Source organism: Staurois parvus, unplaced genomic scaffold (genome assembly GCF_062004578.1).
Source record: "Staurois parvus isolate SC_StPar_1 unplaced genomic scaffold, SC_StPar_1.0 ptg000519l, whole genome shotgun sequence".
In the NCBI taxonomy this organism is placed as follows: Eukaryota; Metazoa; Chordata; class Amphibia; order Anura; family Ranidae; genus Staurois; species Staurois parvus.
Genome location: NW_028318315.1, coordinates 7962 through 152140, shown reverse-complemented (window position 1 = coordinate 152140; position 144179 = coordinate 7962). Strand labels below are relative to the sequence as shown.

The following is a 144179-nucleotide window of genomic DNA, read 5'->3' as shown; positions in this document are numbered from 1 at the left end:
GGACCAAACCTGCAGTATGGAGACCCTTAGCCTAACCACATGGTATGGGAGAGAGAAAAATATCCAGCAGTTAAGGAAAAGCAGGCATGAGGTCAACACAAGGTGCTCAGCGGGGCCCCATTCTGTCACTGGGAGTCAGGTGACAGAGGTAAGCTGGATGTGTGGAGAGGGCACAGGCTCAGCAGTGTCCCTCTAAGATGCAGAGGGATTCTGTACAGTTAATTGCTACACGCTGTGGACGACTCTTCTCTACATTGGGGGTCATGGGCTGCCTTAAGGTCAATTTCATCTGAACACAGCCTGGGCATTGGTGAGAGCGTGAACACACAGAAGGTACCTCATGTATAGGGTGAGTGACCCCGCCCCCTGTATGGCATAGCCCGAGAACCGTGTGGGCTTACAGCTAGTGAAACCGGAGCCAGCCCACATATTAGCCTTAAAAATGGCCTGAATTGATTTGAAAGATTCTGCTCCCATTGATGTCAATGAAGTTCGGATTAACATTCAAAACCTCCCAGAAACTGAACTCAGAAATGTTTGACTCATCCCTGCACCCCTCTGTGAGATCTCTGATGTCTAACAAGGTGAGAGTTCCTTGAAAAACATTTCCCGCACTCAGGGCAAAAATACGGCTTCTCCCCCGTGTGAGTTCTCAAATGTCTAACAAGGTGTTGTTTCCGTGAATAACATTTCCGGCACTCAGGGCAAGAATACGGCCTCTCTCCTGTGTGAGATCTCAGATGGAGAACAAGGTGTATTTTCTGTGAATAACATTTCTCGCACTCAGGGCAAGAATACGGCTTCTTGCTTGTGTGCAATATCTGATGTCTAACAAGGTTTGAATTCCGTGTAAAACATTTCCCACATTCAGGGCAAGAATGTGGCTTCTCCCCTGTATGCAATCCCTGATGTCCAACAAGGCTTTTATTCTGTGAAAAACAATTTGTGAACTCGGGGAAGGAATACGGCTTTTCTGTGTGAAATCTCTGATGTCTAAGAAGATTTGATATCTGAATAAAACATTTCCCACACTCAGGACAGGAATATGGCTTATCTCCCGTGTGAGATCTCAGTTGTCCAACAAGGAATGATTTCCGTGTAAAACATTTCCCACACTCTGGCCAGGAATTTGACCTCTTGCCCATGTGAGCTCTGCAATGTACGATGAGTTCTGATTTAGGAAGGAAACATTCCCCACATTCAGAGCAGGAATGAAGCTTCTCACACATTTGAGATCTCTGATGTACAGAAAGACTTAATTCAGAGCTGAAACTTTCCCCACATTCAGAACAGGAAAACTTTTCTTCCCTCTGAATTTTGACACCATCCCTCAAATGTTGCTCAAAGTCAGAGGGATTCCATAGTCTATCTACACTGAGAAGAGCACCACCGATAGCCGAGCTCATCGTGTTTTCTCCGACACAATCTCTTGTGATGTCCTCATCTTCCATTTTACAACCTGGAGATAAAGTGAGACGATCCTTTGAGGGTTCCTCGATGGAGTGTCCTGGAAAATACAAAGACATGAGAGAGTTTGTTCTCTTAAATCATGATTCTATCTGGATCAGGTAGACTTGAGTGAGCAGATGCTCTCTGTGGATGTTCCAACCAGATGGGACCTTTCCCTACTTCAATCAAAGGGTCCTCTTCCCAGATCACATCTACATTTACAAAGCCTTGAGAGCAGGAACCAATGGGGACTGGGAGGTGCATGCTCTTTATATAATCACAAGCCTAGGCACTGGGTCAGGTGATCTCTGATAATCAAGATGTGAAAATTCAGACTTGTAGAACCTTTAGCATAAAATAAGTGACCATAGGCCTAGGCTTCTGGTGATAAGCAGCACTGGAGGGTGTTGGAGAAGTATTTTCTGTTTAAAATATCTGGGGATGTTTCTTCCTGTTTAAAATATTAATATCTCATATTTTCCTATAATGTGCTCTTCTGTTAGAACTCTGATCATATTAATAGTGATAATATGAATAATGATATTCATAATAATATACGCAATGCCCAAAGACGTGAAGGTCATATATTTACAGACAGGGGCGGAATGACAACTCATAGGGCCCCCGGGCAATAGGGGATCATGGGGCCCCTGTGTCCTTGCCCAAACTCAAAAAAGCCTATGAAAAAAGGTACCAGGGGCATCTCATGGGGCCCCCTACTGACCCCGGGCCCTCGGGCAGTGCCTGAGTTTCCAAATGGTCAGTCCGCCCCTGTTTACAAAGAAAGCAAAACACTAACATAGAAATGTAAAAGAATAGAAAAAAAACAGATGATAAGTTACGCAAGTCCATCCTCAAATTTTGTACTTTTGCTGGGCTCCATGGAAAAAAGAGAGAGAAATAGCCTGACTCTGCATTTTAGAACACACACAACCACCACTCACATCGGCACCCCCACTCGCCGAATGATCGTCCTCTGTCCAATCGATAAAATACCAACAAATCTCTGGGATTTTGCCATCATCCTTGATATTTTGTTGAAGATGAAATTGTCCCACTGCAAGCAAATTCCTTGACCCTGGTCAACATTTCAGCACCAACTTGCTCTTTGATCTTGCATTTGAAACAAAGCAGATCAGGTATTCTCATCTTCATCTCAGGAGGTCTGGGGTTTGCTCTCTAATCTCCACAACCCACTCTCGGGAATATGCATGAACCTTCTCCCATGTGATGTCTCCTGATTTACAACCTCCTGTTATAAACACCCAGCTTTGTACGCCTGTCCTACTAATTGTTATCCTTCAGCCACAAGTCTGCTCGAACAAGAGGGACCGAGGCACAAGTGCCAGAACAAGGTCATCCAGTGCCCATGGCAAAGATGGCGAATTGCACCCCACCCCCAACAGGTGTCATCTCCAGTAGAGTTCCGCTTTACATCAGGCATGCCCAATAGAGTCCACCTTTACATCAGGTATCCTCAAAAGAGTTCTCCTTTACATCAGGTGTCTCCAGTAGAGTCCCCTTGGTATCAGGTGTCCCCAGTAGAGTCCCCTTGGTACCAGGTGTCCCCAGTAGAGTCCCCTTGGTACCAGGTGTCCCCAGTAGAGTCCCCTTGGTACCAGGTGTCCCCAGTAGAGTCCCCTTGGTACCAGGTGTCCCCAGTAGAGTCCCCTTGGTACCAGGTGTACCCAGTAAAGTCCCCTTGGTATCAGGTGTACCCAGTAAAGTCCCCTTGGTACCAGGTGTCCCCAGTAGAGTCCCCTTGGTACCAGGTGTCCCCAGTAGAGTCCCCTTGGTATCAGGTGTCCCCAGTAGAGTCCCCTTGGTATCAGGTGTCCCCAGTAGAGTCCCCTTGGTATCAGGTGTCCCCAGTAGAGTCCCCTTGGTATCAGGTGTCCCCAGTAGAGTCTCTCTATTCATCAGGTGTCCCCAATAGAGTCCCCCTTTACATCAGGGGTACATACTTATGAGTTGTTGCCCCCTCTTTCCCCCTTGTACTGGCAGATCGGTACTCAGTAGAGTCCCATTGGTATCAGGTGTCCCCAGTAGAGTCCCCTTGGTATCAGGTGTCCCCAGTAGAGTCTCTCTTTTCATCAGGTGTCCCCAATAGAGTCCCCCTTTACATCAGGGGTCCATACTTATGAGTTGTTTCCCCTTCTTTCCCCCTTGTACTGGCAGATTGGTACTCACTGTAATGAAGGCAGTGTCCCCTTCCTCTCAAGTCATGTGACATGTCACAACACAGGGGGAGAGAGAAAAAGGACACAGTCTGCCCTACTTCCTCAGCAGCGCGGGGCTGAGACTGCGAAGAGTTCTATGTCTCAGCAGAACTGGAGGAGGGGAGAAAGCCAAATCCTCCCTCCAGCAGCAGCTTTCGGCTGCTGCTCTGACAGGAGTGCCACTGCAGTCACAGCTGTCAGTCAGCAGCAGGAGCAGCCAACTCTGCAGCACCCCTCTTCCTTAACACAGCACCCGGGAAAGGTGTTTGCTTAGCCCTCCCCTTGTACCGGCCCTGTAATGCACAATATGTGTTATCACATCAATGCTACTGTAACTAGATGAAAAACACAGCCTAACACTGCCAGATGAATCCCAGAATCTATATAAATAGGGATGATTTCCCAGAGGTTGCTTTTATGGACGTTGGGTAATATCAGACGTTCACCACATGCACACAGCAATCAGCGTGTACACTTGGATCCCAGCGGCCTATTTAAACTGATCTGTGACTGTGAGAAGTTGCTGAATGGTCTCCAGCTTGTTCCTGAAACTTGATCCACTATATTTGCCTACCCATGGCTTTGCTTTTGCCTGCTGCCTCAAAACCTGCTCATCTGGTTTCCCTTGACCTCAGCCTGTTTACTGGACTCTCCTTTCCTTGCTGATTCTGTACTTTGGCTGTTACTGACCTTGCTGATTCGTCCCCCCATTACCCGGCTGTTGTCTTCCGCCTGCTTCCCAGCTCCCACTACCACCTCCTGCTCTGGTGCCAAGCTGCTTCTGCATCCTGTCCTAAGGACTGTGACTTCCAGGTCTACTCACCTAAAGAGTGGATACCACCAGGCAGCTACTCTGGCTCTCCTGTCACTCCATGCCCACACACTCTGTCTCCACCTTCAGGAGTGTTGGGCAGGAGGAGCACAACATTCCAGTCTCCACCAAGTACTTGATAGGCAAATGGCCTAACTAAATGGATGATGTTCGCTGACAGGTGAATGTAAACCAAGGGGCAGGGATAAAAAAAAAGGTAATGTTGTGGGGTCCCCCCAATAGTAATAGGAGATCCTTAAGGTATAGTATGGATTTGAAGTGGAAACCCCATGCAAAAAAAAAAAAAACAATTGCGAGGTCCCCATAAAATCTATAACAGATCCTTTTCTAAATATTCAGCCTGGAAGGCTAGGAATGTTGAACTCCGCTCCTGAACCATACCATACTACATGCCCTCAACACAAGGGGTACCCTGGTAAAACACCTCGTCTCCATCTTGATGAGGACAAAGGACTTTTCCCACAACCTTGGACTGGTAATTGTTGGGGTCTGTGGGTGAGGAGCTTATTAGGACCTGGAAGCCACCTTTAAAGTAATGTCATGGAAATTTTGTATTCACAGGTTGAACTTTAAATGTGTCATATATGAGTGTTATTCATATGTCTCTCGTGTGGCTTAATTAAAGCTCTGAAGGCTGCAATTGGGCCATGCGCATGTACAATGTATGTATTACAGTACTCAGCTCAGTAATGGATGAGATGGCAGATCTGCGCTTATAGACCGGCGTGTATACCACCACGGCATTCGATGCGAAAGCCGCCGGCGGTAGGCCACGGGCCTGTATCCACATATCAGCAGCATAGTACTACATGGACTTCGTATCGCCAGGCGCCAGGCAGTGCAAACTCCGCGTGTAGGCTCATGTATATCTTACAAGCCATTACCAACCTGAAACTGTATCTGGATGGATGTGTTTTAATAAAGATCGTATCGGGCCCATTCAGATACAGACTGACACTGTTTAATCTAAGGGATGCTTGTACAGAGAATGGACAAACTGCTAGGAGCTGATAGGATAGGGGGAAGTTTACTCTCCTCAGAGAGCTCACCATGGGAAAGGGGGAGGGGAGAACTGGTTTCCAGTATAGATAAAAGGAAAGGCTACGCTCCAATCAGGATGTACATTCTGTGTATAGACACTCCCCATGCATTGTTCTGTGGGAGGGGATTGACCTGACTCATGTGGGGGGCATGTGTGTGCTTGTAACAAAACCGGAGGTTGAGGATGGAAACGGTCGCTATGTGAATTCCAACAGCAACCTGAGAGTGTCGTGTGATCATTCCTAGGTAACGGGAGCTCCATTTTCCCATCTCAACAGAGCTAGACCAGTTGGAGGCGCAGGAATAGTGGAGTTTAGCTGCAGTCGCGGTAAGCGAGATTCACACAGCTTTATGGGGGATTGCTGTGCATCCAACTGCGAGTACTCACGGTAAGGAGAAATTCGTTAAAAGCGAATTTCCAAGACAGTAAGAAGACCCCAGATATCCATCTTTCATTAACTGTGATTGATGTGGATATGTATCACTGGATGAGATGATTGACAACAGTTGTACATCATGGGACGTGGGTCTGCTTTCGGCTTCACATCCGGGTGCCCACTGCTCATGCGTGAGTAGCGCTGCACTTTCTAAATGGCCCCGTAGTCTTCTGGGACCTGTCACATGTCCCAGAAGGCTACAGTGAGGGAGCGTAGGAGGACAACTTCTGTTTCTGATCACCTAGAAAGTGAGAGGGGGTACCTGTCAATTTTGGGTACCCGCTCCCCCCACCGCACTCCCTAAAGGTGCCAATCCTTAAAGGGGAGCTGAGCACCAGTCTTTAAGGTTGAACTTTCCCTTTTGGGTGGAACTCCGCTTTAACATTCGGGGTACTCATTGTGGGGGCAGTTTCTAGGAACTAGCAAATATCTGTGTGACTTGCGAGCCAGTCTGTATCCACCCAATATTAACCTCTCAAAATCAAGAGAATGGACACTAATTGTCCAAAATATATATAGGATCGCGAACACTCAACACAACACTACCTAGGTGTCCAAAAAAGTCATAAATATATAATGTGTTGCGCTCCCAGTGATAATATCTTTGATATATGTATCTAATTACCCTTAATATACAAATAATTCTCGGGTGATGAATAAAAATATACGAAATCAAAATATAAAAGTGATTTGAAAAAATATCAACCACTATAGTGTATATAAATATGATGATAATAACCGCAAAACCAATAAATGTAGCATTGTATACTAAAATATACAAATAAAAGGAATATACATCATAAATAGTGAATACTCAAAAATTATATATATATACTGCCAAATAATTGTGATATAAATGTCCTTTAAATTCAGTGACTTTGTGCTTGAATAAATCTCGATTTGGTGACTATTTTGTGAATCTGTGACTTTCTTTGAATCCTCAATTGGTAAAGATGTATGCTCACCTCCTTGTTAGCCTGCAATTAGGCTATACACACTTGTGGTTCACCTCCTATGGAACCTACTTAGATGGAATTCTTCCCTTATGGATGGTGAGAACGTGGATGTGCGTTATCCTCAATTAGCCCATGTGCGTTTTTCCATATGTGGGGATAAATTGCCAGACATAGTGTTTTATCCTTATAAAAAGGTTTCTCCTTTATTGCTTTCCAACAGGTACACTCACATGTGTGATATGCGGTATAAAATGAAATTGCTCAGCTCTAATGATCCGCCAGCCGTCCGGCCAAGCACCTGCCGTCTGTCAGATACTCCAGCTCTCTCCGAGTGACACCGCAGCCCCACCCCTACGCGTTACGCCACTGGTCACGTGGCTTCATCAGGGGGTTGTGAACACAACACATCACAACCCCCTGATGAAGCCACGTGACCAGTGGCGTAACGCGTAGGGGTGGGGCTGCGGTGTCACTCGGAGAGAGCTGGAGTATCTGACAGACGGCAGGTGCTTGGCCGGACGGCTGGCGGATCATTAGAGCTGAGCAATTTCATTTTATACCGCATATCACACATGTGAGTGTACCTGTTGGAAAGCAATAAAGGAGAAACCTTTTTATAAGGATAAAACACTATGTCTGGCAATTTATCCCCACATATGGAAAAACGCACATGGGCTAATTGAGGATAACGCACATCCACGTTCTCACCATCCATAAGGGAGGAATTCCATCTAAGTAGGTTCCATAGGAGGTGAACCACAAGTGTGTATAGCCTAATTGCAGGCTAACAAGGAGGTGAGCATACATCTTTACCAATTGAGGATTCAAAGAAAGTCACAGATTCACAAAATAGTCACCAAATCGAGATTTATTCAAGCACAAAGTCACTGAATTTAAAGGACATTTATATCACAATTATTTGGCAGTATATATATATAATTTTTGAGTATTCACTATTTATGATGTATATTCCTTTTATTTGTATATTTTAGTATACAATGCTACATTTATTGGTTTTGCGGTTATTATCATCATATTTATATACACTATAGTGGTTGATATTTTTTCAAATCACTTTTATATTTTGATTTCGTATATTTTTATTCATCACCCGAGAATTATTTGTATATTAAGGGTAATTAGATACATATATCAAAGATATTATCACTGGGAGCGCAACACATTATATATTTATAGTTTCTAGGAACTACCCTCATTTTTAAAAGGGGCTTCCAGATTCCAACAAGCCCCCCCCACCTGCAGAACCCAAAAACCAAATGGGCCAGGGTTGTGGGGAAGAGGCCCTTCTCCTTATATACATGGGGACAGGGTGCTTTTCCAGAGGGCTCCCACTGGCAAGGTACACTCCTCATGTTGAGGGCATGTAGCCTTATATGGTACAGGTGGGGGGCAAATGCTCAAAACCCCCTTTCTGGGCTAGCCAGGCTGCATACTCCGATAAAGCTCTGATATGGATGTTGGGAGGAACCTATGTGGTTTTTTTGCATTTTACATAGGTCCCCCCTTAGAATCCAAACCAGACTCAATGGTTTTCTAGAAATTTGGAGGACCCCACACCAGTTTGTTTTTGGGGTCACCCTTAAAATCTATACCAGACCCCAAGGGCCAAGCAGTAATGACTCCCTGGCTCCTATTACTTTTCATCCCAGCAAGACTGTTAAAGAAGGATTCCAGGCATTGTATATTATACATAGTTACAATATATTAGTCCAGCTTGCTCCAATCTAGCTATGCAATAATATACTATACCTGGATTACCTTTAATTGAGTTTTATGTTAACATTTAGGTTTAAGTCTGCTAAAAGAAGAGGGACAAACCTCTGAAAAGCTCAATTTGTATTGCTGTGCCTAAAAATGCCAGCTGACCCACAGAATCTATATAAATCATGTCTGAGTACATACGTTGTGTCTGCAGCACAGAGAAGGGGGTTTATTTAAGAGTAAGAAATAATATGCAGGACGGGTATCAGTGACTATTATCAACCTAATATTGGCTGATATTACTCATCTCCCACCCTACTCTGGACCAATCAGTGTGCAGTAAAAGAGCAGAGATAACAAAAGAATATATTGTGGCTCACCTGTGCTGATCTCTGTAGGAGTGTCCTCCTCTTTGAATGTCCTCATCATTCCAGCCTCCTCCATATATTGCTGATCATCCCTCACATACGTCTCTTCTACTTCACCCTCAACTTTCATCTTCATCAGATCTTCACCCTAAACCAACAGAATGGCAGAAATAACATCTGTAATATAGAAGGATTTATGATGTGAGATCACATAGAAAATATCATCTTGTAGAGTCCACACATCGTCTCCACATGTCAGAGTGTTCCATCACTTTATGTTCCAGACCCTCAACTCCACCGACCTGATGATGGTGAGGGATGGTGTGATCTTCCTGTGTGGAATCCTGTGAATACAGAGGATAGGGACATCTCTCTGGTGGGTTCCCATTACTGGATCCATCGACCTGATGATGGTGAGGGATGATGTGACCTTCCTGTGTGGAATCCTGGGAATACAGAGGATAGGGACATCTCTCTGGTGGGTTCCCATTACTGGATCCATTGACCTGATGATGGTGAGGGATGATGTGACCATCCTGTGTGGAATCCCGGGAATACAGAGGACGGGGACATCTCTTTGGTGGGTTCCCATGACTGGATCCATCTAACTGATGATGGTGAGGGATGGTGTGACCTTCCTGTGTGGAATCCCGGGAATACAGAGGACGGGGACATCTCTCTGGTGGGTTCCCATGACTGGATCCATCTGTAGGAAACACACACACTGACTGAATCCATTGTTTCTATGTGTTTATCAGATGATGGGGGATCTAGGTGGATCCTCCGTACTGCTCTCTCCTTTACAATAAAGTCTCCTCTTACCCGGTGATGTGAGGGGCGGCTGATTGTCCATCATGACGTCCTTGTAGAGATCCTTGTGTCCTTCTAAATACTCCCACTCCTCCATGGAGAAATAGACAGTGACACCCTGACACCTTATAGGAACCTGACACACACAATGATACAGTCACCATCCAGACACATCCCTTGTCTGTTACTGGAGAATGTCCCAGAATTCCCGGCACCGCTCACCTCTCCTGTCAGCAGCTCCATCATCTTCTGGGTAACTTCTAGAATCTTCTTTTTGCTGTTTATTTCAGCTTTCAGGGAGTAAAGTGGAGGTACTGTGATGGTCAGTTGATCTCCAGACTTCACAGGAGGAAAACTCTGTATTCAACAACAGAAATAATATGTCACATTCCCAGAATCCTCCTCACCTCTCCGGTCAGGTCTGTTTTATTAATAGAGATAAGAGTGATGTCATGTGACCTCCCAGAATCCTCCTCACCTCTCCGGTCAGGTCTGTTTTATTAATAGAGATAGGAGTGATGTCATGTGACCACCCAGAATCCTCCTCACCTCTTCGGTCAGGTCTGTTTTATTAATAGAGATAAGAGTGATGTCATGTGACCTCCCAGAATCCTCCTCACCACTTCGGTCAGGTCTGTGTTTTATTAATAGAGATAAGTGATGTCATGTGACCTCCCAGAATCCTCCTCACCTCTCCAGTCAGGTCTGTGTTTTATTAATAGAGATAAGGGTGATATCATGTGATCTCCCAGAATCCTCCTCACCTCTCCGGTCAGGGCTGTGTTTTATTAATAGAGATGAGAGTGATGTCATGTGACCTCCCAGAATCCTCCTCACCTCTCTGGTTAGGTATGTGTTTTATTAATGGAGATATGAGTGATGTCATGTGACTTCCCAGAATCCTCACCTCTCCAGTCAGCAGGTAGATGGTCTCCAGGATGAGGTTTAGCATCTTCTCAGTCATGTGACTCTGGTCCTCCTCCATCCTCATTGATGTACTCTATGCAGGTTTTCTGTAAATGGAAAATTATCTGGATTGTATTGGTTGCATATTATTAGATACGGATGTAAGGGGTTAATAGGCGGGTTGCCCCAAGTGGGAATTGGCACATGTTTAGGCACTGCTTCCCTCTAATGTTTATATTTCTAAAAAGCATTTACTTGGTAAAGTAATATCAGAGTTAATTGGTATAGAAAGGTACATCCTGTACCTGCTAGCTGGGTAGGAAACCTCAATTGGAGGACTCTGATTTCTTTATAAAGGGTACTGTTCAGGAAGGAAGGATTTACAGAATTGGACTATATGACCATCCATGCAGGAGCTGCTGTTGTTGTAGTCTATTCAGACTAGAAGCAGAGACTATTAGGCAAGTTTTATTGTATTATAATTTTGTCAGTTAGTAGTTGGATCCCAGACTGGTCGAAGTACTGTAAAAAACAGAACGGACATTGCATCTGCAATCATCTCCCAGGTATCTTTGCTTAATAATAGGGATGCACGGGTGCCGATACAAAGCATTTTCATGAGTACTTGTGAAAATACTCCAGATACCTTAACAGATACTTTGCGGTGCGATTTGGGGTAATGGATGCAAACTGCACCGCAAAGATTAGCAAGCAATTTGAACAGAAATGCGATTCTTGCCCAAATCACATGCAGTTTCCCCGCTGCTCCTGTGTGAACCCAGGCTTGTCATAGCCCGAGTTCACACAGAAACAGTGCGGGGAACCTCCTTGCAGGCATCCCATGCTGAGTCTCAGTGATAGCGAGGGGAGAAAGCAACAGGGATTTCAAATCCCTGCCACTTTCTTTCCTCTCTTTGCAGGGATGACAGTTCGGGCTAGAGGGCTGTTGATTGGTCAGCACCGTCACATGGATGGTACTGACCAATCAGATGCCGTCTAGACCGTACTGTCATCGCTGCAATGAGAGGAGAGAAAGCCGTAGGGATTTAAAATCCCCAGATCTGTGAAGCGGCTTTCTCTCCTCTCCATGCAGCGATGACAGTTTGGGCTAGATGGCCTCTGATTAGTCAGCACCATCCATGTGACGGTGCTGCTGACCAATCAAAAGTCCTCTAGCCCAAACTGTCATCCCTGCAAAGAGAGGTAAGAAAGCAGCGGGGATGTTCGAATCGCATACTATTCTTTGAGGTGCAGTTTGCATCCATTAATGCAAATTGCACCGCAAAGTATCGGTATCAGCGAGTACTTGGCCAAAAGTATCGGTACTCGTACTTGCTGATAACAAAACAGTACAGGTGCATCCCTACCTATGAAAATCAAAAAATGCAGCGCTAAATCCAATATAAATTTCAATAAATCTCATATAAATAAAATATATAAATCTCATATAAATAAAATATATAAATCTCATATAAATAAAATATATAAATCTCATATAAATAAAATATATAAATCTCATATAAACGCATAGAAAACGAATAAGAGCGCTATAGATAAGCGCAATAAAGTGACAATAGTGCGTAATCCTAAATCAATCTAATAACGATAAAAGTAACGCACAATATAAACATATAACAGTCCAAGGAAAGACGACTTTTCCTTTTAAGCGCCTATGAGACATCCAATGCGTGGAAATAGTGGTTCATTCTCACTGAGGTTGCATTCATAAGGTGCTTGTGACTTCTGTGGATTAGAAAAGAGATGAGCTTGCACTCACCAGATGCACAGTTCAATTGCGCATTTATATGACACTCAGTGGGGCACTAGTGGTCATCTAGGAACTGATATAGATGAGGCACTTCTCAGGTAATCAGTACGCCTTAGAAATGGACTCCAGACCTCTCAGTGGGACCCTCTCAGTATAATAGGACAGCTCCTTGGTTTCACTTACACCCGGCTTTCAATCAGGTCAGCAAACATGGATATCCACCTTTAACCACTTGCCTACCAGGCACTTATACCCCCTTCCTTACCAGGCCAATTTTCAGCTTTCAGCACTGCCACACTTTGATTGACAATTGCGCGGTCATGCAACATTGTACCCATATGAAATTTTGATCATTTTTTTCTCACAAATAGAGCTTTCTTTTGGTGGTATTTAATCGCCACTGGGCGCTTTACTTTTTGCGCTATAAATTAAAAAAAGTGCAAAAAATTTGAAAAAAAAAAAAAAGTTTATTTGTTTCTTTTATAAAATTTTTCAAACAGGTATTTTTTCTCCTTCACTGATTTGCGTTGATGAGGCGGCACTGATGGGCACTGATAGGCGGCACTGATAGGCAGCACTAAAGGGCACTGATAGGCAGTACTAATTAGGGGTCACGGATAGGCGGCACTGATATGCAGCACTGATAGGCGGCACTGATAGGTGACACTGATGATGGGTACTGATAGACGGCACTGACTGGCATCACTTCTGGGCACTGACTGGCGGCACTGACTGGCACAACCCCTGGGCACTGACTGGTGGCACTGACTGGCAGCACTGCTGGGCAGCACTGGTGGGTGGCACTGGTGGGCAGCACTGGTGGGTGGGCACAGGTGGGTGGCACTGGTGGGCACAGGTGGGTGGCACTGGTGGGCACAGGTGGGTGGGCACAGGTGGGCACAGGTGGGTGGGTACATGTAGGTGGCACTTCTGGGCACAGGTAGGTGGCACTGCAGAGTGGCACAGGTGGGTGCACTGCTGGGCACAGGTGGGGGCACTGCTGGGAACGGGTGGGCGGGGCTAGTGGGCGCACTGCTGGGCGGAACTTGCGGGTGTCACTGCTGGGCACCGATCATCAGGGCACTGATCATCAGTGCCCTGATGATCGGTGCCGATCCCCGCTCTGACAACTGCCGGTTCTCGGCAGTACTTTCCTCACGATCTGACAGCGTGAGGAAAGTGCAGCCGAGAACCGGCACTTGCATTTCCCTGTGATCAGCGTGTCATTGGACACCGCTGATCACGTGGTAAAAGGCCGGTGGGATCGGCCTTTCACCACATCACGTGATCAGCTGTGTCCGTAGGACACAGCGATCACGGAGATCGCCGGGTGCACGCCCCCTGGGGCGCGCAGGAGAGCGCGTTCTGGGAGGACGTCATATGACGTCCACTCAGAACTGGCCGGCCGCGGTGAAGCCGTCATTCGGCTATGCGCGGTCGGCAAGAAGTTAACCACTTCCTGTCCGGACACTTTTACATCTTCCTGTCCAGGGCAATTTTCAGCTTTCAGCGCTATCACACTTTGAATGACAATTGCGCGGTCATGCAACACTGTACCCAAACTAATTTTTTACAATTTTTTTGAGACAGATAAAGCTTTATTTTGGTGGTATTTATTCACCGCTGGGATTTTTATTTTTTTTGCTATGTAAATGAAAAAGTCCAAAAATTTTGAACAAAAGTGTTTTTTTTATAAAATTTTGCAAATAAATAATATTTCATCATAAATCTTTGCCAAAATTTATTCCATTATCTTTTTAGTAAAAAAAAAAAAAACAAATTAGTTTATAACCAAAAATTATAATTTTTAAACATTTTTTTTACATTTTTATTTTATTTTTTATATTATTATTTTTTATTTATTTTTTTTTACATACTGTCACCCTAGCAGTACAGTGTCACCATGGTGAGGGGTGATGAAGATTTTTTTTTTTTTTTTTTTTACACTAATTGCTTTTACACCCATATAGGATGTAAAACCAATCATTTCTCTTTCTCTCTGTGGGCATTCTTGCACTCATTGAGAACTACTGTGTGAGCTGTGATTGGTCACAGCTTGTCACATGGTAAAAGGCTGTTGTGAATAGCCTTGTACCATGTGACCTCTGTGATCATTCACAGATTTCACACGTAGTAAGCAATGATGTCACAAGTGACATCTTGCTTACTACTTTGCATGTGATCACTGATTGGCCAATCAGTGATCACATGATCGGGACCTCGTACAGAGGTCCCGTCCGACGATCGGTGTTTCACTTTGTCCGGAGGACACAGCGGGCACCGGATCGCGGTGCTGCGCGCTCCCAGGGAGCGTGCACAAGCAGGGTGCGGGGAGGCCGTTTATAAACGGCCACCCGACCCTGCACTGCCACCGTCCGTCCGTTTATATGCAACGGCCGGTCGGGAAGTGGTTAAGTAGCTCCAGGAATAAGCCACCAAACAAAAAAGCTCATATGGTGTAGTAAGTTTTATTGAGCCATTGGCTGAACTCAGACCCCTTTTATAGTGAGGGATAGGCATATCAAACTCCTATTACTGGCTGGTCTCACAGCATGCCTACAGTGAGAGATGGGGGTCTTTCTCCTCATTCCTATCCCCTTTAGTGAGAGGCAGGGTCATCCACCACCTTTCCCATTAATGACTGATCTCAGACCCTCTCCTTTGGTGAGAGGCAGGGTCATCCACCACCTTTCCCATTAATGACTGATCTCAGACCTTCTCCTTTGGTGAGAGGCAGGGTCATCCACCACCTTTCCCATTAATGACTGATCTCAGACCTTCTCCTTTGGTGAGAGGCAGGGTCATCCACCACCTTTCCCATTAATGACTGATCTCAGACCTTCTCCTTTAGTGAGAGGCAGGGTCATCCACCACCTTTCCCATTAATGACTGATCTCAGACCCTCTCCTTTGGTGAGAGGCAGGGTCATCCACCACCTTTCCCATTAATGACTGATCTCAGACCCTCTCCTTTGGTGAGAGGCAGGGTCATCCACCACCTTTCCCATTAATGACTGATCTCAGACCTTCTCCCTTGGTGAGAGGCAGGGTCATCCACCACCTTTCCCATTAATGACTGATCTCAGACCCTCTCCTTTGGTGAGAGGCGGCGTCGTCCACCACCTTTCCCATTAATGACTGATCTCAGACCCTCTCCTTTGGTGAGAGGCGGCGTCGTCCACCACCTTTCCCATTAATGACTGATCTCAGACCTTCTCCTTTGGTGAGAGGCGGGGTCGTCCACCACCTTTCCCATTAATGACTGATCTCAGACCCTCTCCTTTGGTGAGAGGCGGGGTCGTCCACCACCTTTCCCATTAATGACTGATCTCAGACCTTCTCCTTTAGTGAGAGGCGGGGTTGTCCACCTCCTCTCCCGTTATTGGCTGAACTCAGACCCCCTCTTATAGTGCGGAAATGGGGTGATCCATCTCATCTCCCATTGGCTGAGCTCAGACCACCTCTTTTAATGAGGAGCAGGGTTAAGGATAGGGCATATGAGGTGGGACCACCCACAACCCTGGGAAATGGGTGCAGATGACACCACGTTGATGCTTGAACATAGCTTTTATGGTATTTATGGTAAAATTCAAAACAAGAACATGACCGATGAGTGGAACGGCACTGTCTGAGATAAATCATGTAGAGTCAGAGAGGCACAGGCTGACAACAAGGTACTTCTGAGGGAAAACAATATGATGGAAGGCTTACAGGCTTAAGGGTGTACAAGGAGATCCTTCATAGTGAGAGGATGCCAAGATTGCTTTGTTGCTCTCAGTCCCCAGTAGCTGTTGTGAAGACTGTGGAAGGTAGTTCCTGGAACTCTCACTGAGGGTGCTGCCCTTTAAGAAACAAAAGCACTCTCACTCCTGGTTTCCTTTCCCTGACACTACACCTATCCTCTCCCTGACATGAGGGGTTCTGTCCTTATCCTACTACCACACTGTGGGTGCACCAAAATGACCCAGAGGGAGCTATTTCATCAGATGGCTGCCCAGATTTCAACATCCAAAAGGAGATGTACTCCCCAAGATGGCTGCCCCAAATCCTACAGTATTTCAGTATCTAACGGGAATTTCTGTCCTTCCCAAGATGGCTGCTTGGATCCCTGCGAAGGGGACAAATTAGTCCTCAATATGCTCCCGCCAACCTGGTGAAGGGACAAAATTACAGTACTAACAGGTTATCCACCTATATCAATAAAAACCAGCGCAAACCCACATAATCAATTGCATTACTCAACTTATTAAACAAACTTAAAGACTGTGACAAAAAAACCCACTTTTGTGTTAGTAAAAATTAAATTATATACAAATATAAAAAATTAAAATTCATAAGTCTGGTGACAAAAAAATCCCAAAAACTTAAGTAAACAGTCCCGTGACAAAATAAATCAAATAATAATTAAATTATAATTGGATTCTTCCGTGCCTTTGATCCCTTCACCATCCACCAGTGCAAAAACCAACATTAACCGCACTCACCAGATATTAGTGAGTCACACGCCTTTCAGGAATATTAAGGGCTCCTGGACCCCCTTTACTTTTTATGAGACCTCCAAATGCTGCTTCCTCTTATGTCTGGGTGCCTCTTCTGCTTACTCTTCTCACCGAATCCCCCAAGGAAAATCAGGAATAAGAAAAGACCATAGCGTGATACCGTAGTGGTTTCTCCTCAAAATAATCTCTCCAGACGACTGTCACGGTGTAAGGGCAGGTTCAGAGACCAGTTGCTATAGCAGTAAAAGGCTTACCTGGAACCAGCAGGATAGGTACACCAGCGGATCCCCCTGGGAATGACGCAGGCTCACCTGAGGTGCGGGGTCTAAGTATTAACCGGTATTCACCAGAGCTCCTAATGGTGGAGATGGATTGGGCTGCGTGTTAATACCAGGTCGCAGATCTCAGGATCACCCCACCAGGGAATGAGCAGACTGGGAACCAATAGCGGATCAACAGGTTAGGGATCAGACGAAAGCAGAGTCGGTCACAAGCCAAGGGTCGGTCACAAATGGTAGCAGATCAATCGTGGTCAGGAACAAGCCAAAGGTCAGTAGCGGAGGTGTAGACAGCAGCAGGAACAGTAGCAGGATATTGGCTGGAAAGGCACACTAATCTGGCAAGGAGGAAGTCCAAGGACATGGCTTATATAGGAAGTTCATGGGAGGAGCAAGGAGTTCAAGGTTCAAGAGCAAACAAGGAACAAGGCAGGGTTATCCAATAGATGAGGCAAAGTGTTGTCCAGCATCCCAGGTAGCTCAGTGAGTAGAGTTACTGCCTGACACAGTAGAAGTCCCAGGTTCAAGTCCAGGCCCTGACAACGACTCACATTTTAGCGGGGTATAACCCGCATTTTATTAGAAACAACAATGATTTTCTTTCAAAATGATCCACTTCCAATTATAATCCAATTATAATTTAATTATTATTTGATTTATTTTGTCACGGGACTGTTTACTTAAGTTTTTGGGATTTTTTTGTCACTGGACTTATGAATTTTAATTTTTTATATTTATATATAATTTAATTTTTACTAACACAAAAGTGTTTTTTTTTGTCACAGTCTTTAAGTTTGTTTAATAAGTTGAGTAATGCAATTGATTATGTGGGTTTGCGCTGGTTTTTATTGATATAAGTTTTTTTGGTTTTTGCACCTGTGTACAGCAGCATCTCACGGGGAATTGTGTGTATAATAGGAGAGTCCTGGGCGCTGAGGTTTTGTCTTTTTTACATATTTGAGGTTATCCACCTCCCAACATGGTAGCAGTTTTTACAAATAAAAATATATCCACCTCCCAACATTACTGCCTAATCTCACACCTCCTCTTATAGTGACGGGTGTCCTAATACACTCACCCCTCCTATTGGCTGCTGTGAGTTTTCTGACCAGGGTAAAAGGCTGTGTAAGACATTACGGCTGGCAACCAAAATTAATCATCCATAAACTCAACTCAAATTCAAATCCTGGAAATTGGGGTCAAATTTTGATGCAACCCGAGATTACTGAGACGAGAAGGTGACCCATCTCCACAATGAGGAGAATGTTACGGCCCCGTAAGTGGGGGAATGTTCTGCCCCTGAAGGGGTTAATCTGGGTCCCCACACTATATATGTGTGTATCATCATCTGCTGGAGATAAAAGATGTCACAGTGACTATGGAGGAAGAGGACGGACATGACTATGGAGGCAGAAGACGGACATGACTATGGAGGAAGAGGACGGACATGACGGGGGGTTACTGGGTGTAAATAGGAAATAACATCTTATTACCTCCTCTGCTGCCACTTCCACCAACGTCTCCTTCTACTTCCTCCCCACTCACCTCTCACCCGCAACTTCCTATTTATACCTGACATCACTTCCTGTCTGTACCTGACATCACTTCCTGTCTGTGTTCCATAAACACTTCCTGTTTCAGTATACGTGAGATCACCACCTTGTTGAACTCAGGAGAACTGCAGCCCCGGGAGGTGTCTAGGGTTACCACCTCATCCCTTTAAACCAGAACACATATTAATGACACGGGTTCTGTGGCTGATTAAATTAGCCTCAGAACCCGTGTCATTAATATATGTGTTGCGGTTTGAAGGGATGAGGTGGCAATCCTAGAGGAGTCTCAAAGAGTAAACATGATCTTCTCATTTTTGTCCCATCATGTCCTCATCCCGCAAGTTCCAGGACTCTGTGGGGAGCAGCAGTGAGGTGATGACGGCTGGAACACCCTCCGGGTTCCATCACCAGGCACTGCAATGATACCAGACTGTTGGGAGCCGTGATCTCCTCTCTGACAGTGAAAGTAGAACTCCGACATCAGCAGAGAGGCAGCGGGAGGGTGGGATCAGGTAAGTACCACCACTGACCACCAACTGTCAGGAATGGACTGGCCAGCAATGGTGGGACTCACCTGCCTTTTGATCTGCAGTACCAGGGCTGGCCAGCGGGTGCTCCCAGCAATCAGAGACTCAACCTTTCAGCCAGCTAACACCTGGAACTGATTATGCTGGGGTATTTAAGGGATGGCCAGACTTGCAGACTCTGCCTTGGTGTTGTGTTCTCTTGGGCCCTGTATCCTGTTCCTGCTCTCTGTTCCTGTCTGATTCTCTGCTGACCCTGCTCTGATCCCTGGCTTGTCTGACCATCCCTCTGCCTGACCCTCTGTACTACGCTGCTTGCTACCTGTTCTGATCCCTGGCTTGTGACCCTGACCATCCCTCCGCCTTACCCTCTGTACTACGCTGCTTGCTACCTGCTGAACCTGGCCTGTGACCCCGACCCATCTCCGCTTGCTCCCCATGTACCTACCTGCCCTATTGATATTGACCCGGCCTGCCTGACGACGCTTGCTTGTATGTACTGTTATCTGTGGGTGGTTGGTTTGGTTTGGTTTGGTTGCACTGTATTATGTTTTAGTATTGCACTGCGTTTATGTTTGTATTGTTAGTGTTAATAAATTACATTGTTAATCACATATCTGAAGTCTGCGTTTCCCTGCTTCAGTCACACACCTCTGGTCATACCTGGGAGCCCTGACATTACACCAAGGCCAATCCTGACCAGAAGTGGCTGCACAGGGAAGCCATCTTGGTTTGTTGATGGGAAGGATGGATCTGGATGAGGTTGCGTATTTATATCTGCTAGTGTTTGATGACAGGGAGTATGCTTATCAAACTCTGAAGGAGTATACCCGGGATGAATTGCTAGAATGTATACGGCTCGCTCATGTTCTAGTAGATCAGGGCACAGAGTTCTCTGAGGTGCAGCCATTGATTGAGGTTTGTGCTGAGTTGGTTTCATCTGGTTCCCCCGAATGCAGGGATGAATTTTTGCCACCATTTAGTGCAGACCAGGTAGAGTCCCTGGTGTGGTTATTAGAGGATGATGTGGGTTACTTTCTGGAGCGTTATTCCACATGTTCACCACAGACACTAAGAGATTGTATAAACGCAGTGCAGTCATTGACCAGACAGGCTTTGTGTAAGCTCAGCTTTGTTCAACCCATACTGCAGACATGGACAGACTTGTTGCACCCAGCCTCAGTCAGCTTACAAAAACCCAGTCCTGCTTCTAACTCTACTCCTGTATTCCCAACAGCTCCTCCAGTTACAGCCCAGTATACTTGGCTATCTACCGCATGTCAGTCCCCTGTTCCCACTCGCTGCACCTATCCTGCCTTTAACCCTGTAAAAAAGCCCTCTGTAGCAACTGCTCCCTCTCCTGTTCCATCCTCCAGTTCTTCTCTGTCTCCAGCTGCTCCATTCGTTTGCAGACCTGCGTTTACTTGCAGTGCTCCAGTAGTTAAAACCAGAAAAAAGCGAAAATTCTTTCCAACCAATACCATCCTGCCAGTATCCAAACCGGTGAGCCTGCCTTCCGTGGTTCAGCCTGATGCCTGTACGCGGCCTGATGCCTGTACTCGGCCTGATGCCTGTACTCGGCCTGATGCCTGTACTCGGCCTGATGCCTGTACTCGGCCTGATGCCTGTACTCGGCCTGATGCCTGTACGCAGCCTGATGCCTCTCTTCAGCCTGATGCCGGTACGCAGCCTGATGCCTCTCTTCAGCCTGATGCCTCTACTCGGCCTGAAGCCTCTACTCGGCCTGAAGCCTCTACTCGGCCTGAAGCCTCTACTCGGCCTGAAGCCTCTACTCGGCCGGACGCCGGCATTCAGCCTGATGCCTCTACCCAGCATAATGAACTGATCCAGCCTGACGATCCTATTAGGCCAGTTGACTCGATGCCCGCTGTTGATCCAGATGATCCGGTACCTGATCCGGTGCCCGCTGTCGTGCCAATTGACTCAGAGCCCGCTGTCGTACCTGGTGACTCGGTGCCCACTGCCTTGCCAGATGACGCGGTGCCCGCTGGCGAGCCAAATGACCTGATGCCTGGTGACCCAGTGCCCGCTGTCATACCTGGTGACCGGATGCCCACTGTCGAGCCAGACGATCCAATGCTTGGTGACCCGGTGCCCACTGCCTTGCCAGATGACGCGGTGCCCGCTGGCAAGCCAAATGACCTGATGCCTGGTGACCCAGTGCCCGCTGTCATACCTGGTGACCCGATGCCTGCTGTCGAGCCAGACAATCCGGTACCTGATGACCCGGTGCCCACTGTCGTGCCTGTTGACTCGGAGCCCACTGCCTTGCCAGATGACGCGGTGCCCGCTGTCGAGCCAAATGACCTGATGCCTGGTGACCCGATGCCCGCTGTCCAGCCAGACGATTCAATGTCTGCCCCAGTGCCCGCGGTCATGCCAGTTGACTCGGAACCCACTGCCTTGCCAGATGACGCGGTGCTCGCTGTCAAGCCAAATGACTTGATGCCTGGTGACCCGATGCCCGCTGTCCAGTCAGACGATCCAATGTCTGACCCAGTGCCCGCGGTCATACCAGTTGACTCGGAGCCCACTGCCTTGCCAGATGACGCGGTGCCCGCGGTCGAGCCAAATGACCTGATGCCTGGTGACCCGACGCCCGCTGTCCGGTCAGACGATCCAATGTCTGACCCAGTGCCCGCGGTCATACCAGTTGACTCGGAGCCCACTGCCTTGCCAGATGACACGGTGCCCGCTGTCGAGCCAAATGACCTGATGCCTGGTGACCCGATGCCCGCTGTCCAGCCAGACGATCCAATGTCTGACCTAGTGCCAGCGGTCATGCCAGTTGACTCGGAGCCCACTGTCGTGCCTGGTGACTCGGTGCCCGCTGCTCCGCCTGGGGGCCCGAGACCTGTCGCTCCTCCTGGGGGTCCAGCGCCCGCCGCTCCTCCTTGGGGTCCGGCGCCCGCCGCCCCGCCTGGGGGCCCGAGACCTGTCGCTCCGCCTGAGGGCCCGAGACCTGTCGCACCGCCTGGGGGTCCGGCGCCCGCCGCTCCGCCTGAGGGCCCGAGACCTGTCGCTCCGCCTGGGGGTCCGGCGCCCGCCGCTCCGCCTGAGGGCCCGAGACCTGTCGCTCCGCCTGGGGGTCCGGCGCCCGCCGCTCCGCCTGAGGGCCCGAGACCTGTCGCTCCGCCTGGGGGTCCGGCGCCCGCCGCTCCGCCTGAGGGCCCGAGACCTGTCGCTCCGCCTGGGGGCCCGAGACCTGTCGCTCCACCCGGGGGTCCGGCGCCCGCCGCTCCGCCTGAGGGCCCGAGACCTGTCGCTCCACCCGGGGGTCCGGCGCCCGCCGCTCCGCCTGAGGGCCCGAGACCTGTAGTTCCGCCTGGGGGTCCGGCGCCCGCCGCTCCGCCTGGGGGCCCGATGCCTGTCGCCCCGCCTGGGGGCCCGATGCCTGTCGCCCCGCCTGGGGGCCCGATGCCTGTCGCCCCGCCTGGGGGCCCGATGCCTGTCGCTCCACCTGGGGGTCCGGCGCCCGCCGCTCCGCCTGAGGGCACGAGACCTGTCGCTCCACCCGGGGGTCCGGCGCCCGCCGCTCCGCCTGAGGGCCCGAGGCCTGTAGTTCCGCCTGGGGGTCCGGCGCCCGCCGCCCCGCCTGGGGGCCCGATGCCTGTCGCCCCGCCTGGGGGCCCGATGCCTGTCGCCCCGCCTGGGGGCCCGATGCCTGTCGCCCCGCCTGGGGGTCCGATGCCTGTCGCCCCGCCTGGGGGCCCGAGGCCTGTCGCTCCTTCTGGGGGTCCGGCACCCGCCGCTCCGCCTGAGGGCCCGAGACCTGTAGTTCCGCCCGGGGGCCCGATGCCTGTCGCCCCGCCCGGGGGCCCGATGCCTGTCGCCCCGCCCGGGGGCCCGATGCCTGTCGCTCAGCCCGGGGGCCCGATGCCTGTCGCCCCGCCCGGGGGCCCGAGGCCTGTCGCCCCGCCCGGGGGCCCGAGGCCTGTCGCCCCGCCCGGGGGCCCGAGGCCTGTCGCCCCGCCCGGGGGCCCGAGGCCTGTCGCCCCGCCCGGGGGCCCGAGGCCTGTCGCCCCGCCCGGGGGCCCGAGGCCTGCCGCTTCGCCTGGTAGCCCGATGTGCCTCTGCCCGGGGTCCTGCCCGATGTGCCTCTGCCCGGAGTCCTGCCCGATGTGCCTCTGCCCGGAGTCCTGCCCGATGTGCCTCTGCCCGGAGTCCAGCCCGATGTGCCTCTGCCCGGAGTCCAGCCCGATGTGCCTCTGCCCGGAGTCCTGCCCGATGTGCCTCTGCCCGGAGTCCTGCCCGATGTGCCTCTGCCCGGAGTCCAGCCCGATGTGCCTCTGCCCGGTGTGCCTCTGCCCGGAGTCCAGCCCGATGTGCCTCTGCCCGGAGTCCAGCCCGATGTGCCTCTGCCCGGAGTCCAGCCCGATGTGCCTCTGCCCGGAGTCCAGCCCGATGTGCCTCTGCCCGGAGTCCAGCCCGATGTGCCTCTGCCCGGAGTCCAGCCCGATGTGCCTCTGCCCGGAGTCCAGCCCGATGTGCCTCTGCCCGGAGTCCAGCCCGATGTGCCTCTGCCCGGAGTCCAGCCCGATGTGCCTCTGCCCGGAGTCCAGCCCGATGTGCCTCTGCCCGGAGTCCAGCCCGATGTGCCTCTGCCCGGTGTGGCTCTGCCCGGAGTCCAGCCCGATGTGCCTCTGCCCGGAGTCCAGCCCGATGTGCCTCTGCCCGGTGTACCGCTGCCCGGAGTCCTGCCCGGTGTGCCAGTCTTTGATATCCCGCCAGTTACCAGACCCGGGCGGTGGAACATTTTTCCCAGCTAGGACTGTTTGGAGCGTCCTGAGGCCGCTCCTTGAGGGGGGGGTACTGTCAGGAATGGACTGGCCAGCAATGGTGGGACTCACCTGCCTTTTGATCTGCAGTACCAGGGCTGGCCAGCGGGTGCTCCCAGCAATCAGAGACTCAACCTTTCAGCCAGCTAACACCTGGAACTGATTATGCTGGGGTATTTAAGGGATGGCCAGACTTGCAGACTCTGCCTTGGTGTTGTGTTCTCTTGGGCCCTGTATCCTGTTCCTGCTCTCTGTTCCTGTCTGATTCTCTGCTGACCCTGCTCTGATCCCTGGCTTGTCTGACCATCCCTCTGCCTGACCCTCTGTACTACGCTGCTTGCTACCTGTTCTGATCCCTGGCTTGTGACCCTGACCATCCCTCCGCCTTACCCTCTGTACTACGCTGCTTGCTACCTGCTGAACCTGGCCTGTGACCCCGACCCATCTCCGCTTGCTCCCCCTGTACCTCCCTGCCCTATTGATATTGACCCGGCCTGCCTGACGACGCTTGCTTGTATGTACTGTTATCTGTGGGTGGTTGGTTTGGTTTGGTTGCACTGTATTATGTTTTAGTATTGCACTGCGTTTATGTTTGTATTGTTAGTGTTAATAAATTACATTGTTAATCACATATCTGAAGTCTGCGTTTCCCTGCTTCAGTCACACACCTCTGGTCATACCTGGGAGCCCTGACACCAACACTAGGCTGGAGTTACACTTTGTTCTCTCTGACACCAATGATAGTAGGACTTAAAGCGGAGCTCCACCCAAAAGGGGAAGTTCCACTTTAATGCTTTGTCCCTCACTCCCCATTAAGGATTGGCACCTTTGGGGAGCGGGTACCCAAATTTGACAGGTACTCACTCCCACTTACCTTGGCTCCCCATTAAGGATTGGCACCTTTGGGGAGCGGGTACACTGAATTTGACAGGTACCCGCGCCCACTTGCCTAGGCGATCAGAAGCAGAAGTTGTCCTCCCTCCCCGTAGTCTTATGGGACACATGACAGATCCCAGAAGAATACAGGGCCATTCACAAAGCGCACTGACTTACTTTTACTTGCTTACTTTATCCCACTGACACCAAGGAAGGGACTTTTTCTTATCTCAATGACATCAACAAGCGAACTTATTTTATCCCACTGACACCAACGGGGCATATTTTATCCCACTAACGACCAACGATAAGCCTTATTTTATTTGACTGACACCAACAATGGGGTTTATATTCCCTTTCAACAATATTGACAACGGGGCCTATTTTTCTCCTGTTGAACTGCCTGTCTGAACTGTAAATTCTAATAGCTTTCCTAACTTACATAAATGTGTTAACCTTACTCAGTTATCAACATTATGCACTTCCTACTAGTTTTCTTAAAGTTAGAGTTAATTAAAAGGTGTTGAAACCATTTTACTTGTTCTGAGTCAAGCTAACCTAAATTAATTAAGTAAAAACAAAGGATACGATGGCAGTACTACACCAGTAGGAGGCAGCAATGCACTAAACTGTCCTTAGTCTACCAGAAAGAAGAAGGTGTGCACATGTGCAGGAGGCAGCTGCATGAATATTGGGGGTATTGGAGAGAGAGAGGGGCAGGAGGATCAGCACCTGGCATTACAGGCGCCATAACTGGTCTTCAACATGGTCTCCTGACCAGGAGGATCAACAGAGCTAGTGGTACTACAAAGCAGGGGATCAGCAGAGCTGGGGGTACTACTGAGTTGGGCTTTAGCAGAGCCGGGGATATTACTGAGCCGCACTGAAGAGAGGCTTCAGGAGATCAGCAGAGGCCAAGGACCAGAGAGAGAAAGAAAATCATCAGAGCTGGGGGACCAGAGAGAGGAAGAGGAGGATCAACAGAGCTGGTGGTACTACAGAGCAGGGGATCAGCAGAGCTGTGGGTACTACTAAGTGGGGTATGAGCAGAGCCGGGGATATTATTGAGCCGCACTGAAGAGAGGTTTCGGGAGATCAGCAGAGGCCAAGGACCAGAGAGAGGAGGAGGATGATCAACAGAGTTGGTGGTACTACAGAGCAGGGGATCAGAAGAGCTGGGGGTACTATTGAGTGGGGCTTTAGCACAGCCAGGGATATTACTGAGCCGCAGTGAAGAGAGGTTTTGGGCAATCAGCAGAGGCAAAGGATCAGAGGGAGAGAATCATCAGAGCTGGGGGACCAGAGAGAGGAGGGGGAGGATCAACAGAGCTGGTGGTACTACAGAGCAGGGGATCAGCAGAGCTGGGGGTACTACTAAGTAGGGTATTAGCAGAGCCGGGGATTTTACTGAGCCTCACTGAAGACAGGTTTTAGACGATCAGCAGAGGCCAAGGGCCAGAGAGAGAAAGAGAATCATCAGAGCTGGGGGACCAGAGAGAGGAGGAGGAGGATCAACAGAGCTGGTGGTATTACAAAGCAGGGGATCAGCAGAGCTGGGGGTACTACCAAGTGGGACTTTAGCAGAGCCAGGGATATTACTGAGCCACACTGAAGAGAGGTTTCGGCGGTCAGCAGAGGCCAAGGACCAGAGAGAGAGAATCATCAGAGCTGGGGGACCAGAGAGAGGAGGGGGAGGAGAAGACCCCTATGTGATAATGTGGCATAGAAACAAGGACCCTGCTGTTCTAGGCCCCAGACTACTTATGCACACCACAGCCCCCTGCTGGCCATGCTTCCTGTCAGGAATTGGCTGAGGCTGCATTAATATTCAGGTGAGGATTTGCCTCTCCCACCCACTAAATTCTGGAACCTACAAAAATACAGGGAAAAGCAGTAGAGCCCACAGTTCACAGACCCCAGAATAGCCAAATGCAATAGAACACTGCTTCTTGTCATCATTGATGACAAAACGCGTAGGGTGGAGTTGCGCCATGTGACGTCATTACACAGGAGGTGGCCATCTTGTTGGTTAGAAACATTGTGGTATACGGATATGCTTCATTTTACCTTAATAAATGAGAGTGGTTTTCTTTGAATAATGTGCCATGGCACAAATATGTTTGTATCTTATAAGGGAGAAAGTGAAATCTCCACAATGAAGAGAATGTTTCGGCCTCATAAGTAAGGAAATGTTCTTTCCCTGAAGGGGTTAATCTAGATTTCCTCACTATAAGAGTCTAGTTTTGTAACATGCCAACAGATGACAGCACAAGGCTTCACACACAGTCACAAGGAGAACGAACCTTCAGATGTCAGCGTGCTAAAAGACATTGTCCTGTGTACATCCGGAGCTGTGCAACTGGTGCTATTCTGACCACATGCGTTACCACGTCTGCTATTTCTTCATGGACAGCAAGTGTAATGAACCACCTGACAGCACCTCTATCAATCCCCTGGCAGAGCCTCCACAGAGTGCGGAGTCTAAGCACCGGAGCACTTGTTCACCAGGGCCCCTGATGGTGGGGATGGACTTGGAGCGCTCCGGTACCAGGTATCTCCAACAGGGGTAGAGGAGTCTGACAGGAGCTCCAGGGGGCTAAGAGTCTGATGTGAGGGAGCCTAGTGATCCCTGTGGGATGGATGGATGAGCTAAATCAGAGTCATACAGGCCGGGTCGGTAACTAGCGGGTCGGTGAGGTACAAAACGGTAGGCAAAGGATAGTCGGGTCACACACAGGGTCAATACCAAAAGATCAGATTTAAAGGGGAACATCCAGGAGCAGAGTCAGGCAGGCCAAGGGTCAGGACAGGAGAAGGCAGCAAGGTCAAACAATCCAGATCAAGATACTCACAACACAGGTAACAACATACAAAGACCATTCAGCAACAAGTGTTTGTGCAGAGCTGGTTTAAAAAGCCCGCCCTGCACCTGACAGGCGCAGCCTAGGTCCTAGAGCCTGCCTAGTACTGTCAAGACGACGGGTGCGCCTGGGTCCTAGTGCCCTGCCACCTACACGTCTTGGCAGACACCTATGCCTGTGTAGACCCATGCGTCGCGATGGTCCCTGACAGCAAGTTAAAACAAAGAGCAAACATGAAATTTGCGCGTGAAACTGGGCAAATCACTGGATCTCCGGAATGTTGTCAAAACGGTAACATTTGAGCTGGATCTTCATCTTCGGAAAGAGAACATTTTCGGGGTTGAGCTCCTTGAAGGTCTTCTTGATCTCTGGTTGTCTTCCAGTGGTCTTCTTCTGCTCTTGAAGCGCGCGTGCCACTCAAAAACACCTCGAATGACTCACTGCAGCATCTCTGTATACTTGCCGAATCATGTCAAACGTCTTTCTCGCAGACTTGCCCAGTTCTGCGCAGAATTTCACGTTTGCTCTTTGTTCTGACTTGCTGTCCATGATGAAATAGCAGACGTCGTAATGCATGTGGTCAGAACAACACCAGTTGCACAGCTCCCGATGTACACAGGTTGATGCCTTTTGCACTCTGACTTGGTGCTCCCTGTGACTGTGCATGCAACCTGGTGTTGCCATCTGTTGGTGTGTTACAAAACTAGTCTTGAAACATTTTGAAACCACCACTTATATGCGTGTATCATCATCATCATCTGCTGGAGATAAAAGACGTCACAATGACTATGGAGGAAGAGGACGGACGTGACTGTGGGGGAAGAGGATGGACGTGACTGTGGGGGAAGAGGACGGACGTGACTGCGGGGGAAGAGGACGGACGTGACTGCGGGGGAAGAGGACGGACGTGACTGCGGGGGAAGAGGACGGACGTGACTGCGGGGGAAGAGGACGGACGTGACTGCGGGGGAAGAGGACGGACGTGTCTGCGGGGGAAGAGGACGGACGTGTCTGCGGGGGAAGAGGACGGACGTGTCTGCGGGGGAAGAGGACGGACGTGACTGCGGGGGAAGAGGACGGACGTGACTGCGGGGGAAGAGGACGGACGTGACTGCGGGGGAAGAGGACGGACGTGACTGCGGGGGAAGAGGACGGACGTGACTGCGGGGGAAGAGGTCGGACGTGACTGCGGGGGAAGAGGACGGACGTGTCTGCGGTGGAAAAGAGGACGGACGTGTCTGCGGGGGAAGAGGACGGACGTGTCTGCGGGGGAAGAGGACGGACGTGTCTGCGGGGGAAGAGGACGGACGTGACTGCGGAGGAAGAGGACGGACGTGACTGCGGGGGAAGAGGACGGACGTGACTGCGGAGGAAGAGGTCGGACGTGACTGCGGAGGAAGAGGACGCACGTGACTGCGGGGGAAGAGGACGGACGTGACTGCGGGGTAAGAGGACGGACGTGACTGCGGGGGAAGAGGTCGGACGTGACTGCGGGGGAAGAGGACGGACGTGTCTGCGGGGGAAGAGGACGGACGTGTCTGCGGGGGAAGAGGACGGACGTGTCTGCGGGGGAAGAGGACGGACGTGTCTGCGGGGGAAGAGGACGGACGTGTCTGCGGGGGAAGAGGACGGACGTGTCTGCGGGGGAAGAGGACGGACGTGTCTGCGGGGGAAGAGGACGGACGTGACTGCGGGGGAAGAGGACGGACGTGACTGCGGGGGAAGAGGACGGACGTGACTGCGGGGGAAGAGGACGGACGTGACTGCGGGGGAAGAGGACGGACGTGACTGCGGGGGAAGAGGACGGACGTGACTGCGGGGGAAGAGGACGGACGTGACTGCGGGGGAAGAGGACGGACGTGACTGCGGGGGAAGAGGACGGACGTGACTGCGGGGGAAGAGGTCGGACGTGACTGCGGGGGAAGAGGTCGGACGTGACTGCGGGGGAAGAGGACGGACGTGTCTGCGGGGGAAGAGGACGGACGTGTCTGCGGGGGAAGAGGACGGACGTGTCTGCGGGGGAAGAGGACGGACGTGTCTGCGGGGGAAGAGGACGGACGTGACTGCGGGGGAAGAGGACGGACGTGACTGCGGGGGAAGAGGTCGGACGTGACTGCGGGGGAAGAGGACGGACGTGACTGCGGGGGAAGAGGACGGACGTGACTGCGGGGGAAGAGGACGGACGTGACTGCGGGGGAAGAGGACGGACGTGACTGCGGGGGAAGAGGACGGACGTGACTGCGGGGGAAGAGGACGGACGTGACTGCGGGGGAAGAGGACGGACGTGACTGCGGGGGAAGAGGACGGACGTGACTGCGGGGGAAGAGGACGGACGTGACTGCGGGGGAAGAGGTCGAACGTGACTGCGGGGGAAGAGGACGCACGTGACTGCGGGGGAAGAGGACGCACGTGACTGCGGGGGAAGAGGACGCACGTGACTGCGGGGGAAGAGGACGCACGTGACTGCGGGGGAAGAGGACGCACGTGACTGCGGGGAAAGAGGACGGACGTGTCTGCGGTGGAAGAGGACGGACGTGTCTGCGGAGGAAGAGGACGGACGTGTCTGCGGAGGAAGAGGACGGACGTGTCTGCGGAGGAAGAGGACGGACGTGTCTGCGGAGGAAGAGGACGGACGTGTCTGCGGGGGAAGAGGACGGACGTGTCTGCGGAGGAAGAGGACGGACGTGTCTGCGGAGGAAGAGGACGGACGTGTCTGCGAAGGAAGAGGACGGACGTGTCTGCGGGGGAAGAGGACGGACGTGTCTGCGGAGGAAGAGGTCGGACGTGACTGCGGGGGAAGAGGACGGACGTGACTGCGGGGGAAGAGGACGGACGTGACTGCGGGGGAAGAGGACGGACGTGACTGCGGAGGAAGAGGTCGGACGTGACTGGAGGAAGAGGACGGACGTGACTGTGGAGGAAGAGGACGGACGTGTCTGTGGAGGAAGAGGACGGACGTGTCTGTGGAGGAAGAGGACGGACGTGACTGTGGGGGAAGAGGATGGACGTGACTGTGGGGGAAGAGGACGGACATGACGGGGGGTTACTGGGTGTTAATAGGAAATAACATCTTATTACCTCCTCTGCTACCACTTCCACCAACGTCTCCTCTCTACTTCCTCCCACCTCACCTCTCACCCGGAACTTCCTATCTGTACCTGACATCACTTCCTGTCTTCCATAGAGACTTCCTGTCTATACCTGACATCACTTCCATGTTTGTCTGGGTATAGGTGAGATCGCCATCTTGTGGAACTCAGACGAAGTGCAGCCCCAAGATATTTCACCTCAATGACACCAACAATGCGACTGTACAGGCCCAGACTGGGACAACATATATATATATACATATGTATTGAAATATATTTTGAAATATATTGAATATGGCCAAAATTGTAGTATTTCAAATATATGTCAATATATTTGGGAATAATATTTTTAAGATATATTTCAAATATATTTTTCTTCCATGTGGGAATACTGACAGGAACAACTTATTAATAACAAAGGGGAGGTGTAGTTCCAGGCAGGGACCACCAGTTTTCTCCACCACTGATTTCAGCCTAGAGTTTGGGAGGATTAAAAGGATCAATGAGCGCTATCTTCCTATACTTCTGAGTGATGCCATATTTGAACAAATATTGTCCCATGGTACCAAAATTGTTTGCTGATGTGCACTAGTTTTGGGCAATACTCTGTCCTCTAGCTATTTCTTCTCTCAAAAAACTCAAAGAACATGGCTGAGCTTTAAGAGTAACTATACTGTAGGTGTGGTATAGACGGCTGCTGTATTAAGAAAGAGGAGGATTTTAGATCCACGGTTAGTGGCAAGGTTTACAGGATCAAGAATTTTATCAACTTGCAACTAACTGACAACAACCTCCTTGATCCACTACAGTCCGGCTTCCGTCCCCTACACTCCACCGAAACCGCCCTCCTCAAAATCACTAACAACCTACTAACCGCCAAAGCCAAAGGCGACTACTCTGTCCTCTTACTCCTCGACTTCTCCGCGGCCTTCGACACAGTTGACCATCCCCTCCTCCTTAATAAACTACTCTCCCTTGGCATCAGAGACACCGCTCTCTCCTGGTTCTCCTCTTACCTATCCCAACACTCCTTCAGCATTTCCTACAACGGTGCCACCTCCCCTTCCTTCCCCCTCTCTGTTGGGGTCCCCCAAGGCTCTGTACTTGGACCCCTTCTCTTCTCCATCTACACCTCCTCCCTTGGCAAACTCATACACTCCCACGGCTTCAACTATCACCTCTACGCTGATGACACTCAAATTTACCTCTCCACCCCTCACCTCACCCCCACAGTCTCCGCCCGCATCACTCACCTCCTAAACAACATCTCTGACTGGATGTCACTCCATTTCCTCAAGAGTAACCTCTCCAAAACCGAGCTCCTCGTCTTCCCCCCTGCCCTCGCCCCCCCCCCATCCTATCCATCACTACCAACAACACCACCATCAATCCCACCCCGCAAGCCAAAGTCCCTGGCGTCATTCTGGACTCTAACCTTCCTTCCAACCTCATGTCAAATTACTTACAAACACATGCAGGCTCCACCTCCGGAACATCGCCAAGATACACTCCTTCCTTACCCCAGACACCACTAAACTACTCATTCACTCCCTGATTATCTCACGCCTCGACTACTGCAACTCCCTTCTCACCAGCCTACCCCAGTGCAGGATCTCCCCGCTTCAGACCATCCTGAACTCAGCTGCCAGACTCAACCACCTCACCAGCCGCTCCACCTCTGCCTCTCCCTCCACTGGCTCCCAATTGCCCAACGCATCAAATTCAAACTACTAACTCTGACCTACAAAGCCATTCACAACACTGCCCCTAACTACCTCACCAACCTGATTCCCAAGTACCACCCTACCCATACCCTTCGCTCTTCACAGGACCCCCTTCTATCTTGCTCCCTGGTCTCCTCCTCCCACGCACGACTGCAAGACTTCTCCAGGTCCTCCCCCATCCTCTGGAACTCACTACCCCAATCCATCAGACTGTCACCTTCGCTCCTCACCTTCAGGTGCTCCCTGAAAACCCACCTCTTCAGGGAAGCCTACCCCACCCTCACCTAACTGCCGTTCTCCTTCATTCCTCCTTCCACTCCATTCCCCACAGCCACTTCCTCCTGTACCACTACCCCCTCCCTCCTAGATTGCAAGCTCGAAAGAGTAGGGCCCTCTAACCCCTCGTGTGCTGTTTGTTGTTGCTGTACTGTTTCATGTATTGTCCCCCCCCTCTATTGTATAACGCTGAACAAACCCTTTGGCGCTATATAAACTCGATGTAATGTAACTCTAATACTAAGCATCTAATCTATTGATCACCTGTAGAAGTTGTCAAGTACAATACGTTGGTAGGACGACTAGGAGGCCACAAGATTGCCTCCATGATCATGTTCATGACATACAAAAGAATCATTCTACCAATGTCGCTAATCATTTTAACAGTGCTCATGGAGGTGACCTTAGTGCTTTGAGCATACAGGGCATCAAGAGGGTGGACAGGTCTCCTAGGGGTGGAGATGGCTTTAGATTGCCGTGCAAAAGTGGTCCTTTGGATTTTTCATTTGTGTACACGTATTCCCAATGGTTTGAATTTTGAATGCGATCTTACCCATTTTTACGAGTGACTTCCTTGCCCAGCCATGGCCTCACCACGTTCTCTCTCTGACGTGATTATGTTTTACCAGGTTTTTGAATACATGCGTTTATTTGGTGCTGATCTTTTTTCATTATTTTCTGGCTTTTTTGGTCTTTATTATATCTGGGATGGTGAGAATAGGACAGAGACTTTCTTATTGATCTGAGGTATATCTAGTTTTATCATTTGTATATCTTCTTATTTGGGATGAATCCAAAATACATTATATGGTGTTTTCTTCGTGGGATGTTGTTTTTGTTTCTTGTTCCCATACCTTCTTTACAGCTTTATTTTCATTTTTATTCTTGATTTTTGCCATTTCCATTGTGCGATGCGGGAATTCTTGCACCTGCCCTGTGGTTGGTGTTATCACATACCTGGTGATGGAGGCCAATGGAGAGAGGGCTTCCCTTGCGGCTAAGTTCCGGACTCCCCTGAGAGTGGGACAGCAGGAGTCAGGCCCAAAGTTGCACAGGTCACCTGTAGGAGTGCTGGTTGGTGGTCCACTCAGAAGCACAGCTGGTGCACGGAGATAGGTCTGCAGACAGGAGGTGCCTGTGAGTGGTATGCAAGCCCTTCCGGGATTTAGATGTTTACTGGGTAGTCGTTTCAAGCCAAGGTCAGGTACCAGGTGGGAATCAGAGCAGAAGTAGTCAGATGGGATAGCTGAGGTCATACACAGAGGAGCGAGAGAGAGAGAGAGAGAGTATCCGTAAGCCTAGCTGAGGTCATATCAGGGGTAAAGCGGAGTAGGCAGGTCCAGGAGCAAGCCGAGTCGGTAACACAAAATCACAGGTCAGAATCACAGGAACCAGGAACAGGGCACAGGGAGCTATAGATCATCCAGCAACTAGAGGAAGTGATGAGCCTCCCTATAAAGGCTGTCTGGCACCAAACTGAGGCTGATGCGTGCTTCTGCAGCCATGCAGGGTACTGGCAGAAATGCCAGAACTTCCAGAACTTCTGCCGTGGACAGGACCCTGCCAGGTGTGTTGGATTTTATGCGTTGCACTTTGGGGATGTTAAAATTGTTGTTCGTTGCAGAACTGTCTTTACCTTTAACCACTTCCCGTCTGGCCTATGTACATAAATGGCCAGACGGGAGCATTGCTAGAGCAGGTTGACATTTATAAACATCCCCTGCATAAACTGCCCATGCGAGCTCCCTGGAAGTACGTGGCCCCGCGATCCGGAACACCGATCACTGTACGGGACCTCTGTGTGAGGTCCCAATTCATGTGATCACCGATTGGCCAATCAGTGATCACATGCAAAGTAGTAAACAAGATGTCACTTCCTAACATTATTGCTTACTACTTGTGAAATCTGTGAATGATCACAGAGGTCACATGGTACAAGGCAATTCACAACAGCCTTGTACCAAGCGACAAGCTGTGACCTATCACAGCTCACACAGTATTTCTCAATGGCTGCAGGAATGCAGCCAGAGAGAAGGAGAAATGATTGCTTTTACAGCCTTTATGGGTTTAAAAGCAATCAGTGTAAAAAAAGAAAAAAAAATCTTCATCACTCCCCAAAAGTAATACAGTGTCACTATGGTGACACTGTACTGCTAGGGTGACAGTATGTTGAAAAAAACATAATAATATAAAAAAATAAAATGAAAATGTAAAAAAAGTTTGACAAATTATAATTTTTGGTTATAAACTTTTTTTTTTTTTTACTAAAAAGATAGATGAATACATTTTGGCCAAGATTTATGAATAAAGATTACTTATGTGCAAAATTACATAAGATAAACACTGTTTTTTCAAAATGTTTGGACTTTTTCATTTATATAGCAAAAAAATAAAAATCCCAGGTAATGAATAAGTGCTGTCTTTAGCGTGAAACATGTTTACCTTCCAGTCCACCGCTGTACTTCCACTGTCTGTATTGGTTTTATCTTGGTTCAATAAAGTAGATTGCTTGGACTGCAGCTGATCGGACGTCCTATGCAGCACACGAGCGGGGCTAGCACCTACAGGAGGAACAATAAAATTTAAAAAATGGTGCCGCACCCTTTGAGTGAACGTGTATCTAGATGTAATAAGATAATGACTTGGAAGTGAATGATAAACTACCTATATCAATACATTAAGTTGCATAATGGTGAAACATGAATGGAAATGTCAAAAAATATTAATAACAAAAATCTGAATAAAAAATTATACATAAAAAATGTCCAATTCATGAGAAAGTCCAATCAAATGTAAAATCCCATCACATTGAGACATACTCAATGTGCTATAATAGACTGCTCACATAATCCGGATAATCTATAGAAAAATCTACTGGACTAAAAAGCAAAGGTTTACTCTGATGTGTTCCTCTGTAGAAAGAAGACTGGATGGTTCACCTCCTTACTCCTGGTTATGCTGCTATGGGTAAATCCAGTATATGGGTCCACCCTTCAACAGGCTCTATGTACTTTCTCCAGATTTTAAAAACATTCAGCGCTTTTGATGAAGTGTAGTGTGTCCAGCCTGTGGGGCATGTAGACACACACTGCCTATACTCGCCGTTCCAAGGAGTCGGGTACGTGGTGACGTCAGTGCCCCTCCCCAACGCGTTGCGCCACAGGGTCACGTGGTTTTATTCCGGGGGTGTAGTTGCTTGGAGAGTGGGAGTCTCTCTACCGTGAGCAGCGGTAATACATATACATATACAGTTGAAAGAAAAAGTATGTGAACCCCTTGGGATTATGTGGAGTTTTGCATGAATTGGGCATAAAATGTGCTCTGAACGTCATCTAAGTCACAACAATAGAAGAACACAGTCTGCTGAACATAATACTACACAAACATTAGATGTTGCCATGGTTTAATTGCACATAACATGTAAACATTCACAGTGCAGGGAGGAAAATGTATGTGAACCTTTGGACTTAATAACTGGTTGACCCTCCTTTGTCAGCAATAACCTCAACCAAATGTTTCCTGTAGTTGCAGATCAGACCTGCACAATGATCTGGAGTCATTTTGGACCACTCCTCTTCACAAAACTGTTTCAGTGTAGCAATATTCTTGGGATGTCTGGCATGAATTGCTCTCTTAAGGTCATGCCATAGCATTTCAATCTGGTTGAGGTCAGGACTCTGACTGGGCCACTCCAGAAGGCGTATTCTGTGCTGTTGCAGCCATTGTTTTGTTGAATTACTTGTATGCTTTGGGTCATTGTCCTGTTGCATCAGCCATCCTTTGCGGAGCTTCAGTTGGCGGACAGATGGTCGTATGTTTTCCTGCAAAATGTCTTGATAAACTCTGGAATTCATTTTCCCATCAATGACAACAATCCGTCCAGGCCCTGAGGCAGCAAAGCAGCCCCAAACCATGATGCTCCCTCCGCCATGTTTTACAGTGGGGATGAGGTTTTGATGTTGGTGTGCTGTGCCTTTTTTTCTCCACACATAGTGTTGTGTGTTCTTCCCAAACAACTCAATCTTGGTTTCATCTGTCCACAGTATATTTTGCCAGTAGTGCTGTGGAACATCCAGGTGCTCTTTTGCAAACTTCAAACGTGCTGCAATATTCTTTTTGGACAGCAATGGCTTCCTCCGTGGTGTCCTCCCATGTACTCCATTCTTGTTTAATGTTTTCCTTATTGTAGATGTGTCAACAAAAATGTTAGCATGTGCCAGAGATTTCTGTAGGTCTTTAGCTGACACTCTGGGATTCTTCTTTACCTCATGCAGCATTCTGCGCTGTGCTCTTGCAGTCTTTTTTACAGGACGACCACACCTAGGGAGAGTAGCAACAGTGCTAAACTTTCTCCATTTGTAGACAGTCTGTCTTACCGTGGACACATGAACATCAAGGCTTTTGGAGATACTTTTGTAACCCTTTCCAGCTTCATGCAAGTCAACAATTCTTGATCGTAGGTCTTCTGAGAGCTCTTTTCTGCGAGGCATGGTTCACATCAGACAGTGCTTCTTGAAACCAGTAAACCCAAAACAGGTGTGTGTTTTTTAAGGTCAGGACAGCTGTCAGCAACACATCCAATATCATCACACTGATTGGAGTCAAGGTTGGCTCACTCCTGGATCCAATTAGCTCTGGGAGAAGTCATTAAGCTAGGGCCTCACATACTTTTTCCTCCCTGCACTGTGAATGTTTACATGTTATGTGCAATTAAACCATGGCAACATCTAATGTTTGTGTAGTATTATGTTCAGCAGACTGTGTTCTTCTATTGTTGTGACTTAGATGACGTTCAGAGCACATTTTATGCCCAATTCATGCAAAACACCACGTAATCCCAAGGGGTTCACATACTTTTTCTTGCAACTGTAGAGGGTGATTTGGCGCTCTTCTGTTGCTGTCAGCACTATGAGATGGATATCAGACCACCTTTGTTCTTCCGATAGTTCATGCCACTAAAACATTGCACCATGCAGCCTCATCTTGGATATCATTATTTTAGGATTGCTCTGATTGATTGCAATATTGATTGCCTAAGTACTATAATGGTAACTATATCAATGTCACTGACTAGTAGTTCTATGTATGAGTTATTTTTTTTTGTTCCAAAGACATTTTATTGAAAAAAAAGGGTTCATAATAGCAATAAGGGGCAGCGTACATTTCACAGAAAACATTGCAAAGGAAATATGAAGCAACATATGATCAAGAATCCAGAATCAATACACATATTCAATATGTTACACAGGGTAACAATCTCATATTGCCAATCCCAAAGGAAATATCTGTCTTGTATGGCATTGTGTGAGTGCGGCAGGGTATGAATAAATAATTACTAATTTCTATATGTTTATTTAGAAATCCTTCTTGTATTTATGCTCCCCTTAAGAAGATCAAAAAGTGGAATGATCGAAATGCATCGGGAAACTTTTGGGGAATTTCATTATTCTGTAAAGAAAGTATCTTTGCAATATCCATCAGAGCTAATATTGTTAAAGATTATGTATTTTTCACAAATATGTCCCTGTAATAAAGCATATGTTTTAAAATACGTTTTTTCGTGTAATGATATGTTTGCATATACCCAGGGACCCTTTCCTCGGAGCCTGGTGGGGAAACGCCAGGGCCTGGTCGCAAGAGCAACCTTTGCGACCCTGGTAGGTCCGCCACTAGTGTCAGCGGGTTTTTATTTTTATTTAATTTTTTACAATTTTGTATTTTTTACTTTCTTTTGTAGGAGAGAAAGGGAGAGAGGGAGAAAAAAGAGAGAGGGAGAAAAAAGAGAGAGGGAGAAAAAAGAGAGAGGGAGAGGGAGAAAAAAGAGAGAGGGAGAGGGAGAAAAAAGAGAGAGAGAGGGAGAGGGAGAAAAAAAAGAGAGAGAGAGGGAGGGAGAGGGAGAAAAAAGAGGGAGAGGGAGAAGAGAGAGAGAGGGAGAGGGAGAAAAAAAGAGAGAGAGAGAGAGAGAGGGAGAGGGAGAAAAAAGAGAGAGAGGGAGGGAGAGGAAGAAAAAAGAGAGGGGGGAGAGGGAGAAAAAAAGAGAGAGAGAGAGGGAGGGGGAGAAAAAAGGAGAGAGAGAGAGGGGGAGAGGGAGAGGGAGAAAAAGGAGAGAGAGAGGGAGAGGGAGAAAAAAGAGAGAGGGGGGAGGGAGAAAAAAGAGGGAGAGAGGGAGAGAGAGAGGGGGGGGGGGAGAGAAAAGGGGAAAGAGAGAGAGAAATAGAGACGGGGAGAAAGAGAGAGAGAGAGAAAAGTCAACCACAAGAAACCATCCAACAAACAATCCAATAAATGGTTTGACAAAGAATGCAAAGCATTCTTGAGGAGCACCTTACGGACTGTCTCAAATAACAAACACAGAGACCCCAACAACACTGATCTAAAGATAGCCCATGGCACCCTACGGAAAAAATACAAACCCTTAAAAAGAAAAAACAAAAAGTCATCTCCAACAACCTGCAACAGTTATAAGAGACACTTCAGGAAAATGCTTTCTCGGAGATATGGAAGAATATTGGCTCAGCACCCAGGAAAAATAACTGCCACATCCAAAATGGTGACACCTGGCTCAACCACTTTAAGAACCTCTACAAAGATATTCCAGAAGAGGAGCTAACTGTGGGACAAAAAGACATCATCAAAAGACTAAATGATATGGAGGAAAAAATCAAGGACTTTCAAAGCCCCCTGGATGTGTCGGTTACACTACATGAAATGATGGAGAAAATTCAACTGCAAACTAAAAAAGCCAGCAGAATGGATGGAATCCTGCCAGAGATGATTAAACACGGCTCCCCAGATATACATGCTGCAATATGTAAAGTTTTCAACTTGGTCCTGAGTGCTGGTCACTACTCTCAAGTATGAAACCAAGGCCTCATAACACCCATCCATAAGAGTGGAGACCAGTATGATCCAGCCAACTACAGAGGGATATGTGTCAGCAGCACACTGGGGAAACTATTCAACATTATCCTCAACAAAAGGATCCTCAGATTCCTAATGCAACACAATGTCCTCAGTAGAAGCCAGGTTGAGTTCATGCCAAATCACTGCACTACAGACCACATCTACACCCTGCACAGTCTCATCAAGAACCATGTCCACAATACAAAACATGGAAGGATATTTGCCTGTTTTGTGGACTTTAAGAAGGCCTTTGACTCAGTATGACACCTAGGCCTGTTGCTGAAACTATTAGAGAGTGGAACAGGAAGGAAAACATATGGCGTCATCAAGAGTTCATATACCAAGAACAGCTGCAGCGTAAAGGTGAACAGGAAAAGAACAGAACACTTCCAGCAGACCCGTGGAGTCAGACAGGGCTGCAGCCTAAGTCCAACTCTCTTCAACAGATCAATGAACTGGCTGCAGCTCTAGAATCATCCCCAGCACTTGGACTGACTCTCCGTGATACCAAGGTGAAGTTTCTGCTGTCTGAGGATGACCTCCTACTACTGTCACCAGCAGAAAAAGGCCTACAAGACAGTCTGGAAGTGCTGGAGAAGTACAGTGCCACATGAGCACTACCTATCAATTATAAGAAAACAAAACTCATGGTGTTCCAAAGGAAGAACACAAAACAAACTAAGAACCCTTCCTTTACATTAAACAAATGCACTCTTGATGAAACCCACAGCTACACATACCTCGGCCTTGAAATGAACCAATCAGGAAGTTTCAAGCCAGCCATAGAAGCCCTGAAAGACAAGGCGTGCAGAGCCTTCTACGCCATCAGAAGACAGCTGTACCACCTAAAACCACCAGTAAGAGTCTGGCTTAAAATCTCTGATAGCATTATCCCACCAATCCTTTTTTATGGCAGTGAATTTTGGGGTTCTGTCACCTACCCAGACCAATCCAAATGGGACTCCAGCCCACCAGAAATATTTCACCTGAAATTTTGCAAGCACCTCCTCCAAGTCCATCAGAGCACCTCCAACAGTGCTTGCCGGTCTGAGCTGGGCAGATTTCCTTTGCTTCTCACAGTACAGAAGAGGGTGCTATCATTCTGGGGCCATCTGCAAAACAGCAGTCCTAACTCATACCACCATAAGGCCCTACAGACCAGTCAAAGCCATGTGGCCTGCAACAACTCTTCAGCGCCTTGTGTATCCCAAATCCCCAACAATCTGGCCTGACAAAATCAAAATTAAAAACACAATGAATGATTCTCAAGAAAAATATGTTGAGAAATGGAGAAATTAAATATCAAACTCAAAGAAACTGTTTACCAATCACTGCAGAGAGACTACAAACTAACCCTATACCTGGAGGTGCTACAAGACCCCAAAGACAGACAGACCCTGAGCTGGAACAGACTGAGTGCCCACAGTGTGGAAATCCAATCAGGATGGCACAGACAGACCTATAAGCCCAAGCAGAGTAGACTATGTCAGCAATGTGGCCAGGGGGTCTCTTCCCCCATCCCCTTTATATTACCCCTTTCCCCCTCCACCTTTTCCCATATAAACTGCTTTGGCAATGATAGAATGTTTTTTGGTCCTGCCAATAAAGCTCTTTTTAATTGAATATAGAGAGAAATAGAGAGAAGAGAGAGACAGAAAATGAGAGAGAGAGAGAGAGAGAGAGAGAGAGAGAGAGAGAGAGAGAGAGAGAAAGCGAACAAGAAAGAAAGAAAGAGAGAGAGAGAAAGTGAAAGAGAGAAAGAAAGCAAGAAAGAGAGAGAAAGAAAGAAGAGACAAACAGGGAGAAATAAAAAGAAAGAACGAGAAAAAGGAGAGCAAGAAATAGAAAAAGAGAGAAAAAGAAAGAAGAGAGAGAGAGAGAGAGAGAGTAAGAGGGAGAAGGAAAAGACAGAGAGAAAGAAGAGAGAGAGAAAAAGAGAAAGAGAGGGAGAGAAAGGAGAAGGAAGAGACAGATTGAGAAAGGAGAGAGAGAGATAAAGCAAGAAAGAGAAAGAACAGGAGAAAGAAAGAGAAAGGAAGAAAAACAGAGAAGAGGCAGAGAGAGAAAAAGAAAGTGAGGAGAGAGAGAGGGGGGGAGAGAGAGAGAGAGAGGGGGGGGGGGGAGAAAGCAAGAAAGAGAAAAAGAAAGCAAGAAAGAGAAACAAAGAGAAAAGAGAAAGAAGAGACAGAGAGAGAAAGAGAAAAATAGAGGAGAGAGAAAGAGAGGAGAGAGAGAAAGAAAGAGAGAAGGAGAGAGAGAGAGAGAGAGAGAAAAAGAAACCAAAAAACCAAGAGAGAAAGAAAGAAAGCAAGAAAGAGAGAAAGAAAACAAGAAAGAGAGAAAGGAAGAAAAAAGAATAAGAAAGAAGAGACCGAGAGATAGAAAGAAAAAGAAATAGAGAGAAGGCGAGAGAGAGAAAGAAAGAGAGAAAGAGAAAGAAAGCAAGAAAGAGAAAGAGAGAAAGAAAGAGAAAGAGAGAGAGAAAGAAAGAGAAAGAGAAAAAGAGAGAAAGAGAGAGAGAAAGAAAGAAAGAAAGAAAGAAAGAAAGAAAGAAAGAAAGAAAGAAAGAAAGAAAGAAAGAAAGAAAGAAAGAGGAGAGAGAGAAAAAGGAGAGAAGACACAAGACTGTCAGGGAGTGTGGCGGGGCAGATACAAGAGGAGAGGGTGGGAGGAGGAGGAGGGGCAGAACCAGCTTTCTCTGTGGTGGTGGTGGTGGGGGGAACTGTCAGCACTGGGGACAGAATATGCTGACAGATGCTCTGCAGGGAGGGGGGAACCAGGCAGCAGCACTGTAGGAGATGAGTATGGGGGGGGAGCAGCGGCCGTGGGGGAGCATATAGGAACCCAGGGCCTGCAGGAGATGGATAGGATGGGCAGCACATAGAGGAACTGAGAAATGCACGGTCTGGTTTCTCTATGTGCTGAGAAATGCACGGTCTGGTTCCTTTATGTGCTGCCCCTCATATCCTGCCCTGCCCTATGGCCAGTCCGGGCCTGGTATTGTATATCATTGACATCGACAATGGAACTTATTTGATCCCACTGACACCATCGATGAGTCTTATTTTACCTTTCACTGATATCAACAATGGGGCTTATTTTTCTCCTATTCATCTTAGAGGCTTCCTGGGTTTGCATCCCAACAATATAAGTGAGATCACCAACTTGTGGAGCTCACAGGGACTGATGAGGTTCTTTTTCACCTCTACCATGGGTTTGATCTAAATTCTGTGGGTTCAGGGTTCACAGTCCCTTCAAAGTTTTGCAAAGGTTTTCCTGAGACAAGATTTTTAAACCATAATGCACTGCATGGTCTTTCACCTATGGTCCTCAGGCTATTAAGCAGGGAGTCTTGGATAAGCCAACCCTTCATTCTAAAAGGGAGGCACAGACAGCTACGGTATAAAAATAGTGATGAGCGAATCTGCTTAGGTTCCATTCACAGGGCCATTTGCTGAACATCTCCAGAAGTTAGCAAATTGCAAATGTTGCTGAGAACCTTATTGAAATCAATGGGTTCATACATGAAGGTAATGCTTCCCCAGCTAGGACTGGGTGAACAGATGTTGGGCTGGATATTGGCACCCTATCATGTTCCTGAGTTAGAGTAAATGGAGATTTATTGGGCTACTTCCTTATTCAAAATGGAATGTGGCAGGGGTGCCCATTGTCTCCATTGGTTTTTGCTTTGGCCCTAGAGGTGTTCCCTTGAAAGGCCAGAGACAATGGGCACATCAAAGGACTTCAAGATAGGATCTACTGAACATAAGTTATCTGCTTATGCAGATGATGTATTATACTTCATAATACTCTCCCAGTGCTGCTGGCAGATCTACAATTGGGCAATTATCTAATTTTAAGATCAACTACACAAAATCTGAAATTTTGGCGATTAATGTCCATATGGCACTGTCCTCCTCCCTAAGACAAAATGACCCTTTTGCGTGGTGGTCAGATTCCCTCCCCTACCTAGAGACTATATAACCTCAACTATAGTAAACTTCTGGACAGAGTAAGTAGGGATTCTTGGTAGCATAAATGTTATTAAAAATGAATATTCTGGCATGTATTGACTTCATATTATATGCAATCCCCATTACTGTCCCACTGCTTTCTTTAGATGTCTAAAAAAAAGACCTTTTTAATGTTTGTATGGAATAGGAAATACTCAAGATTAGCCTACAATATTCTAGATAGACATAAGCCAGACAAATGCCTGGGGTTGCCTGACATGTACTTTATAAAACAATGGCCCTGGTGCAGGTAATAAACTGGCACCATAACACAGTTGACAATTGATGGGTCCCCTTAGAGAAAAGTGATGAGTAGTGGGTGTCCCTTGGATACCTACCAGTAATAGGGGCCTTTTGGACTAGACATCCCCTCTGACGGTGACAACTCATGTGGGACAAACTGAATGCAAGTGGAGACTTGGCTCAAAAGACGTCCCCCCTAATCCCATTAGAAGGCTTTCCCTAGTTTTTGTCAGGTAAGATATGCACTTTTTCTGAACTTGGGGTGCAGATGGGAATGGTTCTTGTGTCAAATACATCCCTAGAGGTTGGCTCATGTCTTCAGAGACAATGAGAGGAGCTTATGGAGCCTTTCTGTTTGGAGCATGGTACCATCAGTCAGGCTAGGACATGTTTGACTGATGCACGTGCACATAGGCATAAGCATTCAAGACAGACTGCTCATTCACGCGGACGTATGAGCACACGCATGTGCATACAAACGTGTGCATACTGCTGACAAGTGGCCTACTTAAACTTGAATCCTACAATGGTTCTGTGCTGTAAGGTCTTCAGTCTTATCCCCGTGATCCAGTCTTGATGTGCATCCGTGACCCTGTTACCGACCCCCTTTCTACTCTGAAATTGTTCTTGGACTATCTCTACCTGCTCATGTCTGCTGCCTGTCTCTGCTACCGACCCCAGCCTGGACTACTGACACTGCTTCTGCCTAGTGATTCTGTACTTCGCTGCCTGTGACGGGAGTCACTTTGGGTGGGGGGCCCATGGAACCCAGCTCACTTTGGAGAGGTGGGGAGACCCCTGTCTCAGCTCCCCATATCCCCATTATGTGTAAGTCACCCTGTGCCTGTTAGGGGTACAGGGTGATCTGTCCTAATATTGTGTAGACATGTCTAGGAGATAGGTGGGGTGGGGTTTTTTGATTGTTTGGTGTTGTGTGGCTGCATCCCATAGTTTCTATTGTTTGTCTGGCTTGGGAGCAAACTATTATGGGATGTACAGTTGTGTTCAAAATAATAGCACTGTGTTGAAAAAAGTGAATAAAGCTGAAAATCCTTCTAATAGCTTTTATTTCCATCCACACAAATGCATTGGGAACACGACACATTCTATTCCAAATCACAACATGAAGAAGAATATATAAAATTTGTGTTGTTCCTCTAAACAAATTTAAGAAAAGTGAATATTAGACGGTTCAAAAAAATCGCAGTGTTTGTATTCTTCTTTACAAACTCAAACATTCACTATATAAACTGAGAAATGTTTGAAGATTTTGCTTTCCTTTGAATGACTTCATGAATATTTGGTTGTAGTCGCACTGTTTCTGAGAACTGCTGTACATCTGTGTTGCATGGAGTCACCCAACTTCTGGCCCCTGTGATCAGGTATTCCAGCCCAGGATGATTGGACGACATTCCACAGTTCTCTATTTCTTGGTTTTGCCTCAGAAACGGCATTTTTGATGTCACCCCACAAGTTTTCTATTGGATGAAGATCCGGGGATTGGGCTGGCCACTCCAGAATGTCAATCTTGTTGGTCTGGAACCAAGATGTTTACTCCTTTACTGGTGTGTTTGGGGTCGTTGTCTTGTTGGAACACCCATTTCAAGGGCATTTCCTCTTCAGCATAAGGCAGCATGACCTCTTCAAGTATTCTGATGTATTCAAACTGATCCATGATCCCTGGTATGCGATAAATAGGCCCAACACCGTAGTATGAGAAACATCCCCATATCATGATGCTTGCACCACCATGCTTCACTGTCTTCACAGTGTTCTGTGGCTTGAATTCAGTGTTTGGGGGCCGTCTGACAAACTGTCTCCGGCCACTAGACCCAAAAAGAACAATCTTACTTTCATCCGTCCACAAAATGTTGCGTCATTTCTCTTTAGGCCAGTCAATGTGCTCTTTGGCAGATTGTAACCTCTTCAGCACACGTCTTTTTTCCAACAGTGGGACTTTGCGGGGACTTCTTGCAGATAGCTTGGCTTCACATAGGTGTCTTCTAATTGTAACAGTCCTCACAGGGAACGTCACACCTTCTTTCATCTTCCTGGAGCTGATTGTTGGCTGAGTCCGCGCCATTTTGGCTATTCTTCTATCCATTCCAATGGTAGTTTTTCGCTTTCTTCCACGTCTTTCAGGTTTTGGTTGCCATTTTAAAGCATTTGCCATCATTTTAGCTGAGCAGCCTATCATTTTCTGCACTTTATATGTTTTCCTTTCTCCAATCAACTTTTTAATCAAGGTACGCTGTTCTTCTGAACAATGTCTGGAACCACCCATTTTCCTCAGAATTTCAGAGAGAAATGCACTGCAACCAGCATGTACAACATTTGCTGCCTTCCTTCCTTAAATAAGGGCAATACTTGCCACCTGTTTTTCAAAGAATGAATGACCTCACTAATAGAACTCCACACTGCTATTATTTTGAACACGCCCCTTTCAATGAGTGATTCAATTATACAGAATCAGCAGCATGCATGTCATGACTGATGGGTCTGTTGGATTTCTATTACTCTACTACACCTGCTAGGAAATTATTTGCCATGTAGAAATATCATTTCTACCAAAAACAGTGATTGATCCGGTTAGTGATGTCTGACTGCTATTATTTTGAACACAACTGTATGTGTTTATGTGTATTAGCTTAGTGGGGGGGGGTTGTCTCCAGCAGCCCTCCCTCCTGATGGGACTGTCTGCTGGTGTGAAGTTTGAATACCTGTGTGTCTCGTTACTAAATGTAGATTGCCCCACCCTGTGTCATTATGCAGGGAGGGGGGACTGTCCCTTGAGTGTATATATCTTGTATCTGGAAAATAAACTAGTCTACCTTCTGGATTACTTCAAGATTGGTGTCATCTAGTCATCCACTTGGAACTTGGAGCTTTTGCAGTGCACCACCAGCTGTATCTTTGCTCATCCAATACCAATGCTCTCAAGTTCCACTTCAAAGAGGCAAAAAACTTGGCGCTTGTGCCTGTCTTTCGCCCCTCCAGCCTCTGTCCCACTACCCAGGGCTGTTCAGCCAGGAACAGTGCAAGCGGCCACCCTCATCATCTCAGGTTCCGCATACAGGTACATGACACTTCCCCATGGACTTGTGGTGGTATCATCAACTATTTGATCCTTTGATAAACTGAGTCCTAAATTACATACCTCCACTGTAGCCATTTGAAAAGGCTGCTGTAAAATGATGCTTTTGAAGTCTTGCACTTTGGTATCTGTCTATATTAACTTCTTTGTGCCAGTGCCTCCCTGACCCTTTAGGGGGTTTCAGTTGCCGAGGGATGTTTCTGATCATGTGACTGCCATGATTGCCTGTCACAGTGGTCACATGATCAGAAAAGCTCCTGATTGCAAGCTGTTAGCCGCCAGTAACTGTGCTGGGAGTGCGCACAATGCTCACTCTCGGCACAGTTTTGTTTATCTTTAGGTACGCATCAGGGGCGGACTGACAACTCATGGGGCCCCCGTGTCCTTGCCCAAACTCAAAAAAGCCTATGAAAAAGGTACCAGGGGCATCTCATGGGGACCCCTACTGACTCCGGGCCCTCGGGCAGTGCCCGAGTTTCCAAATGGTCAGTCTGCCCCTGGTACGCATATATGTGCCTCTTGGCATGAAGGTCCACCCACCGAGAGGCCACATATATGTACCTGTTCTATGCAGATTCAAGCCAGCGTACTGTTGACTTTACTACATCTTGTATTGTTTGTCTAATTAAAGTGATACTAAATGCACACTTTCACTTAAATTATTCTTTCTGTATATGGATTACTGTTTTAACCGCTTCCCGACCGCCCTATAGCAGATTTACTGCTACCAGGCAGCACGGGTGCACAAAACCTTCTATATCTTGCATTTCCGGGTAGAGGGGTGCGCGCTGATTACTCACCAGCGCCTGGTGATTGCCGAGGATCTCCAACGGGGAGAACTGTATGTAAACAATACAGTTCTCCTCCCTGGTAGGAGGAGCTGCAAATTATATTTCCTGGACATTTTGAGGAGTCCAGGGGATGATGGGAGCCCAGAAAATGTTGGGTAATATTGCTAAAGGGCCCTGCAAAGACTGCTGGGGAAGGTGGGTAAAGGAGCACTACACAAGCACACACACCTTTGACAAGGCCTTTATTTTAAAAATAATGCATGTTGTCCAGTGAGCCACGTCACTAACAATGAATGATGCCTGTCAATTTACCGCCCCCCCAAAAAATTCTGCTCCCAATGGAATCTCATCACAAATGATAGGGGTGGGGGTCCTGACCATATTTTGATGAGTGAAATCAGTGCCCAGCTCCCCGTGCCCTATGACAATCTCTTGCCTACTAGCCTAAAAAAATGGGCTGAATTGATTTGAAAGATTCTCCTCCAATTGACTTCAACAGGATTCAGAACTTAGGAGCAGTTCAGTGAGCCTCTCAGGAATTGAACACATTTCTCTCTTCCTTCCTCATAGCATGATAACAGGTTGTTCTGACAAGAACAGTCTCTCATAAATCCATGCTGGTTGTCACTTATGATACCTTTAGTATAGATACATTTCTGTATAGAGTTCCTTATCATTCCCTCTAATACCTTACATACTATTGATGTTAGGCTGAATAGTCTGTAGTTTCCTGGTATACATCTTGTGTCCAGCTCCCCATGCTCTTTGACAATTTTTTGCGTACTAGCCTTAAAAATCGGCTGCATTGATTTGAAAGATTCTCCTCCAATTGACTTCAACGGGATTCAGAACTTAGGAGCAGTTCAGTGAACCTCTTGGGAATTGAACACAGGAATATTCAACCCGTCCCTACACGTCGTTGTGAGATCTCTGATGTCTAACAAATTGTGATTTCCATGTAAAACATTTCCCACATTCGGGGCAGGAATACGGCTTTTCCCCCGTGTGCAATCTCTGGTGTCTATCATGGCTTGTTTTCTGTGTAAAACATTTCCCGCACTCAGGACAGGAATACGGTTTCTCTCCCCTGTGAGATCTCTGATGTATAGCAAGGTCTGATTTCTTTGTAAAACATTTCCCACATTCAGGGCAGGGATGTGGCTTCTCCCTCGTGTGAGATCTCTGATGTACAATAAGGTCAGCTTTGTGTAAAAAACATTTCCCGCACTCAGGGCAGGAATAGGGCTTCTCACCTGTGTGAATCTTCTGATGTGCACTAAGACAGAACAACCGTGAAAAACATTTCCCACACTCAGGGCAAGAATATGGTTTCTCCCCTGTGTGAGATCTCTGATGTATAACAAGGCTTGATTTTTCTGAAAAACATTTTCCACACACAGGGCAGGAATACGGCTTTTCCCCCGTGTGAGTTCTTTGATGTTTAACAAGGACTGATTTGTGTGAAAAACATTTTCCGCAATCTGGGCAGGAATACGGCTTCTCCCCCGTGTGAGATCTCTGATGTATAACGAGGTCTGATTTCTTTGCAAAACATTTCCCACACTCAGGGCAGGAATATGGCTTCTCCCCCGTGTGTGATCTCTCATGTCTAACAAGGTCTATTTTCTGTGAAAAACATTTCCCGCACTCAGGACAGGAATACGGCTTCTCCCCCGTATGAGATCTCTCATGTCTAACAAGATTTGATTTCTGTGAAAAACATTTCCCACATTCAGAGCAGGAATAGGACTTCTTACTCATGTGAGAACTGCAATATATGACAAATCCTGATTTATGAAGGAAACATTTCCCGCACTCTGAATAGGAAGGAAGCTTCTCACTGATCTCCTCCCATCTAATTCCGGCACCATCCCCCACAGTACGAGGTTGCTCAGAGTCAGAGAGATTTGATGGTCCATCCACACTGTGAAGTCCACCATCCATAGCTGAGCTCATTATCTTTTCTCCTGCACAATCTCTTGTGATGTCCTCATCTTCCATTTTACAACCCGGAGATAAAGCAAGACGATCCTTTGAGGGTTCTTCAATGGCGTGTCCTGGAAAATGTAAAAACATGATTGTTATATACTAGAGGGTTTGTTCACTTAAATCAAGATTGCATCTGGATCAGGTAGACTTGAGTGAGCTGATGTTCTCTGTAGATTTTCCAACCAGCTGGAACACTTCCCCCCTTCAGTCAGAGGGCCTTTGGTCCTCCTCCCAGATCAGAGCTGACTGGGATCAGCAGGGTGAAGGACAGGGATCAGCAGGGCGGAGGAAAGGGCTCAGCAGGGCGGAGGAAAGGGCACAGCAGGGCGGAGGACAGGGCACAGCAGGGCGGAGGACAGGGCACAGCAGGGCGGAGGACAGGGCACAGCAGGGCGGTGGACAGGGCACAGCAGGGCGGAGGACAGGGCTCAGCAGGGCGGAGGACAGGGCTCAGCAGGGCGGAGGACAGGGCTCAGCAGGGCGGAGGACAGGGCTCAGCAGGGTGGAGGACAGGGCTCAGCAGGGCAGAGGACAGTATGCTGTGTGAGAAGGAGGAGCTCTGTTGCCTGTGCCTAGGCTGTGTTCAATGCATGGATGGGAGAGGGAGTTTAGCATAATTGCCAACATTTCCAGGGTCACTTTTTCTAATCCTTATGCTGCTAGTGTTAGTAAATACTGTAGATAGGATATCATATTTACTTTGTTTTGATCTTTTTTTTCTTGCATTCCTGCAGTTACTTCCTGGTTTCCATGCCTCGGCAAACTATGTCATACATCCCAGGAGTCTTCAGGAACGGAGGGAGGGTTCTCAGCTCAGCCAATGCCTGAGCTAAGGGCAGGTGGATTCCAGGAACTAACTGCTACATGCTCCATGTCTTTGCTAAAAAAAAAAAATCCCAATATGTGTAAATTAATTGGTTTACGTGAAAGTTATAGCATCTACAAATGGCGGTATATATTGCTGTGGTTACTTTCTGGTTTCCATGGCTACGCAAATGATGTCATACACCCCAGGAGACTTTAGGAAGGGAGGGTTCTCAGCTCAGCCAACACCTAAGCCAAAGACAGGTGGATTCCAGGAAGTAAATGATACATGAATCATCTGCCCTTACTCAAGATGGCCACTGCCAGAAATGCCAGGGGGTGTTTTTCAAAATGACTTCTCTGCAAAATAAAACATGGAGACATGGGTAGAAGGGGGAGTTTGTTTTGAATATTAAAAATTAATTATATGGCATTTTGGTTTGTAGTAGGCAGATGAGGTGCAGTTCCACTAAAATTAATGGGCAGGGCATTCCTTTAAAATGGGTGTGGTTTTACAAGGAGCATATCATTGACCTAATGACATTCTTTAATGAAACATATATAAGAGAGCTGTATTTATTGCTAGGGTGGTTCAGTGTCAGACTGAGGGCAGCATAGTGCCGGCTGAGGGCAGCATAGTGCCGGCTGAGGGCAGCATAGTGTCGGCTGAGGGCAGCATAGTGTCGGCTGAGGGCAGCATAGTGTCGGCTGAGGGCAGCATAGTGTCGGCTGAGGGCAGCATAGTGCCGGCTGAGGGCAGCATAGTGCCGGCTGAGGGCAGCATAGTGTCGGGTGAGAGCAGCATAGTGCCGGCTGAGGGCAGCATAGTGTCAGGTGAGAGCAACATAATGTCGGGTGAGAGCAGCATAGTGTCAGGTGAGGGCAACATAATGTCGGGTGAGAGCAGCATAGTGTCAGGTGAGGGTAGCATAGTGTCAGGTGAGGGTAGCATAGTGTCGGCTGAGCGCAGCATAGTGTCGGCTGGTATGAGATATCCCAGGATGTAGTGGGAAACCAACAAGTGAAACTTAAAGGTGTCATCAGCAGTCATTTCTGGTTTGTGTGTATATATTCTGAAAGTGTCTGGTGCAGACACAACATCTGGTGTGGAGCGTGGAAGGTGAGAAGGGTTTGGACTGGAGCAGAGCAACTAGCAGACAGCATACATGGTGTGCAATACGGGAACTGTATAGCAGAAGGTGAGCAGGGACCAGAGAGAGTACTGAGTGGCGGAAGATCAGCAGAGCTGGGGGACCAGAGGAAAAACTAGCAGACGTCACACGTGGTGCACAGCATGAGAGCAATATAGTGGGAGGTGAACGGGGACTGGAGAGAGAGAGGAGGAACATCAAACCTTATGATCAGCAGAGCGGGGGGTAACTACAGAGCGGCAAATCAGCAGAGCTGAGGGTTACTACAGAGCGAGGGATCAGCAGAGCTGGGGGTTACAACAGAGTGGGAGATCAGCAGAGCTGGGGGTTACTACAGAGCGGAGGATCAGCAGAGCTGGGGGTTACTACAGAGCGGAGGATCAGCAGAGCTGGGGGTTACTACAGAGCGGAGGATCAGCAGAGCTGGGGGTTACTACAGAGCGGAGGATCAGCAGAGCTGGGGGTTGCTACAGAGTGGGGGATCAGCAGAGCTGGGGGTTACTAGAGAGCGGGGGATTAGCAGAGCTGGGGTTCTATAGAACAGGGGATCTGCTAAACGAGACTACAAATGAGCTGGGGATTTGCTGAACAGGGGTACTAATTAGCTGGGGATCTACTGAGCTGGAGTTCTACTGGGCCCCTTTAAACAAATAGAAAATCGACACACAGGGCATTCGCCAACCTTCATCAAAGCTTCAAAACAGCATCACAGAGGCATCAAAAACACATGAAAAAAAGCATGTTGAAGCGGTAGGCGCTTTGATGTGTGTTAAAGTCGGAACAAGTGTAAATGAGCTCTAAGGGAATATATTGTGGCTCACCTGTGCTGATCTCTATAGAAGTGTCCTCCTCTTTGTATGTCCTCGTTGTCTGTAAAATAGAAGGATTTATGATGTGAGATCACATAGAAATTCTTATCTTGTAGAGTCCACACATCGTCTCCACATGTCAGAGTGTTCCATCACTTTATGTTCCAGACCCTCAACTCCACCAACCTTGTCATGGTGAGGGATGGTGTGATCTTCCTGTGTGGAATCCCGGGAATACAGAGGACGGGGACATCTCTCTGGTGGGTTCCTGGTATTAGGTGGCTCCATCATATCTTTGTGTCCTTCTGAAAACTCCTCCATCACTCCATACTCCTCATCCTCCTCTGTATACTCTTCTTTAACAACAATGTTAAAATCCTCAAGGTTTCCACCCTGAAAATATAATAAAACATTCATTGTAACAAACATGCTGTGTATAAATCACAACTACCAATATTTGTCATTCATCTACCTGATGATGGTGAGGGACGGTGTGATCTTCCTGTGTGGAATCCTGGGAATACAGAGGACGGGGACATCTCTCTGGTGGGTTCCTGTTGCTGGATGACTCCACCATGGTGTCCTGGTACAGATCTTTGTGTTCTTTTAGAGACTCTGACTCCTCCATCCCCCCATCCTCATCATCCTCCTCTATCTCCTCTTTAATATCAACTTTAGAAGCACTCAGGTCTTCACTCTGAATATATAATAAAAATGACATCAATGGTAACAATGCAGATAATGTACAGATCCTAATGATACTATCAGTGATTGTTCATCTACCTGATGATGGTGAGGGATGGTGTGACCTTCCTGTGTGGAATCCCGGGAATACAGAGGACGGGGACATCTCTCTGGTGGGTTCCCATGACTGGATCCATCTGTAGGAAACACACACACTGACTGAATCCATTATTTCTATGTGTTTATCAGATGATGGGGGATCTAGGTGGATCCTCCGTACTGCTCTCTCCTTTACAATAAAGTCTCCTCTTACCCGGTGATGTGAGGGGCGGCTGATTGTCCATCATGACGTCCTTGTAGAGATCCTTGTGTCCTTCTAAATACTCCCACTCCTCCATGGAGAAATAGACAGTGACACCCTGACACCTTATAGGAACCTGACACACACAATGATACAGTCACCATCCAGACACATCCCTTTTCTGTTACTGGCGAATTAACAAAATATTCACTATGTATGGGACGTTAATGGTTCCAAATTATGATTACATGTAAAATTCCATACATTTATTCAAAATTCATTTAAAACAATAAAGTGGCCTTACTATGCAGTAAGATAAAAAACCTCCTGCATGCAGCAAGATAAAAAACCTCCTGCATGCAGCAAGATAAAAAACCTCCTGCATGCAGCTTACCCCCACAGTCCCCCTAAATACATACCCGAGCCCAATCTAGCGATATGCAAGTCTCTCTTGCTTCTCAATGGCCCCAAAAAGAGAAGGTTTGCGGCTCCTCTGTGCAATGGTAAGTATAACTGTTTGTCATTTTAAAACAAAAACAACCCCAAAGCTTTAATATTACTTTACAAATACAACACAAGCTAGCTAAGTGTGGCTTTCTTAACGAGTTCACAATATATTCCACAATAAAAGAGTAATTTATATCACAGTGTATCTTTGACCTTCCCACTCTACTGTACACCAAGTAACTTATAAGTAAACAGATTGCAATAGAACTGCCCAAAACACTCCAACTCTGAGATGGGGGCAATCACTCCCTGGAGGAGCAAATCCTGCACCGCCCCGTACTGAGCCCATAGGTAGGCTGAAGGTTGGACAGAATATTTCTGGAGGACAGGAAAGAAATTCTATTTTGCAGTCAGATACATTCAAGTCAGGGATCCACTTGCCATGAACAAGGGAGGTCCACGAGCCTGTGAACCAGCGAAGGTGACCTCCCACTCTGGAGATGGTTGGGGTAAACTTTCATGCTGAGGAAGACTTGTTTGTGGGTTTTGTGGGGCCAGGAATGCTTGGCACCACCCACGGGGGCCCTGAAGCAGTTGGAGGTAGAGGACTAATCCTCGCTATCCAAGGAATCAGGGATCGTGGCTTCATGGCCCATAGAGAACAGGAGACCCGTGGCAGTAGAGCCCATTTCACGCTCAGAAATGTTTTCAGAAGAGGTTGATGGCAGAAGGCGCTTTTTGCTCACCCTGCACCCTAATTTTACCTCCACTTGAGGCGAATGTCTCCAGGACTACTGACAGTGTATCTAAAGTGATAGGAGAACCTGAGGAACCTGCTGTCTCCACAAGGGAATCGGGGAGGCATGAGCCTGAGACTCCAAAATAGAGTCCTTAGAAGGCAAGGCACTACAGAGGGAGAGAAAACCACCCCCCAGCTGACTATAATAGAGCAAGAGGTACCCCAGTAAGGACTCACCCCCCTTTGGCATCAGGCTGCAGCCAAACTGCTGTGAACTGTCCACACTGCCTGAGCAGGATACTGCCCTCACAGATCTAAGAGGAGTGAAGTATTTACCTCCAGCGCGTGGCTACAGTAACATGACCGGCACGTGATACCCAGCTGGCTCCCAGGCCACCCATGTGCACATCAAGATCCATGTAAAATAACCAACCAAGTATAGCCGCTTCCCGGTTCTCCCACAAATGGCTGCTGAGACACAGAGAGGATGGCCACCACCCAATCACACCTATGGCTCCAGGAAAATGGCCAACGGCCATGCCAGAGCCACATGGCCGGCGCAGCAATGGCAGTGCTGACCCCGTAGCCCTAATGGGAGCCAAACACAACTACCCAGGAAGCCAGGAGGACCCCCAGCCCAGAACTACACAGCACCCTAGGGCAGAAGAACAGATCCCCATGAAGGGTAAGTCTTGAAGGGAAAGAAGTTCTGCAGTACAGAGGGCAGGGTAGACCCAAGGCCTGGAGGGGAGGAGGAAACCCTGCAGTGTTGACCACCCAAGGGAGTACCCGCAACCTAGGAGGGAGGGGGCATCTATTTACCAATCCTGGAGAGCTGTGGGTGACACTCCCAAGACAGAAAATCCTTTCCACCAATGTGGGTGGCTGTCGGCCAGGGTAACATTATGATAAGCACCCAGTCATATGTGTCCCCGCAAGATGTTTAACCTGCTGGCCACCCTGATCCAGGATGGGGCTGTTGCAGCCAACCCAGTGTGTAGCTAAAGGCCTGTGTGTGCTCGTTGGCCAGACTGGAGTGACTACTGGTTCTAAATTATCCAGCTTGTTGCCCAGCCTAGCTGTTGTTTGAAGATCTCCACAAGAAAAAAAGCTATGGAACCACAGGTCCCAGCAGGGAACTAGGTCCTTGCTCCTGAAAAACTAGGCAGAAATAACAGGTTGGCTTGCCTATAGTAGACAGGGGGTTTATACCAGCTAGGAATGCCCATTGGCGGTGCGGTGTTCTTTTTCTGCCTAGTGTCCTACTTCTGTAGGTGGCGCTATAAACCCCTAAGGTCAAGAATCAGAAGAGTTGTGTCCATCAATGAACATAAGAGAATAATTCTAGAGTTGTATAAAACCACCTTTGGTTATGAAACAAAATAACATGCTACACGAGTCCTTCCAGGTAGAGCTAACTGACCACACTCCTTAACTTTTCACCCTGTGAGTAACATACTCTTATAACTTGCACACTGTGCGCAATGCACTCCTGAATCCTGCACCCTGTGCACAATGAACTTCTGAACCCTGGGCGAAATGCACTCCTGAATCCTGCACCCTGTGCACAATGAACTTCTGAACCCTGGGCGAAATGCACTCCTGAATCCTGCACCCTGTGCACAATGAACTTCTGAACCCTGGGCGAAATGCACTCCTGAATCCTGCACCCTGTGCACAATGAACTTCTGAACCCTGGGCGAAATGCACTCCTGAATCCTGCACCCTGTGCACAATGAACTTCTGAACCCTGGGCGAAATGCACTCCTGAATCCTGCACCCTGTGCACAATGAACTTCTGAACCCTGGGCGAAATGCACTCCTGAACCCTGTGCGCAATGCACTCCTGAATCCTGCACCCTGCACACAATGCACTCTTGAACCCTGCACCCTGGGTGAAATGCACTCCTGAACCCTGCACCCTGGGCGAAATGCACTCCTGAACCCTGGGCAAAATGCACTCCTGAACCCTGCACCCTGGGCAAAATGCATTCCTGAACCCTGCACCCTTGGCAAAATGCACTTCTGAACCCTACACCCTTTGTGTAATGCACTCCTGAACCCTGCACCCTGGGCGAAATGCACTCCTGAACCCTGGGCGAAATGCACTCCTGAACCCTACACCCTTTGTGTAATGCACTCCAGAACTCTGCACCCTATGCACAATGCACCGCTGAACCCTATGCGCAATGCACCCCTGAACTCCTGAACCCTGCATTATGTACATAACGTACTCCTGTACCCTGTGCATAATGCACTCCTGAACCCTGCACATACTGCACTCCTGAACCCTGCACACTGTGCGTAATGCACTCCTGAACCCTGCAATTCCAGGTTTTAACAATTCCCCTTTAGTACCCTCCCTCAGCAATTTGGTCACACCCACTATATCAGGTGGGGGAGGTGTGAGTTCCTGTACCTATTTCCTGGCAAAAAAAGTCCTGGGTAGGATGCAGCAACTGAAGATGAAGAGGGAAAAGGATGGGACTGTTGTTGCTGCAGAGTTCTTCCCCCCATGTTCTGCTCACACCGTACTCTGCGGTGGAGTTTCAAACACAGGGGGTGCCCAAGCTGCTGCCATAAGAGTACTGTCAGCCGTGGAGGCGCCATAGACATCAGATGACTGCTGATTTCTGTGATCTGCTGCTCATTGTGAAGAGGCGGGGTTATTTACCTCCTTCCTAATTAATGGCTTAACTCAGCCTCTCTCTTATAGTGAGCATCACAGTTGTGGGTGGGGCTTATGAAGTATCACCAAGAAATGGGAGAACACGGCACCATGTTGACGCTTGAATGTATTTATGGCAAAGTTCGAAAGAAGATGACTGAGTGGAACGGCAACGAGGGACTTCTAAGGGAAAACAATATGATGGAAGGCTTACAGTTTGCTGGGTGTACGAAGAGGTCTTTCAAAGCCGGAATTGTCCCCAGTAATTGTCGTATAATGTTTGTCTGGTGGTAAGAGATAGTTTCTGGATCCCCTGAGGAAGCTGTCCTTTATGGAAAGCCTACACCACGGGTGTCAAACTGGCGGCCCTCCAGCTGTTGCCAAAGTACAAGTCCCATGAGGCATTGCAAGATTGACAGTTACAAGCATGACTCCCAAAAGCAGAGGCATAATGGGACTGGGTAGTTCTGCAACAGCTGGAGGGCCGCCAGTTTGACACCCCTGCCCTACACTGTTTCTTCTCATCTGGTTCCTTTCCCTACCACTACAACTATTCTCTATCTGACATGCGGGGTTCCCTCCCTTACCTACTCCCACACTGTGAGTGCACCCAGAGAGCGCTATATAAACACTTCTGTGTAGGGTTGCCACCTCATCCCTTTAAACCCGAACACATATTATATACACGGGTTCTGAGGCTGATTTACTGCAGGTGAGGCACTATGTGAGTTTAACCTCCCTGGCGGTCTGATTATTTCAGATTTTTGGTGCTGAAAGCGATACCATTATTTTGCATGGAAATATGTAGTTTTTTATTCTAGGCCTGTAATTTTTAGGAATAACTCACTGAAATCTGTCCGAACAAGAGTCTAGTAAACATCCCGGGTATGATAAAATTTGAAACACGAAATCATAAATTATAATTTAATAAATAATCATAAAAAATAACAATATAATAATAATAAATTTAATTCAATAATATAATCAAACCGAAAACACTGAAATGTGAAATATAGCGCCAAGTTCGCACATCGCTGAGCAAAGTCGTAAAATCGTTTTCAGTGTCTGATGAGGAATTTCCCCCACGAATCATTATCACTCAATTCTGCAAGTGGTTCTGATTTACTATCGCTGTTCTCTAGCCGGTCTAAAACCGCTTTTGACCTAAAGGAACGCTTTTTGGACGCCATGGACGTTTCTCAGTTTCCAGGCACAAAGAACAGTAAAAATGCAGGCAGGGCACAGGACAAAGCACTCGGGACCAAATGTATGTGAAATGGGCTGAAACAGCAATGTTTTACTATGAAAAATTTGTTTTGAAAAAAATGACATTTTTTACAATTTTCTAATTTTCCGCCGCCGCCCGTACGTCCCGACGTCACAGGGACCGGAACACAGGAGCCGGATGCCGGAGGAGATGGCCGGGGATGCTGCAGGGGACACATCGCGGGAGCGAAGGACAAGGTAAGCTCTGCAGGGACCCCCTATGCAGCGCCGCATGGTAAGCCCGAGTGTAGCTCGGGGTTACCGCTTTTGGTACTGAAATTTTACCCCGAGATACACTCGGGAATACCGCTAGTGAGGTTAATGACCACCTTCATCAACCACAGAACCCATTTCATTAATCCCTTGACCTCCTGAGGATTTCCCCCCCTTCCTGACCAGGCCATTTTTTGCATTATGTCACTGCATTACTTTAACAATTGTGTGGTCATGCAACGCTGCACCCAAATGAAATGAACGTCCTTTTTTTCCCACAAATAGAGCTTTCTTCCCGTGGTATTTGATTGCCTGTGTGATTTTTAATTTTTGCTCTATAAACAAAAAAAGACGTTGAGAAAAAAAAAATCTATATTTTTGACTTTTTGCTATATATATATATATATATATATAGTAGGTGAATTGGCTCCTGTCTAAATTTGCCCTAGTATGTGTATGTATGTATGTATGTGAGTTAGATTGACCTTAGATTGTACGCCCCTTGAGGGTTAGGGGCTGATGTGAATGTACAATATACATGCAAAAGCGCTGCGTAAATTGACGGCGATATATAAGCACCTGAAATTAAAAAAAAAAAAATATATATATATATATATATATATATATATATATATATATATATATATATATATATATATATATATATAGACACACACGTGATTTTGTGCACCCGTGCCACCCTGTAGCAGTATTCCTGCTATAGGGCAGCACGGAAGAGGTTAATATGTGCCATGTATTGTCCCCCCCTCTATTGTACAGCGCTGAGCAAACCCTTTGGCGCTATATAAACTCGTAGTAATAATAATAATAATATGTGTTAATATGTGGTTTTAACCTCCCTGGCGGTATTCCCGAGTGTAGCTCGGGGTAAAGTTTTCAGCACCACAAGCGGTAACCCCGAGCTACCCTTGGGAATACCCTGCAGCGTTGCTCAGGGATCTGTCCTTCACTTACCTTGCCCTGCGCTCCCGCGATGTCCCCCCTGCAGTGTCCCCGGCAATGTTCTCCGGCCGATGCCGGCATCTGTCTTCGGGGTTCTGTTCCCTGCAATGTCGGGACGTACGGGGGACGGAACTTGCCGGAAATGTAAAAATTTTAAAAAGTGACATTCACTAAATACACTAAAATCACATAGTATAACATTCCTGTATCAAACCATTTCACATACATTTTGTCCCGAGTGCATTGTCCCACACCCTATGACTAAGTGCCTAGCACGAAACGCGGCAGGGGGGCCACAGCAATTGAGACGTCACACCACTGCTGGTGGCCATCCTGAATTTTGTATGGTCAGTGTACTTTCTTTCCTTTGTTTATGTTACTTGATATCTGAGGAATAAACTACCTCTTAAGGCAGTATCACGCTATGTGGTGTCCTTCATTGGGCTCTCCTTGTGAGCGCCGTCATTTGCAGAGCCCTCTTTAGTGATGACCCAACGCAGTAATACAAACTAAGGGATCCCAGAGAACCTTACGCAGACCTGACCAGATGCTGTGACATCTGCCTAAAGATCCTGTGATATGTGGACCTGGCTGAATCTGGGACAGATGACCTGAGCATACCTGATGAGAGAGGATAATATCTCAAATGTGTGTTTATAGCGCACTTCTGGTGAGTGCGCATTTTGCTTATGTAATCACGGCATCTGGCACCCTTGGATTTATCACCCACACACGGATATTGTGATCTTGAAAGGATCCTCGCGTCTCTTTTTGGGACACTTGATCGTGATACATTTCACTGAGCATATTATTTCTCCATATATTTCATATATAATATATTTTATGCATATGTTCTTTTAGGTTATCTTGGATGATTGAGTATGTACTGATCACTTTGCACTTTAATATGCATATGTTTTAGCGCTGCACCTTTTTATCAGTATCTGTGCCCTGCCTGCATTTTGTCTGTTCTTTCTGCCTGAAAACTGAGAAATGTCCATGGCGTCCAAAAAGCGCCCCTTTAGGTCAAAAGCGGTTTTAGACCGGCTAGAGAACAGCGATAGTAAATCAGAACCACTTGCAGAATTGAGTGATAATGATTCGTGGGGGAAATTCCTCATCAGACACTGAAAACGATTCTGCGACTTTGCTCAGCGATGTGCGAACTTGGCGCTATATTTCACATTTCAGTGTTTTTGGTTTGATTACATTATTGAATTAAATTTATTATTATTTTATTATTTTTTATGATTATTTATTATATTATAATTTATGATTTCGTGTTTCAAATTTTATCATATCCGGGATGTTTACTAGACTCTTGTTCGGACAGATTTCAGGGAGTTATTCCTAAGAATTACAAGCCTACAATAAAAAAACAACATATTTCTATGCAAAAAAATTTACCGCTTTGAGCACAGAAATACTGACATAATCAGACCGCTAGGGAGGTTAAAGGGATGAGGTGGCAACCCTTCTTCTGTGATCAAAATGGCTGCCAAATCTCAGGGGATTTCAGCGCTCAAAGGGTGTCAGTCCCTGTCTTATACTGAAGACGGGGGAGGAATGTGCATATATATATATATATATATATATATATATATATATACAGTATATATGACACTATATATGTGTGTATCATCTGCTGGAGATAAAATACATCACAGTGACTATGGAGGAAGAGGACGGACGTGACCATGGAGGAAGAGGACGGACGTGACCATGGAGGAAGAGGACGGACGTGACCATGGAGGAAGAGGACGGACGTGACCATGGAGGAAGAGGACGGACGTGACCATGGAGGAAGAGGACGGACGTGACCATGGGGGAAGAGGACGGACGTGACCATGGGGGAAGAGGACGGACGTGACCATGGGGGAAGAGGACGGACGTGACCATGGGGGAAGAGGACGGACGTGACCATGGGGGAAGAGGACGGACGTGACTATGGGGGAAGAGGACGGACGTGACTATGGAGGAAGAGGACGGACGTGACTATGGGGAAGAGGACGGACGTGACTATGGAGGAAGAGGACGGACGTGACTATGGAGGAAGAGGACGGACATGACTATGGAGGAAAAGGATGGACATGACTATGGAGGAAAAGGATGGACATGACGGGGGGTTACTGGGTGTAAATAGGAAATAACATCCTAGATTGTAAGCTCCAAGGAGCAGGGCCCTCGAACCCCCCGTGTATCGTATTGTTACTGTACTGTCTCGTGTATTGTCTCCCTTTGTAATGTACAGCGCTGAGCAAACTGTTGGCGCTTTATAAATACTGGATAATAATAATTACCTCCTCTGCTGCCACTTCCACCAACGTCTCCTCTCTACTTCCTCCCACCATCCCTCTCGCTCACAGTTTGCTGTCTTTAGTTCACATCACTTCCTGTTGGTAGCTGACATCACTTCCTGTCTTCTGTAGAGGCTCTCCATACAAGAGAGGCCACTACCATGTGGAGCTCAGGGGAACTGCAGCTAGGAGGAAAACATCTCATAGCATGAATACGGCCTTCTCCATACCTCCCAAGTTTTTGAGATGGGAACGAGGAACATCTATTAGCAAACGTATGAAGGCGTAGGACACCCCCCACCGCACCGCCTTTAAAGGAGAATTATACAAAAAAAAATTTCTTTTACCTCTACTATTCCTTTATATTGGCTTTTGAAGTTTACAAATGCAATCATTTATAAACTGAGGGAAAGGTTTAGTAGTGGGAAACACTTTTTGATAGATAAATAATTAATTTTATATACAACCAGGGGCAGACTGACCATTTGGAAACTCGGGCACTGCCAGAGGGCCCGGGGTCAGTAGGGGCCCCATGGGATGCCCCTGGTACCTTTTTCATAGGCTTTTTTGAGTTTGGGCAAGGACACAGGGGCCCCATGATCCCCTATTGCCCGGGGCCCCATGAGTTGTCATTCCGCCCCTGTATACAACTATAAAGATCAGTGCAAACTGAGGGACAAATGAGGACGAAAGAGGGACTTTGTTCCAAATCAGAGACAGTCCCTTGAAATCAGGGACAGTTGGGAGCTATGCTTGTCATTGTTGTCAGATGTCTGGATGCTGTAGGAGAAGCTCAGGATTTTGGTTATTGTCCCACCATGTTCTCATCCTGTAGGCTCCAGGAGAGTGCAGAGTGGCAATGAGGTGATGACTGATGGAACACCCTGGAATCTATGTAGGGTTGCCACCTCCTCCCTCTAATCCCGGACATATATTAATTACACAGTTTCTGAGATAATTGAATGTACACAAGTCAATAGGTGAGTTTGATTACCACCTTAATCAGCCACAGAACCTGTGTCATTAAAGAACCCCGCATTCACTATATCCGCTCTCCCCAGACCCCGCATTCACTATATCCGCTCTCCCCGGACCCCGCATTCACTATATCCGCTCTCCCCGGACCCCGCATTCACTATATCCGCTCTCCCCGGACCCCGCATTCACTATATCCGCTCTCCCCGTACCCCTCATTCACTATATCCGCTCTCCCCGGACCCCGCATTCACTATATCCGCTCTCCCCGGACCCCGCATTCACTATATCCGCTCTCCTCGGACCCCGCATTCACTATATCCGCTCTCCCCAGACCCCACATTCACTATATCCGCTCTCCCCAGACCCCCCATTCACTATATCCGCTCTCCCCAGACCCCGCATTCACTATATCCGCTCTCCCCAGACCCCGCATTCACTATATCCGCTCTCCCCGGACCCTGCATTCACTATATCCGCTCTCCCCGAATCCCACATTCACTATATCCAGTCTCCCCAGACCCTGCATTCACTATATCCGCTCTCCCCGGACCCCACATTCACTATATCTGGTCTTCCCGTACCCTGCATTCATTATACCCGCCCCCCCGGACCCCGCATTCACTATATCTGGTCTTCCCGTACCCCGCATTCACTATATCCGCTCTCCCCGGACCCTGCATTCACTATATCCGCTCTCCCCGGACCCAGCATTCACTCTATCCGGTCTCCCCAGACCCCGCATTCACTATATCCGATCTCCCCAGACCCCGCATTCACTATATCTGCTCTCCCCAGACCCCGCATTCACTATATCCGCTCTTCCCAGACCCCGCATTCATTATATCCGCTATCCCCGGACCCGGCATTCACTATATCCGGTCTCCCAGGACCCCGCATTCACTATATCTGGTCTCCCCGAACCCCGCATTCACTAAATCCGCTCTCCCCAGACCCTGCATTCACTATATCCGCTCTCTCCCCAAACCCCGCATTCACTATATCCGCTCTCCCGGGACCCTGCATTCACTATATCTAATCTCCCCGACCCTGCATTCACTATATGCGCTCTCCCCGGACCCTGCATTCACTATATCCGCTCTCCCCAGACCCTGCATTCGCTATATCCGCTCTCTCCCCGGACCCCGCATTCACTATATCCGCTCTCCCCGGACCCCGCATTCACTATATCTAATCTCACCGGACCCTGCATTCACTATATCCGCTCTCCCCGGACCCTGCATTCACTATATCTGGTCTCCCCGGACCCTGCATTCACTATATCCGCTCTCCCCGGACCCCGCATTCACTATATCCACTCTCCCCGGACCCTGCATTCACTATATCCGGTCTCCCCGGACCCCGCATTCACTATATCTGGTCTCCCCGGACCCCACATTCACTATATCTGGTCTCCCCGGACCCCGCATTCACTATATCCGGTCTTCCCGTACCCTGCATTCACTATATCTGGTCTCCCCGGACCCTGCAGTCATTATATCCGCTCCCCCCGGACCCCGCATTCACTATATCCGCTCTCCCCAGACCCCGCATTCATTATATCCGGTCTCCCCGGACCCTGCATTCACTATATCCGATCTCCCCGGACCCCGCATTCACTATATCCACTCTCCCCGGACCCCGCATTCACTATATCCGGTCTTCCCGTACCCCGCATTCACTATATCTGCTCTCCCCGAACCCCACATTCACTATATCCAGTCTCCCCAGACCCTGCATTCACTATATCCGCTCTCCCTGGACCCTGCATTCACTATATTTGCTCTCCCCGGACCCCACATTCACTATATCTGGTCTTCCCGTACCCTGCATTCATTATATCCGCTCCCCCCGGACCCCGCATTCACTATATCTGGTCTTCCCGTACCCCGCATTCACTATATCCGGTCTCCCCGGACCCTGCATTCACTATATCCGCTCTCCCCGAACCCAGCATTCACTATATCCGGTCTCCCCAGACCCCGCATTCACTATATCCGATCTCCCCAGACCCCGCATTCACTATATCCGCTCTCCCCAGACCCCGCATTCACTATATCCGCTCGTCCCAGACCCCGCATTCATTATATCCGCTCTCCCCGGACCCGGCATTCACTATATCCGGTCTCCCTGGACCCCGCATTCACTATATCTGGTCTCCCCGAACCCCGCATTCACTAAATCCGCTCTCCCCAGACCCTGCATTCACTATATCCGCTCTCTCCCCGGACCCCGCATTCACTATATCCGCTCTACCCGGACCCCGCATTCACTATATCTAATCTCCCCGGACCCTGCATTCACTACATGCGCTCTCCCCGGACCCTGCATTCACTATATCTGGTCTCCCCGGACTCCGCATTCACTATATCCGCTCTCCCCAGACCCTGCATTCGCTATATCCGCTCTCTCCCCGGACCCCGCATTCACTATATCCGCTCTCCCCGGACCCCGCATTCACTATATCTAATCTCACCGGACCCTGCATTCACTATATCCGCTCTCCCCGGACCCTGCATTCACTATATCTGGTCTCCCCGGACCCCGCATTTACTATATCCGGTCTTCCCGTACCCTGCAGTCATTATATCCGCTCCCCCCGGACCCCGCATTCACTATATCCGCTCTCCCCAGACCCCGCATTCATTATATCCGGTCTCCCCGGACCCTGCATTCACTATATCCGCTCTCCCCGGACCCAGCATTCACTATATCCGGTCTCCCCAGACCCTGCATTCACTATATCCGGTCTCCCCGGACCCCGCATTCACTATATCTGGTCTCCCCGGACCCCACATTCACTATATCTGGTCTCCCCGGACCCCGCATTCACTATATCCGGTCTTCCCGTACCCTGCAGTCATTATATCCGCTCCCCCCGGACCCCGCATTCACTATATCCGCTCTCCCCAGACCCCGCATTCGTTATATCCGGTCTCCCCGGACCCTGCATTCACTATATCCGCTCTCCCCGGACCCAGCATTCACTATATCCGGTCTCCCCAGACCCCGCATTCACTATATCCGATCTCCCCAGACCCCGCATTCACTATATCCGCTCTCCCCAGACCCCGCATTCACTATATCCGCTCTTCCCAGACCCCGCATTCACTAAATCCGCTCTCCCCAGACCCTGCATTCACTATATCCGCTCTCTCCCCAGACCCCGCATTCACTATATCCGCTCTCCCCGGACCCCGCATTCACTATATCTAATCTTCCCGGACCCTGCATTCACTATATGCGCTCTCCCTGGACCCTGCATTCACTATATCTGGTCTCCCCGGACCCCGCATTCACTATATCCGGTCTTCCCGTACCCTGCAGTCATTATATCCGCTCCCCCCGGACCCCGCATTCACTATATCTGCTCTCCCCAGACCCCGCATTCATTATATCCGGTCTCCCCGGACCCTGCATTCACTATATCCGATCTCCCCGGACCCCGCATTCACTATATCCACTCTCCCCGGACCCCGCATTCACTATATCCGGTCTTCCCGTACCCCGCGTTCACTATATCCCCTCTCCCCGAACCCCACATTCACTATATCCAGTCTCCCTGGACCCTGCATTCACTATATCCGCTCTGCCCGGACCCTACATTCACTATATCTGGTCTTCCCGTACCCTGCATTCATTATATCCGCTCCCCCCGGACCCCGCATTCACTATATCTGGTCTTCCCGTACCCCGCATTCACTATATCCGCTCTTCCCGTACCCCGCATTCACTATATCCGCTCTCCCCGGACCCTGCATTCACTATATCCGGTCTCCCCGGACCCTGCATTCACTATATCCGCTCTCCCCGGACCCAGCATTCACTATATCCGCTCTCCCCAGACCCTGCATTCACTATATCCGGTCTCCCCGGACCCTGCATTCACTATATCCGCTCTCCCCGGACCCAGCATTCACTATATCCGGTCTCCCCTACCCCGCATTCACTATATCCGGTCTCCCCGGACCCCGCATTCACTATATCTGGTCTCCCCGGACCCCACATTCACTATATCTGGTCTCCCCGGACCCCGCATTCACTATATCCGGTCTTCCCGTACCCTGCAGTCATTATATCCGCTCCCCCCGAACCCCGCATTCACTATATCCGCTCTCCCCAGACCCCGCATTCATTATATCCGGTCTCCCCGGACCCTGCATTCACTATATCCGCTCTCCCCGGACCCAGCATTCACTATATCCGGTCTCCCCAGACCCCGCATTCACTATATCCGATCTCCCCAGACCCCGCATTCACTATATCTAATCTCCCCGGACCCTGCATTCACTATATGCGCTCTCCCCGGACCCTGCATTCACTATATCTGGTCTCCCCGGACCCCGCATTCACTATATCCGCTCTCCCCAGACCCTGCATTCGCTATATCCGCTCTCTCCCCGGACCCCGCATTCACTATATCCGCTCTCCCCGGACCCCGCATTCACTATATCTAATCTCCCCGGACCCTGCATTCACTATATCCGCTCTCCCCGGACCCTGCATTAACTATATCTGGTCTCCCCAGACCCTGCATTCACTATATCCGCTCTCACCGGACCCCGCATTCACTATATCCGCTCTCCCCGGACCCCGCATTCACTATATCCGCTCTCCCCGGACCCCGCATTCACTATATCTGGTCTCCCCGGACCCCACATTCACTATATCTGGTCTCCCCGGACCCCGCATTCACTATATCCGGTCTTCCCGTACCCTGCAGTCATTATATCCGCTCCCCCCGGACCCCGCATTCACTATATCTGCTCTCCCCAGACCCCGCATTCATTATATCCGGTCTCCCCGGACCCTGCATTCACTATATCCGATCTCCCCGGACCCCGCATTCACTATATCCACTCTCCCCGGACCCCGCATTCACTATATCCGGTCTTCCCGTACCCCGCGTTCACTATATCCCCTCTCCCCGAACCCCACATTCACTATATCCAGTCTCCCTGGACCCTGCATTCACTATATCCGCTCTGCCCGGACCCTGCATTCACTATATCCGCTCTGCCTGGACCCCACATTCACTATATCTGGTCTTCCCGTACCCTGCATTCATTATATCCGCTCCCCCCGGACCCCGCATTCACTATATCTGGTCTTCCCGTACCCCGCATTCACTATATCCGCTCTCCCCGGACCCTGCATTCACTATATCCGGTCTCCCCGGACCCTGCATTCACTATATCCGCTCTCCCCGGACCCAGCATTCACTATATCCGGTCTCCCCAGACCCCGCATTCACTATATCCGATCTCCCCAGACCCCGCATTCACTATATCCGCTCTCCCCAGACCCCGCATTCATTATATCCGCTCTCCCCGGACCCGGCATTCACTATATCCGGTCTCCCAGGACCCCGCATTCACTATATCTGGTCTCCCCGAACCCCGCATTCACTAAATCCGCTCTCCCCAGACCCTGCATTCACTATATCCACTCTCTCCCCGGACCCCGCATGCACTATATCCGCTCTCCCCGGACCCCGCATTCACTATATCTAATCTCCCCGGACCCTGCATTCACTATATGCGCTCTCCCCGGACCCTGCAATCACTATATCTGGTCTCCCCGGACCCCGCATTCACTATATCCGCTCTCCCCAGACCCTGCATTCGCTATATCCGCTCTCTCCCCGGACCCCGCATTCACTATATCCGCTCTCCCCGGACCCCGCATTCACTATATCTAATCTCACCGGACCCCGCATTCACTATATCCGCTCTCCCCGGACCCTGCGTTCACTATATCTGGTCTCCCCGGACCCTGCATTCACTATTTCCGCTCTCCCCGGACCCTGCATTCACTATATCCGGTCTCCCCGGACCCCGCATTCACTATATCTGGTCTCCCCGGACCCCACATTCACTATATCTGGTCTCCCCGGACCCCGCATTCACTATATCCGGTCTTCCCGTACCCTGCAGTCATTATATCCGCTCCCCCCGGACCCCGCATTCACTATATCTGCTCTCCCCAGACCCCGCATTCATTATATCCGGTCTCCCCGGACCCTGCATTCACTATATCCGATCTCCCCGGACCCCACATTCACTATATCCACTCTCCCCGGACCCCGCATTCACTATATCCGGTCTTCCCGTACCCCGCGTTCACTATATCCCCTCTCCCCGAACCCCACATTCACTATATCCAGTCTCCCCAGACCCTGCATTCACTATATCCGCTCTCCCTGGACCCTGCATTCACTATATCCGGTCTCCCCGGACCCTGCATTCACTATATCCGCTCTCCCCGGACCCAGCATTCACTATATCCGGTCTCCCCAGACCCCGCATTCACTATATCCGATCTCCCCAGACCCCGCATTCACTATATCCGCTCTCCCCAGACCCCGCATTCATTATATCCGCTCTCCCCGGACCCGGCATTCACTATATCCGGTCTCCCAGGACCCCGCATTCACTATATCTGGTCTCCCCGAACCCCGCATTCACTAAATCCGCTCTCCCCAGACCCTGCATTCACTATATCCACTCTCTCCCCGGACCCCGCATTCACTATATCCGCTCTCCCCGGACCCCGCATTCACTATATCTAATCTCCCCGTACCCTGCATTCACTATATGCGCTCTCCCCGGACTCTGCAATCACTATATCTGGTCTCCCCGGACCCCGCATTCACTATATCCGCTCTCCCCAGACCCTGCATTCGCTATATCCGCTCTCTCCCCGGACCCCGCATTCACTATATCCGCTCTCCCCGGACCCCGCATTCACTATATCTAATCTCACCGAACCCTGCATTCACTATATCCGCTCTCCCCGGACCCTGCATTCACTATATCTGGTCTCCCGGGACCCTGCATTCACTATTTCCGCTCTCCCCAGACCCTGCATTCACTATATCCGGTCTCCCCAGACCCCGCATTCACTATATCCGATCTCCCCAGACCCCGCATTCACTATATCCCCTCTTCCCAGACCCCGCATTCATTATATCCGCTCTCCCCGGACCCCGCATTCACTATATGCGCTCTCCCCGGACCCTGCATTCACTATATCCGCTCTCCCCAGACCCTGCATTCGCTATATACGCTCTCTCCCCGGACCCCGCATTCACTATATCCGCTCTCCCCGGACCCCGCATTCACTATATCCGTTTTCCCCGGACCCTGCATTTGCTATATCCGCTCTCTCCCCGGACCCCGCATTCACTATATCCGCTCTCCCCGGACCCCGCATTCACTATATCTAATCTCCCCGGACCCTGCATTCACTATATCCGCTCTCCCCGGACCCTGCATTCACTATATCTGGTCTCTCCGGACCCTGCATTCACTATATCCGCTCTCCCCGGACCCCGCATTCACTATATCCGCTCTCCCCGGACCCCGCATTCACTATATCCGCTCTCCCCGGACCCCGCATTCACTATATCCGGTCTCCCTGGACCCCGCATTCACTATATCTGGTCTCCCCGGACCCCACATTCACTATATCTGGTCTCCCCGGACCCTGCATTCACTATATCTAATCTTCCAGGACCCTGCATTCACTATATCTGGTCTCCCCGGACCCCGCATTCACTATATCCGCTCTCCCCGGACCCTGCATTCACTATATCTGGTCTCCCCGGACCCTGCATTCACTATATCTGGTCTCCCCGGACCCCGAATTCACTATATCCAGAGTCCTGATCACCGCCATACCAGAGTCCTGATCACCGCCATACCAGAGTCCTGATCACTGCCATACCCCATATCAGAGTCCTGATCACCGCCATACCCCATACCAGCATCCTGATCACCGCCATACCCCATACCAGAGTCCTGATCACTTCCATACCTCATACCAACATCCTGATCACTGCTATACATCAGTGTCCAACATTTTAGGGTCTCAACAGATCAATTTTCAAATATACACAGCTCAAAATTAAAGGAGCCCTTTTAAAACACATCAGATCTCAATGGGGAAAATTCTCCTGCTGGATCTCTATACTGACATGGACGGGGTAATGTGTTAGGAATGTAAGGACGCCCCATCGTTTGATGGAAATGAAAATGATTGACCTACAGAGGACTGAATTCAAAGACACCCCAAAAATCAAAGTGAAAAAATGATGCAGCAGGCGAGTCCATTTTGCTGAAATGTCATTGCAGCAACTCAGAATGGTCCTCAGTAGTCTGTATGGCCCCCACGTGCTTGTATGCATATCTGACAACGTCGGGGGGGCTCCTAATGAGACGATGGATGGTGTCCTGGGGGATTTCCTCCCAGATCTGGACCAGGGCATCACTGAGCTCCTGGACAGTCTGAGGTGCAACCTGGTGGCATCGGATGGACCGAAACATGACATCCCAGAGGTGTTCTATTGGATTTAGGTCAGGAGAGTGTGGGGGCCATTCAATGGTATAAATTCCTTCATCCTCCAGGAACTGCATGCATACTCTCCCCACATGAGGCCGGGCATTATCATGTACCAGGAAGAACCCAGGAGCCTCTGCACCAGGAGGAACCCAGGAGCCACTGCACCAGCGTAGGGTCTGACAATGGGTCCAAGGATTTCATCCCGATACCTAATGGCAGTCAGGGGGCCATTGTCTAGGCTGTAGAGGTCTGTGCGTCCCTCCATGGATATGCCTCCCCAGACCATCACTGACCCACCACCAAAACAGTCATGCTGAACGATGTTACAGGCAGCAGAATGTTCTCCACGGCTTCTCCAGACCCTTTCACGTCTGTCACATGTGCTCAGGGGGAACCTGCTCTCATCTGTGAAAAGCACAGGGTGCCAGTGGTGGACCTGCCAATTCTGGTGTTCAATGGCAAATGTCAATCCAGCTCTATGGTGCCGGGCAGTGAACAGAGGGCCCACTAGAGGACATCGGTCCCTCAGGCCACCCTCATGAAGTCTGTTTCTGATTGATTGGTCAGAGACATTCACACCAGTGGCCTGCTGGAGGTCATTTTGTAGGGCTCTGGCAGTGCTCATCCTGTTCCTCTTTGCACAAAGGAGCAGATACCGGTCCTGCTGATGGGTTAAGGACCTTCTACGGCCCTGTCCAGCTCTCCTAGAGTAACTGCCTGTCTCCTGGAATCTCCTCCATGCTCTTGAGACTGTGCTGGGAGACACAGAAAACCTTCTGGCAATGGTACGTATTGATGTTCCATCCTGGAGGAGTTGGACTGCCTGTACAACCTCTGTAGGGTCCAGGTATGGCCTCATGCTACCAGTAGTGACACTGACCCTAGCCAAATGCAAAACTAGTGAAAGACAGTCAGAAAAGAAATGTCAGTGGCCTCCACCTGTAAAACCATTCCTGTTTTGGGGGTCATCTCATTATTGCCCATCTCGTCCACCTGTTGTTAACTTCATTAACACCAAAACAGCTAAAACTGATGAACAACCACCTCTGTGACTTACCTGACCAGATCAATATCCCAGGAGTTCCATTGACTTGATGCTAGACCCTGATTAAAAAGTCTTCCTTTCATTTTTTTTTTTCATTTTCATAGTTTGTAGACTCTATAGCTGTCACACAGACTAAATAATATAGACCGATTTGGGTTATTTTTACCCCCAAAATGTACATCAGTTCTATCTATCAGTGCCCATCAGTGCAGCCTCATCAACACACTTCAGTGAAGACCAACAATTTTGAGAAAAACTTTGACTTTTTGCTATTAAACGTGTCCAGTAAAAAATTTTAAAAAATCAAATTTTGTCATAAATTTAGGCCAAAATGTATTCTGCTCCATGTCTTTGCTAAAAGAAAATCCCAATACGTGTAAATTAACTGGTTTATGTGAAAGTTATGGCGTGTACAAATGGCGGTATAGATACTGGGATTTAAAAAAAAAAAAAAAAAAGTTCTACTAGTAATGGCGGCGATCAGTGACTTATAGAGGGACTGCGGTGGACATTCTGTCACTGAGGGGAACAAACTTGGTGTCACTGACACCCCAGTGACACCAATACAGTGATCAGTGCAAAAAAAAAGGCACTGACACTGTACTAATGGCACTGGACAGGAAGGGGTTAATGTGAGGGGCGATCAAAGGGTTAACTGTGTGTTGTTTCACTGTGTGCTTTACACTGTGTCAGCACATTGCTTTGCATGACTTTCTATGCAGTGTACAGGAGCTGAAAGGGGAGAGATCTGTATTGTTTAAATACAGGTCTCTCCCCCATCAGTGATACTCGGCGATTGCCGGGTGCCAGCAGGGGGGGGTGATCAAAGGGTTAACTGTGTGCTGGCAGTGTTTTACTCAGGAGTGGGTGCTTCATTGTAAGCACACTGATCAGGATGGCTGTACTGTGCACTGCTATCCCGAGCAGTGTGCTCAAGCTGACAGGGAGGAAGATTGTTTGTAAACAAAACAATCTTCCTCCCTGTCGGAGATGCTCGGTAATCACCGGGTGTCGGCAGGTAATTACCGGCTGGGACCCGGTGATTGGCATCAACGGCCCGAATAGCAGCGCGCTCACTACGTAGAAATGCACAATCACATATATATGTGATTTTTGCGCACAGGTGCCACCCTGTAGCAGTATATCTGTTATAGGGCGGTCCTTAATCAGTTATTATAGCGCCTAAGCCCATGACGTCACGCGTGCCCCCTACCCGGAATTTCACAATCACGTATATATACATGTGATTTTGCGCACAGGTGTCGCCCTGTAGCAGTATATCTGCTATAGGGTGGTCCTTAAGCTGTTACTATAGCGCTATGACATCATGTGCGCCCCCTACCCGGAAATGCATAATCATGTATATATACGTGATTTTGTGCACAGGTGCCGCCCTGTACCAGTATAGCTGTTATAGGGCGGTGTGACAGGAGTCACTTTGGGTGGGGGGCCCATGGAACCCAGCTCACTTTGGAGAGGTGGGGAGACCCCTGTCTCAGCTCCCCATATCCCTCTTATGTGTAAGTCACCCTGTGCCTGTTAGGGGTACAGGGTGATCTGTCCTAATATTGTGTAGACATGTCTAGGAGATAGGTGAAGTGGGGGGTTGTGGATTGTTTGGTGTTTCGGGGCTGCATCCCATAGTTCTGTTGTTTGTCAGGCTTGGGAGCAAACTAATATGGGATGCATGTGTTTATGTGTATTGGCTTGGTGGGGGGGGGTGTCTCCAGCAGCCCTCCCTCCTGGTGGGACTGTCTGCTGGTATATCTCTTGTTACTAAAGGTAGATTGCCCCGCCCTGTGTCATTATACAGGGAGGGGGGATTGTCCCCTGAGTGTATATATCTTGTATCTGTGTTTAAATAAACTAGTCTATTCCCTGCTTTACTTCAAGACTGGTGTTGTCTAGTCTGGTATGGTCGGCTGTGGTGTCTGTTGTCGGTGTTCGGATGGGGAAGCGGTAGTCTAACAGAAGTACCCAAGCGCAGTCTGGGGTCGGTCCTTAAGCGGTTAATATAGCGCCTAAGTCCATGACGTCATTTTTTAGGACGCTCAATCTTCCTTTAAATTTGTCATTGGTACCAACATGCACCATGACAGCCGGGTCCTCCCCAGCCCCACCTAACAATCTGTCCATCTGATCCACAATGTGCCGAATCCAAGCGCCCGGTAAACAACATAACCATTCGAAGATCACGTTCTTTGTGACCCTGTGCAGGCTGCTGAGGAAGGCGGGTAAAGGAGCACTCTACTACATAAGCACACACACACCTTTGACAAGGCCTTTATTTTAGGAAAAAAACTCAACAATGCTAATGATTCATAAATCACGTCGGCCAGAGAGCCTTGTCACTAATAATTACCAATACCTGCCAATTTACCAAGAGAAGAAAAAAAAAGCATGCCAATGGATTGGCTCCCAACGGAAACTCATAACAAATGCTAAGGGTGAGGTATTCGGGGTGACATATCTGATTGCATATGGACACGACCATGAAATCAGTGCCCTTTGACAATCTCTTGCCTCAAAAAACGGACTGAATTGATTTGAAAAAGATTCTGCTCCCATTGACTTCAGTGGGGTTTAGAATTAACATTCAGAACATAAGAGCAGATCAACGAACTGAACGCAGAAATGTTCAACTCATTCTTACACCCCGCTGTGAGATCTCTGATGAACAACAAGGTCTGATTTCCGTGTATAACCTTTCCCGCACTCGGGGCAAGAATGCGGCTTCTCTCCCGTGTGTAATCTCTGATGTCTAACAAGGTGTGATTTATCTGCAAAACATTTCCCGCACTCAGGGCAGGAATGAGGTTTCTCCCCCGTGTGCGATCTCTGATGGCTATCAAATTGTGATTTCCACGTAAAACATTTCCCACATTTAGGGCAGGTATGTGGCTTCTCCCCCGTGTGCAATCTTTGATGTCTATCAAGGCTTGTTTTGCGTGAAAACCATTTTCCGCACTCAAGACAAGAATACGGCTTTTCCCCCGTGTGAGATCTCTGATGCAAAGCAAGGGCTGATTTCTTTGTAAAACCTTTCCCACATTCAGGGCAGGAATACGGCTTCTCCCCCGTGTGAGATCTCTGATGTATAATAAGGCCTGATTTGAGTAAAAAACATTTCCCGCACTCAGTGCAGGAATACGGCTTTTCGCCTGTGTGAATCTTCTGATGTGCGCTAAGACAGAACAACCGTGAAAAACATTTCCCACACTCAGTGCAAGAATACGGCTTCTCTCCCATGTGATATCTCTGATGTATAATGAGGCCTGATTTTTCTGAAAAACATTTTTCACACTCGGAGCAGGAATACGGTTTCTCCCCTGTGTGAATTCGCTGATGTTTAACAAGGCGTGATTTGTGTAAAAAACATTTCCCGCACACAGGGCACGAATACAGATTCTCCCCCGTGTGAGATCTTTGATGTATAACAAAATCTAATTTCTTTGTAAAACATTTCCCACACTCAGGGCACGAATTCTGCTTCTCCCACAGGTGCAACCTCTGATGTATAACAAGGCCTGATTTCTGGGAAAAACATTTCCCGCACTCAGGGCAGGAATACGGCTTCTCCCCCGTGTGAGATCTCTGATGTCTAACAAGGTCTGATTTCCGTGTAAATAATTTCCCACAATCGTGGCAGGAAATTGGTCTTTTGCCAGTATGAGATCTGCAATGTATGACAAGTTCTGTTTTATGAAGGAAACATTTCCCGCACTCAGAACAGGAATGAAGCTTTTCAGAGTCAGAGGCATTGAACGGTCTAGCCACACTGTGAAGTCCACCATCCATAGCTGAGCTCATTGTCTCTTCTCCTCCACAATCTCTTGTGATGTCCTCATCTTCCATTTTACAACCCGGAGATAAAGTGAGACCATCCTTTGAAGGGTTCTCAATGGCGTGTCCTGGAAAATATAAATGATAGGGTTCATCTGCTTAAATCAAGATTCCAATTGGATCAGATAGATTTGAGTCAGCAGGTATTCTCTGTGGATGTCCCAACCAGCTGGAATACTTTCCCCCTTCAGTCAAAGGTCCTTTGGTCCTCCTACCAGATCACTTCTACATTCAAGCAGCCATGAGAGCAGGAACCAATGGGGACTGGGAGATGCATGCTCTTTACACAACCACAAGCCTAGGCACTCGGTCATGTGATCTCTGATAATCAAAAGGTTTGAAGTTTAGACTTGAGTCAGCAGATGTTCTCTGTGCCTGTTCCAACCAGTTTAGACCCTTTCCCCCCTTCAAAAAGCCTTTGGTCCTCCTCCCAGATCACTTCTACATTCAAGTAGCCATGAGTGCAGGAACCAATAGGGACTGGGAGGGGCATGCTCTTTACACAACCACAAGCCTAGGCACTGACTCAAGTGATCTCTGATAATCAAAAGGTTTGAAGTTTAGACTTGCAGACCCTTTAGCATAGAACAAGTGACCATAGGCCTAGGATTCTGGTGGTACGCAGCACAGGAGGGTGCTTGGAGAACTACTTTCTGCTGAAAATATGTGTTTTACTTTTTTATGTTCCTCCTTAACCCCTTGCCCTCCAGAGGATTTACCCCCCTTAATGACCACGCCTCTTTTTGCTACTCGGCGCTGCACTAATTCAACTGATAATTGCGCGGTCATGCAATGCTGCACCCAAACAAAATTTACGTCCTTTTTTTCACACAAATAGAGCTTTCTTTCGGTGGTATTTGATTACCTGTGCGCTTTTTATTTTTCACGCTATAAACAATAAAAGCCAAAAATTTTGAAGATAAGCAATATTTTTTACTTTCAGCTATAAAAAATATATAGAAAACTCAAAGTTGGTTATAAATTTAGGCCAAAATGTATTCTGCTCCATGTTTTTGGTAAAAAAAATCCCAATGAGTGTATATTGATTGCTTTGTGTGACAGTTATAGCGTCTACAAACTATGGTATAGATACTGCAATTTGCGCCATTTTTTTGCTATACAGCGCTGCGCTAGGTTAACGGACAATTGCGCGGTCATGCAATACGGTACATAAATAAAATTTACATCCTTTTTTTCCCCACAAATTGAGCTTTCTTTCGGTGGTATTTGATGGCCGGTGCATTTTTTATTTTTTGCGCTATATAAAAAAAGGCTGATAATTTTGAGGAAAAAAAAACAATATTTTGGACTTTTTGCTATAAAACATGTCCAGTAAAAAAAAATGCAAACATCAAATTTAGTCATAAATTTCTGCCAAAATGCATTCTGTGACATGTCTTTGCTAAAAAAAAAACCCAATACGTGTAAATTAATTGGTTTACGTGAAAGTTATAGCGTTTACAAATGGCGGGAAAGATACTGGGATTTTTAGTTTTTTTTTTATACTAATAATGGCGGCGATCAGTGAATTATGGCTGCGATCAGGGACTTATGGCAGCGACCAGCGACTTATGGCGGGACTGCGGCAGACATTCTGAGATTGGGGGGTACTGACTTGGGGTCACTGACATCCCCAAAAACACTAATACAGTGATCAGTGCAAAAACAAAAACACTGAGACTGTACTAATGGCACTGGGGAGGAAGGGGTTAACTTTATTTTGCAGGGAAGGGTTATAGGAGTGAGGGGAGTGTTTTACTAGGGGGCGGGGGTGTGTACTGGGCGGGACAAGGCTGATCGAGGGAGAGAAACTCTTCTTTCTTGATCAGCTCATCCTCGAGCTGTCAGGGAAGTGACAGACAGCACAGCTACTGCAGCTGTGCTTTCTGTCACTGTTTGCTGCCGATCGCCGGGAAACAGCCGGTAAAGACCGGCTGTGACCCAGCGACTGACATCCGCGGCGGTGATCGGCGGGACAGATAGGGCGGCGGCGCGCCTCGCGGGCGCCCCCTATCTGTTTACAAAACACGCGTTTTAAAACGTGGTTTTGCCTGCCAGTGCCGCCCTGCCACCGTATTTCTACAGTGGCAGGGCGGCAAGTGGTTAATTTCCCTCTCAAGAAAAATGTAAATAGAGATTTATAACTTTCAGCTACAAGTCTGCCCGAAGAAGAGTGACCAAGACACAATCTGTAATATATGTGTGCTACTGTAAAAAGGAGAAAAACACGACCTAGTATTACCAGATGAACCTCCGAATCTACATAAATAGGGATGCGCTCTCAGAGGTTGCTTGTTCGGAGGTTGCGAAAACAGTCTAACTAAATGGGTGTTCAGCTGAGCCAATCCTCTGACGGAAGCAGGAAGGGGAACGTTCAGCAGCGGGGATGGCAGGGACTTTTTAAAAAATGTTTTGAATAAAGGACTCGTCAAAAACTGTGTTGTGTTTTTATTTACTATTTACATTATTTAAGTGAATGAGTAGGAGTACTATGTAGCCCATACTCATTCACATAGCCAGCCAGAATCTGGGGGCTCCCTTATTGTTAAAGATTAATGATTCTGATGCGCCCCCCCACCCACAACCACTGGGTCAGGGTTGTATATAAGAGGTCCTTGTCTTTATTATCACAGCAAAGTACCCCTTTACCCATGTTGAGGGCATATGGCTTGGTGTGGTTCAAAAGGGAGGTGGCCTCAGGCTTGACCCAGCCATTCCTGGCCTTCTAGGCTGCATGCTCAGTTAATAGTCTGGTATGGATTTGGGGGGGACACGCCTTTTTTTTTTCAGCCTGGAGTTCCCCTAAAATCAATACTAGACCTGAAGGGCCTGGTATGGATTGTGTGGTGACCCCTTCTGCATTTTATTTTCATTCTGCTGTTGGCAGACAGCAGGGATAAGTCATTGGTTGTTAAGACATCAGGAAGTGCTGGCGACGAAGCGGAGCTCCACCCAAAAGGGGAAGTTCCACTTTAAGGCCTCTTCCCCCCGATCTTGTTTGAGAAATGGCATTTTTGGGAGGGGGAGGGAGCATATACCTGATTTTGATAAGTACCCGCTCCAACTCCTGCTCTGACCGCCTAGGCCAGGGATGTCAAACTGGCGGCCCTCCAGCTGTTGTGAAACTACAAGTCCCATCATGCCTCTGCCTTTGGGAGTCATGCTTGTAACTGTCAATCTTGCAATGCCTCATGGGACTTGTAGTTTGGCAACAGCTGGAGGGCCGCCAGTTTGACACCCTAGTCCAGGGGTAGGCAACCTGAGAGTCGCAGGACTACAAGTTCCATCATGCCTCTGCAAGTCATAGCTGTAACTGTCAGTAATCTGTGCAATGCCTCATGGGAAATGTAGTTCCACAACAGCTAGAGAGCCACAGGTTGCCTACCCCTGTCCTAGGTGGTCAGAGGCAAAAGTTTTTCACCCCCTCAGCTCCCCGCAGTCTTCTGGAACACATGACAGATCCCAGAAGACTGGGGGGGACCATTCACAATGCGCAGCGTAGCGCAGCAGCAAGCCACTTGCTGTCACGGCCGGCTGCCCACATTTAAGATGCCAGCGCTGGGGATAGACGACAGGAGGTGAAAACAGCTGGGGTGAGCAAAGCACAGGATTGTGGGACAGGTGAGTGGCTGTTTAATAAAAGTAGTTTTTGTGTAGTTGCTGACCTTTAACCCCTCGCCCTCCAGAGGATTCCCCCCCCTTCCTGACCAGGCCATTTTTTGCGCTACTGCTTTACTTTAACAATTGTGCGGTCATGCAACGCTGCACCCAAATGAACTTTACGTCATTTTTTTCCCACAAATAGAGCTTCCTTTCTGTGGTATTTGATCGTCTGTGTGTTTTTTTTATTTTTTGCGCTATAACCGACAATTTTGAAAAAAAACAAACAATATTTTGGACTTTTTGCTATTAACCACATGCCGCCCAGCCACTGTAGAAATACGGCGGCAGGACGGCACGGCTGGGCAAAACCACGTTTTTAAACGTGTTTTTAAAACAGGTAGGGGGTGCGCGCAAGGCCCTAGGACCGCCCTACCTGTCCTGTCGATCACGGCTGCAGATGTCAGTCGTCGGGTCACAGCCGGTCGTTACCGTCTAAGTCCCGGCGATTAGCGGCAATCAGTGACAGAGAGCAGGGCTGCAGTAGCTGTGCTTTCTGTCAGTTCCCTGACAGCTCCAGGACACGCTGATGGGGACAGAAGAGTTTATCTGTCCCGATCAGCGGTGTTCCCTGCAGTACACACCCCGCCCCATAGTAAAACACTCCCCTCACACAGATAACCCTTTCCTTGAAAAATAAAGTTAACCCCTTCCTCCCCAGTGCCATTAGTACAGTGTCAGTGTTTTTTTCGCACTGATCACTGTATTGGTGTCACTGGGGATGTCAGTGACCCCAAGTCAGTGCCGCCCAGAATGTCCGCCGCAGTTCCGCCATAAGTCACTGATCGCTGCCATAAGTCACTGATCGCCGCCATAAGTCGCTGATCGCCGCCATTATTAGTATAAAAAAAAATTTAAAATCCCAGTATCTTTCCCGCCATTTGTAAACGCTATAACTTTCACGTAAACCAATTAATTTACACGTATTGGGTTTTTTGTAGCAAAGACATGTCGCAGAATGCATTTTGGCAGCAATTTATGACTAAATTTGATTTTTAAATTTTTTCTTACTGGACATGTTTTATAGCAAAAAGTCCAAAATATTGTTTTTTTTCATCATCAAAATTGTCAGACTTTTTTTTATAGCGCAAAAAATAAAAACCGCACAGGCGATCAAATACCACCGAAATAAAGCTCAATTTGTGGGGAAAAAAAAGGATGTAAATTTCATTTATGTACCGTATTGCATGACCGCGCAATTGTCCGTTAAACTAGTGCAGCGCTGTATAGCAGAAAAATGGCGTAAATTGCAGTATCTATACCAGCAATGGGCAAACTACGGCCCGCGGAGCTAGGCTCCCGCTAGGCTCCTCTCACAGTCCGCCCTGAAGACCGGTGTAGCATGAAAATCTGTCTCCTATGAGGATCTGTCCCCCTCGACGTATCTGCGCATGTCCTGGAGATCGCCGATCGGCTGCTAATGCCTGAAACTGGCACATGCGCAGATACGTCGAGGGGGACAGATCCTCATAGGAGACAGATTTTCATGCTACACCGGAACGGCGCGGGAACACGGCGAGAGGAACGCGCGGAGCAAAGGTAAGTGAATTGACACAGGGGGGACTTGGGGACTTAATATGGGGGATGAATTAATATGGGGAATGAATTACTATATGGGGGGATGAATTACTATATGGGGGATGAATTACTATGGGGGATGAATTACTATATGGGGGGTGAATTACTATAGGGGGGATGAATTACTATATGGGGGATGTATTACTATGGGGGATGAATTACTATATGGGGGGTGAATTACTATAGGGGGGATGAATTACTATATGGGGGATGAATTACTATGGGGGATGAATTACTATATGGGGGATGAATTACTATAGGGGGGATGAATTACTATAGGGGGGATGAATTACTATAGGGGGGATGAATTACTATGGGGGATGAATTACTATATGGGGGATGAATTACTATGGGGGATGAATTACTATATGGGGGATGAATTACTATATGGGGGATGAATTACTATATGGGGGATGAATTACTATATGGGGGATGAATTACTATATGGGGGATGAATTACTATGGGGATGAATTACTATGGGGGATGAATTACTATATGGGGGATTAATTACTATGCTTACTATGGGGGAATATTACTATACTTACTATGGATGACACATACACATCATTCATCTACTCTTGGTCCGGCCCCCGGGTCCAATATATGAACCCATTGCGGCCCTCAAGTCAAAAAGTTTGCCCACCCCTGATCTATACCATAGTTTGTAGACGCTATAACTTCCACACAAAGCAATCAATATACACTTATTGGGATTTTTTTTACCAAAAACATGGAGCAGGATACATTTTGGCCTAAATTTAAACCAACTTTGAGTTTACTATATATTTTTAACGCTGAAAGTAAAAAATATTGTTTTTCTTCAAAATTTTTGGTCTTTTTTTTGTTTATAGTGTGAAAAATAAAAAGCGCACAGGTGATCAAATACCACCGAAAGAAAGCTCTATTTGTGTGAAAAAAATTATGTAAATTTTGTTTGGAAGCAGCATTGCATGACCGCGCAATTATCAGTTATCAGCCGAGTAGCAAAAAGAGGCCCGGTCATTAAGAGGGGTAAGTCCTCAGGAGTTCAAGTGGTTAAACATGTCCATTAAAAAAATTAAAAAAATCAAATTTCAAAAATTTACACCAAAATGTATTCTGCTCCATGTCTTTGCTAAAAAAAATAATCTAAATACGTGTAAATTAATTGGCTTACGTGAAAGTTGTACGGTTTACAAATGGCGGTATAGATACTGGGATTTTTTTTCTACTAGTAATGGCGGCGATCAGCGACTTTTAGTGGGACTGTGATGGACATTCTGACACTGGGGGGGAGCTGACTTGGTGTCACTGACATCCCTAGTTACACCAATACAGTGATCAGTGCTAATAAAAAGCACTGACACTGTACTAATGGCACTGGGCAGGAAGGGGTTAACATCTGGGGCGATCAAAGGGTTAACTGCGTGCTGGGTGTGAGATTTACTAGGGAGATGCTGAGATTTTACTAGGGAGGTGCTGTGCAGAGAGATACAAAGCAGCATGTCCTTGCTGACAGGGGAGAGACCTGTGTTGTTTACACACAGGTCTCTCCCTGATGATCGCCGGGTGCTGGTGGGGGAATCTCTGGTCGGTACCTGGTGATAGACATCCCTAGCTCCCAATAGTGGCACAGGTAAGGTGTGCGCGCACCCTACCTGGAAATGCAAAATCACGTATATATATGTGATTTTGCACAGCCCTGCTGCCCTGTAGCAGTACTTCTGCTATAGGGCGGTGGGGAACAGGTTAGTTTTCACACAGGAGACTGGAGCTCCTCTTTACCAGCCAATGACACTGGCAGGCGCAGCTCCTTAACAACGCAGCAAAAGCATGTATATGTGTTTTCTGTGCATTTCCATTGAAGTCTACAGGGCTAAAAGTGCAGGTGCATCACACCAAAGTGGCACAGGACCCTTTTCCAAAAAAGATCTGATGTGTAAGGCGGGAATCAATACAGGGAGGTGACAAACATCAACCTTTTATTGGCTGTTATCACTCATCTCCCACTCTACTCTGGACCAATCAGTGAGCAGAGATAACAGAAGAATATATTGTGGCTCACCTGTGCTGATCTCTGTAGGAGTGTCCTCCTCTTTGAATGTCCTCATCATTCCAGCCTCCTCCGTATATTGCTGATCATCCCTCACATACGTCTCTTCTACTTCACCCTCAACTCCATACTCCTCATCCTCCTCTTTATACTCTTCTTTAACAACAATATTATAATCCTCGAAGTTTCCGCTCTGAAAGATATAATAAAACATTCATTGTAACAAACATGCTGTGTATAAATCACAACTACCAATAATCATTAGTCATCTACCTGATGATGGTGAGGGATGGTGTGACCTTCTTGTGTGGAATCCCGGGAATACAGAGGATGGGGACATTTCTCTGGTGGGTTCATGTAGCTGGATGACTCCACCATGGTGTCCGGGTACAGATCTTTGTGTCCTTTTAGAGACTCAAACCCCATTACCTCCATCACACAATCCTCCTCCTCCTCCTTTATTTCTTCTTTAATATCAAATTTAGAATCAGTCAGATCTCCACTCTGCATATAAAATAAATTGTAAAACTGTAAGTCATGTACAAATCCTATTGGTACTATCAGTGATTGTTTCTCATCTACCTGATGATGGTGAGGGATGGTGTGACCTTCCTGTGTGGAATCCCGGGAATACAGAGGACGGGGACATCTCTCTGGTGGGTTCCCATGACTGGATCCATCTACCTGATGATGGTGAGGGATGGTGTGACCTTCCTGTGTGGAATCCCAGGAATACAGAGGACGGGGACATCTCTCTGGTGGGTTCCTGGTATTAGGTGGCTCCATCATATCCTTGTGTCCTTCTGAAAACTCCTCCATCACTCCATACTCCTCATCCTCCTCTTTATACTCTTCTTTAACAATATTATCCCCGAGGTTTCCACTCTGAATATATAATAAAAATGACATCAATGGTAACAATGCAGATAATTTACAGATCCTAATGATACTATCAGTGATTGTTCCTCATCTACCTGATGATGGTGAGGGATGGTGTGACCTTCCTGTGTGGAATCCCAGGAATACAGAGGGCGGGGACATCTCTCTGGTGGGTTCCCATGACTGGATCCATCTACCTGATGATGGTGAGGGATGGTGTGATCTTCCTGTGTGGAATCCCGGGAATACAGACGACGGGGACATCTCTCTGGTGGGTTCCCATGACTGGATCCATCTACCTGATGGTGAGGGATGGTGTGACCTTCCTGTGTGGAATCCCGGGAATACAGAGGACGGGGACATCTCTCTGGTGGGTTCCCATTACTGGATCCATCTACCTGATGGTGAGGGATGGTGTGACCTTCCTGTGTGGAATCCCGGGAATACAGAGGACGGGGACATCTCTCTGGTGGGTTCCCATGACTGGATCCATCTGTAGGAAACACACACACTGACTGAATCCATTGTTTCTATGTGTTTATCAGATGATGGGGGATCTAGGTGGATCCTCCGTACTGCTCTCTCCTTTACAATAAAGTCTCCTCTTACCCGGTGATGTGAGGGGCGGCTGATTGTCCATCATGACGTCCTTGTAGAGATCCTTGTGTCCTTCTAAATACTCCCACTCCTCCATGGAGAAATAGACAGTGACACCCTGACACCTTATAGGAACCTGACACACACAATGATACAGTCACCATCCAGACACATCCCTTGTCTGTTACTAGAAAATTAACAAAAAATCCACCATATATATGACTTTAAAGGTTCCAAATTATGGTTACATGTACACTGCTGTTAAAATTCAATACATTTATTCAAATTCATAAAATATGAAACGTTAAAAGAGAAATTTGGTTCACAGTGTATCATTGGCCTTCCCATCCTACCGTATACCATGCGTATCCTTTGTTGTATTCAAAGCAAGTAATTCACAAGATTCTATGTGGCAATGGCTGGGGCGATTTCAGTTATTTGTATGATGCCTTTTGTGGGTCCACAAATTATAAACCAGCCAGCCAAAGAGAGAGACCTCTGTACACTTGGCAGAGACTTGTGCAGGATGGGATAGGTCATTGTCTGCAACATGTGTTGGACTGTATGACTGGCGAATAAGCAAGGAGGTGAAGAGAGGCCAGGGGGCCATGGGGACAAGCTGAAGCACATACACTATATTGCCAAAAGTATTGGGCCAGCCCTCCAATTCATGTGATTCAGGTGTTCCAATCCCCTCCATGGACACAGCTGTATACAATCAAGCCCCTAGGCATGCAGACTGCTTCTACAAACATTGGTGAAAGAATGGGTCGCTCTCAGGAGCTCAGTGACTCCAAGCATGGTCCTGTGATAGGTTGTCACCTGTGCAATAAGTCCATCCGTGACATTTCCTGGCTACTAAATATTCCACGCTCAACTGTTAGTGGGATTATAACAAAGTGGAAGCAACTGGGAACAACAACCACTCAGCCACCAAGTGGTAGGCCACGTCACATGACAGAGCGGGGTCAGCGCATGCTGAAGCGCACAGTGCGCAGAAGTCACCAAGTGTCTGCAGAGTCAATAGCTAAAGACCTCCAAACTTGGTGTGGCCTTCAGATGAGCACAACAACAGTGTGTAGAGAGCTCCATGGCTGAGCAGCTGCATCCAAGCCTCACATCACCAAGGGCAATGCAAAGCGTTGGATGCCGTGGTGTAAAGCACGCTGCCACTGGACTCTAGAGCAGAGGAGACATGTTCACTGAAGTGACTAATCATGCATCTCTGGCAATCCGATGGACGTCTCTGGGTTTGGCGGTTGCCAGGAGAACGGTACTTGCCTGATTCCATTGTGCCAAGTGACGTTTGGTGGAGGGAGGATGATGGTGTGGGGTTGTTTTGTCAGGGGTTGGGCTTGGCCCCCTAGTTCCAGTAAAGGGAACTCTTAAGGCAACATTTTGGACAATTTCATGCTCCCAACTTTGTAGGAAGAGTTTGGGGATAGCCCCTTCCTGTTCATGACTGCGCACCAGTGCACAAATCAAGGTCCATAAAGACATGGATGACCATGTTTGGGGTGGAGGAACTTGACTGTCCTGCACAGAGTCCTGACCTCAACCCCATAGAACACCTTTGGGATGAATTAGAGCGGAGACTGTGAGCCAGGCCTCCTCCCCCGACATCAGTGCCTGACCTCACAAATGTGCTTCTGGAAGAATGGTCCAACCTTCCCACAGACACCCTCCTAAACCTTGTGGACGGCCTTCCCAGAAGAGTTGAAGCTGTTATAGCTGCAAAGGGCGGGGCCAACTCAATATTGAACCCTACGGACTAAGACTGGGGGGCCATTAAAGTTCATGTGCGTGGAAAGGCCGGAGACCAATACTTGGGGCAATATAGTGTAAATCGATGGTGAGTGTGGATGGCAGGACAATGCAAGCCCTAGAATATGCTGTGATAAGAGTGGCTCAGCCACGCTTTGCAACACTAAGCACTAAGGACATCATGCTGGATACTGGGCTGCGAGTAATTTCGTGGCATGGACTGGCTGTGTGTTGCACAGAGATGAATGAGACCTTAGTACCAGTGTGTGCTGTTTGTGGTGCCCTGACTTCTGCACAGACACCTTGGGCCCACTGCAGGGGATGCAGAACCTTCCTAGTTGATGTACTCCCAGATGGAAAGGCACCATGTGAGCATTGGGTGCCATGGAAGGAGAATTCTACTTGGGAAATAATCAAAAGCATTAACCTCCCTAGCGGTCTGATTATTTCAGATTTTTGGTGCTGAAAGCGGTACATTTTTTTGCATGGAAATATGTATTTTTTTTATTGTAGGCTGTAATTCTTAGGAATAACTCACTGAAATCTGTCCGAACAAGAGTCTAGTAAACATCCCGGGTATGTTAAAATTTGAAACACAAAATCATAAATTATAATATAATAATCATAAAAATAATAATATAATAATAATAAATGTAATTCAATAATATAATCAACCAAAAACACTGAAATTTGAAATATAGCGCCAAGTTCGCACATCGCTGAGCAAAGTCGCAGAATCGTTTTCAGTGTCTGATGAGGAATTTCCCCCACCAATCATTATCACTCAATTCTGCAAGTGGTTCTGATTTACTATCGCTGTTCTCTAGCCGGTCTAAAACAGCTTTTGACCTAAAGGGACGCTTTTTGGACGCCATGGACGTTTCTCAGTTTCCAGGCAGAAAGAACAGTAAAAATGCAGGCAGGGCGCAGGACAAAGCACTCGGGACAAAATGTATGTGAAATGGTTTGATACAGGAATGTTATACTATGTGATTTTAGTGTATTTAGTGAATGTCACTTTTTGTCATTTTTGAATTTCCCGCCGTTCCGTCCCCGTACATCCCGACGTCGCAGGGAACGGAACCCAGATGACAGATGCCGGCATCCGCCGGATTACATTGCCGGGGACACTGCAGGAGGGACATCGTGGGAGCGCAGGACAAGGTAAGTGATCGAGGGATCATGGAGCAGCGCCGCAGAGTATTTCCGAGTGTAGCTCGGGGTTACCGCTTGTGGTACTGAAACTTTACCCCGAGCTACACTCGGGAATACCGCCAGGGAGGTTAAAGCAGTAATAAATACAAAACCAAAAATGTAATATATTGCAGCTTACCAATCACTAGATATGGTGGCTGCATTAGTTTTCTTTTTTTTAGTTTTTTCCCCTCTGTTTTCACCTGGTGATCTGGCCAGTAACACATCTCCTGTATTAAAGCACTCCCATTCTGGATGAAGGAGCACAAAGATCACCTTTGGACAGCAGCATTGTCAGTCTGGGGTTGGGGAGGGTTAGACGTACTAGCAGATTCAGATATAATAACATATTGAAGCCAAACTCCAGCTCACACTGCAATTACACAGTTAAGCTGCATTCACACCAGGTTTTGTAGCGCAAAGCTTGAAGCTCCAAAACGCTCAGGGGAAAAAAAAAATCAATAATTCTCTATGGAGATGGTTCACATCTCCACTCCAAGTCTCCTGAAGCAGGACGCCTGAAGCTCAAAAAAGTTTTGGAGCTGAAATTGGGCAGATTTGCACATTTTTGGCAAGTTTTTATTCCCAAAACCTAGCGACAAATGATGCAATAGATGATATTGGGCACAATTCACTAAGGCTCCATTCACATCTGAGTGTAGTGTTTTTCATGCATATTTTATCGTGTGTTTATACAAATATTTTCTGTTTTTTTTATACGTTTTTAGCTGTTTTGGAGCTTTGACCTTCTTTTATTAGCTGATAGAGAAGAATGGGCTGCCGAGTCGTTAACAACCTATGAGTAATCAGCTGTCAGAAGGGTTCCCCACTGACAGCTGAATGTAAAAAAAAAAAGTCGGCAATTACAAAATAATAAAAAAATGACATAGGGTCTTCCCCACATCCATACCAAGCTCTTTAGGTCTGGTTATAATTTTGAGGAGAACCCCCACACCAAAATTAAAAAAAAAATGTCTTGGGGTTCCCCTCAAAATCCATACCAGACCCTTATCTGAGCATGCAGCCCAGCTGGTCAGGAAAGGGGGACCATACCAGGCCACATGCCCTAAACATGGGGGGTGCTTTGCGGCACTGTAGTGTGAAAAAAGACAGAAGACAGTCTTTGACAAGTCCTTTATTAAAAGAAGGAAAATAAAAGAATGCCCCCCACTGTAGATCCAATGTCAATCACAATGCCCGCTGCCACCACCACACAAAAAAAGGCAAAAAAAAAAAGGCTCCGCTCCCGACGCTGGCTCCCGGCTGTCTGACTGCTCTGCTGGCTTGACAGTTCTTAAATATGTAAAGGGTTGGGCCATCACATATGTGACCCCACCCCCATATGACATTATTGACCCAGCATGCCCCGGTTGTTGTAGCACAGGGGCGTGGTCATGCGGGTGATGTCATTGGGTGGCCCTACCCCTGACATATTTAAGAACTGTCAAGCCAGCGGAGCAGTCAGGCAGCGGGAGCCAGCGTCGGGAGTGGAGCCTTTTTTTTTTTCCGGGTGGTGGTAGCGGGCATCGTGATTGACGTTGGATCTTCGGGGGACATTCTTTTATATTCCTTCTTTTATTAAAGGATTTGCCAAAGACTGTCTTCTTTCACACTGCAGTTTTATTTTGTGAATGTGTAGTGGTACCATGTACTCCATACTCATTCACATGGGGGGCCAGGATCTGGGGGCCCCCTCGCTAAAGGGGGGCTGCCAGATTCCAATAAGCCCCCCACCCGCAGACCCCCACAACCACAGCCCAGGGTTGTGGGGAAGAGGCCCTTGTCCTCATCAACATGGAGACAAGATGCTTTGAACTCACCCATGTTTAGGGCATGTGGCCTGGTATGGTTCGGGGGGGCTCGCTTGTCCTTCCCCTTTGCTCGGATAAGGGTCTGGTATGGATTTTGGGGGGACCCCATGTCATTTTTTTTTTTGGTGTGGGGGTTCCCCTCAAAATCCATGCCAGACCCAAACGGCTTGGTATGGATGGGAGGGGGGACCCCACGCCTTTTTAAATTATTTTTAATCGCTGGCAATTCTTTCTTTTACATTCAGCCGTCAGTGGGGAACCCCGCTGACAGCTGAAACATTAACACATGGTTGTCACTACTAAAATACCGCATGACTTGATAAAATAACTCATGCTGTATTTTTGTAGCCTTTTTTAGTGAATTCAAATTTTTTTTTAAAAAATGCTATGCAGTATCCTACCGCATGCTCTGATGCGGGACGGTACCGCGCAAGTTTTTTTTAGAGGTAAAGGTTTTACATAAATAAAAGCTGACCTTTGTAAACACCCTTGTCATTGGTAAATGGTTCGTCTCAACACTATAAACTGTTACATTTGCAGGACAGCTTGTTCTGTTGAAAAACAACAGACTTACTGACCAGATCATTCAATGCAAGTAAGGGAAAGAAAGCTTAAAAAGAAAATGAATGCAGCCATCACATCTAAAAATTGGTAAGCTGCAATATAATAAACATTTGTTTTTAGATTTAATACTGCTATAAGGATCCCAAGCCAAAGCTAGAGGAGGTGCACCCAGGCTCTGCAGATCTGGTGCCACAGGTGGAGGAGGTCCTGCCCCAGAGCTCCCCCAGGGACAGTGGGGATGAGCTGGTCTGTAGAGAGGTGTGAAGAGAAGGGCCTTGCCATCCGCGAGGATGCCGGTGACACAGCGACACAGTCCTGCCGCGCATTGACATCTGAGGATCTTATCAATATCTTTTTGTAAGTGAGGTCTCCAGACCAGATCTATATAGAGGAATCGGGACCTCCTTCCACCTGCTGGTGACCCCTCTAGTGATATAAAGATCTATATAGAGGAATCAGGATCCTCCCTCCTGATGGTGACCCCTCTAGTGATATAAAGATCTATAAAGAGGAATCAGGACCTCCTTCCTAGATCTATATAGAAGAATCAGGACCTCCTTCCTCCTGCTGGTGATCCATCTAGTGATATAAAGATCTATATAGAGGAATCGGGACCTCCTTCCTCCTGCTGGTGACCCCTCTAGTGATATAAAGATCTATATAGAGGAATCGGGACCTCCTTCCTCCTGCCAGTGACCCCTCTAGTGATATAAAGATCTATATAGAGGAATCAGGATCCTCCCTCCTGATGGTGACCCCTCTAGTGATATAAAGATCTATAAAGAGGAATCGGGACCTCCTTCCTCCTGCTGGTGACACCTCTAGTGATATAAAGATCTATATAGGGGAACTGGGACCCCCTTCCTCCTGCTGGTGACCCCTCTAGTGATATAAAGATCTATATAGAGGAATCAGAACCTCCTTCCGGTGACCCCTCTAGTGATATAAAGATCTATATAGAGGAATCAGGACCTCCTTCCTCCTGCCGGTGACCCCTCTAGTGATATAAAGATCTATATAGAGGAATCAGGACCTCCTTCCTCCTGCCAGTGACCCCTCTAGTGATATAAAGATCTATATAGAGGAATCAGGACCTCCTTCCTCCTGCCGGTGATCAATCTAGTGATATAAAGATCTATATAGAGGAATCAGGACCTCCTTCCTCCTGCCAGAGACCCCTCTGGTGATATAAAGATCTATATAGAGGAAGCAGGACTTCCTTCCTACTGCTGGTGACCCCTCTAGTGATGTATCAGGAATCAGGACCTCCTTCCGGTGACCCCTCTAGTGATATAAAGATCTATATAGAGGAATCGGGACCTCCTTCCTCCTGGTGACCCCTCTAGTGATATAAAGATCTATATAGAGGAATCGGGACCTCCTTCCTCCTGGTGACCCCTCTAGTGATATAAAGATCTATATAGAGGAATCAGGACCTCCTTCCTCCGGCCAGAGACCCCTCTAGCGATATAAAGATCTATATAGAGGAAGCAGGACTTCCTTCCTACTGCTGGTGACCCCTCTAGTGATGCATCCTAGAATTATATTTGCTCTCCCCACTGCCTGGCCACACTCTTTGCTCATTTTCCAATCATCTCAAATAAGTACCCCCAAGTCCTTTTCCTCTGTAGTGCTGGCCAACACTGCACCCCCAATGTTGTACTCTCTCAGGGGATTATTTTTCCCTCGGTGCATTATTTTACATTTAGAAACATTGAACTGAAATTTCTACTTTTTTGACCAATCTTCCAACAATGCCAGATCCTGTTCCATGTTACAGACACCTCCAGGGATATCAACCCTATTACACACCTTTGTGTCATCAGCAAAGAGACATCCCCTTACCCAACAACCCTTTAGTTCTATCCCTTACATATAGATTACAAAAGAACATGTCCCAGTACAGAACCTTGGGGTACACCACTAGTGACTGCTCTCTGTTCTGAGTGAACCCCATTTACAACCACACACTGGTATCTATCTTTTAGGCAGCTGCATATCCACCGAACCACCCAAGGGCTAAGTCCTAGCTTGTCCAACATTTGTATTAGATCATTATGTGGAACTGTATCACATGCCTTGCTGGAATCAAGATCAACCATGTCCACAGCACCACCCTGGTCCAAAACATTGGTGGCATAGTCAAAAAAATCCAATCAGATGAGTCTGACATGATCTGCCCTCAGTAAAGCCATGCTGCTTTGGAAACAACAAGTTTTGTGTTTTTAAATGATCAATGATCCTTCCTTTCAGGAGTGATTCCAATAACTTGACTACAACCGATGGTAAACTCACGGGCCTGTAATTACTTCTACCTTGCTGCCCTTCTTTTGGAGCAGTACATTAGCTGTCCACCAGTCATGGGGAACTTCTACTGTTAGAAGATATTGATTAAAAAGATAATTTACTGGTCCAACAACTAGACCTCAAAGTTCTCTGAGATCTCTGGGATGATCCATCAGGACCCATTGCTTTATTAATCTTTAACCGAGACAGTTAATCTGCTACCTCTGTCTCCAGAAATCCTAAAAATGATCCATCTTTACTGGAACCAATATGATTTCCCAACTTGTTATTGTTAGTATAATTTATTTCTGAGAAGACTGAACAAGAGTCATTGTTTAAGTGGTTTGCTTCATCCAGGTCTCCCTCAACATAGGTGTTGTGCCCAGTTTTCACTTCAGTGATCCCATCGTATTTTTCTATCACTAATGTACCTAAAAATGTTTTATCTCCTTTCTTCATAGATTTAGCAATTTCCTCCTCTTTCTGTGCTTAGGCAGCGCTGATAATGTGTTTGGCCTCCTTTTGTATATTTTTATACTCTTCTCTATCACCTCCACCTCCTGTTTCCTTGAATCTCCTATATGATGATTTCTTTTCCTTTACTATCCTACTTCTCTTTAGTGAACCATATTGTTTCTTTCTCCCCTTTATTCTTACTAACTTGCCTGACATATAATCTAGTTGTCTCCAGGATGGTAGACTCTAACAGTGCCCACTGATTACTTACTCCGGTCCTTTTACTCCAACCTTTCAACTCATTTTTTAGAAATTCACCATTTCACCAAAATTTGTCTTTTTGAAATCTAAAACTTTTGTTTTTGTATATGATTTTTCAGTTATTTTAATATCAAACCAAAGACATTGGTGATCACTAGAACCCAACTTTTCTCCCACCTCAACATTAGACAGTCGATCCCCATTTGTCAGTACTAGGTCTAGAATATGATCACCTCGGGTTGGACTTTTTACTGTTGTAGAGAAGCCCCATTCAGTGCTTCCATTACATCCCTGCTCCTGCTTGTAATAGCAGTTTGAGATTTCCAGTTAATGTCAGGCGTGGTGACGTCACCCATAATGAAAACCTCCCCCTTCATTGCCGTTTGAGTTATCTCATCAATCAAGAAGTCATCCTAATCTTTAGTCTGTCCTGGGGGTCTGTATATGACACCAGTTCTAAGTTAAAGATCCTCCTCTGGTTGGAAGGCAGACCCAGAGGGCTTTGAGTATCTTGTTTGTTTTTTGAATTGTTAGCCTTATGCTATTTCTGACATATATGACAACTCCACCTCCCCTCCCCCCTACTCTGTCTTTCCTGTATAGTGTATACCCTGGTATAGTTACTTCCCAGTCATCTGAATCCTTGAACCACGTCTCTGTAATTACAACAAGGTCCAAGTTGTCCCAGTGAGAAGGTGACCCATCTCCACAATGAGGAGAATGTTCCGGCCCCGGAAGTGGGGGAATGTTGTGCCCCTGAAGGGGTTAATCTGGGTTCCCACACTATATATGTGTGTATCATCATCTGCTGGAGATAAAAGACGTCACAGTGACTATGGAGGAAGAGGACGGACGTGACTATGGAGGAAGAGGATGGACATGACTATGGAGGAAGAGGACGGACGTGACTATGGAGGAAGAGGACGCACGTGACTATGGAGGAAGAGGACGCACGTGACTATGGAGGAAGAGGACGCACGTGACTATGGAGAAAGAGGACGGACGTGACTATGGAGGAAGAGGACGGACGTGACTATGGAGGAAGAGGACGGACGTGACTATGGAGGAAGAGGACGGACGTGACTATGGAGGAAGAGGACGGACGTGACTATGGGGGAAGAGGACGGACGTGACTATGGGGGAAGAGGACGGACGTGACTATGGGGGAAGAGGACGGACGTGACTATGGGGGAAGAGGACGGACGTGATTATGGGGGAAGAGGACGGACGTGACTATGGAGGAAGAGGACGGACGTGACTATGGGGGAAGAGGACGGACATGACGGGGGGGTTACTGGGTGTAAATAGGAAATAACATCTTATTACCTCCTCTGCTGCCACTTCCACCAACGTCTCCTCTCTACTTCCTCCCCACTCACCTCTCACCCAGAACTTCCTGTCTGTACCTGACATCACTTCCTGTCTGCCCCTGACAACACTTCCTGTCTGTGTTCCATAGAGACTTCCTGTCTGGGTAGATGTGAGACCACCACCTTGTGGAGCTCAGAGGAACTGCAGACCCGAGATATGTCTCTTAGAGTGAACATATGCTTGTCCTTGTTGCCAAATGTCCCTGATGCTGCAGGACAGTCCATGGATTTTGGATACTATCCTAGTGAGTCCTCATCCCTCAGGTTCCAGGACTCCTGCAGAGCGGTAGTGAGGTGATGATGGCTGGAACACTCCATCACCAGGTACTGCAATTATACCAGACTGTTGAGAGCCGTGATCTCCTCTCTGACAGTGAAAGTAGAACTCCGACATCAGCAGAGAGGCAGCGGGAGGGGGTGGTCAAGTAAGTACTGCCACTGACCACCAATGATGGGCTGTGATTAGACTTTGTTCTCACTGACACCAACGATGGGGCTCATTTTATCCCACTGACACCATTGATGGGGCTCATTTTAGCCCATTGACACCAACAATGGGGCTCATTTTATCCCACTGACACCAACAATGGGGCTCATTTTATCCCACTGACACCAACAATTGGACTTATTGTATCTCAACGACACCAACAATGGGATTGATTTGATCCAATAGACACCAATGATGGGGCTTATTGTATCTCAATGACTCCAGTGATGATACTTATTATATCCTATTGACACCAACGATGGCTCTTACTTTATCATTTACTGATATCAAAAATGGAGCCTTTTTTTTCTCCTATTCAACTTTTTGTCTGTAAATGCCACAGAGGCTTCCTGGGTTTCAACTCCTTGAAATAAGTGAGATCACCAACTGTGAACATGGCCTTGCGTAAGTACTCTATATTAGGGATGGGCAGAAGGTTTGAGTCGAACAAAAGTTTGACTTGGACATTGGCCATTCGAGTGTTCGTTGAACACTTGGACGGTAAGGGCGTTCGGCGGAAAGTTCGCCCGCGCGCCCCACAATGTAATTTGTGCATTGTGATTGAGTACAGGCCTCACAACTCACAACTGAGTTTACAGGAAGAGCCATGATTGGCCAAAGTCTTGGTGACTTTGGCCAATCATGGCTCAGGGGCTAAGACCATGCCCCGCACTATTTATGGCTTCTGATACTGCTGCCTTGCGTAGTGTGTGTTATAGGAGTGGTCTCATGCAGTGGTATAATGGTAGCCTGGTGCAGTGTTATATGAGTCTATAATGGACCAAGCACAAACATACTGCACCTAAGCACCAAAATCCCATCCCACACAGAAAAATAAAGTGGAAAAATCCCCTAAAAAATCCTCACCATGTCCAAAAGACCAAGAAGGAATGGCAGATTCTCACAAGCAGCTAAGAGAGAGCAAGCAGCCTCTGTGTCCACAGTGAACAGTGGTGGTCGTGGACATGGTGTATCTTCTGCAGGCAGGGCACGCTTGTCCTTTTTTTCCGGTGCTGCCCATATTATTTAGCCACAAGCAGAAGAGGTGGTGGAGTGGACAACTCAGCCATCCTCCTCCTTCTCATCCTCTGTCACCCAGGCTCATACTATTTTGCCTTCTACTGCAGCTGCCAAAGTGGTCTATTCCACAGGCTCCTTGTCCACCACAGCTGCTCCTTCCATAGCCCCACCATCATCCATGGAGCAGTCACTAGAATTATGAAATCGTAGTGTCAGTTACATGCTGTTGGAGGATGCACAGCAATTTGAATGCTCCGATGTTGGTTCCCAGGATGAGGAAAGGAGTGACATGAGCCTAGAGCAGGGGTGGGCAAACTTTTTGACTTGAGGGCCGCAATGGGTTCATATATTGGACCCGGGGGCCGGACCAAGAGTAGATGAATGATGTGTATGTGTCATCCATAGTAAGTATAGTAATATTCCCCCATAGTAAGCATAGTAATTCATCCCCCATATAGTAATTCATCCCCCATATAGTAATTCATCCCCCATAGTAATTCATCCCCCATATAGTAATTCATCCCCTATAATAATTCATCCCCCATAGTAATTCATCCCCCATATAGTAATTCATCCTCCATAGTAATTCATCCCCCATAGTAATTCATCCCCCATAATAATTCATCCCCCATATAGTAATTCATCCCCCATAGTAATTCATCCCCCATATAGTAATTCATCCCCCATATAGTAATTCATCCCCCATAATAATTCATCCCCCATAGTAATTCATCCCCCATATAGTAATTCATCCTCCATAGTAATTCATCCCCCATAGTAATTCATCCCCCATAATAATTCATCCCCCATAGTAATTCATCCCCCATATAGTAATTCATCCTCCATAGTAATTCATCCCCCATAGTAATACATCCCCCCTATAGTAATTCATCCCCCATAGTAATTAATCCCCCATATAGTAATTCATCCCCCATAGTAATTCATCCCCCCTATAGTAATTCATCCCCCCTATAGTAATTCATCCCCCATATAGTAATTCATCCCCCCTATAGTAATTCATCCCCCATATAGTAATTCATCCCCCATATAGTAATACATCCCCCATAGTAATTCATCCCCCATATAGTAATACATCCCCCATAGTAATTAATCCCCCATATTAAGTCCCCAAGTCCCCCCTGTGTCAATTCACTTACCTTTGCTCCGCGCGTTCCTCTCGCCGCGTTCCCGCGCCGTTCCGGTGTAGCATGAAAATCTGTCTCCTATGAGGATCTGTCCCCCTCGACGTATCTGCGCATGTGCCAGTTTCAGGCATTAGCAGCCGATCGGCGATCTCCGGCACATGCGCAGATACGTCGAGGGGGACAGATCCTCATAGGAGACAGATTTTCATGCTACACCGGTCTTCAGGGCGGACTGTGAGAGGAGCCTAGTGGGAGCCTAGCTCCGCGGGCCGGATTAAAAGGTCCGCCGGGCCGTAGTTTGCCCATTGCTGGCCTAGAGAGAGGAGGTGCCAGTGAGGGAAAGTAAATTGGTAGTCATGTTCCCCCAGCTGCAGAACACTGCCAAGTTGTCTCCAGTGACCAGGAGGAATTCGGATGATGAGGTCACTGATTGATAACCAGCTTGGAGGATACACTAAAACTGCTTGTGAAGTGGTGCACCTGTCTGATGTACTACAGCAAAAGTGACATTATAAAAAGAAAAAAGAAAAAAAAATTAGCCACCAAATGACATTTCACTGCTGGCTTTATTGATAAGGATCAAATGGTCCAGCATATATTTTGAGGGGGGAGTCCTCATTAGTATGGAATAAAAAATTAATCCAGCAAGGAAATATCATTTACTGGCAAATCTATATATTTCATTCTAAAATGTCACTTTGGCCTGTGTATATCCTATATAAAAAGTGACAAACAAAAAAAATGTAGTCCTGATGGGGTCTGCAATGGATTTTAAGAAGGAATACCATGCAAACAAAAAAAAAATACCCAGTGGGGTTTACCCAAATTCCACACCAGATCCTTTTACATTTTGAGGGTATGGATTTTAAGTGGGAACCCCTCACAAAAAAATAAAAACACAGTGAGGTCCCCCAAATTCCCTACTTGGGCAATTGCTGCTGACTTAAAAAGTGACATCAATTACTGTATATGAATACATGTGCCTTAAAGTGGTTCTAAAGGCTCAAGGTATTTTACCTGCATGAATTCTATGCATGAAGGTAAAAAACCTTTAGCGTGTGAAGTGACGCACCTGTCTGATGTACTACAGCAAAAGTGACATTATAAAAAGAAAAAAAAATTAACCACTAAATGACATTTCACTGCTGGCTTTGTTGATAAGGATCAAATGGTCCAGTATGTATTTCGAGGAGGGGAGTCCTCATGCAGTATGGAATAAAAAAGTAATCCTGCAGGGAAATGTCATTTGCCTGCAAATCTATATATTTCATTCTAAAATGTCACTTGTGTACATCCTATAGAAAAAGTGACAATGGGGTCTGCAATGGATTTTAAGAAGGAATACCATGCAAAAAAGGAAGAATACCCAGTGGGGTCTACTCAAATTCCACACCAGATCCTTTTACGTTTTGAGGGTCTGATATGAATTTAAAAAGGAATACCATGCAAACAAATTCCCAGTAGAGTCTAACCAAATTCCACACAAGATGCTTTTATATTTTGAGGATCTGGTTTGGATTTTAAGTGGGAACCCCTCACAAAAAACAACAAAAGGGGGGCTCCTCAAATTCCATACTAGATCCTTGGGCAATTGCTGCTGACCTAAATAGTAACATCAATTGTATGAATAAAGTGGTTCTAAAGGCTCAATGTATTTTACCTACATGAATTCTATGCATGAAGGTAAAAATACCTTAGCGTGCAGCAGCCCCCCCCCAGCCCCATCGCAATCCAGAGATGTGCACAGGAGCCTTGGCTGTTCCGGGTCTCTGTCACCTCATTGGCTGAAACAGGAGCAAGAGCCATTGGCTCCTTGTGCGAATTGGTACATGGAGCAGAGGCTCGGGAGCATGTCTGCTCGGGTGCCCCTATAGCAAGCCACTTGCTATGGGGGCACCCAATAAGAAGGAAGGACCAGGAGTGTAAGTGGAGGACCCAAACAGAGGAGGATCAGGGCTGCCCTGTGCAAAACCACTGCACATGTGATTATAACATGTTTGTTATAAAAAAAAAAGAACCATAGTATCACTAGCTACACTATATTGCCAAAAGTATTGTTTCGCCTGCCTTTCCACACACATGAACTTTAATGGCCTCCCAGTCTTAGTCCGTAGGTTCAATATTGAGTTGGCCCCGCCCTTTGCAGCTATAAGAGCTTCAACTCTTCTGGGAAGGCCGTCCACAAGGTTTAGGAGGGTGTCTATGGGAAGGTTGGACCATTCTTCCAGAAGCACATTTGTCAGGTCAGGCACTGATGTCGGGGGAGGAGGCCTGGCTCACAGTCTCCACTCTAATTCATCCCAAAGGTGTTCTATGGGGTTGAGGTCAGGACTCTGTGCAGGCCAGTCAAGTTCCTCCACCCCAAACTGGCTCCTCCATGTCTTTATGGACCTTGCTTTGTGCACTGGTGTGCAGTCATGTTGGAACAGGAAGGGGCCATCCCCAAACTCTTCCCACAAAGTTGGGAGCATGAAATTGTCCAAAATATCTTGGTATGCTGATGCCTTAAGAGTTCCCTTCACTGGAACTAGGGGGCCAAGCCCAACCCCTGAAAAACAACCCCACACCATAATCCCCCTTCACCAAATTTTACACTTAACAAAATGCAGTCAAGCAAGTACCATTCTGACAACTGCCAAACCCAGACACGTCTATCAGATTGCCAGACAGAGAAGCGTGATTCATCAATCCAGAGAACACGTCTCCACTGCTCTAGAGTGTGGTGGCGGCGTGCTTTACACCATGGATCTGATGCTTTGCATTGCACTTGGTGATGTAAGGCTTGGATGCAGCTGCTCGGCCATGGAAACCCATTCCATGAAGCTCTCTACACACTGTTGTTGTGCTCATCTGAAGGCCACACCAAGTTTGGAGGTCTTTAGCTATTGACTCTGCAGACAGTTGGTGACTTCTGCGCACTGTGCACTTCAGCATGCGCTGACCCCGCTCTGTCATGTGACGTGGCCTACCACTTGGTGGCTGAGTTGCTGTTGTTCCCAGTTGCTTCCACTTTGTTATAATCCCACTAACAGCTGACCGTGGAATATTTAGTAGCCAGGAAATGTCACGGATGGACTTATTGCCCAGGTGACAACCTATCACGGGACCACGCTTGGAGTCACTGAGCTCCTGAGAGCGACCCATTCTTTCATAAATGTTTGTAGAAGCAGTCTGCATGTGTAGGGGCTTGATTTTATACACCTGTGGCCATGGAGGGGATTGGAACACCTGAATTCAATGATTTGGAGGGTGGGGCCAATACTTTTGGCAATATAGTGTAACTTTATGTGTATGTGTCTGCCTATAGACCATTGGTGTCAAACTGGCAGCCAAACGACAAGTCCCATGAGGAATTGCCATATTGACAGTTACAAGCATGACTCGCAAAGGCAGAGGCATGATGGAACTTGTAGTTTCACAACAGCTGGAGGGCTGCCAGTTTTACACCCCTGCTCTAGACTATTCTTTGAAGAGAGTGGTCTCAGCAGAGAAAGCCAGTGGCTGGAAAACACAAAAACCCCTCTGTGGAGTGCAGTCCTATCTACTACCTCCTCGTCAATCTCCCTTCTCGGTGCTAAGTCTGTGTGTGGACAAAGATGTAACTGTCACTTTATTAATGGCTCTCAGTCCATGACAGTCTCAGTTGTGAGTGTGTGGAGTCCATCAGAATTGGATAGTCATGCGCAGTTGTCATTTTTTTTCTTTTGATGGGTCATCGTGATCGTCATTCGTTATGACTGATGGGGATCAAAATTAATGGTCAATGTGATTGAAGATGGATTTACATTGTGGGACTTTTTTTAATAAAGGACTTGGCCAAAGGTGTGGGTGTTTATTTGCCCCCACGCACAGATCCCCACATCTACCAGCCTGGGATGTAAGTAACAGGTCCTTGTCCTCATCAACATGGGGACAAGGTGCCTTGCCAGGGGAGCCCATGGGTAAGGTACCTTCCCCTTATGGAGGACAAGTGGTCTGGTACGGATTGTGTTGGCTGCACACTTGCCACTCGGTATCCTAACCGAGGCCAATAGCAGCCAGATCAGCTGCACCTGGAACCTGGAAGGTATCTCATCACAGTATTTGATGTCCTTTAACGTAAAGACGCATCCAGAGGAGGTTATATAACGCATGCCATTAGCGTCAAAGGATTTTTGCCGCCATGTTTTGGAGGGTTTAACTGGTAAAAAGCTGCTAGAGTACATTCAGGTGGTTCATTCCTTAGTCAATCAGGATAGGTTTCTAGTCAAAGAAATTTGATCGGAGCTAGCTTTGTTTGGTATACCTCATGGCCATGATGGTTTTTCTTCTTCCTTTAGTATGTCTCAGGTTGAGTCTCTAGTGTGATTGTTGGAGGATGATGAATGTTACTTTCTTGAGCATTGCTCAGTTTATTCACAAAGGGCTCTATTATATTGTATTACTGCTGTGCGCTCTCAAGTCAAACGAGGAAAATGGAAAGTAGACTTTGTCCAGCCTCTACTCCAAGCCCGGTCAGAGACATTACCTCCAGTCTCCGTTGGTTCACACCAGTTTAGTCCTGCCTCTAGAATTCCTTCCTTTTCTACGCTTAGCAACAACAGCTGTTACTAAGTACTCCTTGGAGCCTGGTCAGAGGCAGATGGAGTTTGGGTGGAAAATGTAAGAGCAGGAGCTGGAGTGTGGAGCCTAGGAGGAGGCCCAGGGAATGGGGATGCCTCTCGAAGTCGCTTGGCCAAAGGTGTGTGTGTTTATTTGCCCCCACGCACAGATCCCCAGCCTGGGATGTAAGTAACAGGTCCTTGTCCTCATCAACATGGGGACAAGGTGCCTTGCCAGGGGAGCCCCTGGGTAAGGTACCTTCCCCTTATGGAGGACAAGTGGTCTGGTATGGATTGTGGTGGCTGCACACTTGCCACTCGGTATCCTAACCGAGGCCAATAGCAGCCAGATCAGCTGCACCTGGAAACTGGAAGGTATCTCATCACAGTATTTGATGTCCTTTAACGTAAAGACGCATCCAGAGGAGGTTATATAACGCATGCCATTAGCATCAAAGGATTTTTGCCGCCATGTTTTGGAGGGTTTAACTGGTAAAAAGCTGCTAGAGTACATTCAGGTGGTTCATTCCTTAGTCAATCAGGATAGGTTTCTAGTCAAAGAAATTTGATCGGAGCTAGCTTTGTTTGGTATACCTCATGGCCATGATGGTTTTTCTTCTTCCTTTAATATGTCTCACTTTGAGTCTCTAGTGTGATTGTTGGAGGATGATGAATCTTACTTTCTTGAGCATTGCTCAGTTTATTCACAAAGGGCTCTATTATATTGTATTACTGCTGTGCGCTCTCAAGTCAAACGAGGAAAATGGAAAGTAGACTTTGTCCAGCCTCTACTCCAAGCCCGGTCTGAGACATTACCTCCAGTCTCCGTTGGTTCACACCAATTTAGTCCTGCCTCTAGCATTCTTTCCTTTTCTACGCTTAGCAACAACAGCTGTTACTAAGTACTCCTTGGAGCCTGCTCAGAGGCAGATGGAGTTTGGGTGGAAAATGTAAGAGCAGAAGCTGGAGTGTGGAGCCTAGGAGGAGGCCCAGGGAATGCCTCTCGAAGTCGCTGACAGAGGGAAAGCTGGACCTCACTGGCCACCAAGAGAGGACCATCTGTGGAGCTACAGAAATAGCCAGCCCAGCAGGAGGCCTGAAGGCAGCTGCCAACCTACAGCTTGCAGAAGGAGACCGTGTGTACTGCTACATCCCCTGGACTGGAGTAGGGAAGAGGGCATTTGGGTGGGAAACTGCTGGACTGTGCTTCAAGTTACAGAATTTAGACCCCCTTGTCTAGGGATTCCTCCAGACATCTGGATAGAGGAGAACTATCTAGGGTTTGGGGTGTATGCCAGGCTGGATAGCTCTCAAAAGAAGACCCTTCTGAATCTTTGTACATAGTTCCAGGAAGTTGTCCTCAGTTTCACAGTTCCTTGGGCATCCCATGTACCCCCCCATCCCCATCCAAGTTTCAATTCCCCTGATAAAATTCAAACAAACAAATTTCAAGGAGTGTTTACTGTCTCCTTGATGCAAGTCTGAGAGGAATGAATGTTGACTAGGACTACAGGAGGACCCAAATCTTCTGCAACTCCTAAAGAAGGTAGGGCTACACAAACACCCCCCAAATTACCCCTTTTTGGAAAGTAGACACTCCAAAGCATTTGCTATGAGGCATGGCAAATATTTTGCAGATCTCATTTGTTGCCACAAGTTTTTGGAAAATTCAAGAATTTTTTTTCTTTTTTTAAAACCTTGTGAAAAAAAATGAGATCTGCAAAATACTGATAGCTTCCTGAGCTGTCATCAGCTATATAAAGGAAGGGGTGGGGATAGTGGTGACATCATTGCCCATATATGGCCATATTCAGACAATGTCATCCTCTATTCCCCGCCCATTTGCCTACGTGGCCATGTAAGGGAGTGGGCGGGGTGAAGTCAGTGGTTGCTAAGGACGCAGCTGTTGCAGGCAGCTGTTGCTTCCCTAGCAACCCGTGAGAGCCAGAAGCTGTCACATTAGTCTGCAGCAAATATGTCAAATACGTTGGAGTGTCTACTTTCCAAAAAGGGGTCATTTGGGGGATGTTTGTACTATACTGGTTTCAGGGCCTCCAAAAATACAACAGGTAGTTAGGAAATTCAATGCATAATTAATGCCCTTGAAAGACTGAAGGTGGCTATTGGATTTTGGGCCCTTGTACATGGCTAAGCTCCTAAAAACTCTCACATGTAGTATCTCCATACTCAGAAGTAGTAGGATGTGTTTTGGGGTGCATTTCCATGTTTACCCATGATGTGTGTGGGAAATATCTCAGTAAAGTGACAATTTTGTATGTTTAAAAAAATACATTTTTTCCAAAAACATGTGGGGAAAAAAAAGTAAGATCTTCCAAAGTCGCAACATGCCTCTCAGATAATACCTTGGGGTGTCTACTTTCCAAAAAGGGTTAACTTGGGGGGTGTTTGTACTATCCTTTAATTTCAGGGCATCCAAAAATGTGATAGGTAGTCAGAAAATCCAATGCATAACTAAATGCCCCTTGAAAGCCTGAAGGTGGTCATTGGATTTTTGACCCCTGTATGTGGCTAGGCTCCCAAAGTCGCACACACGTGCTATCAGAATGTGTAGAATGTGTTTTGGGGTGTAATTCCACATATACCCATGCCATGTGTGAGAAATATCTCATTAAAATGACAACTTTGTATAAAACATTTTTTTTTTAATGTTCCAAAACCTCGTGGCAAAAAAATAAAATGAACTCAACATTCCTCTCAGTAAATACTTTGAGGTCATTTAGGTGGTGTCTGTACTGTCCTGGTATTTTAGCACCTCAAGAAATGAGATAGACAGTCAGAAAGTCAGAGCTGCTAATGTGGTTCTAAAGGCTGAGGGTTGTTTTTTTCATCTTTATGCATTCTATGCATGAAGGTAAAAAAACCTTCAGTGTGCAGCCCCCAGCCCTGCTAATACTTAATCCCGAGCCCAATCTTGATCCAGCAATGTGCACGAGAGCAGCAGCTCTCCTGGTTCTCTCCTCCCCCATTGGCTCAAACAACAGCATTGGCTCACACAACACCTCTATATTGTAAGAGCAGCGCAGTGGCTAAACGGTTAGCACTTCCGCCTGGCAGTACTAGGGTTGTTGGTTCGAATCCCAACCACAGCACCACCTGCCTGGAGTTTGCATGTTCTCCCTGTGCCTGCGTGGGTTTCTTTTGGGTACTCCGGTTTCCTCCCACACGCCAAAGACATGCTGGTAGGTGAATTGGCTCCTGTCTAAATTGTCCCTAGTATGTGTATGTATGAATGTGAGTTAGGGACCTTAGATTGTACGCCCCTTGAGGGTTAGGGACTGATGTGAATGTACAATATACATGTAAAGCGCGGTGTAAATTGACGGCGATATAGAAGTACCTGAAATAAAAACAGTTAATTCCTGGAAAATTCTGTTTGTATTACATATATACTGACAGTGCTTCATTTTATGTTGATTTAAAATATATTTATTTTTTGATTTTTGTAACGCAACATTTGATTCAAATGATTCTGTTTTCGGCACCATTAAGTCCTCGCCCTCCAGAGGAATTCCCCCCCCCCCCCCTTCCTGACCAGGCCATTTTTTGCGTTAAGGCGCTGCGTTACTTTAACTGACAAGTACGCGGTCATGCAACAATCTAAATTTACGTCCTTTTTTCCCCACAAAAAAGGTATTTGATCGCCTGTGCAGTTTTTATTTTTTACGCTATAAGCAAAAAAACCCGACAATTTTGAGGAAAAAAAAAAAAAACTATATTTTGGAATTTTTGCTTTTAAACGTGTCCAGTAAAAAAATTTTAAAAATCAAATTTCGTCATAAACTTAGGACAAAATGTATCCTGCTCCATGTCTTTGCTAAAAAAAATCCCAATACATGTAAATTGATTGGTTTACGGGAAAGTTATAGCGTTTACAAATAGCGGTATAGATACTGGAATTTTTTTCAACTAATAATGGCCGTGATCAGTGACTTTTAGCTGGACTGCGGCAGACATTCTGACACTGGGGGGGGACTGATTTGGTGTCAATGACATCCCCAGGGACACCAATACAGTGATGAGTGCTAAAGAAAAACAAAAAAAAAAAACAATGACACTGTACTAATGGCACTGGGCAGGAAGGGGTTAACGTGAGGGACAATCAAAGGGTTAACTGTGTGATGGAAGTGTTTTACTAGGGGGCGGGGGGGTGTGCTTCACTGTAATCACACTGACTGGGATGGCTGTGCTGTACATTGTGCCCGAGCTGACAGGGAGGAAGACTGTAAACAAAACAATCTTCCTCCCCGTCGGAGATTCTGGGTACTCACCGGGCACCAACGGGTAATTACTGGCCGGGACCAGGGTGATTGACATCAGCGGCACGGGTAGGGTGTGCGCCCCCTACCCGGAAATGCAAAATCACGTATATATACACGCGATTCTGCGCACAGGTGCCGCCCTGTAGCAGTATATCTGCTATAGGGTGGCCCTTAAGTGGTTAAAGTCCCACACCCCTATCCACTGTACTTTAAACACAGAAATGTTGGGTTGGTCCCTACACCCCACTGTGAGATCTCTGATGTAGAACAAGTTGTGATTTCTGTATAAAACATTGCCCGCACTCGGGGCAGGAATACGGTTTCTCTCCTGTGTGAAGCCTCTGATGTATTTGAAGATTGCACTTATGTAAAAAACATTTTCCACATTCAGGACAAGAATACGGCTTCTCGCCTGTGTGAATCTTCTTATGCGTGTAAAGAGAGGAAGCCGATGAAAAACATTTCCCGCACTCAGTGCAAGAATATGGCTTCACCCCTGTGTGTGATCTCAGATGTATAACAAGGTATGATTTTCCTGAAAAACTTTTTCCGCACTCAGAGCAGGAATACGGTTTCTCCCCCGTGTGAGATCTCTGATGTCTAACAAGTAATGATTTCAATAAAAAATATTTCCCGCACTCTGTACAAGAATACGGCTTCTCACTTTTGTGACTCTTTTGATGCAAGGTAAGAGAGAACCTCCATTTAAAACATTTCCCGCACTCAGGGCAAGATAATGGCTTCTCCCCCGTGTGAGATCTCTGATGTACAACGAGTAATGATTTCTGTGTGAAACATTTTTCACATTCAGGGCAAGAATACGGCTTCTCCCCCGTGTGGGATCTCTGATGTCCATTAAGATGTGATTTCTGTGAAAAACATTTCCCGCACTCAGGGCAAGAATACGGCTTGTCCCCTGTGTGAGATCTCTGATGTACAACTAATTGTGATTTCCATGTAAAACATTTCCCACATTTAGGGCAGGAATGTGGCTTTTCCCCCGTGTGCAATCTTTGATGTCCATCAAGGCCTTTTTTCTGGGAAAAACATTTCCCGCACTCAAGGCAGGAATATGGCTTTTCCCCAGTGTGAGTTCTCTGATGTCTAACAAGGTTTGCTTTCTGTGTAAAACATTTCCCACACTCAGGGCAGGAATGTGGCTTCTTGCTTGTGTGAGATCTCTGATGTATGACAAGTTCTGAATTATAAAGGAAACATTTCCCGCACTCAAAGCAGGAATATGGCTTCCCCCCAGTGTGAGTTCTCTGATGTCTAACAAGTTTTGATTTCTGTGGAAAACATTTCCCACACTCAGGGCAGGAAAATGGCCTTTCTCCCTTGTGCAATCTCTGATGCCCATCAAGGCTTGTTTTCTGTGTAAAACATTTCCCTCAGTCAGGGCAGGAATACGGCTTCTCTCCCCTGTGAGATCTCTGATGTCTAACAAGTTTTGATTTCTGTACAAAACATTTCCCGCACTCAGGGCAAGAATTTGGCTTCTTGCCTTTGTGAGATCTGTAGTGTATGACAAGTTCTGATTTAAAAAGGAAACATTTCCCGCACTCAGGGCAGGGAAATTGCTTCTCCCCTGTGTGCAATCTCTTATGTCCTTTAAGACTTGTTTTGTGTGTAAAACATTTCCCGCACTCAGGGCAGGAATATGGTTTCTCCCCCGTATGAGATCTCTGATGTATAACAAGTTTTGATTTCTGTGGAAAACATTTCCCACACTCAGAGCAGGAAAATGGCCTTTCCCCCCTGTGCAATCTCTGATGTTCATAAAGGCTTGTTTTGTGTGTAAAACATTTTCCACACTCAGGGCAGGTATACGGCTTCTCCCCTGTGTGAGATCTCTGATGTATAACAAGTTTTGATTTCTGTGTAAAACATTTCCCACACTCAGGGCAGGAGTTTGGATTCTTGCCTTTGTGAGATCTGTAATGTATGACAAGTTCTGATTTGTAAAGGAAACATTTCCCACACTTAGAACAGGAATGAGGCTTCCCACCCGTGTGAGATATCTGATGTACAGTAAGATTTGATTCAGAGCTAAAACTTTCCCCACATTCAGGACAGGAAAATGTCTCCTCCCCCTGAATTCCGGCACCATCCCCCACAGTATGAGGTTGCTCAGAGTCAGAGAGATTTGATGGTCCATCCACACTGTGAAGTCCACCATCCATAGCTGAACTCATTGTGTTTCTTCTTGTGATGTCCTCCTCTTTAATTTCACAACCTGGAGGTAAAGTGAGACGATCCTTTGAGGGTTCCTCAATGGCATATCCTGGAAAAACATAAAATAATGATCAATAGTTGTTCACCAAAATCAAGATTCCATCTGGGTCAGGTAGGTTTCAGTGAGCTGATGTTCTCTGTGGATGTCCCAACCAGCTGTGACTTCCCCTCTTTAGTAAAAGGTCCTTTGGTCCTCCCCCCAGATCACTTCTACATTTCCCCAGCCTTGTCAGAAGAGAAGGAACCAATGGGGACTGGGAGGGGCATGCTCTTCACACAACCACAAGCCTAGGCACTGGGTCATGTGATCTCTGATAATGAAGAGGTTCAAAATTCAGACTTGTAGATCATTTAGCATAGAACACATGACCAAAGCTCTAGGCTTCTGTTAAAAGGAACGGTTCTGCCCTACATTCATATCATTTTCAGTGCTGTATTGAATCGCCGGGTTCTGCAGGACCTGAAGGGTCTGGTATGATGGGGGAGGAGAATCTCACTGATAGCAGATGAGTCATGGTTGTTAAGGACGTGGCATTCATTAAGGACGCCCATTCCTCAACAGCCAGCTATTATCAAATCAAGTCGGATCGTTCATTTCATTCAGTTGCTTCAAACATCCGCATTAAAAGATTGAACTTCCCTGTTTTGTTAAAATTAATTTCTGATTCCGTGAAATTCGTTGCTGTTGTAATTCAGAAATTTGGATACATCCAAATCTTCGAATAAGGAAAATTTTGTCCGAATTTCGATTTGGAACGAAACGAAACGCACATCTTCAGTAGTTCCTGCTGAGAAGATAAAGTGTTTCAGATCTAACATTGCTATTTATGTTTCATCCTGAAAGAGTGGAATTAGCATTTGAAGTTAACCTGTAGACACGGTGTATACTGATCAGCCATAACATTGGAACCAAAGACATTGAAAGAAGAAAAATTCAGGATCTAATGTGGTAGGATGAGTATCAGTGATTATTATCTCCCTATTACTGGCCAATATCATTCATCTCCCACCCTACTCTGGACCAGAATACAGTAAGAGAAGAATGTACACTATAATGCCAAAAGTATTGGGCTGCCTGCCTTTCCACACACATGAACTTTAATGGCCCCCCAGTCTTAGTCCGTAGGGTTCAATATTGAGTTGGCCCCGCCCTTTGCAGCTATAACAGCTTCAACTCTTCTGGGAAGGCCGTCCACAAGGTTTAGGAGGGTGTCTATGGGAAGGTTGGACCATTCTTCCAGAAGCACATTTGTCAGGTCAGGCACTGATGTCGGGGGAGGAGGCCTGGCTCACAGTCTGCGCTCTAATTCATCCCAAAGGTGTTCTGTGGGGTTCAGGTCAGGACTCTGTGCAGGACAGTCAAGTTCCTCCACCCCAAACTGGCTCCTCCATGTCTTTATGGACCTTGCTTTGTACACTGGTGTGCAGTCATGTTGGAACAGGAAGGGGCCATCCCCAAACTCTTCCCACAAAGTTGGAGCATGAAATTGTCCAAAATGTCTTGGTATGCTGATGCCTTAAGAGTTCCCTTCACTGGAACTAGGGGGCCAAATCCAACCCCTTAAAAACACAGCACACCATAATCCCCCTCCACCAAACTTTACACTTGGCACAATGCAGTCAGGCAAGTACCGTTCTCCTGGCAACCGCCAAACCCAGACACATCCTTCGGATTGCCAGATAGAGAAGCGTGATTGGTCACTCCAGAGAACATGTCTCAGGTGCTCTAGAGTTCAGTGGCGGCGTGCTTTACACCACGGCATCCGACGCTTTGCATTGCACTTGGTGATGTAAGGCTCGGATGCAGCTGCTCGGCCATGGAAATCCATTCATGAAGCTCTCTACACACTGCTGTTGGGCTCATCTGAAGGCCACACCAAGTTTGGAGGTCTTTAGCTATTGACTCTGCAGACAGTTGGTGACTTCTGCGCACTGTGCGCTTCAGCATGCGCTGACCCCGCTCTGTCATGTGACGTGGCCTACCACTTGGTGGCTGAGTGGTTGTTGTTCCCAGTTGCTTCCACTTTGGTATAATCCCACTAACAGTTGAGCGTGGAATATTTAGTGGCCAGGAAATGTCACAGATGGACTTATTGCACAGGTGGCCACCTATCACGGGACCACGCTTGGAGTCACTGAGCTCCTGAGAGCGACCCATTCTTTCACCAATGTCTGTAGAAGCAGTCAGCATTCCTAGGGGCTTGATTGTATACACCTGTGACCATGGAGGGGATTGGAACACCTGAATCATATGATTTGGAGGGCTGGCCTGGTACTTTTGGCAATATAGTGTATGATGGCTCACCTGTGCTGATCTCTGTAGGAGTGTCCTCCTCTTTGAATGTCCTCGTCATTCCAGCCTCCTCCGTATATTGCTGATCATCCCTCACATACGTCTCTTCTACTTCACCCCCAACTTTCATCTTCATCAGATCTTCACCCTAAACCAACAGAATGGCAGAAATAACATCTGTAATATAGAAGGATTTATGATGTGAGATCACATAGAAAATATCATCTTGTAGAGTCCACACATCGTCTCCACATGTCAGAGCACATAAGCCCTGAGGGAAGGGGGGCCCTCTGTATGAGACACATTACATACATGGAGTAATAGAAAGTGAGCCCATAATATGCCATTGTGCCCCATAAATTCATTAAAAATGGACCAAGAGGAGGTAGCAGCCATGGCACACTTTCCTATTTTCAGCTGTGGACGTGGCTGGTGCCACATTTTCTGACAGCAAGATTCTAGTCCGGCAGCCCACAGCCACTTGAAGCTTGGTGGAGTGATATAGTAATAGGCAGCATCATGGCTGTCTGTCTGACAGCTGGAGAGCCAGCGTGCCTGGGACTATCTGCTATGTGTTCTGTCCTGTCACCATTGTCCTCCCAGACCCCCCCCACACTCAATCTTCCAGCTGTCCAATCCGACCCTCAAGTCATCTCCTATTTATGTCCGCCTAACCCCATCCACACTCCAACCCCCTGCATACACTGTGCTGGGAATGGGGTTTTTTGGTCAGCTGAGCGGCAAATTAGAAACTGTGGTTGCTAGCGGTCATAACCTGAGCCACATGGGGGGGGGGGGATGTGTAAAGTGAGCCTTCTACACCCAGAACAACCAAACCCACCCCTTTCTTCTTTTCTTTTTGCTTTGCCTCTTATTTTCCTATTCCTCTCTCTCCTTTCCTCCCCCTCCCCTTCTCCCCTCCTTCTCCCCTCTTTTTGTCTCCCCCCTTTCTCTTTTACCCCCAACACTTTCTCCTCCCTCTCCTTCTCTATCCCCCCTCCCCCTCTTCTCTCTTCCCCCTATCTCTTCTCTCTCTCCCCTCTCTCTCTTCCCCCCTTTCTTCTCTCTACCTCCCTTCTTTCTCCCAATCCCTTCTCTCTCTTCCCTCCCCCTCCCCTTCACTCTCTCCCTTCTCTCCCCCTCCCCTTCACTCTCCCCCTCTCCCTTCTCTTTTTTCTCTCCCCCTCCCTTCTCTCTTTTCTCTCCCCCTCCCCTTCACTCTCTCCCTCTCCCTTCTCTCCCCCTCCCCTTCACTCTCTCCCCCCTCCCCTTCACTCTCCCCCTCCCCTCCCCTCTCTCCCCCTCCCCTCTCTCCCCCTCCCCTCTCTCCCCCTCCCCTCTCTCCCCTCCCCTTCACTCTCCCTTCTCTCCCCCCTCCCCTTCACTCTCTCCCTCTCCCTTCTCTCCCCCCTCCCCTTCTCTCTCTCCCTCTCCCTTCTCCCCTTCTCTCTCTTCTCTCCCCCTCCCCTTCACTCTCTCCCTCTCCCTTCTCTCCCCCCCCTCCCCTTCACTCTCTCCCTCTCCCTTCTTTCTTCCCTGCATCTTCACTACCCCCCTATTCTCTCCCCCCCTTTCCTCTCTCCTTGAACTCTCCCCCTTTCTCTAGCTCTCTTCTTTCTGTCCCCTCACCCCCCCCCCACATTCTTTCTCCTCTCTCTCTCTACTTTTCTCCTATTTCTCTCTCTCCCCCCTCTCTTTCTCCCCCATCCGAACTCTCTCTTCCCCTCTCCTCTCTCTGTCCTTCTTTCCTCCCTCTGTCTCTCTCCTCCACAGTCTATACCTTTCTTTTTCTACCCCCTCTTGCCTCACTTTCTCTTTGTCCCCTCCTTCCCCCCCCCCCCCCCCCCCAATTCTTTTTCCCTGTCTTTCTCCCATCCCCTCCCACTCCCTTTCATTCCCCTTCTCTCCTCCTCACACCCTCTCCCCTTTTTCATTCATCCCTCTTTCTCCCCCCTCTCTTCCTCCACCTCACCCTCCTCTCTACCCTCTTCAGCACCCCCTTCTTCTCCCCCCTATCCTTTTCTCCCCACCTTTTCCTTCCTCTCTCTTCCTCCTCACCCCCTCTCCCCCATCTCTCTTTCATCCTTACCCCTTTCATTCCCCTTCTCTCCTCCTCACACCCTCTCCCCTTTTTCTTTCACCCCTCTTTCTCCCCCTCTCTACCTCCACCTCACCCTCCTCTCTGCCCCCTCCTTCTCCCCACCTCTCTTTCTCCCCCCTCCCAACTCTCATCCTAACTTCTGCACCATGTTGTAAGTTACTTATTCCGGATTCCTGCGCTCACACACATTGACATGTTAAATGTTATAGTCCTGACACAGTGGTAAATGTCTCAACAGTTGCTGGATTTATTGAAGGTCCTCTTAACCCCAGGTTCACACCTTAGCGTTTTCTGCCACTTTTGCAGAAACGCAGTACAGTCCATTTAACATGATTTCCTATGGGACACATTCACATCTCTGCATTTTAACTTGGTGCATTTTTTGGAAAGGGTCAGGGACTTTTTTGAACGCAAAACGTTGCGTTTTGGGTTCTATAGACTTCAATGGGAATGCTGCAGAAAAGCGTGTAGTGCGTTTTTGCTGCGTGTTTGCTGCGTTTTAAAGGCAAATTTGTCTTTTTTAGGTTTTACAACAGAATATACAGAAAAGTAAAAAGGACCAGTGATTACATACACATACGGACAATCATCGGGCTCAAACAGGAGATGAGCCAAAGAGATAACAGTAGTCAGTGAATTTCACCAGTGTCAGGAATCCCGGCTGTTCGTAGGTGCGCGTATGCGCAGATCGCCGACGTGCACTAGCCGGCGAGCACTGAGACTTAGGCGATCGTGGCGGCGGCTGCGCATGCGCACTCGTGATTGCGGACGCGCGCCTGTCACCAATGAGAGCACAGGGCGCCCTATTTAAACCAGCCCTGTGCATCTCCAAATCGCCTTATGGTCTTGTTCCTGTCGTCCTGATTGTCCTGTACTTCTGACTGCTTTGTTGACGACCCAGCCTGATCCTGATCCTGTTGTCCTCTCCTGCGCTGACCCTTGGCTTGTCCTGACCATTCTCTGCTTGACCTCCTGTTGCTGAACCCGGCCTGTGACCTGATTATTCTTTGCCTGCCGTTCTGTACTGTCTGCTCTGCTGTTACCAACCCGGCCTGTCTGACCACGTTATACCTCTTCACATCTGGCTCTTACCTGCTATACGCCATTGGCGGCTGATTTTACCACAGCTGGTGTTACTCGGGGGTCGCAACCTGGTCTCAGGCTGCTTCAAGTCCATCCCCACCATCAGGGGCTCTGGTGAACCAGCAGACTGAGGCTTATACTCCGCGCCCTGAGGGACTCCTGCCTGTGGGTCGCTAGAGGCTACCGCCAGTCGGCTCGTGTATACCAACCAAATTAGAGAAACATTGATAAGTAACATTGTTTTGCATTTTAAATCAGCCTTGCAACAAGAGAAAATAAAAAAAAATGGAAGAGAAAAGAAAAACGCAAAAAAAAAAAAAAGGCGTCAAAAACGCAAGTGCAAAAACGCAATGCAGAAATGCCTCAAACGCAATCTGCATAGGTGTGAACCTAGACTTAAGGTAGCTTTAGTTGGAGTGATATCATTCTGTGTGCAGAAAAGCAAACGTAATTGAGAATTGTATTTTTTTTTTTAATGATCCTTTGTTCTGAAGTTTTTGTGTGTGTCTGTGAGATTGTCAGTTGCGGCACACTAGTTAGGAATATGTTGTTGGTTAAAAAAAAAAAAAAAAATGGCAGTGGCATAGACATGCAGTGTATACAGAGACTAGGCATGGGTTCTGACCATAACAACCATTTGTCACAGCACCAGCCAGACACACTGCAGTATATGTTTTTCTTCCCCATCCAGTACATTTTCTAGGTTTTGTTAGCAAAAAAAAAAAGTCATGGGGGGGTTGGTAATCTCCATTGGTGTTGGAAATGAGACAAGACATGACATCCTACCTCATGACGTCTACACTGTATACGTCATCTCACACTCCAACCACACCCCCTTAAGCCATGCCCACTATTTAGTGCAATGTAAACCCTGCCCACTTCTCGTCACGGAGCGCCACGTGCTCCACATTTCCTCCTCTAAGTCACAAAGGCTCGCTGATGTCATAAGACACCCCTGTGTCAGAGGGTTCAACCATTTTATGTTCCAGACCCTCGGCTCCACTGACCTGATCATGCTGTGCGTAGTTGTGATCTTCCTGTGTGGAATCCCGAGGATGGGGACATCTCTCTGGTGGGTTTCTGTAGCTGGATGACTCAACCATGGTGTCCTGGTACAGATCTTTGTGTTCTTTTAGAAAGTATTTCTTCCCCATCACCCCATCCTCATCCTCCTCCTCTTGTATCTCTTCTTTGACATCAACTTTAGGATCTCTTAGGTTTCCACTCTGAATATAGAATAAAAATGCCATCAATGGTAACAATGCAGATAATGTACAGATCCTAATGATACTATCAGTGATTGTTCCTCATCTACCTGATGATGGTGAGGGATGGTGTGACCTTCCTGTGTGGAATCCCGGGAATACAGAGGACGGGGACATCTCTCTGGTGGGTTCCCATGACTGGATCCATCTGTAGGAAACACACACACTGACTGAATCCATTGTTTCTATGTGTTTATCAGATGATGGGGGATCTAGGTGGATCCTCCGTACTGCTCTCTCCTTTACAATAAAGTCTCCTCTTACCCGGTGATGTGAGGGGCGGCTGATTGTCCATCATGACGTCCTTGTAGAGATCCTTGTGTCCTTCTAAATACTCCCACTCCTCCATGGAGAAATAGACAGTGACACCCTGACACCTTATAGGAACCTGACACACACAATGATACAGTCACCATCCAGACACATCCCTTGTCTGTTACTGGAGAATGTCCCAGAATTCCCGGCACCGCTCACCTCTCCTGTCAGCAGCTCCATCATCTTCTTGGTGACTTCTAGAATCTTCTGCATGTTGTGTCTCTCAGGTTTTAGGGAGTCACATGGAGGCACTGTGATGGTCATATGATCACCTGACTTCATAGGAGGAAAACTCTGTAGTCAAGCAAAAACAGTAATATCATGTCACATTACTAGAATCCTCCTCACCTCTCCGGTCAGGTCTGTGTTTTATAAATAGAGATACAGTGAAGGAAATGTGTATTTGCTCCCCTGCTGATTTTGAATGTTTGCCCACTCAAAGAAATGATCGGTCTAAAAATCGAATGTTCGGTGTATTGTAACACTGAGAGACAGATAAGCAACAACAAATTCAGCAGAAATGCATGTCTAACAAATGATGACTGATCTGCATGTTCATGAGGGAAATAAGTATTTGATCCCCTTCACAAAACATGACTTAGTACTTGGTGGCAAATCCCTTGTTGGCAATCACAGAGGTCAGACGTTTCCTGTAGTTGGCCACCAGGTTTGCACACATCTCAGGAGGGATTTTGGCCCACTCCTCTTGGCAGATCCTCTCCAAGTCATTAAGGTTTGGTGGCTGACATTTGGCAACTCGAACTTTCAGCTCCTCCACAGATTTTCAATTGGATTAAGGTCTGGAGACTGGCTAGGCCACTCTAGGACCTTAATGTGCTTCTTCTTGAGCCACTCCTGTAGGTTGCACTGGCCGTGTGTTTTGAGTCATTGTCATGCTGGAACACCCATCTATGACCCATTTTCAATGCCCTGGATGAGGGAAGAAGGTTCTCACTCAAGATTTGATGGTACATTGCCCTGTCCATTGACCCTTTGATCCGGTGCAGTTGTCCTGTCCCCTTGGCAGAAAAACACCCCCAAAGCAGAATGTTTCCACCACCATGTTTGACAGTTGGGATGGTGTTCTTGGGGTCATAGGCAGCATTCCTCCTCCTCCAAACACGGCGAGCTGAGTTGATGCCAAAGAGCTGGATTTTGGTCTCATCTGACCACAACACTTTCAATCAGTCCTCCTCTGCATCATTCCGATGTTCAGTGGCAAACTTCAGACGGGCCTGGACATGTGCTTTCTTGAGCAGAGGGACCTTGCGGGCACTGCAGGATTTCAGTCCTTGTCGGCGTAGTGTGTTACCAATTGTTTTCTTGGTGACTGTGGTCCCAGCTGCCTGGAGATCATTGACAAGATCCTCACGTGTAGTTCTGGGATGATTCCTCACTGTTCTCATGATCATTGACACTCCACGAGGTGAGATCTTGCATGGTGCACCAGACCTAGGGAGACTGACACTTGTTTTGTGTTTCTTCCATTTGTGAATGATTGCACCAACTGTTGTCACCTTCTCACCAAGCTGCTTGGCCATAGTTTGGTAGTCCAGTCCAGCCTTGTGTAGGTCTACAGTCTTGTCCCTGACATCCTTGGACAGCTCTTTGGTCTTTGCCATGGTGGAGAGTTTGGAATCTGATTGTTTGATTGCTCCTGTGGACAGGTGTCTTTTATAAAGGTAACAAAATGAGATTAGCAGGACTCCCTTTAAGAGACTGCTTCTAATCTCAGCTTGTTACCTGTATGAAAGACACCTGGTAGCCAGAAAACCTGCTGAATGATAGGGGAACAAATACTTATTTCCCTCATGAACATGCAGATCAGAGCATCATTTGTTAGATGCATTTCTGCTGAATTTTTTGTTGCTATTCTGTCTCTCAGTGTTACAATACACCAAACATTCGATTTTTAGACCGATCATTTCTTTGTGAGTGGGCAAACATTCAAAATCAGCAGGGGATCAAATACGCATTTCCTTCACTGTAAGAGTGATGTCATATGACCTCCCAAAATCCTCCTCACCTCTCCAGTCAGCAGGTAGATGATCTCCAGGGTGAGATTAAGTATCCTCTCAGACACCTGATTCCAGTCATCCTCCATCCTCATTGATGTGGTCATGTACTGTATACAGGTTTCTCTGTAGAAAGAGAATTATCTTGATTGTATTGCCTTCCATGCATGAACTGATGCTACTGGATCTCACCCAGATCAGCAGCAGAGACTATTAGGTGTTCTTGTGTTCTAATAGGTTGTTACAGTTCATGTGTGCATTTAAGGTGTGGTGACTGAAGTGTCTCTGTCCTATGTTTTATTATCTCACATGACCAGTGCCAGATAGCTAGGTCTGTGCTACTCTACATACTCTATATTGCCGAAAGTATTGGTCTCCTGCCTTTCCACACACATGAACATTAATAGCCCCCCAGTCTTAGTCCGTAGGGTTCAATATTGAGTTGGCTCCGCCCTTTGCAGCTATAACAGCTTCAACTCTTCTGGGAAGGCCGTCCACAAGGTTTAGGAGGGTGTCTATGGGAAGGTTGGACCATTCTTCCAGAAGCACATTTGTCAGGTCAGGCACTGATGTCGGGGGAGGAGGCTTGGCTCACAGTCTCCGCTCTAATTCATCCCAAAGGTGTTCTATGGGGTTGAGGTCAGGACTCTGTGCAGCCAGTCAAGTTCCTCCACCCCAAACTAGCTCCTCCATGTCTTTATGGACCTTGCTTTGTGCACTGGTGTGCAGTTATGTTGGAACAGGAAGGGGCCATCCCCAAACTCTTCCCACAAAGTTGGGAGCATGAAATTGTCCAAAATGTCTTGGTATGCTAATGCCTTAAAAGTTCCCTTTACTGGAACTAGGGGGCCAAGCCCAGCCCCTGAAAAACAACCTCACATCATAATCCCCCCTCCACCAAACTTTACACTTGGCACAATGCAGTCAGGCAAGTACCGTTCTTCTGGGAACCACCAAACCCAGACACATTTATCGGATTGCCAGACAGAGAAGCGTGATTGGTCACTCCAGAAAACATGTCTACACTGCTCTAGAGTCCAGTGGCGGCGTGCTTTACACCACTGCATCCGACGCTTTGCATTGCACTTGGTGATGTAAAGCTTGGATGCAGCTGCTCAGCCATGGAAACCCATTCCATGAAGCTCTCTACGCACTGTTGTTGGGCTCATCTGAAGGCCACACCAAGTTTGGAGGTCTTTAGCTACTGACTCTGCAGACAGTTGGCGACTTCTGCGCACTGTGTGCTTCAGCATGTGCTGACCCCGCCCTGTCATGTGACGTGGCCTACCACTTGGTGGCTGAGTTGCTGTTGTTCCCAGTTGCTTCCACTTTGTTATAATCCCACTAACAGTTGAGTGTGGAATATTTAGTAGCCAGGAAATGTCACGGATGGACTTATTGCACAGGTGACAACCTATCACGGAACCACGCTTGGAGTCACTGAGCTCCTGACAGCGACCCATTCTTTCACCAATGTTTGTAGAAGCAGTCTGCATGCCTAGGGGCTTGATTGTATACACCTGTGGCCATGAAGGGGATTGGAACACCTGAATCACATGATTTGGAGGGCGGGGCCAATACTTTTGGCAATATAGTGTATACAAATTAATTGTTACATGTTTTTTTTTAATTTTGCTGGATAATTCAGGGTTATTTATATTGATGGACATGTTTTCTGATGGAAGATCAATTGGCACCGGTTCAGTATTGTATGAGTGCGGTACATTTATACTTACATACCACCACTAATATGTTCTAATACATTGGCTGATTTGCTATTATTATTGTATGTAGGGGGTTTCACCATTATTTTCACATTGCAGCTCTGCAATTTAAAAAAAAAAATTTTTTTTGAGAGGGTGACACCATCACTGCAACTGTATAATGCAATCCATTGGTTGATGACCGAATATTCATATATACATTCACCATTGCTCCTATCAGTCCATTTGTACAAGCTTATAGAGGAAATGTTTTATTGGTTCAGGTTGGACGTGGGAACACACATCGATGTTAGCAGCAACCAGCTAAACAGATTTTGCTTTTGAGATTTCTTGTGGTAGCCGTTTTATTCGATTGACCACCATGGCCATATTTGGTCATTGATGTCACCACCATCCCCAGCCCTTCCCTTATATAGCTGATGACAGCTCAGGGATCTGTCATTTGGCTAGGGGCAGTGTTGGGGTCGGGTTTGTTTGCCGGGTCACTCGAGGCATTTCCATTAAGGATGGATTTACAAAACTTTTTTGGGTGAATTTTTATTTTTTTGGATGTCTATTTCTAAGTTACAATTCTTTTTTGGTAATAAGTACCCCTTACTCATTGCCCTCCAGAGGATTTACCCCTCTTAATGACCAGGCCTCTTTTTGCTACTCGGCGCTGCACTAATTCAACTGATAATTGCGCGGTCATGCAATGCTGCACCCAAACGAAATTTACGTCCTTTTTTTCACACAAATAGAGCTTTCTTTCTGTGGTATTTGATCATCTGTGCGCTTTTTATTTTTCACGCTATAAACAAAAAAAGGCCAAAAATTTTGAAGAAAAACAATATTTTTTACTTTCAGCTATAAAAAATATATAGTAAACTCAAAGTTGGTTATAAATTTAGGCCAAAATGTATTCTGCTCCATGTTTTTGGTAAAAAAAATCCCAATAAGTGTATATTGATTGCTTTGTGTGGAAGTTATAGCGTCTACAAACTATGGTATAGATACTGCAATTTACGCCATTTTTCTGCTATACATCGCTGTGCTAGTTTAACGGACAATTGCGCGGTCATGCAATACGGTACATAAATGAAATTTACATCCTTTTTTTCCCCACAAATTGAGCTTTCTTTTGGTGGTATTTGATCGCCGGTGCGGTTTTTATTTTTTGCGCTATAAAAAAAAAAGGCTGACAATTTTGAGGAAAAAAACCCAATATTTTGGACTTTTTGCTATAAAACATGTCCAGTAGAAAAAAAATGCAAAAATCAAATTTAGTCATAAATTTCTGCCAAAATGCATTCTGCGACATGTTTTTGCTAGAAAAAACCCAATACGTGTAAATTAATTGGTTTACGTGAAAGTTCTAGCGTTTACAAATGGCGGGAAAGATACTGGGATTTTTAGGTTTTTTTTTATACTAATAATGGCGGCGATGACGGACTTATGGCGGCGATCAGGGACTTATGGCAGGACTGCGGCGGACATTTTGACATTGGGGGGTACTGACTTGGGGTCACTGACATCCCCAAAAACACTAATACAGTGATCAGTGCAAAAAAAAAAACACTGACACTGTACTAATGGCAATGGGGAGGAAGGGGTTAACTTTATTTTGCAGGGAAGGGTTATAGGAGTGAGGGGAGTGTTTTACTAGGGGGCGGGGGTGTGTGCTGGGCGGGACAAGGCTGATCGAGAAAGAGAAACTGTTCTTTCTCGATCAGCTCATCCTCGAGCTGACAGGGAAGTGACAGACAGCACAGCTACTGCAGCTGTGCTCTCTGTCACTGTTTGCCGCCGATCGCCGGGACATAGCCACTAAGGAGCGGCTGTGACCCGGAAACTGACATCTGCGGCGGGGATCCGCGGGACAAATAGGAGGGCGGCGCGCCTCGCGCGCGCCCCCTATTTGTTTACAAAACACACGTCTCAAAATGTGGTTTTGCCTGCGAGTGCCGCCCTGCCGCTGTATATGTACAGTGGCTGGACGGCATGCGGTTAAAGAGGGCTTCCAGACTCCGATAAGACCCCTACAGCCACCAGCTAGGGTTGTGGGGAGGAGACCCTTGCACCCCCTGGCAAGGCATCCCCTTCAAGTTGAGGGCATGTGACCTGGTACAGTTTAGGGGGGAGCCGCACGTGATAACTCATAGCTTGGATTTCACTATGTAAACAACCAATGTGCCATCCGGCCATTACACAGCACTCTGCCTCCAGAGAGAATCCCAGCACACTAGGGAATTAACCCCTGCCTGGCCGAGAACATGCTGAGCATATCCTGCAAAACCAGATGTTTCTGTCTGCACCTGATATGTAGGTCCTGTCTGCACAGGTCCCATATGGATGTGTTATTCTATCTAGAAGTAATACCCTGTGCCTAGCCTACTATTTTCTAAAAGATGTCACAGGGACTATGACTATGGAGGAAGAGGACTGACGTGACTATGGAGGAAGAGGACGGACGTGACTATGGAGGAAGAGGACGGACGTGACTATGGAGGAAGAGGACGGACGTGACTATGGAGGAAGAGGACGGACGTGAGTATGGAGGAAGAGGACAGACGTGACTATGAAGAGGACAGACGTGAGTATGGAGGAAGAGGACAGACGTGAGTATGGAGGAAGAGGACAGACGTGAGTATGGAGGAAGAGGACAGACGTGACTATGGAGGAATAGGACAGACGTGAGTATGGAGGAAGAGGACGGACGTGACTATGGAGGAAGAGGACGGATGTGACTATGGAGGAAGAGGACGGACGTGACTATGGGGGAAGAGGACGGACGTGACTATGGGGGAAGAGGACAGACGTGACTATGGGGGAAGAGGACGGACGTGACTATGGAGGAAGAGGACGGACGTGACTGGAGGAAAGGGACAGACGTGACTATGGAAGAAGAGGACGGGAGTGACTATGGAGGAAGAGGACGGGCGTGACTATGGAGGAAGAGGACAGACGTGACTGGAGGAAAGGGACAGACGTGACTATGGAAGAAGAGGACGGGAGTGACTATGGAGGAAGAGGACGGGCGTGACTATGGAGGAAGAGGACGGGCGTGACTATGGAGGAAGAGGACGGACGTGGCTATGGAGGAAGAGGACGGACATGACGGGGGGGTTACTGGGTGTAAATAGGAAATAACATCTTATTACCTCCTCTGCTGCCACTTCCACCAACGTCTCCTCTCTACTTCCTCCCCACTCACCCAGAACTTCCTGGTTATAGCTGACATCACTTCCTGTCCTTCATAGAGACTTCCTGTCTGGGTAGAAGAGAGATCACCACCTTTTGGAGCTCAGAGGAACTGCAGCCCCGAGAAACGTCCCGTAGTGTGAACCCGGTCTTGTCATTATTGTCTAGATCAGTGGTCTCCAAATTGTGGCCCGGGAGCCACATGCAGCCCTTGGCTTGCTTTTGTCTTGCCCTTGGAGCACTATTTCATCCACTGACACCAACAATAGGGCATAATTCCCTGCAACTGACACCAATGAAGGGCACAGTTCCGCCCACTGACACCAACAATTGGGCCCAATAACACTAATGATGGGGCACAATTCCTCCCAATGACACCAATAAAGGGGCATGATTCCCTAATGACACAGTGATGGGGCACAGTTCATCCCAAAGACACCAAAAATTGGGCCCAATAATTCCAATGATGGGGTACAATTCCTCCCAATGACACCAATGATAGGGCACAACTCCTCCCAATACCAGTGTTGGGGCATGATTCCTCTCATTAGCACCAAAAATGTGGCATTGTTTGCTCCCACTGATACTGGGACATTTTCTACTCTCAATGTCCACAATCCGGCCCCCCTAGAGTAGAAGGACAGTAAGTTGGCCCTGGTCTGGATAGATATGTGCATGCCATGTTCATTCATTAAACAGAGCTTTCTTTTGGTGGTATTTAAGGACCACTGGGTTTTTTATTTTTTTGCTAAAAAAAAGGAAAATATACCACAAATTTGGAAAAAAAATCAGTTTTTATTATTTTCTGTTAAAATATTTTGAAATAAGTAATTTTTCTTCGCTGATGTGCACTTATGAGGCCGCACTGAAGAGGAGACACTGATGGGCACTGATGAGGAGGCACTTATGAGACTTCACTGATGGGCACTGATGAGACTTCACTGATGGGCACTAATGAGGAGGCACTGATGAGACTTCACTGATGGGCACTAATGAGGAGGCACTGATGAGACTTCACTGATGGGCATTAATGAGGAGGCACTGATGAGACTTCACTGATGGGTACTAATGAGGAGGCACTGATGACACTTCACTGATGGGCACTAATGAGGAGGCACTGATGAGACTTTACTGATGGGCACTGTTGAGGAGGCACTGATGAGACTTCACTGATGGGCACTAATGAGACTTCACTGATGGGCACTGATGAGGAGGCACTAATGAGACTTCACTGATAGGCACTGTTGAGGAGGCACTGATGAGACTTCACTGATGGGCACTAATGAGACTTCACTGATGGGCACTGTTGAGGAGGCACTAATGAGACTTCACTGATGGGCACTAATGAGACTTCACTGATGGGCACTGATGAGGAGGCACTAATGAGACTTCACTGATGGGCACTGTTGAGGAGGCACTGATGAGACTTCACTGATGGGCACTGATGATACTTCACTGAAGGACACTGTTGAGGATGCACTGATGAGACTTCACTGATGGGCACTAATGAGGAGGCACTGATGATACTTCACTGATGGGCACTAATGAGGAGGCACTGATGAGACTTCACTGATGGGCACTGATGATACTTCACTGAAGGACACTGTTGATGAGGCACTGATGAGACTTCACTGATGGGCACTAATGAGGAGGCACTGATGAGACTTCACTGATGGGCACTGATGAGGAGGCACTGATGAGACTTCACTGATGGGCACTAATGAGGAGGCACTGATGAGACTTCACTGATGGGCACTGATGAGGAGGCACTGATGAGACTTCACTGATGGGCACTGATGAGGAGGCACTGATGAGACTTCACTGATGGGCACTGATGAGGAGGCACTGATGAGACTTCACTGATGGGCACTAATGAGGAGGCACTGATGAGACTTCACTGATGGGCACTGATGAGGAAGAACTGATGAGACAGCATTGATGGGCACTGATAAGCTGCTCTGATAATTAGGGCACTGATAGGGTCCCACTAATAATCAGGGCACTGATGATCAGAATAAACCATGTACTGTCACCCTTCTGAGTATCGGCTGTCCTTTCCTCCCACAGACACAGCGTTTAAGGAAAAGATTGCCGAAAACGGACAAGTCTGTTTACATGTGATCATCTGTGACTGGACACAGTGGTCACAGAGCATTCTCGATTTGCACCCAGGGGTTGGGGTTCTGGAAAGACATCCATGGACCCCCTTCCAGAACTAGAGAGCTGCGCTGTGGACATCTTTTGGCTATAGCATGGTACTAAAATGGTTAATTGAAGAATGTTGTTTCGTCATTTTGTTGTCCTGATTCGTTTTATTTCATTTTGCATCTTCGGCAATCCTTTTTGCATATTCGTTGGTCCGGGTCGATTCAAACAATTTTGCAGTTTTTCCAGAAGATTGCTATATATTCAATATATTATCTAATCTGATGGATTCCATATTTTGCGGACATTGGTCCAACCCAGAAAGAGAAATGGCATGAGCTGATTGGACAATATTGACTAGCATCATGTGCATCCATATTAACAAATGGATGAAATTTATTGGATGAGTTCAAAAACTGAATTTGTTTCCCCGTTGGCCCGAACTACTCGCGCATCATGTGACTTCATCTGAGCGAAACAAGTGCATTCGTTTTTCTGGATTCATCGCTAATCATTTCTGTGTCCATTCAGAGATTTGTAGACATCTGAATCTCAGAAAATCAAATTTCACATCTATTGTCATGTGTCCTGGATGTTGCAGGTCAATCCCGGGATTTTGTCTCCTGTCCCATCATGTCCTCATCCCGCAGGATCCAGGACTCTGTGCAGAGAGGCAGTGAGGTGATGACGGCTGGAACACTCTCCGGGTTCCATCACCAGGCACTGCAATTATACCAGACTAGACATGTGCAAAACGGAGACATTTGTTTCGATTTATTTGACTAACTTTGTTTAGTTCGATTTGTGAAATTCATTTAATTAGTTTTTGGAATTTGTTTCACTTATTCAATCTCAACTGAATTCAGACTGATAGTGGGCAGATGTCACAGCTGGACAGGCTGGTGGCAGAGCAGGCTGGTAGCAGGTAGGTGTCACGGCTGGACAGGCTGGTGGCAGAGCAGGCTGGTAGTATGCAGGTGTCACGGCTGGACAGGTTGGTGGCAGAGCAGGCTGGTAGCAGGCAGATGTCACGGCTGGACAGGCTGGTGGCAGAGCAGGCTGGTAGGAGGCAGACGTCACGGCTGGACAGGCTGGTGGCAGAGAGGCTGGTAGCGGGCAGATGTCACAGCAGGAAAGGTTGGTGGCAGAGCAGATGTCACGGTTGGACAGGCTGGTGGCAGAGCAGGCTGGTAACAGGCAGACGTCACAGCAGGACAGGCTGGTGGCAGAGCAGGCTGGTAACAGGCAGACGTCACGGTTGGACAGGCTGGTGGCAGAGCAGGCTGGTAGCAGGCAGATGTCACGGATGGACAGGCTGGTGGCAGAGCAGGCTGGTAGTATCCAGGTGTCACGGCTGGACAGGCTGGTGGCAGAGAGGTTGGTAGCAAGCAGACGTCACAGCAGGACAGGCTGGTGGCAGAGCAGGCTGGTAGCAGGCAGATGTCACAGCTGGACAGGCTGGTGGCAGAGAGGCTGGTAGCGGGCAGACGTCATGGTTGGACAGGCTGGTGGCAGAGCAGGCTGGTAACAGGCAGACGTCACGGTTGGACAGGCTGGTGGCAGAGCAGGCTGGTAACAGGCAGATGTCACGGATGGACAGGCTGGTGGCAGAGCAGGCTGGTAGTATCCAGGTGTCACGGCTGGACAGGCTGGTGGCAGAGAGGCTGGTAGCGGGCAGACGTCACAGCAGGACAGGCTGGTGGCAGAGCAGGCTGGTAGTATGCAGGTGTCACGGCTGGACAGGTTGGTGGCAGAGCAGGCTGGTAGCAGGCAGACGTCACAGCAGGACAGGTTGGTGGCAGAGCAGACTGGTAGCAGGCAGATGTCACAGCAGGACAGGTTGGTGGCAGAGCAGGCTGGTAACAGGCAGACGTCACGGTTGGACAGGCTGGTGGCAGAGCAGGCTGGTAACAGGCAGATGTCACGGATGGACAGGCTGGTGGCAGAGCAGGCTGGTAGTATCCAGGTGTCACGGCTGGACAGGCTGGTGGCAGAGAGGTTGGTAGCAAGCAGACGTCACAGCTGGACAGGCTGGTGGCAGAGCAGGCTGGTAGTAGGCAGATGTCACGGCTGGACAGGCTGGTGGCAGAGCAGGCTGGTAGCAGGCAGACGTCACGGTTGGACAAGCTGGTGGCAGAGAGGTTGGTAGCGGGCAGATATCATGGTTGGACAGGCTGGTGGCAGAGAGGTTGGTAGCAAGCAGACGTCACAGCAGGAGAGGCTGGTGGCAGAGCAGGCTGGTAGCAGGCAGACATCACAGCTGAACAGGTTGGTGGAAGAGAGGCTGGTAGCGGTCTAAATGCCTAAATGCACTGAGTTGCTGCCATGTGATTGGCTGATTAGCAATTTGTGTTACCAAGCATTTGAACAGGTGGACCTAATAAAGTGGCCGGTGAGTGTATGTTAGTGCTGTGTGCTCCTACTGATTCTGACATAGGGTATTCCTGTACCTGGTAACAGTTAGCTAGCCCACAGCTGCTTCATCCAACACGGTCCCACCAAACCCCAGAAGGTGGGAACAGGTACAAATTTTGTTCCCTGGGCATGCCCAGAAGTCCAGGGGATGATGAGTTCAGGGGATTATCGGTTAAAGAGCCCTGCACCTGCCACTGAGGAAGACAGGCAAAGGGGAACTCTGCTACATAAATCAGCTTCTGGGTTTTTGAGAATCTACCCCCATATGTCATTAGGAATGGTTGATCTCATGGTAAATCAGATAATTATATAGCACCCCCTGATCCCCAGTGGTACCTCCAGAGATAGAGGTGGCCCAGCAATTCATCCCAGGGCTGAGTCCATGTCTACAATGATGGACTGAAAGAATAGTAGGCATCAGTCACTTTCTGTCTTTTTGGAAGTTTTATTGGTCTTCACATACAAGGAGGAGAGGGCTAGGGATCCCATATACCCAAGCGGATCCCTTACAGACTACTCTAGATCCATGTCCAGATTCAGTCCACGTCCATGTCCAAGATGGTGGACTGAAACAATATTAGGCATCAGTCACTTTCTGTCTTTTTGGAAGTTTTATTGGTCTTCACATACAAGTAGGAGAGGGCTAGTGATCCCATATACCCAAGCGGATCCCTTACAGACTACTCCAGATCCATGTCCAGATTCAGAAAGTCAAAACCTTTAACCCAACCTAGCAACACTGTAGGTAGCATCTTTGTTGGTCCACAGACTTTCCTCTCTCGTTGCTTCTAGTGCTCTCTCTACCATTTTTTAGGCTTCGGTGCATCCCATCCAAGAGTCACCAGGCCCTTGCAAGAAATCAGTCTTCATCCTGGCTGTCACGGTCAGGCTCTGAGACCTATATAGCTATAGCAGTGGACAAACTTCCACTGACCAGCAGGATAAATATACAAACAGGCCACACTGATGGATGATGTGGGCTCACCTGAGGTGCGGGGTTTACATCCTTCCTGCCCATGCCAATTTTCAGCTTTCAACGCTGTCGCACTTTGAATGACAATTGCGCGGTCATGCAACACTGCACTCATATTACTTTTTTTTCACACAAATAGAGCTTTCTTTTGGTGGTATTTACTAGCCACTGGGTGTTTTATTTTTTGTGCTATAAACAAAAAAAAAGCAAAATATTTGAAAAAAAAAAAGTTTTTCTACATTTCTATTCTAAAATTTTGCAAACAGGTATTTTTTCTCCTTCACTGATGTGCATTGATGAGGCTGCACTGATGGCCACTGATAGGCAGCACTGATGAGGTGGCACAGATAGGCAGCACTGATATGCAACAATGATGGGCACTGACTGGCGGCTGAGGTGTCCCTAGGGTTGGTGTCACCCCTCCAGAAATGAAGTAGCGGTGCTGATGTAGCGGTAAAATGAGTATCCTTTGAAAATATGTATCCCCTGAAGCAACTGCGCAGAAGCTGATCTCCAAATTTAGCAGAGCCGGCGATCGGCTTCTTCGGCCTGAAACCAGCACATGCGCAGTTGCTTCAGTGGATACTCATTTTACTGCTACACCAGGGCGGGGGCAGCCGTCACTGTGCTGGCATCCTGCACCCCCTAGGGACACCACTGACTGGCAGCATTGCTGGGCACTGACTGTTGGCACAGCTGGGTGGCACTGCTAGGCACTTATGGGTGGCACTGCTGGGCACAGGTGGGCGGCACTGCTGGGCACCGATCATCAGGACACTGATCATCAGTGCCAATCCATCTTCTGACAATTGCCGGTTATCGGCAGTACTTGCCTCACGCTGTGATAGCATGATGAAAGTGCAGCTGATAACCGGCAACTGCATTTACCGATGATCTGCTGTGTCATTGGACACAGCTGATCGTGTGGTAAAAGGCCTTGTGATTGGCCTTTTACCACATCACGTGATCAGCTGTGTCCGTAGGACACAGCAAACATGGAGATCGCCAGGGGCGCGAGTTCTGGGAGGATGTCATATGACCATGCTGTACCCGTCATTCGGCTATACCGTAGATGCTATACCGTAGATGCCAAGTGGCTAAATACTAACCGGTATTCATCAGAGCTCCTGATGGTGGAGTTGGGTTTTGCTGCATGTTAGTACCAGGTCATGGTCCCCAGTGTCAGGGACCGCCGCGGCTCCGTCCCCGATGCACGCGCACTAGCAGCAGCTTACGCTGGGACACAAGCACCAGGTCCCGGCGGGCTGCGGCTGACAGGATGCCGCGCATGCGCAGTAGGAGCCACGGGCGCGCCTTGGGCGGCCAATGACAGCCCGGGGGCGCGTCCTGGGCGGCCAATGACAGTGCAGGGCGCGATATTTAAAGATGCCCTGCACTGTCACAAATCGCCGCAAGGTCTGACCTGTTACCTGAAGTTTCCTGTGCCCTGTAATTATAGACCCGGATTGTTTGACCTTCTGCCTGCTCCAGCTCTGACCCGGATTGCCCGACTACGCTGCCTTCTCCTGAATTGACCCGGATTGCCCCTGACTACGCTGCCTTCTCCTATCCCGACCCCCGGCTGGTTTGACCATTCTGCGGACTGACTTCGATACTGACCCTGCGTGTGACCTGACCACTCTCTGCCGGCCTCCTCACATCTGGCTCTCTGCTGGTGTACACTCATCCCTGGAGGTTCCCTCTGCCACTGGTGGGATTGCTCGGAGGACGTGACCTGGTCCTGGTTCTGCTTCAAGTCCATCCCCACCATCAGGGGCCCTGGTGAAAACGCAGACCGGGACTTAGACTCCACGCTTCAGGTAATCCTGTCAAGTGGGCTGCCAGAGGCACCACCTGGCGGATCCGTAACACCCAGGATCACCCCACCAGGTGGTGGGCAAACCAGGGTACAGTAGCAGATAAAGCAGGTAGGAATCAAGCAGAAGAATAGTTAGTAAACAAAAGTTGGTAACAAGGGGTTGCAGGTTGGGATCAAGCAGAAGCGTAGTCAAGGAACAAGCCAAAGTTTAGTAATGATTGGTAGTGAAGATAGATTAACTCAATAATCTGGCAAACAGGAAGTGCAAAGGCATGGCTTTAATAGGAAGTTCATGGGAGGAGCAAAGGGTTCAAGGTTCAAAACAGACAGTACACAAGGTTGTCCTAAGAGATCAGACAGGGAGCTGTCCAGCATCTCAGGTGGATCAGCAAGATGAGTTACCACCAGACACAAAAGAGATCCCGGCTTCAGATCCAGGTCCTGACACTGGCCTTCTCCAGCAAGGTCCTCCTCCTCCTGGATCTTGATCTTGGCACAGCTTCTCCCATCGACAGGCAGGACAACCTCAAGAACGACTTCAGGCCTATCTTAACATCCAGAGTACATAACAGACCACACACAGGTTATGGGCTTTACAGATATATTAGTCCAGAAGCACCTTCCAAAGCCACAGCCTGGGGGAAGAGAGAGATCACATGACCTACTCCAGATATTTATATTCTCCCCCGGCATGAACCAACAGCCACGAACCACCAACTGGGTTGGACAGATGATGCATAAATATTCATAACTCAGTCTTGCTGTGGCCTCACATACTATTGCCAGTGGTGCTAGTGACACCTACTGGCAGCAGTAGGAAATCACAGCTCTACTGAGTTTAGGGGAAGACCAAGTGATGAAATAAACTACAAATCAGTCTTGGCTGACTACCGACCAGCAAAAACTAAATATATGCAGTAGTCCCTGTTTAGAACAGAGTGCTACAATTACAAGACCACATGATCTTTATGGACTCACTTGAGACACTCTTCAAAATGTACATCATATCTACAAGACAAACAACTCTGGTACCGCAAAATTACCGTATTTTTCGCTCCATAAGACGCACCTAGGTTTTAGAGGCAGAAAACAGGAAAAAAAAATTCTGAACTAATGGACTGCAGACATAGTACAGGAGATGACCAGAGACTGCGGACAGTACAGGGATGACCAGAGACTGCGGACACAGTACAGGAGATGACCAGAGACTGCAGACATACTACAGGAGATGACCAGAGACTGCAGACATAGTACAGGAGATGACCAGAGACTGCGGACAGTACAGGGATGACCAGAGACTGCAACAGTACAGGAGATGACCAGAGACTGCAGACATAGTACAGGAGATGACCAGAGACTGCGGACAGTACAGGAGATGACCAGAGACTGCGGACACAGTACAGGAGATGACCAGAGACTGCGGACACAGTACAGGAGATGACCAGAGACTGCGGACACAGTACAGGAGATGACCAGAAACTGCGGACACAGTACAGGAGATGACCAGAGACTGCGGACACAGTACAGGAGATGACCAGAGACTGCGGACACAGTACAGGAGATGACCAGAGACTGCGGACATAGTACAGGAAATGACCAGAGACTGCGGACACAGTACAGGGATGACCAGAGACTGCGGACATAGTACAGGGATGACCAGAGACTGCAGACAGTACAGGAGATGAGCGGAGACTGCGGACATAGTACAGGAGATGACCGGAGACTGCGGACAGTACAGGAGATGACCAGAGACTGCGGACACAGTACAGGAGATGACCAGAGACTGCGGACACAGTACAGGAGATGACCAGAGACTGCGGACATAGTACAGGAGATGACCAGAGACTGCGGACACAGTACAGGAGATGACCAGAGACTGCGGACACAGTACAGGGGATGACCAGAGACTGCGGACACAGTACAGGAGATGACCAGAGACTGCGGACACAGTACAGGAGATGACCAGAGACTGCGGACACAGTACAGGAGATGACCAGAGACTGCGGACACAGTACAGGAGATGACCAGAGACTGCGGACACAGTACAGGGGATGACCAGAGACTGCGGACACAGTACAGGAGATGACCAGAGACTGCGGACACAGTACAGGAGATGACCAGAGACTGCGGACACAGTACAGGAGATGACCAGAGACTGCGGACACAGTACAGGAGATGACCAGAGACTGCGGACACAGTACAGGGATGACCAGAGACTGCGGACACAGTACAGGAGATGACCAGAGACTGCGGACACAGTACAGGGGATGACCAGAGACTGCGGACACAGTACAGGAGATGACCAGAGACTGCGGACATAGTACAGGAGATGACCAGAGACTGCTGACAGTACAGGGATGACCAGAGACTGCGGACATAGTACAGGGATGACCAGAGACTGCGGACAGTACAGGAGATGACCGGAGACTGCGGACATAGTACAGGAGATGACCAGAGACTGCGGACAGTACAGGAGATGACCAGAGACTGCGGACACAGTACAGGAGATGACCAGAGACTGTGGACAGTACAGGAGATGACCGGAGACTGCGGACACAGTACAGGAGATGACCGGAGACTGCGGACACAGTACAGGAGATGACCGGAGACTGCGGACACAGTACAGGTGATGACCAGAGACTGTGGACACAGTACAGGTGATGACCAGAGACTGCGGACACAGTACAGGAGATGACCAGAGACTGCGGACACAGTACAGGAGATGACCAGAGACTGCTGACATAGTACAGGAGATGACCAGAGACTGCGGACACAGTACAGGAGATGACCAGAGACTGCGGACACAGTACAGGAGATGACCAGAGACTGCGGACAGTACAGGAGATGAGCAGAGACTGCGGACAGTACAGGAGATGACTGCTGACCTTTGGGGAGGGGGGGAGCGGGTACCTGAATTTGACAGGTACCCGCTCTTACTTCTGCGGAGTTGTTCTTTGATCTTACCTGTTCCTCTATCCAGCCGCACGCTGTCTACCCGGCTTCTGTAGTGTGGGTGCTCGGCGGACAGCCGGATGCCCAGTGCGCATGCGCGAGCAGCGCTGCGCTTTCTGATTGGTCCGGCGGCTTCTGGGATCTGTCATGTGTCCCAGGTACCGCCTTACCATTCACAAAGAACACCGCTTCTTGCGCATGCGCACTTGGGACCCGGCTGTCACGCCCACACTACAGAAGCCGGGAAGACAGCGCGCCGCTGGATAGAGGAACAGGTAAGGTCCCACTGCAGAGCTGAGCGGCCGGCCCGGTATTCTGACACGGCGGCGGTGGAAAAACCGGACCGGTGGAAAAAGTGCGCCTTATGGAGCGAAAAATACGGTATGTTGAGTGCTTTTTCCTCTTCGGTTGCTTGAGAACCTTGGAGATCATACGGAGTTCAGGATTTTTTGCCCGTATCTCTTTCTTCTCTCTTTTCTAACCCCTTTTTTTCTTTTCCTCTGCTGACATCCTCTGCTCATAATCCTCTTCTGCTTTATGGCTCATTTAGTACATGTAAAACCTAAACTTGTAGAACCGGAGATGTGAATGTTATATTAAGCAGAATTATTGTTACTCTTGTTCTTCAAACCATATACAAACTACTTCTGATCATTTTTTGAGTGCACTGTCTACCCTAGCTGCATGGGGAACGAATACTCTGACATTTCTGTCTTTGCTAATTTGGAATCTTCTAATAAGATGTCATTCTGTTCACATAGTACAGTACGTGTGGATTTCTTATGTATGCAGTAAATACACTATATTGCCAAAAGCATTGGTCGGCTGGCCTTTCCACGCACATGACCTTTAATGGCCCCCCAGTCTTAGTCCGTAGGGTTCAGTATTGAGTTGGCCCCGCCCTTTGCAGCTATAACAGCTTCAACTCTTCTGGGAAGGCCGTCCACAAGGTTTAGGAGGGTGTCTATGGGAAGGTTGGACCATTCTTCCAGAAGCACATTTGTCAGGTCAGGCACTGATGTCGGGGGAGGAGGCCTGGCTCACAGTCTCCGCTCTAATTCATCCCAAAGGTGTTCTATGGGGTTGAGGTCAGGACTCTGTGCAGGACAGTCAAGTTCCTCCACCCCAAACTGGCTCCTCCATGTCTTTATGGACCTTGCTTTGTGCACTGGTGTGCAGTTAATGTTGGAACAGGAAGGGGCCGTCCCCAAACTCTTCCCACAAAGTTGGGAGCATGAAATTGTCCAAAATGTCTTGGTATGCTGATGGCTTAAGAGTTACCTTCACTGAAACTAGGGGGCCAAGCCCAACCCCTGAAAAACAACCCCACACCATAATTCCCCCTCTACCAAACTTTACACTTGGAGCAATGCAGTCAGGCAAGTACTTTTCTCCTGGCAACCATCATCACACTGATTGGAGTCAAGGTTGGCTCACTCCTGGCTCCAATTAGCTCTGGGAGAAGTCATTAAGCTAGGGCCTCACATACTTTTTCCTCCCTGCACTGTGAATGTTTACATGTTATGTGCAATTAAACCATGGCAACATCTAATGTTTGTGTAGTATTATGTTCAGCAGACTGTGTCCTTCTATTGTTGTGACTTAGATGACGTTCAGAGCACATTTTATGCCCAATTCATGCAAAACTCCACGTAATCCCAAGGGGTTCACATACTTTTTCTTGCAACTGTAAGTCTTGGATGCAGCTGCTCGGCCATGGAAACCCATTCCATGAAGCTCTCTACACACTGTTGTTGTGCTAATCTGAAGGCCACACCAAGTTTGGAGGTCTTTAGCTATTGACTCTGCTGACAGTTGGCGACTTCTGCGCACTGTGCGCTTCAGCATGTGCTGACCCCGCTCTGTCATGTGACGTGGCCTACCACTTGGTGGCTGAGTTGCTGTTGTTCCCAGTTGCTTCCACTTTGTTATAATCCCACTAACAGTTGAGCGTGGAATATTTAGTAGCCAGGAAATGTCACGGATGGACTTATTGCACAGGTGACCACCTATCACGGGACCACGCTTGGAGTCACTGAGCTCCTGAGAGTGACCCATTCTTTCACCAATGTTTGTAGAAGCAGTCTGCATGCCTAGGGGCTTGATTGTATACAGCTGTGGCCATGGAGGGGATTGGAACACCTGAATCACATGATTTGGAGGGCGGGCCCAATACTTTTGGCAATATAGTGTATGTTTTATACTGTTTTGGCAACGTTCTGTGAAAATTTTATAAAATAAAATTAAACATAATTTGTTATCAATAGCAAACACTGAAACTGAGCTCTTATTTCCAACCTCAAAATCTTAAATAACCAAATTGAACAGTATTGCCCCCAAGACAGAACCCTAGGACCACCTTTCAGAGAATGAATCATTTATCACGACTCTCTGGACCCATTCAGGTAACCAGTTTTCTATCCATGTACATACAATTTCCTCAACTCCTACAGATCTTTACTTGTAGATTAAACAGTCATGAGGTACGAAATCTAGATAAACAGTGTCCACTGGACTTCCAATTTCTCACTTCCTTCCTCATAGAACGATAAGAAGTTGGTCGGACAAGAACAGTCTTTCATAAATCCATGTTGGTTGTCACTTATGATACCTTTATCACAGACAAGCATCTGTATAGAGTCCCTTACCATTCCCTCAAATAGTTAACATACTATTGATGTTAGGCTGACTGGTCTGTTGTTTTCTGGAATACATCGCAATATCCCCCAGGGCAGTGTCCAGATCCCCATGCCCTTCGACAATCTCTTGCCTATTAGCCTTAAAAATGGTTTGAATTGATTTTAAAGATTATGTTCCCATTTACTTTAATGGGGTTAGGATTATCATGCAGAATTTAGGAGCAGTTTAGCATCCCTCCTGTGAACTGAACTTAGGAATGTCCAACTCATCCCTACACTCCGTTGTGAGATCTCTGATGTATAACAAGGCCTTGTTTCTGTGCGAAACATTTTCCACACTCAGGGCATGAATACGGCTTCTCACCTGTGTGCAATCTTTGATGTTTAACAAGGTCTGATTTTTGTAAAAAACATTTTTTGCACTCAGGGCAGGAATACGGCTTCTCCCCCGTGTGAGATCTCTGATGTAAAACAAGGCCTGATCTCCATGAAAAACATTTTCCACACTCAGAGCACGAATACGGCTTCTCGCCTGTGTGAATCTTCTGATGTGAGTTAAGTGAAAACAACCGTGAAAAACATTTCCCACACTCAGGGCAAGAATACGGGTTCTCCTCCATGTGCAATCTCTGATGCATAACAAGGTGGGATTTCTTTGAAAAACATTTTCCGCATTCTGGGCAGGAATAAGGCTTCTCCCCTGTGTGAGATCTCTGATGTATAACAAAGTCTGATCTGTGTAAGAAACGTTTTCCGCACTCGGGGCAGGAATACGGCTTCTCCCCCGTGTGCAATCTCTGATGTACAACAAGGAGTGATTTCTTGGAAAAACATTTACCACACTCAGGGCAAGAATATGGCTTCTCCCCCGTGTGCAATCTATGATGTTTAACAAGGTCCGATTTCTGTGAAAAACATTTCCCGCACTCAGGACAGGAATACGGCTTCTCCCCTGTGTGAATCCTCTGATGTGTTACAAGATTTGATTTCTGCGTAAAACATTTCCCACATTCGGGGCAGGAATACGGCTTCTTCCCTGCGTGAGATCTTTGATGTCTAACAAGATTTGATCTCCTTATGAAACATTTCCCGCACTCAGAACAGGAATGAAGTGCCTCACCCGTGTGAGATCTCTGATGTACAGTAAGACTCAATTCAGAGCTAAAACTTTCCCCACATTCAGGGCAGGAAAATGTCTCCTCCCCCTGAATTCCGGCACCATCCCTCACAGTACGAGGTTGCTCAGAGTCAGAAGAATGTGATGGCCCATCCACACTGTGAAGTCCACCATCCATAGCTGAACTCATTGCTTTTTCTCCTTCACAACTTCTTGTGATGTTCTCATCTTCCATTTTACAACCTGGAGATAAAGTGAGATGATCCTTTGAGGGTTTCCCGATGGTGTGTCCTGGAAAAATATAAAAATGTGATCAATATATAAAAAAAATAGTTAGATCACGTAAAAGAGAAGTATGGCCAAAGCTTTTTTGGTCATACCTTCTTCAGGGCCACAGGAGTACACTTTTACACTGCTGTTACCTAGAATCAGGATCGGATGTGTGGTCATGTTTTCTCCTATTGATAGGTGTGGGTCAGTAGGTATCATTCATCATGATAGATGTGGATCTGCACCACTGGACAACACGACTGATGTAGTTCTCCATAACGGGATTTTTTTTTGCAACAATGGACTTGTCAAAAGTGGGTCTGAATTTGTATTTACTAAACATTAGGGTTATTCATTAAAACGGGAGTTATCTGGGGCTTTGCCTGCTTTTTTAACCACTTCAAGTCCCGACACTTTACCCCCTTCCAGTCCCGACGCTTTCCCCCCTTCCAGTCCCGACGCTTTCCCCCCTTCCAGTCCCGACGCTTTCACCCCCTTCCAGTCCCGACGCTTTCACCCCCTTCCAGTCCCGACGCTTTCACCCCCTTCCAGTCCCGACACTTTCACCCCCTTCCAGTCCCGACACTTTCACCCCCTTCCAGTCCCGACACTTTCCCCCCCTTCCAGTCCCGACACTTTCCCCCCCTCCAGTCCCGACACTTTCCCCCCCTTCCAGTCCCGACACTTTCCCCCCCTTCCAGTCTCGACACTTTCCCCCCCTTCCAGTCCCGACACTTTCCCCCCCTTCCAGTCCCGACACTTTCCCCCCCTTCCAGTCCCGACACTTTCCCCCCCTTCCAGTCCCGACACTTTCGCCCCCTTCCAGTCCCGACACTTTCCCCCCCCTTCCAGTCCCGACACTTTCCCCCCCTTCCAGTCTCGACACTTCCATCCCCTTCCAGTCCGGACACTTTCCCCCCCTTCCAGTCCCGACACTTTCCCCCCCTTCCAGTCCCGACACTTTCCCCCCCCTTCCAGTCCCGACACTTTCCCCCCCCTTCCAGTCCCGACACTTTCCCCCCCTTCCAGTCTCGACACTTTCCCCCCCCTTCCAGTCCCGACACTTTCCCCCCCTTCCAGTCCCGACACTTTCCCCCCCTTCCAGTCCCGACACTTTCCCCCCCTTCCAGTCCCGACACTTTCCCCCCCTTCCAGTCCCGACACTTCCATCCCCTTCCAGTCCCGACACTTTCCCCCCCTTCCAGTCCCGACACTTTCCCCCCCTTCCAGTCCCGACACTTTCCCCCCCTTCCAGTCCGGACACTTTCCCCCCCTTCCAGTCCGGACACTTTCACCCCCTTCCAGTCCGGACACTTTCACCCCCTTCCAGTCCGGACACTTTCACCCCCTTCCAGTCCGGACACTTTCACCCCCTTCCAGTCCGGACACTTTCCCCCCCTTCCAGTCCGGACACTTTCCCCCCTTTCCAGTCCGGACACTTTCCCCCCCTTCCAGTCCGGACACTTTCCCCCCCTTCCAGTCCGGACACTTTCCCCCCCTTCCAGTCCGGACACTTTCCCCCCCTTCCAGTCCGGACACTTTCATCCCCATTCCAGTCCGGACACTTTCCCCCCCCTTCCAGTCCCGACACTTTCACCCCCTTCCAGTCCCGACACTTTCATCCCCCTTCCAGTCCCGACACTTTCATCCCCTTCCAGTCCGGACACTTTCATCCCCTTCCAGTCCGGACACTTTCATCCCCTTCCAGTCCGGACACTTTCACCCCCTTCCAGTCCCGACACTTTCACCCCCTTCCAGTCCGGACACTTTCATCCCCTTCCAGTCCGGACACTTTCATCCCCTTCCAGTCCGGACACTTTCATCCCCTTCCAGTCCGGACATTTTCACCCCCTTCCTGACCAGAGCAATTTTCAGCTTTCAGCGCTATCACACTTTGAATGACAATTGCGCGGTCATGCAACACTGTACCCATATGAATTTTTTAGCATTTTTTGAGACAGATAAATCTTTATTTTGGTGATATTTATTCACCACTTTTATTTTTTTTTGCTATGTAAATGAAAAAGTCCAAAAATTTTGAAAAAAAGTGTTTTTCTTATATAATTTTGCAAATAAATAATATTTCATCATCTTGGCCAAAATTTATTCCATTTTCTTTTTAGTAAAAAAAAAACCCTAATTAGTTTGTAACCAAAAATTATATTTTTAAACATTTTTTTTACAGTTTTGTTTTATTTTTTATATTATTATTTATGTTTTGGGTTTTTTTTTACATACTCTCACCCTAGCATTACAGTGTCACCATGGTGACACTGTACTACTTGTGGGGGGTGATGAAGATTTTTTTTTTTTTACACTGATTGCTTTTACACCCATATAGGATGTAAAAGCAATCATTTCTCTTTCTCTCTGACTGCATTCTTTAAGCCATTGAGAACTACTGTGAGAGCTGTGATTGGTCACAGCTTGTCACATGGTACAAAGCTGTTGTGAATAGCCCTGTACTATGTGACCTCTGTGATCATTCACAGATTTCACACGTAGTAAGCAATGATGTCACAAGTGACATCTTGCTTACTACTTTGCATGTGATCACTGATTGGCTAATCAGCGATCACATGATCGGGACCTCGCACAGAGGTCACGTCCGACGATTGGTGTTTCACTGTGTCTGGAGGACACAGTGGGCACCGTGAGCTCCCAGGGAGCACGCACAAGCAGGGGGTGCTTTATAAACGTCCACCCGACCCTGCGCTGCCAAAGTCCGGCCGTTTATATACAACGGCAGGACGGGAGGTGGTTAAAGGGGCTTCCATATACCACTTGCAGACCCCCACACACAATAGCCAGGGTTGTGAGGAAGAGTCCTTATCATGCAAGGCACACCCCTCATGTTGAAGGAATTCGGCCTTGTATGGTTCAGGAGGGGGGTGCACGCTGACCCCCTATTCCAGGCTAGCCAGGCTGTCTACTCAGACAAGAGTCTAGTATGAATTTTCAGGGGGACCCCAAGCCTTTTTTTTTTTTTCTTGCTTTTAGCATAGAGCTCCCCCCTGAAATACAAACCAAAAACATTGGAGGGTCCACACCAGTTTTTTTTGGGTGGTCCCCCTTAAATTCCATATCAGACCCTAAGGGCCAAGCAATAATGACTCACTGTGTTTTGAAAAAATGGAAAACATGTCAGAAAACCAATAGGATCGATCCTAACTCCTCATGCACACGGGACGTTTTGATAACGCTGGTGACGTTAGCTGTGTAAAGTCACGCTAAAAACAGGAGTTTTTCAGCTTTTTTTAGCTGTTTTGCATTAGTGTTTAGCTGTGTTTGAGGTTTTTAGCATTTTTTTTTTACCGAGAAAATATTTTTTGGGTCAAAAAACATCCAAAAACACCAGTTTGCGGCATTCTACTGCGTTTTTCAGCATTAGAGTGTTTTTACAGCTACAAAACTCTAGAAACCCACTAGTCCAGCCAAAAAACGTTGATTCCAGTCTGTGTGTGTATAGGCACATAGGATAACAGGCTGGGGGGTTTACTGGCTGTAGGAAAAAATGTCAAAAGCCAAAAACAGCCGCTGAAAAAATGTCTCGTGTGCACGAGGACTAAAGCCCATCCCTACTCCTTACTTTTCATGCCAGCAAGACTGTTAAAAGAGTTTTATGTTTACATTTTATGAGGGACCAACATATGAAAGGAGCAATCGTGATCATATCTGTGTTACTATGCCTAAAAATGACCCCCAGAATCTACAGAAATCATGTCTGAGAACATACATTGTGTCTGCAGGACAGAGAAGGGGGTTTATCTCAGAGAAAAGAAGATCTAATGTGTAGGACGGGTATCAGTGATTATTATCAACCTATTATTGGCTGATATCACTCATCTCCCGCCCTACTCTGGACCAATCAGTGTGCAGTAACAGAGCAGAGATAACAGAAGAATATATTGTGGCTCACCTGTGCTGATCTCTGTAGGAGTGTCCTCCTCTTTGAATGTCCTCATCATTCCAGCCTCCTCCGTATATTGCTGATCATCCCTCACATACGTCTCTTCTACTTCACCCTCAACTTTCATGGTAATCACTCCATACTCCTCATCCTCCTCTTTATTCTCTTCTTTAACAACAATATTATCATCCCCGAGGATTCCACTCTGAAAGATATAATAAAACATTCATTGTAACAAACATGCTGTGTATAAATCATAACTACCAATAATTGTCAATCATTTACCTGATGATGGTGAGGGATGGTGTGACCTTCCTGTGTGGAATCCCGGGAATACAGAGGACGGGGATATCTCTCTGGTTGGTTCCTGTAGCTGGATGACTCCACCATGGTGTTCTGGTACAGATCTTTGTGTCCTTTTGGAAACTCTGACTCCTCCATCACCCCATCCTCATCCTCCTCTTTTATCTCTTCTTTAATATCAACTTTAGGATCTCTCAGGTTTCCACTCTGAATATATAATAAAAATGACATCAATGGTAACAATGCAGATAATGTACAGATCCTAATGATACTATCAGTGATTGTTCCTCATCTACCTGATGATGGTGAGGGATGGTGTGACCTTCCTGTGTGGAATCCCGGGAATACAGAGGACGGGGACATCTCTCTGGTGGGTTCCCATGACTGGATCCATCTACCTGATGATGGTGAGGGATGGTGTGACCTTCCTGTGTAGAATCCCCGGAATACAGAGGACGGGGACTTCTCTCTGGTGGGTTCCCATGACTGGATCCATCTGTAGGAAACACACACACTGACTGAATCCATTGTTTCTATGTGTTTATCAGATGATGGGGGATCTAGGTGGATCCTCCGTACTGCTCTCTCCTTTACAATAAAGTCTCCTCTTACCCGGTGATGTGAGGGGCGGCTGATTGTCCATCATGACGTCCTTGTAGAGATCCTTGTGTCCTTCTAAATACTCCCACTCCTCCATGGAGAAATAGACAGTGACACCCTGACACCTTATAGGAACCTGACACACACAATGATACAGTCACCATCCAGACACATCCCTTGTCTGTTACTGGAGAATGTCCCAGAATTCCCGGCACCGCTCACCTCTCCTGTCAGCAGCTCCATCATCTTCTTGGTGACTTCTAGAATCTTCTGCATGTTGTGTTTCTCAGGGTTTAGGGAGTCACATGGAGGCACTGTGATGGTCATATGATCACCTGACTTCAGAGGAGAAAATCTCTGTATTGAGGAACCAATAGGAATATCATGTTAGAATCACAGAAACCTCCTCACCTCTCCGGTCAGGTCTGTGTTTTATTAATAGAGATGAGAGTGATGTCATGTGACCTCCCAGAATCCTCCTCACCTCTCCGGTCAGGTCTGTGTTTTATTAATAGAGATAGGAGTGATGTCATGTGACCTCCCAGAATCCTCCCCACCTCTCCGGTCAGGTCTGTGTTTTATTAATAGAGATAAGTGATGTCATGTGACCTCCCAGAATCCTCCTCACCTCTCCGGTCAGGTCTGTGTTTTATTAATAGAGATAAGAGTGATGTCATGTGACCTCCCAGAATCCTCCCCACCTCTCCGGTCAGGTCTGTGTTTTATTAATAGAGATAAGTGATGTCATGTGACCTCCCAGAATCCTCCTCACCTCTCCGGTCAGGTCTGTGTTTTATTAATAGAGATAAGAGTGATGTCATGTGACCTCCCAGAATCCTCCTCACCTCTCCGGTCAGGTCTGTGTTTTATTAATAGAGATAGGAGTGATGTCATGTGACCTCCCAGAATCCTCCTCACCTCTCCGGTCAGGTCTGTGTTTTATTAATAGAGATAAGAGTGATGTCATGTGACCTCCCAGAATCCTCCTCACCTCTCCGGTCAGGTCTGTGTTTTATTAATAGAGATAGGAGTGATGTCATGTGACCTCCCAGAATCCTCCTCACCTCTCCGGTCAGGTCTGTGTTTTATTAATAGAGATAGGAGTGATGTCATGTGACCTCCCAGAATCCTCCTCACCTCTCCGGTCAGCAGGTAGATGATCTCCAGGGTGAGGTTTAGTATCCTCTCAGTCATGTGACTCCGGTCCTCCTCCATCCTCATTGATGTGGTCATGTGATCCATGTAGGTTTTCTGTAGGAAGAGAATTATCTGGATTGTATGGGCTGTACAATATGATTACAGGGATGTTAGGGGATATCAGGCAGCCTGTCTCCCAGTAGGAATTGGCATATGTGTAGGGATCGGGTTCCCTCTAGTGTGTGTATTTGTAAATATTAAGAGTTTTGTTATAGACAAGTATCTTCTGTCCCTACTAGCTTGTTCAGAAACACCAAAGTACCTCCAAAAAAGTTGACCAACTCACATGTTTCTATTGCTGTTGACATCAGTGGTAGGCAGGAGAATCAAAGAACGTCCAGATCTTGCAAAATAGGACTATAGTTCAAAGGAGCAGCATAATAAAGAGTATTTTCAAGACTGAAGGCTGAGCCTCTCTGCATGGTATCTGCCCCTGTAGTGTCCTGTGACTACTTACATTGACCACTTGCCTACCGGGCACTTATACCCCCTTCCTTACCAGGCCAATTTTCAGCTTTCAGCGCTGCCGCACTTTGATTGACAATTGACAATTGCGCGGTCATGCAACATTGTACCCATATGAAATTTTGATCATTTTTTTCTCACAAATAGAGCTTTCTTTTGGTGGTATTTACTCCCCGCTGGGCGCTTTACTTTTTGCGCTATAAATAAAAATTGCAAAAAATTTGAAAAAAAAAAAATTTCTTTGTTTCTATTATAAAATTTTTCAAACAGGTATTTTTTCTCCTTCACTGATGTGCGTTGATGAGGCAGCACTGATGGGCACTGATAGGCAGCACTAAAGGGCACTGATAGGCAGTACTAATGAGGTGGCACGGATAGGCGGCACTGATAGACAGCACTAATGAGGTGTCACGGATAGGTGGCACTAATATGCAGCACTGATAGGCGGCACTGATAGGTGACACTGATGATGGGTACTGATAGACAGCACTGACTGGCATCACTGCTGGGCACTGACTGGCGGCACTGACTGGCATCACTGCTGGGCACTGACTGGCGGCACTGACTGGCACAACCCCTGGGCACTGACTGGTGGCACTGACTGGCAGCACTGCTGGGCTGCACTGGTGGG

General features: G+C 47.6%; 4 protein-coding genes across 4 annotated transcripts in view; all 4 read right to left on the bottom strand.

Annotated features, from left to right (window-relative positions):
• LOC149451778 (uncharacterized) overlaps nucleotides 1-53504 on the bottom strand; it is a 55082-nt gene extending 1578 nt beyond the window's left edge. Inside the window, exons 1-5 of the mRNA XM_089690131.1 lie at nucleotides 53256-53504; nucleotides 52970-53176; nucleotides 52796-52844; nucleotides 48944-50087; nucleotides 1-1068 (exon numbers count right to left, since the gene is read on the bottom strand). The exon at nucleotides 1-1068 is cut by the window's left edge and continues 1578 nt beyond it. Coding sequence (XP_089546257.1) covers nucleotides 543-1068; nucleotides 48944-50087; nucleotides 52796-52844; nucleotides 52970-53176; nucleotides 53256-53504 — 2175 coding nt within the window. The 3' untranslated portion in view covers nucleotides 1-542. The remainder of the gene's footprint in view (nucleotides 1069-48943; nucleotides 50088-52795; nucleotides 52845-52969; nucleotides 53177-53255) is intronic.
• Nucleotides 9779-18885, bottom strand: LOC149451779 (gastrula zinc finger protein XlCGF66.1-like). Its single transcript, XM_089690126.1, has 4 exons — nucleotides 18778-18885; nucleotides 10742-10847; nucleotides 10057-10191; nucleotides 9779-9970 (listed from the first exon to the last, which is right to left on the bottom strand). The coding sequence occupies exons 2-4, from the start codon at nucleotides 10823-10825 to the stop codon at nucleotides 9779-9781; spliced, it is 411 nt and encodes a 136-aa protein (XP_089546252.1). The 5' UTR covers nucleotides 10826-10847; nucleotides 18778-18885.
• Nucleotides 53505-74991: 21487 nt separating the features above from the next.
• On the bottom strand, nucleotides 74992-141491 carry LOC149451776 (uncharacterized). The gene is given in 5 exon segments (XM_089690164.1): nucleotides 74992-76493; nucleotides 106773-108625; nucleotides 135965-137094; nucleotides 140993-141188; nucleotides 141269-141491. Coding segments are annotated over 5 exon segments (4455 nt in total). The 5' UTR covers nucleotides 141425-141491; the 3' UTR covers nucleotides 74992-75373.
• On the bottom strand, nucleotides 76531-95982 carry LOC149451777 (uncharacterized). The gene is made up of 4 exons (XM_089690171.1): nucleotides 95896-95982; nucleotides 84813-85016; nucleotides 84268-84723; nucleotides 76531-76635 (listed from the first exon to the last, which is right to left on the bottom strand). The coding sequence occupies exons 1-4, from the start codon at nucleotides 95980-95982 to the stop codon at nucleotides 76531-76533; spliced, it is 852 nt and encodes a 283-aa protein (XP_089546297.1).
• Nucleotides 141492-144179: the final 2688 nt, after the last annotated feature.

Coding starts and splice junctions, on each gene's coding strand:
- LOC149451779 (XM_089690126.1), bottom strand. CDS start 10,825: ATGAGGATGGAGGAGGACCAGAGTCACATGACTGAGAAGATGCTAAAC. Junction 10,192..10,741: donor TCTACCTGCTGACTGGAGAG/GTGAGGATTCTG, acceptor TGTTGAATACAG/AGTTTTCCTCCTGTGAAGTC. Junction 9,971..10,056: donor TGGAGCTGCTGACAGGAGAG/GTGAGCGGTGCC, acceptor TGTGTGTGTCAG/GTTCCTATAAGGTGTCAGGG.
- LOC149451777 (XM_089690171.1), bottom strand. CDS start 95,982: ATGGCCAATGTCCAAGTCAAACTTTTGTTCGACTCAAACCTTCTGCCC. Junction 84,724..84,812: donor CCATCCCTCACCATCATCAG/GTAGATGAGGAA, acceptor TTATATATTCAG/AGTGGAAACCTCGGGGATAA. Junction 76,636..84,267: donor AGGAGGATTGTGTGATGGAG/GTAATGGGGTTT, acceptor TATATTTTCCAG/GACACGCCATTGAGAACCCT.